General features: G+C 40.9%; 1 protein-coding gene across 3 annotated transcripts; it reads right to left on the bottom strand.

Moving 5' to 3' along the window:
• Window positions 1-27,848: 27,848 nt before the first annotated feature.
• Window positions 27,849-93,700, bottom strand: Slc39a8 (solute carrier family 39 member 8). Of its 3 annotated transcripts, none has more exons than XM_021157677.3 (9): window positions 93,536-93,700; window positions 92,643-93,096; window positions 65,084-65,246; window positions 58,180-58,349; window positions 56,659-56,781; window positions 56,023-56,193; window positions 31,632-31,839; window positions 31,284-31,468; window positions 27,849-29,405 (listed from the first exon to the last, which is right to left on the bottom strand). In XM_021157677.3, exons 2-9 carry the CDS (start codon window positions 92,859-92,861, stop codon window positions 29,256-29,258), a joined length of 1,389 nt encoding a protein of 462 aa, XP_021013336.1. In that variant the 5' UTR covers window positions 92,862-93,096; window positions 93,536-93,700; the 3' UTR covers window positions 27,849-29,255. The 3 variants fall into 3 exon arrangements, with proteins under 3 accessions (XP_021013336.1, XP_029331351.1, XP_021013333.1); XM_029475491.2 differs by having other exon boundaries at window positions 93,529-93,700; XM_021157674.3 differs by having other exon boundaries at window positions 93,253-93,700.
• Between the last annotated feature and the right edge of the window lie 50,479 nt (window positions 93,701-144,179).

Below are 144,179 nucleotides of genomic sequence, written 5' to 3' on the forward strand. Positions count from 1 at the left end.
AGAGGAACCCAGGTGACAAGAATAAATATTGTGATGAGCCCTAGCATAGGAAAACCTGGACCAGCATTCACTTGCTGGGAGCGAGGCATAGTGTGCTGTAATCCCACAGAGCAGGTCAAGATGGAAAAATCATAGACCAAGCACTAGCAAAGGAAACAGAATTAATGATATCATATCCAGAAGGACTAGCCAGCTTCCTGCATCAGAAAGGAATCATAGTGATCAAGAGTCAACATACGTTGTTGAACTGGATGCTGTTTTAGTGACAAAACATCTTCTGACACAAGCTTGAATAGCTTCCAGCTTACTGGTGACAGTCATCTTTGACAGCAAAGGTTTCTTACAAAGATTTCAAAAAGCTTAGCTTTGAGTAGAGGTGATTTGAACTGTGAGACCCATACTGTGACAATGAGTAGATTGTTTGCTTTTGTTCTAACAGGGTGGGCTGTTTCCTGTCTTTTTGGTGATACCCAGGATGTGCCAGGTGTGCATCAAGCCCTCTGCCACAGAAAGAAAGTGCATTAAATTCCTGGGTTAGAGTGTCTATGTCTGTCTTCAGAAAGATACCATTTCCCTTTACTTCTGAGTGTGGTTACAGAGCAACTTAGATCAAACATAAATGACTCATATAGCCCTCAATTATCTGAAGCTGGCCTAGAAATTCATTGATTGGAAACAAATATTTCTAAAAAAAATAAAATGACGAAAAATTTTAAAAAGTAAAAGAAATGTTCTTGTGACATGAGATTAAATTTCAAAGCTTAAGTTACTGAAAATACGCAAAATTTTAGTAAGAAAATGTTCTATAGTTTTCCCAGAGTCATGTTGGCAATTATACATATATAGAAAATGTTTTAAAAGGAAATGATTTTTACTGTAGTTATCATTTAGTACATATAGCAGTTATAATAGATGGCAAATGAATGAGCGATATAACAATTTAAAGTCATGAAAACACTTCTTGGCAGATACCTATTGACCAATCGATCAACAACAACCCTGCACTAAAAAACACAAATGCTATATTTCATGAAAATTTCTCCATTATACATTTTATACATTATACATTTATACATTACCTATTTTTATATATGATCTTGAAATAGGAACTGCAAGTTCTGTGTTTTAAAACCAGGTTGAAGGATGATCTAGTTTCTTTGCACCCGCTGAGTCCTGTTCAGAAAGCGTTTTTAACTCCACACATTCTGTGCAGGTGTGTCACAAGACATTAACTTCAGTTCTGAAAAATAAAACAGTTTGGGAAAGACACTTTCCGGTCTTAATCCACCAGCAGACAAACACCATTTTCATAATGCCTTGCCCTGAGCCTCAATCCACCAGCATCTCTTCAGTGGATGAATAAGAGTCCAGGTTCCTGATTTTTGAGTGGATTCCTTAAATCTGTGTCCAGTATCACAGACAGAAGCAGGACAGCCACTTATGGATTCCATCTGAAAATCATGGTCACATGACTTATACAAGGATAAAGAATTATTTTCTTCCTCAAAATCCATATCTACTCCCCAAACCAAGTCATATGTATCTCGAGGTAGGCCAGGGACCAGCTTCCTTACTTTTTTTTAAGTGGTTGGGTCCCCAGCACACGCTGTCATGTCCCCGAGGTCCTAGCCACCCCACACCCCTCCCTCTCACCCATCACCTCAGTGCATTGCAAAGATCTGGAGATACATTGTTGCAAGGATTGAAGTTACTAACACCTGTAATAAACTAATCAGGGAGAGTTGGTAAGGAGTGAAACCTGTCACCCGAGGACTTCCACCTTCCTTAATTATAAGCTCTTTTGTTCCTCAATCATATCTACTAACACTTAGAACATGTGCCAATTGGAAAATTGAAAATCAGGAAATAACAAATTTTGAATGATAATTGAAACCAAAGTCCCCGCTGGTGTTTTATCATTTGTGGTAGTTTGAAGGAGAATGGCCCCTCAAGGCTCATAGGTTTGAATATCTGGCCCCCGGTGGTGAAATTGTTTGGGAAGGATTGGGAGGTGTGGTCTTGTGGATGAAGTATGTCACTGGTAGTGGACTTGAGGTGTCAAAGGACTTATGAGATCTCTGGTGTGGGCTCTTCCTCCTGCTTGCAGTTTGAGATGGGAGCTCTTAGATGACCCTGCCACCATGCCTTCACTCATGGACTCTATGCCTCTAGATTTCTTATCTCATTTAAACACTTTCTTTCATAAGTTGTCTTGGTCGTGGTGTTTTAGCACAGCAATAGAAAAGTAATATATCATTTAAAGAACTCAAACACATGTTCATTTCTTTTAAAACTACCATTTAAGACTCACCAACTTAAAAGAATAACAATCCTACAGAAACAGCTCCTATAAACAGAAAAAAATTATCTTGCATTCCTGTGTATTTATTTCCTAGAGAATGTGATGCATATGTAGCAAAAACTGAGATGACTGTGAATAGTAATTGACTTTTCAAATAGGAATAGTTTAGTTGTTTACATTTCCCTTCTCTATGTAGAATAATCTACATGATAATAGTCATAGTAATAATCATGCTGTCAGGAACACCTCACCCCTAGGGTACACATATATTACAGTCCTCTCCATAGCACTAATTTAAAAAGTTTCTTCTCGTGTTAAGGGGTAAAATGATAGATTCCAGCTGTAAGAGAAAGACAAAATATGACCAAGAGGGAAATACCAAGGCTTAATAGTCAAATGCTGCTCTGACTGGCCCCATGCCTCCCAAAATGAATTCTTCCATTTGTGCTCAATCTCTACATTTCGTATGTCCCAGTTTTCTTCTATGATATCTATTTCTCTCTCTCTCTCTCTCTCTCTCTCTCTCTCTCTCTCTCTCTCTCTCTCTCTCTCTGTCACACACACACACAAACACACACACACACACACACACATAGGGCATAATGCCCTGAGAGCAAAATGAACTCTGACTCTTTTTTTGTTTGTTTGTTTTTGTTTTTTAGCTCCTGGGCCTATAACAGATTATTAAATACATTTAATTAAGCAAATGTTTTCAGTCAATCACAGAAGAAACTCAAAATTCTTTCTCTCATTATCTACAATGATATCAAGGAACAATTTATCTAGTTTTTAAAAGAAGCAAACTTTGAACAATTAATTTTAGAACTATTTTAAACAGAAGAATGTAATTATTCTAACACTAACCTAGATGTCATGCTTAAGCATCGGTGAGGCCATATCTTAAAAAAAAAAAAAAAAAGTCAAGTGTCTATTTAAAAAATCAAGTAAAAACTTGACAACCAGGTGACGGTTGCTAAGAAACTGCAGAGCTTTATGAACGCATGCTGTATGAAATGTGACCTAAATTCATCTCTTACATTAGGCATCTTCCTTAGAATTGTCTAAGAAGTCTGATTCTGTCTGGTTTGTCCAAGTGTTTAAGTTATTTCCTTGCTTAGACTGCTCTTGGCATTCAGCACTTAATGTTTTATATGTAGAATATCTTTTCAGCACCATTAGCTGTTCTGAGTCATCATATGTTGACATGACAGACTGGGGCCCCTTTCATGCCAAAGCATTTTTGAGGCACCAAATGTTACTTCCTACAGTCATCAGTGAGAACCCATCATCACATCTGATATGCCAGCTATGCTAAACTCGAAGATTAAAATATCTTCAATGGTCCCTATGTAGTTCACATGTAAATGAAAATGAAGTGGAGAAATTCTGGGACTTTTAGTCACTACTATTGAAATATGATGAAGATTTTTGCTATACGTTCTGCAGTAAGAAGTTGCCTTCATAGCTTGACCATGGAGACTTGAGACCTCTGAAAGAAGGTGCTAAAATAAGAGCTGGGGTTGTGTTTGACAAAAATATTTATATAATTATCAGCTGTAAAATGAAAGAAAAGAAGCTTAATTTAAAGTAAAAGAAAGCCAAGAGACTGGGGAGATGGGTTAGTTGCTATAATGTTGCCACACAAGCACAAGGATCTGAGGTTTGAATCCCAATATCCTAGTAAAAACATGTCTTGCCTCTCAATGTACATCTGTAAATACAACAGACATGAATACAACAGTATATATGAAGACAGAGGATTCCAGAGGCTTGTTGGCCAGCCAGCCTGGATGAATTGGTGAATCACAACTTCAAATTTTCAGTAAAAGATCCTTCTTCAAAGCAAGGTAAAGAGCAATTGAGAAAGACACGTAACACTGACCTCTGACCTATGCAAAAACATGTAAACATACATACACGTACATGCACAAACACACACATACGCATAAATCAAAGTAAGATAAGCTTAAATCAAATTTATTAACAGTAGAAAAGAAAATATTTATGAATTCATTAGTAAATTGGATAACTCAGAAAACTGGAGGAATTGCCAGAACACACACACACAGTAAGAGAATGGCAGGGACTTAAACAGAAATCAATGTAATGACTCTCTATTTGGATTCCCACATTTCTTGTGCTTCCTCTGGGATCGGTCTTGTTTGCTCTCGTTTCTCTCTGTTCCTGAGGTGCAGCTCTGCTCCATGCCTCTTTGGAAAGTTCCACAGACGTCGTCAGGAAACGATGGTCAGCACAGCCCACAGGACTTTCCTAGCTTGAGAAGTGGAAGATGCAGAACCAACTCTCCTGAGCCATTGCACACGGAAGCAACCGAATTGTCACAGGAAGTGTGAAGCAGTTGCAGGAAGGGCAGGGGTCAAGATGAACAGGAAAAAAATCAACAGAAATCCATGACTCCAACTGTGCTGAACAATGATCACACGTGTGAAATACCTTTACAATTTCTCAGATGTCTACAGCCACCACCTCCCAATTCACTCACAAGCTCCTATGTAGTCATAAGAGCAGCAACATTAAGACTAACAAGTGAAATGGCTTCCAAGCAGAAAGCATCTTCCTGTTTCCCAGCGTCCCTGAGACCAATGGGATGCTCTCAGCAGGATGGATATCAGCTGCACCACCTGGCTTCCTAACTCATCTGCTAATGGCACAGGATCCAAAATGCATTTTAAGTGACACACTGCATGGGACAGTTCCTGTGTGCATGAGCTATCTAGTCATGTTGCGGGAAATATTAAAAATGAACGAACCAGCTCGTTCCCGCACTTGTGCCTCTGCTCTGGCAGCCTATTCACTGGCGGACAATGGCAGACCTGATTCGCTAAGTTCCCACAGGCAGCTCGCTATCATACCAGCCTCTTGCTTCAAACCCCCGCGACCTTTGTGGTATACCTTAGGCAAACCCCCACTTTGTTGCCGTACCTTTCTCTCTGGAACCCAGACAAGCCACTGTGTGAAGGAAAACACAACACAAACTTAGTTCAGAAGCAACGGTAACTCAGTCACTGGGCACAACAACTAAAATCCTAATCTTGTAAACCTTATTAAATCTAAATCCTCTGGTGGCAAATCCTGACAGATCCACCATTGAAACCAGGAGACACTCGCAGCTACAGCTTGTCCTCATGCTATCTTCGTACAAAAGGGCCTCTCTCCTCCTTCCTCTCTTCCTCCATCCAACCCAGAAGTCCCGCCTACTCACCCAGTGATTGGCTCCTTTGTTCATTAGGGGATTAGTTTGCAAGAAGTCACCGCAGTATGACTCACTCCTTGTGTACAACCCCTCTGCGAGTGGAATTAGCATCAACATACAAACAGCACCAGGCCCACGCACAACCAGTCAGAGAGCATAGCCTGGAGAACTATTTCCCTACTCTCTCTAGAGATCATTCTTCATCTTAAAACGGGTGATGCTGATGGGTTGCCAGGGAATTGGAATCTGCTATCAATTTGATATTTTAATTAGTCCTTATTTTTTCAACTAGTAGTCCCTTTATAAGGAAATAGCTGTGAATATCACTAAGTAATCAAGGTTTTTAATTCCTCAAAATGTAGCACCACTTTTAATTGGTCTTTCAAAACATCCTAATTACTCTTTTTTTTAAATGGTTTACTTATTCAAAGTAATTAAAGAACATCTGAAAAGTCAGCGAGTCTGTGGCTACCCTAGACCAAGGGTACAGAGACAATGGTCACAGAAGCTGAGGAGAAGCCCTATTGTTGCTAGTTCAGGAAATGGTCCTTTGATGAGCCAAGTGCAGAAAGTGGGAGACAGAGAACTGAGAGCATCCATCAGTCTATCCCGGCAGTAACCTGACATCATTGTACATATGTCTATTATCTCTAATATGAAGTGAAGTTCAGATTTCCTCTTTTTATTCTAAATGTGGTTTCATTTTCCTAATAATTCCTGTATCTGTGACAAACTGGAAATAACCTGGGTAGGGCCCTCACCATACATAGGATAAGCAGTTCTGCTTTAGAGAAAGCTTTCCTTTTTTAAATTAAGACACAAGTGTACCTATCTAGAGGGTACAGTGTCATTCCAATACAAGCGCGAAGTGAAAATGATCAGACATGGTAAGGGCCAAGTCTATCACCTCAGACATTTGACACTCCTTTGGGTTGGGACAATACAAATCCTCTGTACTAGCTCTGTGTAAATTTTCAGTTTTTTTGTTGCCAATCATGGTCACTATCTTGCTGTTCTAACATTATACCATACTGCTCCTAGCTAGCTGAACTTCCCACACCTTACTGTCTTCCCTTCCCCCAACTCTCATCTTCTCAGGCTCTTGAAGGCAACATGATCATTTCTACCTCTATGAGATTTAGCTTCCATATGTGAGTGAAAATATGTACTATTTGTCTTCTTTATCTAATTCGTTATGCCTAATATAATGTCCACTTTGCTAAAAATGGCAGGCCCTCATCTTTTGTAAATAGAAGGCTGTTCCATTGTAGGAATATGCCATTTCCTCTTTTCCATTTATATGCCAAGAGACACCTCAGGTCTTTGTATTTTGTGAATAGTGCTGAAGCTACATACATGTGCAGATGTTTCTTGGAGACACTGATTTCAAAGCCTTCGAATAAGCCAAAATCACTCACTGGTCCTTTGAGAGAGAAGACCTTTTGTGAGCCACAAGGAGCTCAAAAACCTAGTGGAAATCAACCAACTGAAATCAATCACTCACCTCGTTTTCCATTTTCCCACCAGTCCCCTGTCGGTGTTCCCTATTTGACTAAACAACTGAATATTTTGGACAACTCAGCTTTCTATAAAAATAAAAATACAGCCATTCGATATTCCTTGGTTGAAAATTCTGTTTAGCTCTGTGCCCCATTTTTTAATAGTGTTATTTGATTCTCTGGAGTCTACCTTCTTGAGTTCTTTGCATATATTGGATATTAGCCCTCTATCATATGTAGGATTGGTAAAGATCTTTTCCCAATCTGTTGGTTGCCATTCTGTTCTATTGAAAGTGTCCTTTGCCTTACAGAAGCTTTGCAATTTTATGAGGTCCTATTTGTCGATTCTTGACCTTAGAACATAAGCCATTGGTGTTCTGTCCAGAAACTTTTCCCCTGTGCCCATATCCTCAAGGCTCTTTCCCCACTTTCTTTTCTATTAGTTTCAATGTATCTGGTTTCATGTGGAGGTCCTTGATCCACTTAGATTTGAGCTTTGTACAGAGATAAGAATGGATCAATTTGCATTCTTCTACATGCAGACCTCCAGCTGAACCAGCACCATTGGTTGAAAATGCTGTCTTTTTGCCACTGGAAGGTTAGCTCCTTTGTCAAAGATCAAGTGACCATAGGTGTGTGGGTTCATTTCTGGGTCTTCAATTCTATTTCATTGATCTTCCTGCCCATCTCTGTACCAACACCATGCCGTTTTTTTATCACTATTGCTCTATAGTATAGTTTGAGGTCAGGAATGGTCCTACAGAAGTACTTTTATTGTTGAGAACAGTTTTTGATATCCTGGGTTTTTTGGGTTTTGGGGTTTTTGTTTGTTTGGTTGTTGTTTTTTTGTTTCTTTGTTTGTTTTGTTATTCCAAATGATTTTCAAATTGCTCTTTCTAACTCTATGAAGAACTGAGCTGGAATTTTGGTGGGGATTGCATTGAATCTGTAGTTTGCTTTATTGAATGACTGAGAAGCACCTAAAGAAATTTTCAACCTCCTTTTGTCATCAGAGAAATGCAAATCAAAACAACCTTGAGATTCCACCTCACACCAGTCAAAATGGCTAAGATCAAAAATTCAGGTGACAGCAGATGTGGCAAGGATGTGGAGAAAGAACACTCCTCCATTGTTGGTGGGATTGCAAGCTGGTACAACCACTCTGGAAATCAGTTTGGCAGTTACTCAGGAAATTAGACATAGTACTACCTGAGGACCCAGCAATACCACTCCTGGGCATATACCCAAAATATTCTCCAACGTGTAATCAGGACACATGCTTTACTATGCTCATAGCAGCTTTATTTAGAATAGCCAGAAGCTAGAAAGAACCCAGATGTCCTTCAACAGAGGAATAGATACAGAAAATGTGGTACATTTACACAATGGAGTACTACTCAGCTATTAAAAACAATTAATTTATGAAATTCTTAGGCAAATGGATGAAACTAGAAAATATCATCCTGAGTGGGGTAACCCAATCACCAAAGACGTACATGGTATGCATTCACTGATAAGTGGATATTAGCCCAAAAGTTTGGAATATCCAAAATACAATTCACAGACTGCATGAAGCTCAAGAAGAAGGAAGACCAAAGTGTGGGTGCTTCAATCCTTCTTAGAAGGGAGAACAAAATACTCATGGGAGCCAATATGGAGACAAAGTGTGGAGCAGAAACTGAAGGAAAAGTCATCCAGAGACTGCCCCACCTAGGGACCCATCTCATATACAATTACCAAATGCAGACACTATTGTGGATGCCAAGAAGTGCATGCTGACAGGAGCCTGATATAGCTGTCTCCTGAGAGGCTCTGACAGAGCCTGACAAATACAGAGGCAGATGTTCAAAGTCAACCATTAGACTGAGCACAGGGTCCCCAATGGAGGAGTTAGAGAAAGGACTGAAGAAGTTGAAGGGATTTGCAACCCCATAGGAAGAACAACAATATCAACCAACCAGACCCCCAGAGCTTCCAGGGACTAAACCACCAACGAAGGAGTACACATAGAGGTGCCCATGGCTCCAGCCACATATGTAGCAGAGGATGGCATTGTTGAACATCAGTGGGAGGAGAGGCCCTTGGTCATGTGAAGGCTCGATGCTCCAGTGTAGGGGAATGGGAGGGCAAGTAGGCGGAGTGGATGAGTGGGTGGAGGAACACTCTCATAGAAACAGGGGCAGGGGGGATAGGATAGAGGGCTTGGGGAGGGGGCACCAGGAAAGGGGATAACATTTGAAATGTAGATAAAGAAAATATCCAATTAAAAAACTCCTAATTTAAAAAAATACAGAACAGTTAATAATAGAGCTTTACTTATCGTGATTACTGTTGTTTGGGTCTAATATATGACTGACTAATATCATCACATGATACTTGTATCATTTATTGACATACTACCGCTCAGCTTTAGACTGACGACATATCAATAGAAACTCTGCCACAATGGACAGACTATATTTAATCACCAGCCCTTTAGAATGAAGCAAGCACCATGGTGAGCTCTCTAGGGCTGGCACTGATGGGTGTTTCATGAGGAAGGAGCTCTCCTGGTATTGCCAATTCGTGGGATCAACAGCATCTGTGGAAGGACTACAGTTAAATTCTAACAAGATGTGACCTGACAGCATGTATTCCTCTGGTTCTTCTCAGATCCATCCTGGCCTAGTATTCCAAATAGAATCCATTTCATTGGATTGCTATAGGCACTAAATTTTGAAGAGCATATCTGGAGTAAATAAAAGTCAATGTTGGTTTAATTGTGTATCGTCCTTCAGAACCTGCTTTAGAGCTCAGAACTGTTTCACACTTCCAGATGAAACTAGGGATGACTGAGGAGTCTTCTGACCCAGGTTGTAAACAGATTCTCAAGTCAGCCCAGAGCATACAAAATAGAGATTTGGTTTTGATTAATTGGTTTAATTAAATGATTTAATTAGTTATTCATTATTTATTTATTCTAATAAAAAATATTTTCAAGTTTTTATCTACAAACATCATATAACATTTCAGATCTAAGTTTTCTTACACAAAAAGCCTATGAATATGGCATACAAATGTTTTAGAATTTATTGCTAATTTCTTGATAGTACTTAATGTCATTTAATGTCCTGGACATTCAGACTAATCAGATTTCTTTTTAATCCATAAATCATTTTTATGTTTTCTCAAATTTTACACTATCCTATGAAAAAAACGACATTTTCAAGGCCAATAAATACCATTCATAATAGACCGAGGCAGAAAAAATTAGTACAGATGTGTACAGATAATACTGGATGTAACTGTAGATCTTTTGTCATGGAGGGGGAAAGGCCCGTGAGGAAAGAGCTATCCTCCTTCCCTGAGGTTCTCTTGGGATTGATGGCTGCTGGGAAGGCAAGAGGGTGTTTCCTCAGTGGTGTCGCTATCAGTAAGAAGCCTCTGCTTCTGTAACCAAGTCCTCACCCACGCTCCTAAGGGCAACACGAATTAAACTCACTGGGTCACCAAAAAAATAAGGTGTGAAAGTCGAGGAAGACGTTGGAAAGGAAATACCTGGGGTCAACAGCAGTGAGAAGGGAATAATGGGGGACACAGTCAGAGTACTGTGTGTGTGAGAGAGAGAGAGAGAGAAAGAGAGAGAGAGAGCACGCAAAGGTCAAAATACACTGTGCATGTGTGTGAAAAAAGTGACAAAATGATACTAATTGTTCTACATCTTTAATACATGCTAATAAAAAGAAGAAAATAGCTGTAATCCTGATCATGGGCTGGAGTGCCCGTGTAAGTGAAGTGCTTACTGCATAAACATGTGTGCCTGAGGTCAGGTCCCAGCAACCACAGGAAAAGCCAAGCAGAGAGGCCCATGGCTGCAATCTCAGAGCTAGGGAGGCGAAGACAGGAGGATCTCTGGGGATTGCTGGCCAGACAGTCTAGCTGAGTTGGTGAGCTCTGGGTTTAGTGAGAGACTCTTGTCTCTAAAACAGTGGGTTTGCAAAGGACTGAGTAAGACGATGAACATTAACCTCGGACACGTCCACGCACTCGGAACCAGCTGAATGCATGCAAACTGTCTAGAGCCAATCACACACAGAGCAGAAGGATGGCCAATCACACACAGAGCAGAAGGATGGCCAATCACACACAGCGATTCTTTACTTTTCCTAATGACAAAATCTTGATTTTTTTTCTCATAGAAGTACATCCAGCTCTTCCGGTCTGACCAGCACTGGAATAGCTAGGGCGCAGGGTCAGCTGACACCCGCCAGCTACCCACTACACCCACCACAGGATTTTGAGACTTCTGGTGAGTGGAACACAGCTTCTGCTCCAGTCCAATCGCGCGGGACCTGAGACTGCTTAGGTTGGGGAGGCAGAAAACCTGCCTGAGTAGGGCCACAAGCCTCTTCTGGTCTGACCAGCACAGGAATAGCTAGGGCGCAGGGTCGGCTGACACCCGCCAGCTACCCACGACACCCGCCACAGGATCTTGAGACTTCTGGTGAGTGGAATACAGCTTCTGCTCCAGTCCAATCGCACGGGACCTGAGACTGCATTAGTTACAGAAGCAGAAAACCGGCCTGAGTAGGGCCACAAGCCTCTTCCGGTCTCACCAGCACCAGGGTAGCTAGGGCGCAGGGTCAGCTGACACCCGCCAGCTACGCACGACACCTGCCACAGGATCTTAAGACTTCTGGTGAGTGGAACACAGCGTCTGCTCCAATCTTTAAACAGTGACAACGATAACAACTAACCCCAGAGATTACCAGATGGCGAAAGGTAAACGTAATAATCTTACTAACAGAAACCAAGACCACTCACCATCATCAGAACCCAGCACTCCCACTTCACCCAGTCCAGGGCACCCCAACACACCGGAAAAGCTAGACCCGGATCTAAAAGCATATCTCATGATGATGGTAGAGGACATCAAGAAGGACTTTAATAACACACTTAAAGAAATACAGGAGAACACTGCTAAACAGGTAGAAGACATTAAAGAGGAAGCACAAAAATCCCTTAAAGAATTGCAGGAAAACCTGACCAAACAGGTGATGGAATTGAATAAAACCATCCAAGACCTAAAAAGGGAAGTAGAGACAATGAAGAAAACCCAAATTGAGGCAACGCTGGAGATAAAAACCCTAGGAAAGAAATCTGGAACCATAGATGCGAGCATCAGCAACAGAATACAAGAGATGGAAGAGAGAATCTCAGGTACAGAAGACTCCATAGAGAACATCGGCACGACAATCAAAGAAAATACAAAATCCAAAAAGATCCTAACTCAAAACATCCAGGAAATCCAGGACAAAATGAGAAGACCAAACCTATGGATAATAGGAGTAGATGAGAATGAAGATTCTCAACTCAAAGGACCAGCAAATATCTTCAACAAAATTATAAAAGAAAACTTCCCAAACCTAAAGAAAGAGATGCCCATGAACATACAAGAAGCCTACAGAACTCCAAATAGACTGGACCAGAAAAGAAATTCCTTCCGACACATAATAATCAGAACAACAAATGCACTGAATAAACATAGAATACTAAAAGCAGTAAGGGAAAAAGGTCAAGTAACATATAAAGGCAAGCCTATCAGAATTACACCGGATTTTTCACCAGAGACTATGAAAGCCAGAAGGGCCTGGACAGATGTTATACAGAAACTAAGAGAACACAATTTCCAGCCCAGGCTACTATACCCAGCCAAACTCTCAATTACCATAGATGGAGAAAACAAAGTATTCCACTATAAAACCAAATTCACACATTATCTTTCCACGAATCCAGCCCTTCAAAGGATAATAACAGAAAAAAAAAAAAAAAACAATACAAGGACAGAAACCACGTCCTAGAAAAAGCAAGAAGGTAATCCCTCAACAAACCTAAAAGTAGACAGCCACAAGAACAGAACACCAACTCTAACAACAAAAATAAAAGGAAGCAACAATTACTTCTCCCTAATATCTCTTAATATCAATGGACTCAACTCCCCAATAAAAAGACATAGACTAACAGGCTGGCTACAGAAACAGGACCCAACATTTTGCTACTTACAGGAAACTCATCTCAGTGAAAAAGATAGACACTACCTCAGAATGAAAGGCTGGAAAACAAATTTCCAAGCAAATGGTAGGAAGAAACAAGCTGGAGTGGCCATTATAATATCTGATAAGATTGACTTCCAACCCAAAGTCATCAAAAAAGACAAGGAAGGGCATTTCATTCTCATCAAAGGTAAAATCCTCCAAGAGGAACTATGAATTCTGAATAGCTATGCTCCAAATACAAGGGCAGCCTCATTCATTAAAGATACTTTAGTAAAGCTCAAAGCACACATTGCACCTCACACAATAATAGTGGGAGACTTCAACACACCACTTTCACCAATGGACAGATCATGGAAGCAGAAACTAAACAGGGACACAGTGAAACTAACAGAGGTTATGAAACAAATGGATCTGACAGATATCTACAGAACATTTTAACCTAAAACAAAAGGATATACCTTCTTCTCAGCACCTCACGGTACCTTCTCCAAAATTGACCACATAATTGGTCACAAAACAAGCCTCAACATATACAAAAATATTTAAATTGTCCCATGCATCCTATCAGATCACCATGGACTAAGACTGATCTTCAATAACAAAATAAATAATAGAAAGCCAACACACACGTGGAAACTAAACAACACTCTTCTCAATGATACCTTGGTCAAGGAAGGAATAAAGAAAAAAATTAAAGACTTTCTGGAGTTTAATGAAAACGAAGCCACAACATACCCAAACTTATGGGAAGCAATGAAAGCATTTCTAAGAGGAAAACTCATAGCTCTGAGTGCCTCCAAAAGGAAACTAGAGAGAGCACACATTAGCAGCTTGACAACATACCTAAAAGCACTAGAACAAAAGGAAGCAAATTCACCCAAGAGGAGTAGACGGCAGGAAATAATCAAACTCAGGGGCGAAATCAACCAAGTGGAAACAAGAAGAACTATTCAAAGAATCAACCAATCAAGGAGCTGGTTCTTTGAGAAAATCAACAAGATAGATAAACCCTTAGCCAGACTCACTAGAGGGCACAGGGAAAGCATCCTAATTAACAAAATCAGAAATGAAAAAGGAGACATAACAACAGATCCTGAAGACATCCAAAACACCATCAGATCCTTCTACCAAAGGCTATACTCAACAAAACTGGAGAACCTGGATGAAATGGAGAAGTTCCTAGACAGATACCAGGTACCAAAGTTGAATCAAGATCAGGTTAATGATCTAAACAGCCCTATATCCCCCAAAGAAATAGAAGCAGTCATTAATAGTCTCCCAACTAAAAAAAAAAAAAAAAAAAAAAGCCCAGGACAACCCTCTTCCGGTCAGAAAAGCACCGGGGCAGCTGGGGCGCAGGGTCAGCTGACACTCGCCAGCTACCCACAACACCCGCCACAGGATCTTAAGACTTCTGGTGAGTGGAGCACAGCTTCTGCTCCTATCCAATTGCGCGGGACCTGAAACTGCATTAGTTAGGGAAGCAGAAACCGGCCTGAGTAGGGCCACAGGCCTCATCCGGCCGGATCAGCGCCAGGGTAGCGGGAGCGCAGGGTTGCCTGACACCCGCCAGCTACCCACAACCCCCGCTGCAGGATTTTGGGACTGCTGGTGAGTGGAACACAGCTTCTGCTCCAGTCCAATCACGCGGGACCTGAGACTGCTCTGGTTGGGGAGAGAGAAATCCGGCCTACATAGGGCCACAACCCTCTTCCGGTCAGAAAAGCACCGGGGCAGCTGGGGCGCAGGGTCGGCTGACACTCGCCAGCTACCCACAACACCCGCCACAGGATCTTAAGACTTCTGGTGAGTGGAACACAGCTTCTGCTCCAATCCAATTGCACGCGGGACCAGAGACTGCATTAGTTAGGGAAGCAGAAAACTGGCCTGAGTAGGACCACAGGCCTCTTCCTGCTGGACCAGCACCAGGGTACCGTCAGCTACCCACGACCCCCGCCGCAGCATTTAGAGACTGCTGGTGAGTGGAACACAGCTTCTGCTCCAATTACCAAAGATTACCAGATGGCGAAAGGTAAACGTAATAATCTTACTAACAGAAACCAAGACCACTCACCATCATCAGAACCCAGCACCCCCACTTCGCCCAGTCCAGGGCACCCCAACACACCGGAAAAGCTAGACACGGATTTAAAAGCATATCTCCTGATGATGATAGAGGACTTCAAGAAGGACTTTAATAACACACTTAAAGAAATGCAGGAGAACACTGCTAAACAGGCAGAAGACAATAAAGAGGAAGCACAAAAATCCCTTAAAGAATTGCAGGAGAACACTGCTAAAGAGTTACAAATCCTTAAAGAAAAACAGGATAACATAATCAAACAGGTAGAAGTCCTTACAGAAAAACAGGAAAACACATCCAAACAGATGATGGAAATGAACAAAACCATACTAGACCTAAAAAGGGAAGTAGACAAAATAAAGAAAACCCAAAATGAGGCAACACTGGAAATAGAAACCCTAGGAAAGAAATCTGGAACCATAGATACGAGCATCAGCAACAGAATACAAGAGATGGAAGAGAGAATCTCAGGTGCAGAAGATTCCATAGAGAACATCGGCACAACAATCAAGGAAAATGTAAAATGCAAAAAGATCCTAACTCAAAACATCCAAGAAATACAGGACACAATGAGAAGACCAAACCTACGGATAATAGGAGTGGATGAGAATGAAGATTTTCAACGCAAAGGACCAGCAAACATCTTCAACAAAATTATAGAAGAAAACTTCCCCCCAGGGAAGGAGTTACAGAGACAAAGTTCGTAGCTGTGATGAAAGGATGGACCATTTAGAGACTGCTGTATCCAGGGATCCGTCCCATAATCAGCTTCTAAACGCTGACACCATTGCATACACTAGCAAGATTTTGCTGAAAGGACCCAAATATAGCTGTCTCTTGTGAGACGATGCCGGGGCCTAGCAAACACAGGAGTGGATGTTCACAGTCAGCTATTGGATGTATCACAGGGCTCCCAATGGAGAAGCTAGAGAAAGTACCCAAGGAGCTAAAGGGATCTGCAACCCTATTGTTGGAACAACATGATGTACTAACCAGAACCCTGGAGCTCTTGTCTCTAGCTGCATATGTATCGAAAGATGGCCTAGTCGGCCATCAATGGAAAGAGAGGCCCATTGGACTTGCAAACTTTATATGCCCCAATATAGGGGAATGCCAGGGCCAAAAGAATGGGAATGGGTGGGTAGGGAAGTGGGGGGCGCTATGGGGGACTTTTGGGATAGTATTGGAAATGTAATTGAGGAAAATATGTAATAAAAATATATAAAAAAAAAAAAAAAAGAAAACTTCCCAAATCTAAAGAAAGAGATGCCCATGAACATACAAGAAGCCTACAGAACTCCAAATAGACTGGACCAGAAAAGAAATACCTCCCGACACATTATAATCAGAACAACAAATGCTCTAAATAAAGATAGAATACTAAAAGCAGTAAGAGAAAAAGGTCAAGTAACATATAAAGGCAAGCCTATCAGAATTACACCAGATTTTTCACCAGAGACTATGAAAGCCAGAAGATCCTGGACAGATGTTATACAGACACTAAAAGAACACAAATTCCAGCCCAGGCTACTATACCCAGCCAAACTCTCAATTAACATAGATGGAGAAACAAAAGTATTCCACGACAAAACCAAATTCACACATTATCTCTCCACGAATCCAGCCCTTCAAAGGATAATAACAGAAAAAAACCAATACAAGGACAGGAACCACGCCCTAAAAACAACAAGAAGGTAATCCCTCAACAAACCTAAAAGAAGACAGCCACAAGAACAAAATGCCAACTTTAACAACAATAATAACAGGAAACAACAATTACTTTTCCTTAATATCTCTTAATATCAATGGACTCAACTCCCCGATAAAAAGACATAGACTAACAAACTGGCTACACAAACAAGACCCAACATTTTGCTGCTTACAGGAAACTCATCTCAGAGAAAAGGATAGACACTACCTCAGAATGAAAGGCTGGAAAACAATTTTCCAAGCAAATGGCATGAAGAAACAAGCTGGAGTAGCCATTATAATATCTGATAAGATTGACTTCCAACCCAAAGTCATTAAAAAAGACAGGGAGGGACACTTCATACTCATCAAAGGTAAAATCCTCCAAGAGGAACTATCAATCCTGAATATCTATGCTCCAAATACAAAGGCAGCCACATTCATTAAAGAAACTTTAGTAAATCTCAAAGCACACATTGCACCTCATACAATAATAGTGGGAGACTTCAACACACCACTTTCACCAATGGACAGATCATGGAAACAGAAACTAAACAGGGACACAGTGAAACTAAGAGAAATTATGAATCAAATGGATCTGGCAGATATCTACAGAACATTCTATCCTAAAACAAAAGAATATACCTTCTTCTCAGCACCTCATGGTACCTTCTCCAAAATTGACCACATAATTGGTCACAAAGCAGGCCTCAGCAGATACAAAAATATTGAAATTGTCCCATGCATCCTATCAGATCACCATGGACTAAGGCTGATCTTCAATAACAAAATAAATAATAGAAAGCCAACCTTCATGTGGAAACTGAACAACACTCTTCTCAATGATACCTTGGTCAAGGAAGGAATAAAGAAAGAAATTAAGGACTTTTTAGAGTTCAATGAAAATGAAGCCACAACATACCCAAACTTATGGGACGCAATGAAAGCATTTCTAAGAGGAAAACTCATAGCTCTGAGTGCCTCCAAAAGGAAACTAGAGAGAGCACACATTAACAGCTTGACAACACACCTAAAAGCACTAGAAGAAAAGGAAGCAAATTCACCCAAGAGGAGTAGACGGCAGGAAATAATCAAACTCAGGGGCGAAATCAACCAAGTGGAAACAAGAAAAACTATTCAAAGAATCAACCAATCAAGGAGCTGGTTCTTTGAGAAAATCAACAAGATAGATAAACCCTTAGCCAGACTCACTAGAGGTCACAGGGAAAGCATCCTAATTAACAAAATCAGAAATGAAAAAGGAGACATAACAACAGATCCTGAAGACATCCAAAACACCATCAGATCCTTCTACCAAAGGCTATACTCAACAAAACTGGAGAACCTGGATGAAATGGAGAAGTTCCTAGACAGATACCAGGTACCAAAGTTGAATCAAGATCAGGTTAATGATCTAAACAGCCCTATATCCCCCAAAGAAATAGAAGCAGTCATTAATAGTCTCCCAACTAAAAAAAGCCCAGGACCAGATGGGTTTAGTGCAGAGTTCTATCAGACCTTCAAAGAAGATCTAATCCCAGTTCTTCACAAACTATTCCACAAAATAGAAACAGAAGGTACTCTACCCAACTCATTCTATGAAGCCACAATTACTCTGATACCTAAACCACAAAAAGACCCAACAAAGATAGAAAACTTCAGACCAATATCCCTTATGAATATTGATGCAAAAATCCTCAATAAAGTTCTTGCTAACCGAATCCAAGAACACATCAAAACAATCATCCATCCTGACCAAGTAGGTTGCATCCCAGGGATGCAGGGATGGTTCAATATACAGAAATCCATCAACGTAATCCAGTATATAAACAAACTCAAAGACAAAAACCACATGGTCATCTCGTTAGATACGGAAAAAGCATTTGACAAGATCCAACACCCATTCATGATAAAAGTCTTGGAAAAATCAGGAATTCAAGGCACATATCTAAACATGATAAAAGCAATCTACAGCAAACCAGTAGACAACATCAAAGTAAATGGTCAGAAGCTTGAAGCAATCCCTCTAAAATCAGGGACTAGACAAGGCTGTCCACTTTCTCCATACCTATTCAACATTGTACTTGAAGTCCTAGCCAGAGCAATTCGACAACAAAAGGAGATCAAAGGGATACAAATTGGAAAAGATGAAGTCAAAATATCACTTTTTGCAGATGATATGATAGTATATCTAAGTGACCCTAAAAATTCCACCAGAGAACTCCTAAGCCTGATAAATAGCTTCGGTGAAGTAGCTGGATATAAAATTAACTCAAACAAATCAATGGCCTTTTTCTACACAAAGAATAAACAGGCTGAGAAAGAAATTAGGGAAACAACACCCTTCTCAATAGTCACAAATAATATAAAATATCTTGGCGTGACTCTAACAAAGGAAGTGAAAGATCTGTATAATAAAAACTTCAAGTCTCTGAAGAAAGAAATTATAGAAGATCTCAGAAGATGGAAAGATCTCCCATGCTCATGGATTGGCAGGATCAACATTGTAAAAATGGCTATCTTGCCAAAAGCAATCTACAGATTCAATGCAATCCCCATCAAAATTCCAACTCAATTCTTCAAGGAATTAGAAAGTGCAATCTGCAAATTCATCTGGAATAACAAAAAACCTAGGATAGCAAAAACTCTTCTCAAGGATAAAAGAACCTCTGGTGGAATCACCATGCTGGACCTAAAGCTTTACTACAGAGCAATTGTGATAAAAACTGCGTGGTACTGGTATAGTGACAGACAAATAGACCAATGGAATAGAATTGAAGACCCAGAAATGAACCCACACACCTATGGTCACTTGATCTTCGGCAAGGGAGCTAAAACCATCCAGTGGAAGAAAGACAGCATTTTCAACAAATGGTGCTGGCACAACTGGTTGTTAACATGTAGAAGAATGCGAATCGATCCATTCCTATCTCCTTGTACTAAGGTCAAGTCTAAGTGGATCAAGGAACTTCACATAAAACCAGAGACACTGAAACTTATAGAGGAGAAAGTGGGGAAAAGCCTTGAAGATATGGGCACAGGGGAAAAATTCCTGAATAGAACAGTAATGGCTTGTGCTGTAAGATCGAGTATTGACAAGTGGGACCTCATGAAACTACAAAGCTTCTGCAAGGCTAAAGACACCATCAATAAGACAAAAAAAACCACCAACAGATTGGGAAAGGATCTTCACCTATCCTAAATCAGATAAGGGACTAATATCCAATATATATAAAGAACTCAAGAAGGTGGACTCCAGAAAGTCAAATAACCCCATTAAAAAATGGGGCTCAGAACTGAACAAAGAATTCTCACCTGAGGAATACCGAATGGCAGAGAAACACCTGAAAAAATGTTCAACATCCTTAATCATCAGGGAAATGCAAATCAAAACAACCCTGAGATTCCACCTCACACCAGTCAGAATGGCTAAGATCAAAAATTCAGGTGACAGCAGATGCTGGCGAGGATGTGGAGAAAGAGGAACACTCCTCCATTGTTGGTGGGATTGCAAGCTTGTACAACCACTCTGGAAATCAGTCTGGCGGTTCCTCAGAAAATTGGACATAGTACTACCGGAGGATCCAGCAATACCTCTCCTGGGCATATATCCAGAAGATGTCCCAACCGGTAAAAAGGACACATGCTCCACTATGTTCATAGCAGCCCTATTTATAATAGCCAGAAGCTGGAAAGAACCCAGATGTCCCTCAACAGAGGAATGGATACAGAAATTATGGTACATTTACACAATGGAGTACTACTCAGCTATTAAAAAGAATGAATTTATGAAATTCCTAGCCAAATGGATGGACCTGGAGGGCATCATCTTGAGTGAAGTAACACAATCACAAAAGAACTCACACAATATGTATTCATTGATAAGTGGATATTAGCCCAAAACTTAGGATACCCAAGATATAAGATACAATTTGATAAACGCATGAAACTCAAGAAGAATGAAGACCAAAGTGTGGACACTGTGCACCTTCTTAGAATTGGGAACAAAACACCCAGGGAAGGAGTTACAGAGACAAAGTTCGTAGCTGTGATGAAAGGATGGACCATTTAGAGACTGCTGTATCCAGGGATCCGTCCCATAATCAGCTTCTAAACGCTGACACCATTGCATACACTAGCAAGATTTTGCTGAAAGGACCCAAATATAGCTGTCTCTTGTGAGACGATGCCGGGGCCTAGCAAACACAGGAGTGGATGTTCACAGTCAGCTATTGGATGTATCACAGGGCTCCCAATGGAGAAGCTAGAGAAAGTACCCAAGGAGCTAAAGGGATCTGCAACCCTATTGTTGGAACAACATGATGTACTAACCAGAACCCCGGAGCTCTTGTCTCTAGCTGCATATGTATCGAAGATGGTCTAGTCGGCCATCAATGGAAAGAGAGGCCCATTGGACTTGCAAACTTTATATGCCCCAATATAGGGGAATGCCAGGGCCAAAAGAATGGGAATGGGTGGGTAGGAAAGTGGGGGGCGCTATGGGGGACTTTTGGGATAACATTGGAAATGTAATTGAGGAAAATATGTAATAAAAATATTAAAAATTAAAAAAAAAAAAGAAAATGCATCTTTGACACAAATGGGAAATTCCTAATTAAGCAGCTATGCAGCCTCCCATAAGCCTGAAGCAGGCTGATCCAGAACTTGACCTTGCTGCCACTAAGGAGATTATCTAGGGTGGAGCCTTCCTCCCTAGATCACTTTATTGTTGAGCCACAGTTGCTGTTCCTCTTCAAGATACTGCTACCTGCTGAGAGAGAGGCCCCAGAGCTATTCTGGAGACTATGCCCTATCCTGCATGCCATCACAGCAGCTGGTTCCAGGCTCAAAGGATGAATTGGCTGAAATGGACTTTTATAAAGCATGTCTACCATTAAAAATTTGAACCTTGAGCAAAAAAAAAAAAAAAAAAAAAAAAAAGAATCAACCAATTGAGGAGCTGGTTCTTTGAGAAAATCAACAAGATAGATTAACCCTTAGCCAGACTCACTAGAGGGCATAGGGAAAGTATTCTAATTAACAAAATCAGAAATGAAAAGGGAGACATAACAACAGACCCTGAAGAAATCCAAAACACCATCAGATCCTTCTACAAAAGGCTATACTCAACAAAACTGGAGAACCTGGATGAAATGGACAAGTTTCTAGACAGATACCAGGTACCAAAGTTAAATCAAGATCAGGTTAATGATCTAAACAGTCCCATATCCCCTAAAGAAATAGAAACAGTCATTAATAGTCTCCCAACCAAGAAAAGTCCAGGACCAGATGGGTTTAGTGCAGAGTTCTATCAAACCTTCAAAGAAGATCTAATCCCAGTTCTTCACAAACTATTCCACAAAATAGAATCAGAAGGTACTCTACCCAACTCATTCTATGAAGCCACAATTACTCTGATACCTAAACCACATAAGGACCCAACAAAAATAGAGAACTTCAGACCAATATCCCTTATGAATATTGATGCAAAAATCCTCAATAAAGTTCTCGCTAACCGAATCCAAGAACACATCAAAACAATCATCCATCCTGACCAAGTAGGTTTCATCCCAGGGATGCAAGGATGATTCAATATATGAAAATCCATCAATGTAATCCATTATATAAACAAACTCAAAGACAAAAACCACATGATCATCTCGTTAGATGCTGAAAAAGCATTTGACAAAATCCAACACCTATTCATGATAAAAGTCTTGGAAAGATCAGGAATTCAAGGCCCATACCTAACCATGATAAAAGCAATATACAGCAAACCAGTAGCCAACATCAAAATAAATGGTGAGAAGCTGGAAGCAATCCCACTAAAATCAGGGACTAGACAAGGCTGCCCACTCTCTCCCTACCTATTCAACATTGTACTTGAAGTCCTAGCCAGAGCAATTAGACAACAAAAGGAGATCAAGGGGATACAAATTAGAAAAGAAGAAGTCAAAATATCACTTTTTGCAGATGATATGATAGTATACATAAGTGACCCTAAAAATTCCACCAGAGAACTCCTAAGCCTGATAAATAGCTTCGGTGAAGTAGCTGGATATAAAATTAACTCAAGCAAGTCAATGGTCTTTCTGTACACAAAGGATAAACAGGCAGAGAAAGAAATTAGGGAAACAACACCCTTCTCAATAGTCACAAACAATATAAAATACCTTGGTGTGACTCTAACAAAGGAAGTGAAAGATCTGTATGACAAGAATATCAAGTCCCTGAAGAAAGAAATTAAAGAAGATCTCAGAAGATGGAAAGACCTCCCATGCTCATGGATTGGCAGGATCAACATTGTAAAAATGGCTATCTTACCAAAAGCAATATACAGATTCAATGCAATCCCCATCAAAATTCCAACTCAATTCTTCAAGGAATTAGAAAGTGCAATCTGCAAATTCATCTGGAACAACAAAAAACCTAGGATAGCAAAAACTCTTCTCAAGGATAAAAGAACCTCTGGTGGAATCACCATGCCGGACCTAAAGCTCTACTACAGAGCAATTGTGATAAAAACTGCATGCTACTGGTATAAAGACAGACAAGTAGACCAATGGAACAGAATTGAAGACCCTGAGATCAACCCACATACCTATGGTCACTTGATCTTTGACAAGGGAGCAAAAACCATCCAGTGGAAAAAAGACAGCATTTTCAACAAATGGTGCTGGCACAACTGGCAGTTATCATGTAGAAGAATGTGAATTGATCCATTCCTATCTCCTTGTACCAAGGTCAAATCTAAGTGGATTAAGGAACTCCACATAAAACCAGAGACACTGAAACTTATAGAGGAGAAAGTAGGGAAAAGCCTCGAAGATATGGGTACAGGGGAAAAATTCCTGAATAGAACAGCAAAGGCTTGTGCTGTAAGATCGAGAATCGATAAATGGGACCTCATAAAGTTGCAAAGCTTCTGCAAGGCAAAAGACACCGTCAATAAGACAAAAAGACCACCAACAGATTGGGAAAGGATCTTTACCTATCCTAAATCAGATAGGGGACTTATATCCAATATATATAAAGAACTCAAGAAGGTGGACTCCAGAAAATCAAATAACCCCATTAAAAAATGGGGTTCAGAACTGAACAAAGAATTCTCACCTAAGGAATACCAAATGGCAGAGAAGCCCCTGAAAAAATGTTCAACATCCTTAATCATCAGGGAAATGCAACTCAAAACAACCCTGAGATTCCACCTCACACCAGTCAGAATGGCTAAGATCAAAAATTCAGGTGACAGCAGATGCTGGCGAGGATGTGGAGAAAGAGGAACACTCCTCCATTGTTGGTGGGATTGCAAGCTTGTACAACCACTCTGGAAATCAGTGTGGAGGTTTCTTAGAAAATTGGATATAGTACTACCGGAGGATCCAGCAATACCTCTCTTGGGCATATATCCAGAAGATGTCCCAACCTGTAAGAAGGACACATGCTCCACTATGTTCATAGCAGCCTTATTTATAATAGCCAGAATCTGGAAAGAACCCAGATGCCCCTCAACAGAGGAATGGATACAGAAAATGTGGTACATTTACACAATGGAGTACTACTCAGCTATTAAAAGGAATGAATTCATGAAATTCCTAGGCAAATGGATGGATCTGGAGGGCATCATCCTGAGTGAGGTAACATATTCACAAAGGAACTCACACAATATGTACTCACTGATAAGTGGATATTAGCCCAAAAACTTAGGATACCCAAGATATAAGATACAATTTGTTAAATGCATGAAACTCAAGAAGAACGAAGACCAAAGTGTGGACACTGTGCCCCTTCTTGGAATTGGGAACAAAACACCCATGGAAAGAGTTACAGAGATAAAGTTTGGAGCTGTGAAGAAAGGATGGACCATCTAAAGACTGCCATATCCAGGGATCCATCCCATAATCAGCTTCCAAACGCTGACACCATTGCATACACTAGCAAGATTTTGCTGAAAGGACCCAGATATAGCTGTCTCTTGTGAGACAATGCCGGGGCCTAGCAAACACAGAAGTGGATGCTCACAGTCAGCTATTGGATGGATCACAGGGCCCCCAATGGAGGAGCTAGAGAAAGTACCCAAGGAGCTAAAGGGAACTGCAACCCCATAGGTGGAACATTATCATGAACTAACCAGTACCCCAGAGCTCTTGACTCTAGCTGAATTTGTATCAAAAGATGGCCTAGTCGGCCATCACTGGAAAGAGAGGCCCATTGGACTTGCCAACTTTATATTCCCCCAGTACAGGGGAATGCCAGGGCCAAGGGGTGGGGGTGGGTGGGTGGGGGACTGGGGGGGAGTGTATTGGAGACTTTTTGGATAGCATTGGAAATGTAATTGAGGAAAACCCCTAATTAAAAAAAAGAAGAAGAAGTACATCCAACTGAATGCAGAATTGCCTAGTTTCTCCTTTTGACTGGTATATACATGTAACTCATTCTGATCAGTGGATAGAAGTGGATATGGTTGGCTCTTACTTCTAAAATATTGTTCAGAATGGAGTGACTAAAGATACAAGTGTGAACTTTTGCCTTCCTATCCAGTCCTCCTTCCTGCTATGTGGAGTTAAGAGTTCAAAGCCAGATCTCCAGGAGCCATCTTAAGATATGAAGCATCTTAGAAGTGAGAGCCACAGTCTATCTGAGACTTTCATTTGTCAGCATAGTAGACAAACAGTAATAGACTCGGTTCCTAGAGCTATTGGGCCCCATGGGCCCCATGTTGCAGCTCACGGCTCTTCTAACAAACTAATAGAAGACCTCTTAGTTCTTATACATCAAACCCTCAACATGGAGATTCGACCATTTTCTTACAACATCTAAGAGCCACCTTCATAATATCCTGTTCTTCTCACCCGCAGATGCCATTAGAAACTATTAAAATGTGGTGGGAGGGAATAATGCCTTGTAATTAACAGAATGATATTTGGAGTTTCCAGTTTATCCAGTTTCTTTCACTTTAATTTTATTAGCAGAGTCTCTGGTTCTGAAGCCACAGAGAAATTTAGAGTCTTCAACTAGGAAACCGAATGGTCATGAGAACATGCTTTGCGCATCCTTAACATGGAAAGGAAGCTGACAGAAAACCAACCACAGGAATTGCAACCAGTGGTGTAGAAAGAAAACCGAGTATCCATTAAGAATGATCTGTGGTATCGTAGCCAAGGGGATCATTTGAGAACCTCTTGTACAGCAACAGATCTTTCCTAAACACAAAAATTGTCTGGAAATCATGGTAACTTCCTGCTAAATCAAAAGGAAACCTAAAGGAAGACAATGCTGAGAAGAGTTAAGAGAAGCAGGCCATTTAAATGTAGGAAACCAGAAATACCCAATAGTGCCTAGAGTCTCGCTGAACATCTAGAAATCATTATGACCATACATAGCCTCCAGAGACATCCAACACTGAGCTCACACATTGGCTACATTCCACTGCTGCTGCGGCAAGAAACCAGGACAGAAGAGCAACTGGCAGCGAAAGAAACCTGACTTATCCTCACTAGCTCTGAGCCATGACACAGCCACATATCCCAACTTGTACAGGTAAAGGAAAGGAACTATTTTCATTAAACAGATTTAGGTTATTATTTAGGTATTAGAAGAGGGAGATACCTCTAGAGACTTTTGATGAATTATTAATGTCAGGTATCTTCAGTCAGGAAAATAACAGATACTTTATAAAAACTGCTTAAGACTGATTGAACCTGTTTACATTTTACCCATAAGTGGACTTGGGCATCTATTATCTCTTCCACATGAATTTGCAGTTCCAGCCACAATGGAAGTCACACCCTAATACCATGGCTCTATCAGCTGGCTACCCATCAGCACCTCTAGTGGAAGCTCCCCCGCTTTGTGAGCTTCAGTTTTCTAAGGTGCTCTGTGACACAGCATTACCATGGTAACAGGATCTTCTACAGTACCCAATAAGTGCCAGGAATTAGTACATATTCTTTAAAGTTTAGCAATGAGTAATATATTATACAGTATTTTTTATTTCTGGTAGCATCTCTAAAATCTAATGATTATGCTGTCATAGTAAAATGGTGGTTGTAGGTTCTCCTCCAATACCGTTACTCAGCGGCTAGCTAAGTTTGCCATAGTAGGCATGATTTCCCTCTTGCTGAGTACATATTAAGTCTAACTAGAGAGCTGCTACCAAAGTGAGCCAAACAAGCCAGGAAAAGAGAAAGTAAACAATGCCTCTCCATGTGTTTTGCTTGAGTTCCCACTTGTGTTTCAGTTCTAACTTCCCTCATGATGGTTTGTAATCTTCAAAATGAAATAAATCCTTTCTTCTTCAAAAAACTGAGATTATATGGCAAATGCTCCATAGGAAGTATGTTGGCAGGATTATGCTCACTTGAAGAAAGTTCATCAGGATAAAGTAAATGCCATCCCGACTTTCCTTCTGCCTCCAACAAGCAATTGTCTCTTGTCTTTAAGTCATCGTCACCCAAAGTCCTTCATTCTCCATGGTAAAGGGAAAGGATGGAGAGTCAGACCCACAGAAAGCGGGCCAAAGAGTCCACAGACAATCTGCATGTACACTGAGAATCACTAAACTGTCTTTTCAAAATATTCTTCCATACGTCATTTCATTAAAAATACATACAATCTGTACTTTTTAATGTTATGTATATGAGTGTACGATAGCTGTCTTCAGACACACCAGAAGAAGGCATCAGATCCCATTACAGATGAATGTGAGCCACCATGTGGTTACTGGGAATTGAACTCAGGACCTCTGGAAGAGCAGTCAGTGCTCTTAACCTCTGAGCCATCTCTCCAGCCCACAGCGTATACTTTTAAAAAGCAAGGATTGTTAAGCACCAAAACAAAAAGTTATACTAATATAGATTGTGTTTATTGAAATGAAAAGTTAGTCTTTGTAGGACTTGTTTGCTAGATATTTTTAAAATAATCAATACAACAGCAATTCTCTACTTGCCTCTCTCCTCATAACACCAGGCACATGATGTCACTCAAAATAAAGACATATTAAGAGAAAAATAACTGACACAGTACATGGTTTCAAAAGCTTTTACTGTTTGGTCAAATAATATTTTTTAATTGTCAGTCATAAAGTGAGAATACACATAAACATATATGTTAAAGTTTATCAAATCTGCACTGTTATTACATGAAAATGTGTTTGGGCGTATAGGAAAACATAATTCCTGAGATAACTTGGCTTCTATTACTAATTCTCATCACTGTCAAATCATCTCTTTTTAAGTTACTTGGGAGTGTGAATTGAAATTAGGATGTTCAATTCAGACTGATCGTCTACAACTTGCTCAAACACTCAGCGAGCTGTGTGTTTTACGAAAGGTAGAAAGAGTATGCTGAGGTTTTCCATCCAATGGTATACCATATGGGAACAAAGCACGCATGCTGCACATAAAAGAAGCCATTTCTGACTGACTGTCAATCACCCCTAATGAGCACATGCCTCCTCCACCATCAGTCTCTGACACAGTCCAGCCCAGCTGTGATTTTGCATTTATTGAAATTCCCCCTGCTAAATAATTATGCTCATCTTTTAAAAAGTAAATTGCTCACAATTACATTCAATTTCTCTCTCCCACCCAACATATTCTCCACCATGACAAAGCAATCCCAGAGCATGGCAAGACTGAGTTCTGACCAGTCTCTCATACTCCTCGGGCATTTCTGTTGGCTGGAACCACAGCATAAATCATAGCAAAGCAATTCTGGTCTTCTGCAGGGTGTGTTCAAGCTTATAACTCAGGGACCAAGCCCTAAGCCCAAGCCTTGCTGGGCTAGCAAGCCTTTCATCCTTTCCTAATTCATGTTACTTTGTATTCGCTTTCAAAACAATCCTACAGGTCGCCAACTGAGACATAAAGCTGAACAAACGCTGTGAACATCTTTCTGGGGTTCGTTAAGGCACTGGGATCAGTCCTGCGTGCACTGGAGCTGTCTGTCTTGATTTTCTTCCTCATTTGATGCACCTGCCTTTAAAAGCAGTCAAACATATTAATTGGAAGAAAACCACTCTGAAAACGCTTGAGGTTTGTTTGTTTGTTGTTTTTTTTTTTACCCAAGCAAGTTCTTACATGACCCAGATTGTGTTTTTCTCTGGATCTGTATGTCTGCTTGTGAGTGTTTGCTTCATGATAATTTTCTAATATGCATAAAATATTGAAAACCAGGTATTTACCAAAGGCCCCATATACCAGTCTTTTCAGACTGAAACCGAAAACCTTTTAAGGAAAATTTTTAACAACAAATTTCACCTATTCTACATATCTGAAACCAGTCATTAGATTCCTTAGCCTTTAGTTGAAAATAAAAAAAAAATCTCTTTTAACTAAATAGGATATACTTTTAAAAAACAAAAATCCCTATGGAGATGTTTCTGTGTTGTTATTAAATGCCTTCCCGCGTTGACGTTATACTCCACTTCCGGCTACTGCAATTCGATGTCTCCTGCGTACAAAGTGATGAGCAGGATGGCAGTGAATCCGGTTAACATCCCTGCATTCTGGATCATGAAGAAGGTGAAATCCGTTTGTCTTCCAGTTACTTTTTCTCTCAGCATGTCGTTCATCTCTGGAAACTAGAAGATACATTATTAAATGGCTGTCGCCATCTTGTGGTGAATCCTGAAATGCTCCTCTGGGGTTTCTGCACAAGAGATGAGCATTTCTTTCATTTGGGACTGGATCGTACCAATGTTTTGCTTCAGGTATTGAGGAATCCTAGTATTCTGCGGCATCCACGGTAAAACTATCGAAAGGTCGCACAGCCAGATAGAATGTACCTGGCTTGATGCATTCTCTCCTCAACTGTCTTCCCATATACAGCTGTCTATACCTCAAATTTTAAGGAATTCAACCCTGTAGGTTTCACCCTCAGGCACGAATTTCTGTTTACTTCCGTTAGCCCTTACTATACTATACTATATTCTGCTTCATCCCCATTAGATATGCTATTGTTCCTCTTATCTCATAGTATTTTTAAGTATGCCATGTTTTACTTTGTTGTTTCTTGCTTAGCCCAGGCTGCCCTACAGCTCACTATGTAACTAATGACAATCTTGGACTTATAATCACCCTGCCTTGTGCCACCACAGAGTTGATGAAGTGTTGAGGTTTTTCCTGTTAGGTGGTGACATTTTTGTTTGCTTAAATTCTGACTTTGCTCCTCAGGAGAGAAACACGTATGGAAGCCGCTTCCCCGCCCATCTCATAATTTTCCGGGCTGACTGGAGGGGAAAAAAACATTTGTATAGCTGACTGAACCTGTTCTTTGAAGTAGCTTTCTTTGCTGTTCTGGTTTCTCCATTGTGCTTGCTCTTTCCACCCAGAACGACAAGATTTTTAATAAATTGTGTATTGGTCCAGTGTTGAAGATTATAATACTCTCATTATAATGAAACATAAAATCCTAGGTGTTTTTAGTAAATAAATAAATAAATGAATACATTCATTCTCAGCCACAGCATCCACTGCAAAGGTTACACAAGGGGACATGTGTGTCCTGGTTTAGAAACACAATTTGTATGATGTGTTACAAATGCTGTGGTACCCTGGATGCAGCCATGCCAGGGATCTCCAGACTCCAGAGGCAGGTCAGAGAACTGGCGTGAAGTTCTTACTGGGAAAAAGTTGGTGACATCTCTAACATGAGGAAACTACTATGTCACATCGGTAATTCTGTGCAGAAAAATGTAAGTACTGTGAGGGTCTAAGAGCTAAATCCTGCCTTTTTTAAGGGTCTTTGATGAACAGCAAACTGGGCCAGACACTTACAGTTTGAAGCTTGTAATCCAAAGGAAAGATGTTGTTATTAAATTATATGTAATACATTAATTTCTAAATATAACCCAAATATTCTTTTTTATACTCCGACACTTCATTTTCTAGAAATCTGTCCAAGGTATGCTTGAAAACACACAGGGAATTTTCTCTACACACACACACACACACACACTAAACCTACAGACATAAATAATACTGACTCAAATATATATTTATTGTCCAATATTTCTACTTAATTTAGTGTAATATTTTTAGCTTAACTTCAAAATTTTTCACTGTGAATCACTTTGAATAAAAAAAGTATTTAGTCTACCAAGTTATTTATTCTTCTAAATGTGACATCCTTATGCAACTGATGGGTCAGGCCTACTATAAGAGAAGATAGGTTTAATTCATCACACATTAAAAGGAGTCCTTAGAAAATAGCCCCCACTAGTAAACGTGCTTACTTCATCCATAAGATCAGTCATCAAAGAATCAACGACAGCCATTCCAAGCTACTGTTAGCACAGGTTACTCACAAAGTGAGCGACGCTGGGCTAGGAAAGGGCTGGATCACCAGCCTTGAAGACCTTGAAGCCAGTGGGAGGCCGAAGGCTGCCCTTCAGCTCGTAACCCAGGCGCTCATTTGTAAAAATCAAAGTAACACAAAATAAAATACTTGAATCTCTTACCATATCTGCCAGAGAAATGTAGAGGAACATGCCTCCAGCGAGTGCAAATATAATATTGGGAGCAAAATTGTTGCCCACCAAAATGCCGAAAGCTAGTCCCACGTAGCAGGAACATGCGGAGAGGAAGTTGAACAGCAAGGCTTGCCGGGTGCTCATTCCTGCATTGAGCAAGATCACAAAGTCCCCTGGAAGAAGAGAATATCAAGTGAGTTATGCCTCCTTCTGTTTTGGAATAATAATAATAATAATAATAAACTTCCAACAACAGATCATTCATCTCCGTGTATGATTAGGGTCTTCCCAGTCTAACATTCGATCGCCCCTTGCCCTGTGCCCTGAGGTGCTCACCTAACTCATGAGGAAACTCCTCACACAGGATCGCTATGGACGTACTGAGCCCCTGAAGAAGAGACAAAGTACAAGATGCCCCGATCGCCAAGCCATCGATGAAATTGTGGAGGGCATCACAGAGCGTGATCATCCAGGCGATTGTTCCTATTTCTGACAGTTTGGGCCCCTTCAGACAGCTGCATGAGCTCGGCTCTGCTTTTCCATCCTGTAAAAACAGCATGAAAAAAAAAAAAAAAAAAAAAAACCATGATATCCAATATTGCTTGAAAATTCAAGAAATCCAGAGAACAAAGAGATAGGTTATGTCCCAGGGGAGACAAATTGTTCCAACTAAAAGTCACTGGTAGTGTATGAGAAACCCTAACAATATAGCACAGAGGGAAGAATGCTTATAACAGGGACAGGTGAAATGAATCACTTGACACACCTTGAATGAGCCACATAGCAGACATTTTTTTTAATTAGGTATTTTCTTCATTTACATTTCAAATGCTATCCCAAAAGTCCCCCATATCCTACCCCACCCCCAATTTCCCTACCCACCCACTCCCACTTCTTGGCCCTGGTGTTCCCCTGTACTGAGGCATATAAAGTTTGCAAGACCAAGGGGCTTCTCTTCCCAATGATGGCCGACTAGGCCATCTTCCATAGCAGACATTTTAAATTGGTGGCCTTTTAAATCAATCCTTTGACTTGCATGAACAAATCCTTACAACTGCCTTCCTAAGACGTAACAGATATTAACCTAGGAGTTTGATATATTTGCACATCTAAAAGTTATTCAAAGACTAAAATGAAAGTCATATTCGTATTACCATTTAAATACGGCATCAATTATTCAAGCACAATGACATCAGGAAACGTTCATTCCACTTCCCATGTCACTGTGTGACCATTAGCAGATTAATCTGTCCGTTTCTGAAGGGACTATACAATGACCCATTTGTTCCTCAGCAACTCGCCAAGTTGACTGCATTCTGGTTACTGTTCCAGGTGCTCTAGATCTCTGTGAGTCTTAAATATTCTATGAAGTGTGATGGGCACAGGCTTGCCTTAACACCAACATTTACTTCATTTTATTTTATTTTATTTTATTTTATTTTTATTCTTTATTTTTTGGTTTGTTGTTGTTGTTGTTGTTTTGGGGGGGGGTTGTTTGTTAGTTTGTTTGTTTTTTGAGACAGGGTTTCTCTGTATAGCCCTGGCTGTCTTGGAACTCACTTTGTATACCAGGCTGGCCTCGAACTCAGAAAACTGCCTGCCTCTGCCTCCCAAGTGCTGGGACTAAAGGTGTGCGCCACCACACCCGGCTACTTCATTTTAAAATAACAATAAAGATAGAAAAATCTCCCAGCACGATTTTCAAGTGAGAATTTTTTGTGAGAATTTCGAGTTCCATAAAATCAACAGTTTTTAAAGACCCTCATCATAAACACCTGCTAAAGCACTTTGCAGAAGAAGGTAGTACAATGTAAACTTGACTGTGAATAAAAGCAGTTTGCCCCTAACTAGAGAACATTTTGTTCCCAATTCTTCTCCCCATCTCTATCTAAGTGTCCAGTCAGAGTATTTGTTGAGCAGCTGCAATTTCTCAAATACTATGAAGACTGCAATGGGAAAGTCAAGTCTCTATCTTTGAGAGGCATATCTGCATTAGAGAAATGAAGAAGAGATTTTACAGGCTGAGTTGTTTAAAGCTGTGCAATATATAGCCAACAGAGAAGGGCTTCTTTCAGAGTGTCTGTCTGAGAGCATTAGCATTTACTCTAACGTTGTTTCGTTGCTAAAGACACTGTGGCATCCTTCGTTCACAACTGAGTATAGGTCTCAGAACACATCCTTTAACTGTCTACATGGTGGAAATCTGAGTCTTTAGAGGAATGTTTCTCATTTAAAAACGTAGTCAAAAAAATCATCCAGAACAAATAGTCTTTTACTCTACAACAGTGTTTCTCTTCCTAATGATGCAGCCCTTTAATATACAGTTCCTCTTGACAGTGTCCTTTGCCTTACAGAAGCTTTGCAATTTTATAAGATCCCATTTGTCAATTCTTGATCTTAGAGCATAAACCATTGCTGTTCTGTTCAGGAACTTTTCCCCTGTGCCCATATCCTCAAGGCTCTTCCCTCACTTTCTTTTCTATTAGTTTCAGTGTATCTGGTTTTATGTTGAGGTCCTTGGTCCACTTAGACTTGAGCTTTGTAGATGGAGATAAGCATGGATCAATTTGCATTCTTCTACATGATAACTGCCAGTTGAACCAGCACCATTTGTTGACAATGCTGTCTTTTTCCCAATAGTTTTAGCTCCTTTGTCAAAGAGCAACTGACCATAGGTATGTGGGTTCATTTCTGGGTCTTCAATTCTATTCCATTGGTCTACCTGCCTTTCACTGTACCAATACCTTGCAGGTTTTTTTTTTTTAATCACAATTGCTCTGTAGTACAGCTTGAGGTCAAGGATGGTGATTCCACCAGAAGTTCTTTTATTGTTGAGAATACTTTTCACTATCCTAGGGTTTTTGTTATTCCAGATGAATTTGCAAATTGCTCTTTCTAACTCTATGAAAAATTGAGTTGGAATTTTGATGGGGATTACATTGAATCTATAGATAGCTTTCAGCAAGATGGCCACTTTTACTATAATTCCTGCCAATCCATGAGCACAGAAGATCTTTCCATCTTCTGAGATCTTCTTGGATTTCTTTCTTCAGAGACTTGAAGTTCTTGTCATATAGATCTTTCACTTGCTTAGTTAGAGTCATACCAAGGTGTTTAATAATATTTGTGACGATTGTGAAGGGTGTCGTTTCCCTAATTTCTTTCTCGGCCTTTTTATCCTTTGAGTAGAAGAAGGCCACTGATTTGTTTGAATTAATTTTATATCCAGCTACTTTGCTGAAGTTGGTTATCAAGTTTAGAAGTTCTCTAGTAGAATTTTTGGTGTCACTTAAGTATACTATCATGTCACCTGCAAATAATGATATTTTGACTTCTTCTTTTCCAATTTGTATCCCTTTCACCTCCTTTTATTGTCTAATTGCTATGTTTAGGACTACGAGTACTATATTGAATAGGTAAGGGGAGAGAGGGCAGCCTTGTCTAGTCCCTGATTTTAATGGAATTGCTTCAGGTTTCTCTCCATTTAGTTTGATGTTGGCTACTGGTTTGCTGTATATTGCTTTTACTATGTTTAGGTATGGTCCTTGAATTCCTGATCTTTCCAAGACTTTTATATCATGAAGGGTGTTGGATTATAAGGGCAACCAACAGATAGGGAAAAGATCTTTACCAACCCTACATCCAATAGAGAGCTAATATCCAATATACAAAGAACACAAGAAGTTAGACTCCAGAGGACCAAATAGCCCTATTAAAAATGGGATACAGAGCTAAAGAAAGGATTCTCAATTAAGGAATACCAAATGGCTGAGAAGCACCTAAAGAAATATTCAACATCCTTAGTCATCAGAAAAATGCAAATCAAAACAACCCTGAGATTCCACCTCACACCAGTCAGAAGGGCTAAGATCAAAAGCTCAGGTGATAGCAGATGCTGGCAAGTGTCAGGAAGCAGTGACTGCTCACCCGAAACAAAGGGCGCCATTGGGAAAGCCACAGAGAAAGTGAGCTGGGTGTGGTAAACACTTAATAGGACAGAGTTGAATTCCAGCAATTGCTTCACTTCCCCACTTAGCTTACCTCACCACTCTTATGCTTATGATTTCCTTATTTCTTGTGATGATTTAGGGAAAAATATGCAAGATCAAGCCTCAAAAACCTACATGCAAGGTGAATCTGCAAACACCGTTGATTCTACAAAACAAATGGCATTGATATATCCAGCATGATCCTCTAGCCTGCAAGCACAGACCTCACTGGCTTTGTTTATTACACTTCCTTTGAGCTCTGTGTGCTCAGGTCTCAAATTATACCATTGAGAAAGTTAGGGGCCATACATTTTTAATCGCTTTGGAACAAACCAAAGTCACCCAGGAGGCAAACAATTGCCGTTCTTTCATAATTCACCCAGAATAAATCACTAAGGAGAGACCACTGAAAAAGCTAACCACACTAGTGGATTTTCCTCTCCTGATCTTCATTTTTAAACTTTTGCTTAGTGCTTCAGTTGCAAACCTGCTGCTATCACTTGCTTGCTTGGTTCCTTGTCTGCTTTTATTCTTCAAGATGACTTTGCAATCCTCAGCCATGATAAGGCTAAGGCCTAGTTTTATAAGACTGTGAGCCCAGAATCTACAACTGCGTTCAGGGTGGGGGTGGGGGTGCTGAGCAGATTGACACTCTGAGCTTCAGCAAGACTCTTCCCCCCCCCACAAATCTTTTATTTAATTTTTTTAATTGAAAACAGATTCTTCTTTCAAATAATACATCCTAGCCAGAGTCTCCCTTCCCTCTACTCCTCCTAGTCAAGCTCTAGCTCCCCTCCCTCCCAAGGTAACCCGCCCCCTTTTCCTTAAGAAAGGAGCAGACATCCAAGAGACAACCACCAAAGCATAACTAAACAAGATACAATAAGACAAGGCAAAAGCCTTCATATCAAGATTGGTCAAGGCAACCTAGTAGGAGAAAAAGAGTCCCAAGACAGAGACATACCTGTTCCAACTTTTAGGAGTCACCCCCAAAATACTAAGCTACACAACTGTAACATGTGCAGAGGACCCTGCAGGCCCCGTGCTTGTAGCTTCAGTCTCTGTGAGCCCCTATGAGCCCTGCTTAGCTAAGTCAGTGGGCTATGTTCTCCTGGTGTCCTTGACCCCTCCGCTTAATGCCTGTTGTTTGATTGATGATGCAAATGAAATCAGGCAAAATGTAGAGTGGTCTGAATGCAGGTAGGAAGAATATCACTCCCTGAAATTATGAATGCAGATGGGAGACTAAGGAGACACCACTGGACACAAGTTGAAGAGGAGGAAGAAGTTAATCCCAGCACTCGGCAGGCAGAGGCAGGTGGATTTCTGAGTTCGAGGCCAGCCTGGTCTACAAAGTGAGTTCCAGGACAGCCTGGAACACAGAGAAACCCTGTCTCAAAAAAAAAAAAAAAAAAATGCACATATCAGGTGGTTCCCTAGGAGAACAGCTTCAGTAATGCACATGAAGTTGAAGAGGGAGAAGACGCATGGAGGGGCAAGGAGGGAGGGAGAAGACAAGTGTGGAGGAATGTGAGGAAGAAAGAGGGGGATAAGGAGGAGGAAGACAGGAGGTGACAGATAAAAGAGGAAGGGACGAGACTAAAAGGGTAGCAGGAAGTGAGAAGGAGATGAGAAGAGGACAAAGAGGTCATGGCTGTCTTCCAGATGAATACCGATCACATAAAAATGGCTCTCCCCTCCATAAAAGACTTGGGAAATTCCTATTTTTTCCACATGTAAACATGTCCAAAACACAATGTGAGAATAAAAATAATAAAACTGTGTTTTATAGAAAGGTGGATACCTTTCTATAAAGTCCTTAATAGACTAAGAACAAATACATTTGAAAATATATATATATATATATACACATACATACATACATACATACACACATACATACATATAAATTCTCATTATAGTGCTCTTTGGGAGAAAATGCTGTGGATGCCATTTGTAAAAACATCTTTATATTTTCTAGATAATCTATACATTTTTATTTTATATATATATACATATATATGTGTGTATATATATATATATATATATATATATATATATATATTAATATGGTGAAAAAGAAAAGAGTGGAGCCATGGTTGGGGGTAGAGACATGGAGGGGGAGAATACCAAACGGGAAGTGTAGATCCTTGAAGACTTGGAAGACCCTACTGCTAACTAGAAGAGTTCTGGTAGCAGGCTGCCTGCAAGGCTTGTTGTGCATGAAGGAAAGAGCGACTGTCCCGCTAGAGCAACCCTAGTTTGATTTATGTTTCCAGTAAGCACACAGGACATGAGCCAGGATCTGCAAGCAGGTTTCTATGGTTTATTGGTGAGAAGACAAAGACAAGCAATCATTCTAGAGAAAGGTTAAATTTTGTATTCCTGTGCTGCATGAAGTCAAAAAGGAACTTAACAACCTACAGAAAATTACATTGGTAACAAAAAGGCCTAGATGTCAAGAAATGAAAACTATGTAAATAAAGGTAAAAAAAATACATGTGTCCGTGAATGAGAATTAATATAACATAAGTAACAAACTGGAGTTGAAAGACATCAACTTTAAACAAAGGGTGGCTTAAGAAAAGCAGTTTGAGCCAGGTGTTGTTGTGCACACCTCTAATCCCTATAAGCAGGAGGCAGAGGCAGGCACATCTCTGTGAGTTCAAGGCCAGCCTAGTCTACATAAAGAGTTCCAGGCAAGCTAGGGTGACATAGTGAGGCCCTGTCTCTAAAAGTTAAAAAAAGAAAACAGACGCCGGGCGTGGTGGCGCACGCCTTTAATCCCAGCACTCGGGAGGCAGAGGCAGGCGGATTTCTGAGTTCGAGGCCAGCCTGGTCTACAAAGTGAGCTCCAGGACAGCCAGAGCTATAAAGAGAAACCCTGTCTCGAAAAACCAAAAAAAGAAAAAAAAAAAAAAAGAAAAAGAAAACAGAAAAACAAAACAAACCAAAAACAAAAAATAGGAAGGACATAAGCCAGTACTGTAGGAGAATGATTTGACCCTCTAATTCGTTCTTCTTCCCAAGGTGTCCTGGGAATGCATTTCCTTTCTCTGCATGGATCATCTGCCTGTTTACTTAGCCTCTTGAAGACAGGTGACCAAGTCACCTTGTAAGAGCTGCCAAGGACCTCACAACTCCAGCTCTGGTAAAGGTCTGATCTCATAAGTTAACAGGAACCAGAAAGTTACAGACACTGGGAGGGAAAGTGAAAAGAAATGTTGTCCTATACATCCACAGTACTTCACAATTTATATATAAAGCAGATCTGCTGCTAGCATCTGCATCTTCCCCTGGTCACTACAACACCCTCAAGACTGAAACCAGACACATTCCAGTATTTTCATTTTGGAGACACAGAGAATGACCATCTGAGATTAGAAGCAAGATGCTCAAAAAATCACACAGTAGTTATTGGGTAGGACTATTTAATAATTCGTTGAGTACAGTATCTGTTCCACAGCAGGAACTGTGTTAAGTGAGGTTGTAAATATAAATAAAAGAACCCTCATTTCATTGCAATTCATAGCCCAGAAAGGAGCATTCAGAATTAACACTCCAAGCATGTGATAAATAGCTTAGAAATGACTCAACTCCTCTTCTGCCTCCTCCTCCTCTCTCTGAATATGACTCCTGAAATGTTTGGGGTTTTTGGTTTTGGTTGGGGTTTTGTTTGTTTATTTGTTTTTTGGTTTGTTTTGTATTTCCACTTGAGACTTGCCACTGGGGAATCCCTACAGAAAGGAAAACAGGAGATGTCAAGTTTTTATTCTTCCCGTTTCTTTGTGTACTCTGCCCACCTCAAGCTGTCTGTATCCCTCAAATGAAGACCACAGTTTCTCTCATGACAACTCTCCTTTCGGGCTCCAGCAGGCCTCTTTGATGTTTATTAACTTCATTGTGCCACTATTTCCTACTGGAAATCATTGTAGCTGGAAATACCATAGGAAATCAGATCCCCCCAAAAGGAAATGTTAATTTGCTTTTTTTCATAAGATTCAAAGTTGAAAGGAAATAGGAGAGCTACAGATCAGGTATATTACATTTCCAAGGGAAGAAAAGAATACAGTCTCTGCCAAGTTCAGGTTCTGGTACATCCTGACTCTTGGTCCTGATGACCTTTCAGAACCAGTAAAATTGGAAGAGACGGTAGCATTCAGAGATGCTACAAAAGACCTTCTGGCAAACTGTGGTCTATCAATCATACACAGACTTCTAGGATTTTAGAGTAAAACAATATCCTCTTTAGCATTAGATGTTGGTTGGTGGGTCCTTACAGAAACTCATCTCTGGCCATAGAAAACCCAGTAGATGCAGGATCATGTGTAACTGGCTATAATCTGATCCAACAAAGTTTAAAATTTGATATTCACAACTTTGTTCCATTTTTAAACTGTGCACCTATAGAAGAGGTCCACTCAGGTCTTGAAGATGCATGCATGTGAGTTATAGTCACAGATGATTCCGTCTTATGACATTTCACCCTAATTAGCTCTTTCCCCTCAAAATAAAGCTTCAAAAGGAGCTCCCACCAGCCAGCTCACTGTGTCAGATCTGTGAGTGTGTCAGCACCAGCCAGTCTTGCAAGTTTGACCTGAGACACAATGATAAAGGGAAATCCTCCAAGTTAGAAGGAATTTGGATGCAATGTCTGATTCTCTACTCCCTACAAAGGAGTGGGTCTGAGGTCTCATACTACATAAACCCGGGTAGAACTTTTCAAAGACAAAACTGGAAAATTGGTAGTGAAGATGTCTGTAATGAAGTGTTAAGGGTGGGGCTCTTAGTAAACCCATGGTACAAGGCTAATTCTCTTTGCCTAAATCTCATAAAGGAGAACACAGAGGACAGCCTTCACAATAAAGTGAACAAAATCTGATTACAATTGTCACTCTGTGTCTTTCATAGCCATCTTGATATTTGCTTAATGAGTCCACATAGAAAAAAAAATGCCAGAAGAGTAGGGAAAGAGGTTATTAATGGCTTCAACACCCTCTTCCTCTACAGAGGAGATCTGGCTTTCCAGAGTTCAAGAAAGGCCCAACCTGTGGAAAGCCAAAATGGCTTGAAGTTCCCCTGCCCAAGAACAACATGGCCCAGCTAGCTGTGTATGGCTAGGACATACCCTAGCCCCCTCTCATTGTGAGGGGTACTCACTCATTAGACTCACAAAGATAGACTTGTTTGATACATGCCTTCTTGGCAGCCAATACTTGTGCAAGTAGTATCTTTTAGAGGTTTATGTAGTGCACCAAGATCATCTGTAAAAATGGCCTCCATACTGGTTTCCAGCAAAAGAAGGAACACAATCAATTCATTCATACAATGTGTAGTTTGGGTCACTTAGTCCCCATGGAAGCATCCAGATGGAACCGTGGTGAAAAGTTCAGTTAGAATGCAAGCCAAGGGACCAGCACAGTTACCATGCTGTCCATAGAGTATGGACCAATGCCTCATGTCAGCAGATTCATTCATACATAGATAGAAAGATAGATAGATAGATAGATAGATAGATAGATAGATAGATAGATAGATAGATAGAGATATATACATGTGTGTATGTATATGTATACATATATATTGTGTAATATAGTATTATTATATAAATATATGTGTATGTACATATATATATATGTATGTATGTGTATATATGTGTGTGTATATATATACATACATACATATATATATATATTTAACTCTATCACAGAGAATTCACAGCTTCAGGAATGGTTGTAGTATGCTACAAAGTCCAGTTATCCTAAGTTAAGAGCCCTCCCCCCATGGGGTTCACATGACTAAATTTTGGGGTCACAAAAAATTGGCAAGAGTGAATGATTTTTGTACAACCTATTACTCAAAATCAGATGAGAAATGAATCATAGGTGTTTTTACAGTGTTCCCCTGCTTTGATCACATGACAGCCTTGATTCTGAACTCTTGTGTTCTCAGCACCGCTCATGCGGTCATACTATGACCAATGAACAATATTTCTGCTTTTATAGAAACATTAATAGTTTAATTATGGAAAACAAAGACATTTAATATTTTTTCTACTGTCACTCCTCAGTATATTTTGGTTTGTGTTATATTCAAGTGTTTGATTTGTAAATTGCTATTTGAATTGCTGATTGCAGTTTTCACAATAAATCATTTCGTGAATTTTGATTTGGGATTAGCAAAAACAACCCCCAAAAATCTGAATTAGCATTAAATGTGTTCCTGACATTTTTTACAAAAGTGTTTATATTAAGTAATGTATTTGGCATTTGCAATCATAAAATCAAAATAATTAATCAACTCTAATAAATGTTGAAGATGATCTTTGCCCTACAGCATCAAACACTCAGCTAAGATTGGATACTTAATGCAAAAATAAGCAAGCACATCCATCTCATTTACAAGCACACTTGCTTTTGTCTTTAATGAGTGGTGAAATTATACCTGTCCAAAAGATGTCTGAAAATATTTTTATGAATTATTATCAGTAAATGCTTTGTTTGCATGCTTATTTTATGCACCTATATTTCTAGAATCACATAAAAAAAATTCCCATTGAAAAAGAGTCACAGAAAACAGCCCTGGTAATAAGATGCACACCTTCAACTCTGGCTATAGGTGAGAGCAGCCAGTTTTAAATTAAAATTCAAAGAATTCTTACTACCCATTGAACTTGGTGATTTTGAAAGGCTTACTGCTTAAGGGACTGATGATTCCATCAGGAAACATCATTTTCTACTTTCCTACTGGGTGGAAGCCAGCAGGTAGATGAAGTCACTACACTAGTTCCAGGGAGAATTAATATCCTGATACAGAATGAGACAGAAGTCATTCTTAGAACCCAGGGAATTCGGAGAGACTGCTCTCAATACTCCCTTCCCAGAAGTCTTTGCTCACGGGAAAACATCCCAATAAAAACAAGACCACCAAGGGTTTAGTTCGTAAAGAAATGAAGGTTTGGGATGCCAGATCTGAAAATGGTCCCTGCCAGGTGAGGTGATGGCAGACACCGTGGTAAACATGGATTTACACTGGAAATGGGAAGCTATAGCTATCATCCTAGAGTGATACCCAACTAGGAGAGTGATGGGCAATTAAAATTAGCGCTTCTCACTTGCCTCTTTTCCACTCCCTCCTTCCCCACCCTGTATGAAGAACACTGGTGGTCGTCAGCAGACCAGTTGAAGGCTACAATGATCTTCATATGACGTCATACAGAGAGATAGTGAGAGTTGGAGGTGTTCTGTCCATCAGTTGTACTGTTCACCACATGAAGAATAAGAATAGAAGCTCACAGAAGGAAAGAAGGTAGAAACTCACATGTTTCATTCATTTACCCAATTCAGATACTCTGCATGCCTGTCTTACCTCAGCCCTGTGCCTCATGACACCTGTACGGTTGTCATGCCTCGAGCTTCCACTTGGCTCTGTATAAGGAGTTCTCACATACAATCAGAGGGAAAGGTGAGACAAGGTGAGAATGCTTTTCCTCTGGCTCGCTCCTTGAGAAGCAATATGGCTTAGCTATGTATGTCCCTAATTAACAATCACTGCTTCACTTACAGTGGACTCTTGAGACTAGAGCCTCCCACCTCCAGTACCTTCCTACTTCTCTGGCTCAGTCTCCTGCTCCTGTGCCTCCCTGTGCAGACCACTTCCTCCATCCCCAAGTTCTGTGAATTGTCTCTGTCCCTTCTGTTTATTTTTTATCTTCATCTAAATGCTTCGTCTCTTTCTGGAGTGGGAGGTCTAACTCCATGCCCAACAAATATAGCGCTCATAAATAGCATATGCACCATGACACGTATTTTAGTGAAAAAATAAAACCATGGTAAATAGGCACCAAAGATTATAAAGTATTAAAGGCATTCTAAAATGTGTAATATTCAAACATTTTGTTGTTATGGCTAGGGTTTCTAGTGATTTCAATGTTTGTATTTTACAGCTAAGGGGTCCTTCCTCGGCTCACTGTCACCAAAGTGAAATTTCACGTTAAGACAGGAGAAATTAATTCTGTTATTAACACATGCAGCCAACTAGAATTCAAATGCATTAAGTTGACAGGAAAATGTGGTTTCAGGAAAAATCTCAAAGCTACTTCTACAACTCCTTATGGTAATGAAAATAACTGTTAATGAGAAAAATAACAATTTTGAGAAATTTGAAATTGTTCTCTTTGTCTCCAGTCTTTCTGTGGAATATGAGTCAAGTTGTTTGGAGAGGGGGGGGTCTTAGTTTAAATAAGTAGAAATGATTGTCGTTCATGTTCCACTTGGAACAGTGGCATTTTACTACTACTACTTGAAAAAAAAAAACAAATTTAAGAGAAACTTTAAAGGTTTTCAAGAAATCTGCTACTATTTGCCCTTAGAATTTAATCAACATTCTTATTAAATATGTACAGTCACCGTGATAGACTACTTACAGCTCTCTGAAAGACTGCCTCTTGTTACATAAGCCAATGATGTTGATCTTCTGGTGCACTCAGGAAGCGTGGTATCACATCCTATAAACCTGTATAAGGCATTCTCCAGCCTATACAACCCTCACAGTCACTGAAGACTCTCAAAGAGACTTTCAAGAGATGCCAGAGAGACCGGGCGGTGGTGGCCCACGCCTTTAATCCCAGCACTCAGGAGGCAGAGGCAGGTGGATTTCTGAGTTCGAGGCCAGCCTGGTCTAGAGAGTGAGTTCCAGGACAGCCAGGTGCTACACAGAGAAACCCTGCCTCGGAAAAACAAACAAACAAACAAACAAACAAAAAGATACCGGAGATTAGTTACGTTTTAATATAAGCTGGGAAAAAAACAAAAAACAAAAAACAAAAAACAGGTGCTAGTATCTTGAAAAGTAGCATTTCCAAACTACAGAAACTACAGAAATACCTTCAGTGCTCAGCAGGTTTCATGGGGTATCAGGAGGAAGGAGCCTGGTCCTGCCTCCTGCCTGTTGTATGCACAGCATTTACCATGTATTACGTCAAGAACTGAACTCTACAGGATCGCACCCAGTGCAATAAAAATGATTGATTGATTGATTGATTGATTGATTGATTGGATAGACGGCCCTGGAAAAAAAGTGGAAGATCTTTCTGTTGGCAGTAGAGATTAGCCTTTTAGAGCGTGGAGCTTGGGCATAGTGGTAAGAGGTAAAGAATGATGGATGGATGAGGAGGCTGAACAAGCCATTAGAACCACAGTGGGGTGTTAGGAAACAGGCCGGCTGCCAGGGGAGGAGAAGTGAACCACACAGAGGCAGAATAAAAAGGCCTTCTCTGTGAGAGATAACCAGAAAGGAGTCTGTATTTCAATATTCAGGAAAACAGGAAATGTCTGGATTGTAAGTGGAAGGTGTAAGGGGTGGGAGCCACATGAATGGGGGCGGGGCTATAAAGATGCGCTGGACACTATGAGAAAGGAGATTTCTATAGTGAGAAATTTAAGGTGGAAGATGCAGAATCTACTCCAAGAGCACACAGCACAGAACATTGGTAAGAACAGTTCATAGGGCACTGCACTTCCTCCAATCCCAGGACCGCTGTATGGCCATTCACTCCTCATAGCAATCTTAGGCACACACTATTCCCATCTTACAAAAGAGCACGCTGAGGAATGGGGAGGTCGAGTAATGTGACCTCTAGAAATGAGACAGGATCTGAATCTGATACCAAGCGACCTAAGTCTTATCTCTAGGGAATGTGGAGCCTTATCACCCGGGCTTCATTGCTCTCCAGCAAGTATCTAGCATAATAGACACTCCATGAATAGTTGTTGGCTGGATAAACAAAAGCATACTCACAGCAAAAAAAAAAAACATTTTCTCTCAGAACACACCCACAAATTGTCACCCCATGAACCATCCACTGGAATCTTTCCAAAGAATACAACATAGAATAAACGTGCAGGAAAGTTTCCCTGTTCACCTTCTCTATGTAATACAAGACTCAGAAAGCACAAAGGCATGTGTCATATGTTTGCCCATTCCTTGTCTTCAAAACCTAGGAACCAGATTAAATGCTCTTGACAGGCAGGGACTCTTTTTGCTTATTTAAAACCCAGTATTTAGAAGTTAACCAGTGTTCAATAACTAAACAAACAAAGGGAAGATTGTTTTTGGAGACATCAAATGAGAAAGCATGATAATATCGAGTTCTGAGTCCAGCAACATATCTCAGAGACTCCCTGGGATGAAGTAGGCTTTCCCTGACAGTGGTCCTGCCTTCCTTTGTAAGACACACACTTTTGCTTTTTTTAGATTATTTGGAGAGGATCGTTAAGGTAGTAAGAGAAAAAGCATATCGCCTGTCAAATGCTTATTATTAGAAAAGCATATTCTGCCGGGCTTGGTGGCACACGCCTTTAATCCCAGCACTTGGGAGGCAGAGGCAGGCGGATTTCTGGGATCCAGGCCAGCATGATCTACAAAGTGAGTTCCAGGACAGCCAGGACTACACAGAGAAACCCTGTCTCAAAAAAAACAAAAAAAAAAAAAAAAAGCATCTCTGAATCACCTGAGATAAAGGACACTAAGTTTCTAATTGCAAAATAAATTTTAAAAAAATATTAGAAGCAAGGACTTGACCAGTATCATACAGTTTAAGAAACATAAAACACACTTTAAAAAAAAAACAGTGAAGTCAAACTATCTGACTCAGATACCTGCTCAATAAAAGGCCAACAGCCAAGGGACAGCAACCTATTTTGTTGTTGTTGTTGTTGTTGTTGTTATTGTTATTGTTGTTGCTGCTGCTGCTGCTGTTGTTGCTATTGTTGTTATTTTGTAGAGCCAGTTCATCATTTGTATTATGTTGGGGATACAGGTTTTCCTGACGTCATTTGTCTCAAGAGTCTTGAGGCTTTCTGGGTCCAGGGATTATTTTATTGCTATTTCCTGGCCTCCATCCTGGGCAATGTCATTGACTCAAGCCCAGCTGTCCTTGAATAGCTTATTATGTTCTGAGCCTACCGATACTTTATAGATACTTAAAGTAACTCTTACCTCTGTGAGAAAAATCATCGGGGGGGGGGGGGCTTTGGCATCTGCCCCACACATTCTGTTGTTCCAACTGCAAGCATAAGTGGAAGATTATAGCTTCCTTCTTGGCTGATTCTTCTAATTTCGTCATATTAATAAAAAGTAATTTGAGTACCAACATCTTGCTTAGATCATCAGTACTATGTTAGAATACAATGATAGTTTAAAGATACTTTGAAGAGTTTCCATCTAGAATTTTCTCTGCTGTCATTGGGTAGCAGGATCCACACTGTCCTTAGCTTCTCAGATCATCTTTGTGTTCCTGAATTCTGTCCTACCTAGAGACACGCCATCAGGTGTTAGATCAGTCAAAAGACCTCTCTACAGGATTTGCCAAGACTGCTCCATCTCATAATGTGTCCTCTTCAAAAAGACCCCCTCTGACCGCCCAAATCAATGTGGTCACTTGGACACCACCTCACATTTTATTTCTGTGCCCAGCATTACAATCCTATGATGCCATGCTGTATGTCCCACCAAGAGCACAAAGATTGTATGGCTGATTATCTCTTTGCAGTGGTATCTCTTGTATATAGAGCAGAGTCTGGCACATGGATGTGATCATATAATCACATGACAGTGCCGGAATAACAGAATGACGGTCTGAAGACCTGCACGTAGCTTCTGCGATGAAGCACAAAGCAAGATGTCACATAGGGGATAAAATGTTTCTGCCATGTAGCACGTTAGTCTAGAAACTCAATTTAAGGTTGAAATTATTGTTTTCACATAAGAGTCCAAGATAATGGAGTCTGGGCTAAAATTAAGACATAGAATACACAAAGTTTGAACCATTTCTGCAAACATGGCGTCTACCCCATGAGCAAATTATGATTTTATTTTCCAACTCCAATACAATTTCCAGGTTTGAGTTTTGCTTTGAAATCCAGAAAACTATGAACGATGTTTGATCTCTCATTTCAGTTTTTCCAAAGGTGTTTTATAATCTAGCAGTAAAGGATGACAAACTAGAAAGTATCAAATCACAGTCCAAAGGCTTAAGGAACGAACCCTCATAGGTAATCTTTAATTACTAGTGCTTTCTCCACTAGTAAATGTTTCCAACTTCTACCCTTCTCCACTGACGGGTTCATCATGTCAAGTTCATTAAGCTCTTTGATATTACTAAGTAAGAGATTTGATAACAAAATACAATCTTTTTTTTTAATCTTCTGACCCCTGCTGACAGAAAGAATTAAGTTCACACCCTGGTCTCTCTACTGATTAGAACTCAGAACTTACAGCGCTTCTTAATAAAGGACCACTGATAAGCATGTTGGATAAAGTCAAAGGCCAGAGACTTGGTTAACATAAATGATGAGTCATTAATAGGGTTTATCTTCTCAGAAGAATTGGAATTCTCTATCTAAAGAAACAGAAATACAGTATGATCAAAGTTACCAGCCAACCAATGATCTGATTCCAACCTGAAGGTTCATTTGTTATAAATTGACACAAAAATTGTTCTTCAAATGACTACAATTATGTTTTATTCATTATCTTTATCAGTAAAGTAATTATCACTATAATAATGATAATTTTAAAAATCTAGATATTGCTTCAGACTAAATAGACATCATTATAGACAGATGAATATCTGTAGATGTTATGCAGTTATATGTGTGTGTGCATTATGGATGTGAGAGGATGTGTATGTGTAAGACTCTACTTTGTAACATGATGTCAGACTCAAAATCATTGTTCTAGCTTGGAATACACACACACACACACACACACACACACATATATATATATATATATATATATATATATATATATATAATGAATTAATTAAAGCGCTGAACAAATTCTGCCTCCCAAGAGCCTTGTCAAGGAACATGGATGCCATTCATAGAACCACAAAGCCCTCTGGTTTAGGGAAAATTCTATCATGCAACCTACTAAGCAAATGTAAACTCACCAGGTCCTGGTTCGGTATTCCCAAGCTGCAGGATGTGGCATGTAAAGAACAGAGCACAAAATAAGTAGTTTTGAAAGCATAAATAGCAGAGGTAAAAAGGAAATCAGGAATGAAGGAAGCAGAGAGGGAGGGTGGAAGGAAGGAAGGAAGGAAGGAAGGAAGGAAGGAAGGAAGGAAGGAAGGAAGGAAGGAAAGGGAGGCAGGCAGGCAGAGAGGTAAGGGGAGGGAGGCATAGAGGGAGGGAGGGAGGGAGGGAGGCAGGGAGGAAGGGAGGGAGGCAGACAGGGAGGGAGGAAGGAAGGGAGGAAGGGAGGCAGACAGGGAGGGAGGAAGGAAGGGAGGAAGGGAGGCAGAGAGGAAGGGAGGAGGGAGTCTACTTTAGCAAGACTGACAATTACGAGATAGATGCCTTTTATAACGTAATTTTAAAAAATCAAACGAGAAAGCTGATGCTAAAGACCCTCCCTCCATCAGTGGGATGCACGCCAAGTGTTCTGTGGCTTCTGCTGATTTGCAACTGGGCTCTCTACATGGTACAAATTAGGCAACTCTTCTTGTATCCAGGATAATTTACTCAAACCTCTCACTCCTCTCCTTGTTTTCCAAATAAAAAATGTTTGGCATTAATTTTCTACTTTTTATCATCCCCATGCATAATAGAGCAACATAGCAATTCTTCATTATACTAATGGGGGAAAAATTAACTTGACATCAAGCCTAATTGAGTAAAACCTCACTAATTCTTCTAAATAGGGATAAGTCTTGCTTGATTAGTGAAAGCAATTTTGTATAGAACATGTTAGATAAATGCACTCACTGATTTCAGGACATACACTAACAAACAAGGCTGCAGCAGCAAGTAACAGTGTGGGTAGATCCCTAAGAAAACCTATACCAACTATGGGGAGGACTGTGGCTTGTCAATTACAGAAGAGACAGTTTTTAAGATTGGCATTCTTTTTAAAATCTTAAAAATTAAACTAGATTAAATTAAAACTTTAGAATCATGTATTTAAAAAAAACACCTCAAAGACAGTTTTTTATAGATATTGCCAAGATATTCTACAGCCTAGTCTATAGTCAAAAGGAACAAATTGTAATTAATTGATGAGCCCCATGACAGAGTCAAAATTAACAAGGATTCATTCGGCAGGCACACCTCCATGCACTGCCAGCTTTATTCCTGAAGATCTCCTGTAATCAGAACTTAGACAACATTTCCATTAGGAATCTGTGTGGAGCGTGGGGAGCCCAAAACTGGGAAGCAAGACCCCAGGTTGAAGCAAGATCTCGGTTGCCTTGACCACTGAGGAACCTAAGATACTCACAGACAGGATTTGGCCCCTGGATGCTCAGTACTATTGCAAAGCATAAGGACTGGCGACTGTGAAGTAGGCCTCCTCGCTCATCTAATGTGACCAGCCCTGAAGTCATACACACACAAACTACACTGACTCAATAGGTGATATTTATAATATGTGTTTATATATGCACAATAATAGTCGAAGAAAAAGAGGACATCGATTTGAGAGTGAATAAAGGTGAAATAGCAAAAGGGTTGGAGGGAAGAGACTTAGGAAGTGTTAAAGGGAAGAACTGATGAAATTATATTTTAATTTAAAATTATTTTAAGGCAAAATCCTTCAAGCGGCCCTTCCGTGCTCTCTTCTTAACTGAATCTTGACATTGTGCTTCTTATTAACCAATTCTGAGCACAGACACCCAGAGAAAATAAACTGACTTCTGTCTTGTAAATAATAGGACATTCAAATTATATGATTGTAAATAGTAAACAGAGGCAAGGGGTGCAACTCCTCCCTGTAATCCCAGCACTTCGAATGTAAAAAACAGGACGATCATGAATTCTAGTGGGAGAGACCCAGCCTCAAAATTATTGTTTTAATTTTACAATTAGTTAATAATTGATATGTGGCAGACAACATGGGGTGGGGACCAAAAATGACAGCATTGACATTATATCAATTGGAGACACATTAGGAATCCCAGATCCTTTTTTTTTCCTAAGCCAGAGCATCCAGAGAGTTCTTGCCATGACTGAAGATTTTTTTTTCCTTTGGGAAAGCTAAATCCAAGAGCCACATTCATGGCAAAGCAAACAGGGCTGAAACGAGCTCCTGCTGAAGACAGATATGTAGCCATAGTCCTTTTAGTATCCAGTATCCTTCTCCAAACGCAGATACCCAGGAATATACTTTAGCCCTCTCACCCTCCAGGCCAAAGGGAAGAAGAAAAGAGAGCAAGAGAGAGAGCAAGCGAGGTGGAAGGCAAGCTAGTAAGAGAGACACTCAAGAGGGAGAGCGATTTCAGTTCTCTGTAACACTTGTAACAGGGCAGAACGCAGGTCCCTCCATCTCTCTGACACATTCCCAGCACTTAGAAGAGTGCCAGGAACACATTAGATACTTGGGGAATACTTACTAGGTGATTTAAATCTGTGAGACTCTCAGAGAGATCCAAGGGTCTCAAAAACACTTCTTACATGCGGAATATCACTTTATATCAGCTGCTGATATAGTCCGCTCCCTGACATCACCTACACTGTGGACGAATTCCACTTCATTGTATCTTATGTTAAACATAACACGCACAGTAATTGACTTCTGTAAATGGCAGAGTAATTTTTTTTTTCTCTTACTATAAAATCGGTAGGAGATGGTTGCACACTGCAGAGGAATGAACTAGATGGTCCCTCTAGTGGCCTAGAAGTGAAACACAAGCCACGGAGGCCTAACATTCCTAAAGATAAAGAAAGATCTAGTGGTAACAGCAGCTATTTCCAAGCTGTGCGTCCTAGAGGAAGAAACGTTCCCCATACAGAGGTTGATGTGACCCCTCAGTATCAGGAAATCAACCTCAAGACTAGGGTGTGGTACATCATGTGGTAAGAACCGAGTAACTGAACGTGGGCATGCCCCATGTGTCACATGTCCTGCGGTGTTTCACATTTACTAAGTGCTAAGAAATCTCAGTGTTTGTCTAAACACCTAACCTTTAGAAAGGAAACCGTCAACACTAACATTTTACGGTGATAAGTACAGGTTTTGATGATAACATTTTTTAAATTTTCCAAAGCTATACATCTACAATGGGACACAAAATACTGTAGACTAAATTTCAATCGCCTTGCATGTCTGATTATTCAGTGATCAGCCAGAACTGATTGGATAAATTAGAAAATATCACATTCTTTAGCCACACACTTTAATTACTATATATTTCTTTCATTCTTCTTTTATTTCACAAAAAACCCAAAAATTATAATTTATAAATCTAGCTTACTGTATAATTTGTGTTCTATCAATATATCAACTTAAAGTACTTTTCTTAACTCATAATTTTAATAGTTTCTTCTTATTTTCAATTTTGAAACAAAAATTAACTCTGATGAAACTCTAACATCCAACAGTATCAATTCAATTCTTGAACTCACACTTGAATTCAAACCAATGAGTTTTAAATACTGTGCTCCATCATTTTAATGGGGTTATCTAGAATAAATTCTTTTGTGATATTTAATATCAGAAAACACTCTTTCAGTGAGACCGCTATAGCTTGCCCCACAGCACCTGTTGCCTCATGAAGTAACACCAAGCCTTCAGCTTGGTTCCTTAAATCGTTCATATTTCTATATAATCTAAAGCACATTGGAAGTGGCGTTATGCTGGCCAGTTTGCTTACACTTTTGTTCTTCTATGATTATTCCTTCAGCAGAATATTCACAAAACAACCCCCAGAAGAAATCAATGTCAATAATGTTTAGGCAGCTCATGATACCTGGGCCACAGGTAACATCCGGGGATATAGCTTCTTCCCTCCTCTTCAACAGATACGAAGTTCCTGGAAGTATGGTCTAGAACTCTAACCTTGTCCTTCTCTGCTCATGGATTCATTGTTGATGTTGGTATGAAAATCCAATAATTTCTATTTCAAAACTGGAGGAATCACATCATGGGTATGCCATGCTAATACTCGAGAATCTCATACCATTGACATTCCAGTTCTCCTCTGCAAGACAGGAATGACTATTCTATACATTATCAAAATAGTCTCTTCTTTGATACCTTCATGCTGGCTCTTCTCGTGACCTAACCCTCCACTGACCTCTTGAGAGAATCCTTCCTGATTGTTCTGTTGAAAGAATCTCCCGTATGTCACTGTCAGTCACCAGGGTTGATTTTTTTCATCTAAATATGTATTGCTTCCTCATAGCTTCTGGTTTCACTCTTTCTACTATTTCCACTACATAGACTAGAAAGTAGGAGAATGTGTTTACCTCAAAACCCCCTGTGCCTAGGGCACTGATCAAGTACTCGATATTTACTGAAACAAAAAAAAAAATGAAGGAAAATCTGCCCATGTCCAGTACAAGTAGTCTTTCTGTTGATATATTTAAACTATGCAAAGCAGGGCCCACCTTCGTCATGGTACTTAGATTTACCGGAAACATCCTCAGGCAACGCTAATTCTAAAGCAAGAATCTTAATACCTTAATTGACCCAAGCTTTTCAACAATGTGGCTAGTTAAAAAAGGAAATGTTGGGGGTAAGGAGCAGCAAGATGGCTGAGGAGGTAAGGGTGCTGGCCTGATAACATGGTTTCAATTCCCAGAACTTACATCATGGAAGAAGAGATCAACTCCCATAACTCATTCTCTGTTAATGTGGTCGCTAGCCCTTTAAATGTGTTTGTTTGTAAACATGGTTTCTCTGTGTAGCTCTGGCTGTCCTGGAACTCACTCTGTAGACTAGGCTGGCCTCAAACTCACAGAGGTCCACCTGAGTCAGCCCCCACCCCCACCCCCACCCCCGAGTACAGAGATGAAAGGTATACACTACCACCACCCGGCTCCTTAAGATCATTTTAAATTCTAAACTTTCTGTCATCAATGTGTCATGTAATAGAACCTGAAGATCCCAATGGGTCATATAATAGACCCTGAAGATTCCAGTGCTCAGGTCTGGACCAGGGTTACAATCCTCCGTGGAAGAGCATCCTTGCCTGACCTGGTACACAGAATAATCTTCCTCAGGAGAAGAATGCAAATGAGAATTCAAATTTCCTGCCATCAGATACCTGAAGGAACTTTTGATCCCATTTGAAGGTTTTGGCGTGCTGAGGATTAGCCTTACCTAGCCTTGCCCAGACTTAGCAGTTACACCACGATGGCACAACCCTCTTTCGTTTACTTCACATTTTGTTTTGAGATGGGATTTCACAAAGCCAGACTGACCTTGAGCTCACTGGAGCCTAAACTGGCCTTCACCTTACAATTTTCCTGCCTAAGCCTCTTAAGGATTGAGCTTATAGAGCTGTGTCTCCATGACTGGTGTAAAAGATTCATTCATCGGTGTTTAAGCTGGCAGCTTAGTTGACTGGTTCTTTGGAATCATCACAAACTTTCAGCCATGATTTCACAAGGACCCACTGTATGTTACCCTGCATAATCGTGCCCGTAGAAAACAATACTCGGGCTGGTGAGATGGCTCAGTGGGTAAGAGCACCCGACTGCTCTTCCGAAGGTCCAGAGTTCAAATCCCAGCAACCACATGGTGGCTCACAACCATCCACAATGAGATCTGGCGCCCTCTTCTGGAGTGTCTGAAGACAGCTACAGTGTACTTATATATAATAAATAAATCTTTAAAAAAAAAAAAAAAAGAAAAGAAAACAATACTCTCTAGCTAATCCATCTCTCCTCTCCTAGTAGGAAAAAAAGAGTATTGAATGGAGCACCAGTGTTGTCATCTTGTTTTTAGCGTTGTGAAGAAGGAAGACCGGCAAAGCATGTCCGAATGCAGCATCAAACAGCCCCTGTGTTAGACAAGCTCCAACCATATCCGTGCTTAACCCTGGTTTATGAGGAGCTGGTCTGTATCTGAATGGTAGATGGTTTACCATATTTGATGCTCATAAACTAGGGTTAAGCACAGTTATGGTTAGGCTCCTGGGACTTAGAGATGTTGGCCAAGCCAAGGACCCACACCTTCTGAGAGTTGGATTATGTTAATATTCTGTGCACATAAAAATGTTCATTTTTTTAGGATTTCTCCTATAAAACTTAATTAAAACCATCATTCATTACACTACCTGAGATAGTTTCCAGTTAGTTTAATATTAACACAAAGTTACTTCAAACACACTTGAGAATGTCCCTGTATCCGTTGGGAGGAGAATATGATCAAGCATGTTTTATTTCCAGGAAGAAACTTAAGTGTCCTTGTTTTGTTGTTCCTGTTGTTTCCCCACCCCACCCACAACAATGGCTTTCAAATATTTCTTTTCTACTTTGTATTTCTCTTGGTTGTTTTTCTTCTCATCTCAACTGCTCACTTATCTAGTATGCTTGACTTCGTAGCTTGGGGATCTGCATTTACCGGATGAGTCACACCGAAGATGTATCCTCTCCATCTGCCTGATGATAATTACAGTGCACACCAGTGGCTCTGTCCTCCCAGCACCCCTTTTTAATCATCTGTCTGCTCCATCTGTATTCTATATTGGGTTGGTTAACATCTCTAAGTCCTTGCATCCTAATTAAAATAGTATTTGTCCTTTACTTTATGGGGTGGTAAGATAATTAGTCTATTGTTAAAGGCACGGACCTGGAACACTCAATAAAATGTCAATTGTGAGTATGATGTAAAATTATCTATTTAGACATCTCCATTTTCTTTTTAAAATCTTATTTAAAAGCATCATTTGTGGCACCACAATAAATAGCTTCCTGTTAGTTTAACCCTCGTGTTCCTTCAAAGCCCAACAAGGAGCCTGACCATCTTCTAAACACTTCGTTCAGTCTAAAGTGACTCCCTAGTAGAAAGCAGACCAAGAGGATGATAACAAGGGATTGGAGGTTTAAAAACAAGAAGTCGGTTCCATCCTAGAAACTGAAATTATGTTAAGTCTCAGGAGCTGTCCATGGCTATTTCCCACTTGTGGAAAGGGGATAGTTCAGGCATCAGGAACAAAGTGATGCTGAGATGCTTGTGGAGAAGAAGGGCTGATGATGCTGATGGTGCTAATGGTGCTGATGGTGCTGCTGGTGCTAATGGTGCTGCTGGTGCTGCTGGTGCTGCTGGTGCTGATGGTGCTGATGGTTCTGTTCCAGAAGCTTGGCTCCCCATACAAGATAGCACTTTTCTTTCCACCAATTAATCCTTTGGCCATAGATAATTTGAATTTGCTTTTTACCACTTGAAATGAAAATGGTCATAGTACATAGAGAACAACCTCTACTTTCAGTAGTTTTTATATTTAAAAAATGATGAGATAAAAATCAATCATTGCCTAGCATATTACCTGGTATGAAATACTTGCTCTTAAAAAAAATGGTACCCATTAATATTCTTCAGGCAGTGCAAATATAAATTTTAACTCAGATAATTAATAAGCACAGCTTTTGAAACCTTCAAATCTTCTTGCAATTTCAAAATCACTCGGAGGATCTTTTGGTTGGGGATCTTGAAAGAACTGAAGTGGGAGAAATGTCCTGAGTTAGTTTTGCTAGAGGTATTGTGTAAGTCTAACAGGAGGCTCTCGTACAGCTAAGCAACCTTGGAGAACAATGAATCCACAGTTTCTTCACTTCATGGGCTTAAGCATCCAGAGGGAGAGCAGAAAGAATGTGAAGTGGCTTATCCAATGAAGATGGGCAGGTTTAACATGTGAGCACTTGAAATACTGACTCCCCAGCGTTCCCTGCTACCTTTATGGTGAAAATTACACAGAAGAGTAAGAGAAAAATGCAATCAGCATGACATACCTGGAGGGATACAACGCTGACAGTGTCGAAGTGGATGTGTCCGTTAGGCTCGGTGACAGCGGGGTTGGCATAGCAAGTCACTCCATTGACTGCAGGTAATGGTAACGTTTTGGGTTGGTGGGTTTTTTCTTTAGAACCAAAGTCATCATTCCTGAAGTGAGTATGGTCATTCTACGTGTGAATAAAGCAAGTAGGTTATAGGAAGAAAAAAAAAAGATGATTCATGTAGATAAGAAAAATGTCCATTGTTTTTCATTTATAAAAGAAAATTTTTACATCTACTCTATCTGCAGTGTAATCTCTTTAAAGTACTAACATTTCTTTTTTAAAGAGATTCTTATGTTTAAGATTCCATGGTTTCTGCTTTCTCTGTGATAGGGGACATATATGTTGTTATTTAAATAATACAAGGGGATACAAATTATCCACATCTATCTAGTTTGCATTGAATTGGAGTTAACAGTTTCAAATTTTATATAAGTCAAGTATTTTTCTTACACTTGTCAATATATTGACTTTTATTCTCTTCATATTTGCTAGTATAACAGTCATACTGTTCACATAATTCACAATTCTTGCCTTTGTTAAGGAGCCTGGAAAAGCAAGCTATCAAATGTCTTCAGTCAAGCCCTTTACCTGGCCATATGTTTTCAGTAGCATCTTAAGTGTTCTTTCGACAAAGAAAAGCATGTAAAATCCACCAAACACAGCAACTGCTTTCTCAACATAATTGTCAATTTTGGGATTAAATCCAAATGCCTAAGGAGGGGGAGAAAGGACAAGTCAGTTAAAACCAAACAGTTTAATTGACTCCTGGAAAACAATACTGTAATTTCATAGTATACAATTTTCCTGAAGTCATAAGTCCACCCTCAAATACTCTGAAACGTGAGTAACCAGACCACACACGATGCATCAAAGCCTTCCTTCTAGCAGTCACCCCACAGAGTAAAACCACCAGACCTTACAGATTCCTCTCCAGAACACCCACAGCAACATTTGCCTTAAGTGAGTCACAAACACACAAAATACTAAAGCACATACATACAGCACACCATTGTCCTAAATACATGATACACATGCATTTACAATGTTTTTTTTTTTAATGTGCATTGTGGCTCTCATTAGTAATTAGCCAATGTCTGGCTGTCCTCAAGTCAGTTAATCTCCTTAGATTTTCATCTTTCCTCTTTGCATTTGAAGGTTTTCAATAAATATTTCTCTTGGGTTCTTTCTACACAAATACTAATAAACACTATAACTCTGAAAATGTATGCTTCACTTTCACATACATAAGATTTTTAATCTTAAAAACTAGAAAAAGTTTTTGTTATTTTGTAAAACTTAAAAGAGGGGCACGGCCTGCATACTGCTTTCTCTTTATCTGGGGCTTGTTTCTTACTCCTTCCGTGTGCAGAATACAAAAGGAGATGCGGCTCTTGTGTATGTGGATTTTTCTCATATGCCTTTAGGACTTACTCTCTTTCTTTCTCTCTCTTGTTTTCCTTTCACTAGCTCTTTTCCCAATATGGTCATAACAGATAGGAAATAAAAGGATGCATATTTCATATTGATTAAGTAAATAACAATACATGATAATGACTGCAGTCACTATCAAGTAATACACTTTAATCAAAAGGGAAAAACAAGCTGTTCTTTATTTGCTGACCCATGACTGATTTTCTCCTCTCAGTCAATTGAAAAAAAAAGTGGGGGAGGGGGCCTGTCAACAGGACACACAGTTAACCTCTCATCTTGTTCAGCTGTAGTAAAGACAGAAGGGAATTCTGTAGTTTAGCTTCAATAAAATTTAGACATTGGATAGCCTATAGAAAATAAACAATGAACTGTAGAAAAATTAAATCTTGCCAAATAAAAGGCAGGATGAAATGTTGAGCTCTTTGAGGTATCCTAGCGCTGTCTAAGCATGCATATCCTGGTGGCTGCCCTCCTAGAACAATAATTTTGTCTCTCACTCCAACACTCCATAAAGCATGAGATAATCTTTGCCACTTACTGTGTTTCTGATATCTCTTATCCAAAGCCTTCTAAACCCATCATAAAATGCTGTAGGGATTATGCAGGCTAAAATGCAGAAGGTGCTAAAATGTTTAAAAGGAGCAATTATTCACAGAAACGCATAGCCCACCCCCTTACCTCTGGAATAAGCTGGAAAATGGCGTTTGAGAAAAGAGTCCCAATAGCGAGCCCCACAAAATAAGTCAAAATCTTGGGGAAATAAGACTTCTTTATCAAGGGAGTTAAAATCAATCCCAGGAGAGAGGCCAGATTGATAATTGTCACTGACAGGAATCCGTAGCCCCATACTATAGGAAAAGGGGGAAAAGAGTAAAAATTAGTTACAACCAAGGAGTCGAATGCACATTAACTGCAGCATGCACAGCACATGAGCCTTGAAACATTTCATCTTTAAAGGCTTTAACAAATACCTTCTCCAACACTAAAAATTCTCCTTGAGATTTATACAGAAATTTGAGATCATATGTACAGTAGACTACTGAACATTAATAGAAAGCATGTTTGTGGGGTCTGGGATCTAGCTTAGTTGGTATAAGACTTCATTTATAGTGCAGAAGGCCCTGAGTCCAGTCCCCAGCATTTCATAAACTACGTATGGTGGTTCATGCCTGTAATCTCAACACTTGCGAGGTGGAATTAGGAGGATCACCATTTCAAAGTCTTCTTCATCTGCACTGCAAGTTCAAGGCTAGCCTGGGCTATGTGAAATCATGCCTCCAAAGGAGAGGAACTAGGACGGTGTGCTTGGGCTTTAAGTAGCCCTGTGCTATGACTGATCCTCAGATCAACGAGTGCAGAGCTGGCAGGGAACTGGAGAATATCTGAAGAAGGACGAATGACCTGCCTTGTACAGTGTACAGGCTCCAGCTACCTCACGTCATCTGCAGCTCAAGGCTGACTTTATAATGTAGCCTTTTGCACCAGACCTTTAGTCCCAGCCGCTGGAAGGCAAAGGGAGGCAGATTTCTCTGAATTCGAGGCCAGCCTGGTCTGCAAAGTGAGCCCAGGACAGGACTCACTTGCAGAAACCCAGGCCAGCCAGGGTCCTGTTACACAGAGAAACCCTGACTCAAAAAAAAAAAAAAGTGGTCTTTTAGAAGATACTGTGAGAGTCAAGGGAAAGATGACGTAAGCTGCTACCCTAGTGACTTGAGATGATGTCACTTCAAACTGACAATCATCATGCCGACACTTGGTTTCTCGTAACCTTTAAAACGAAACTCTTCTAATTTTAAACACAAACAACTCCTCAGCTCTCCCCAGCTGGGCCTCCCAGAATCTGGAGTCAGCCGGTGCCGTGAGAATAGAGATAATGACATCACGTGGGTGTGGAGGGGACAGCTACATTGCACAACTCACCTTGCCAGGCCCAGAGGAAGACTGGGTGATGCTGGCAACACCAGAGGTGGTTCATCTCTCACTCAGATGCCCAATGGCCACTCAGTAAATGTTGCTGGCGGGAGGGGGTGGGGATGACAAACACTATCCTAGTTTGATGCCTAACCAGATGTGCTGGATTGTAGAGGCTTGACTTAAGAACAGAGTGAAGCGTGCACGGGATAGTCCACTGTAGCAGTGTGGTCTGAGATGTCCCATGACCACTGCAACCAAGCTACATGTGGCACAGAGCACTGTCTAGAAGATGAGAACGCTGCTGCCGCGTGGCCGCTTTTAAAACATCCACCAGAAAACTCACTTAAACGTTGGCCCACTTCCTCTCTGGCCCTGTCAGAGCGGTACACAAGTAACACCCTGCACACAGCAAGTGTCTGCCATGCCAGGTACTGTGCCCAGCCATCAGTGTCTTCTATCCCATTAAACCCACACAGCCTTGCAAGAAAGATACTACTACCTTCCTCCCACAGTTACTGAAGCCAGAACATACAGCGCTCCCATAAGCGCAAATCACACAGATAAAACTCTGAATTTGGGCTAAAAGCAGTCGCTGCTCTTGTAGAGGACCAGAGTTCAATTGCCAGCGCCGACCCAGAGGAATCCAACGCCCTCTTATGGCCTCTGTGGGTACTGCAGGCTTATGGCTCTTACTCAAACAGGCCCACACACAAAGACACACAGACATAATTTTAAAAACTAATTTTTAAATATGAACATGGGGGAATAAAAAAGAGCTGGAGTGATAGATTGCAATTAAAAAGCACTCGCTGTTCTTGTGGAGGATTCTGGTTTGATTGCCAGCACCCACACAGGAGCTTGGAAGTCTCTGTAACTCAGTCTCAGGGCATCCAGTGTCCTTTCCTGATTTCTTAGGGTACCAGGCATGTACACGGTTCACATACATACATAGAGGCACAGTTTTTTACAAAAGTAAAATAAATTACATTGTTCCTGAATATACCACACCTTCAACATATGCTGTTTAATATTATTTCCAAAACGCTGAGTAAGCAGACTTCTTCCTTCCTTTGGCTCACTGTTGTTATGCAGTGAGCAGAATAGGCTTAAAGGTACAAAGCCCCGGACTCTCTGTCCCCCTTAGGAAACGCATCTATGGAAACCGCTTTGAGGGAAGAGACATCAGATAGATCTCTAGTAGACAGACAGACAGGCAGACAGACAGACAGACAGACAGACAGACAAAGAAAGAAGTTCTAGATAGAATTATGTGCTTTTCACTTAAATATTTAATATGGCCAACTTCATGATTCTTCTCCCTCTTCAAGACAAAGAACTGGTAGACTTCACTCACCCACATACCAGAAGAAAACACTCATTGGGACTTTAAATCTTGGAGTGAGGGAGCATCCTGAGGCAAGAATTAATTTGCTCCCCTCTTTTTAAACTGTCTTAAACCTTGAGCTAGCTCAATCCAGGCAGTTATGAGGGACAAAGGGAACCCACTCTACCCACAAACATAAAAGTCTTGGTTCTGCCAGACAAACTCGGATTCTAGATCTCCTCCCCAGTGGTTGCATCCGTCTCTTTGCACACTGTGTGTGTGTGTGTGTGTGTGTGTGTGTGTGTGTGTGTGTGTGTGTCTTTGCATGCTGTGTGTGTGTGTCTTTGCATGCTCTGTGTGTGTGGTGTGTGTGTGTGTGTGTGTGTGTGTTTGAGCATGAGAGCCCATGTGTGTGTGCATGCGGATATATGTGTGCACACAGGTATGTACGGATGTGTGTGTGTGACGCTTCCAATAAAACATGGCCAAGTGTTGAGATCCTTCTTGTCATGCCTTCTTATTCTTTCAATAAGCAGAGAAAGCGACTCTGCTCCTGCCATCCTAGATGAACTCACTGTGCAGTATCAACTTCATCGCTCTGGAGCTCACAGCTTCATCACTGCTTGTATTATGTTGGACAGTATAATCGTCAAAGCTGCTTCAAGGGAGAGTCTCTGGTGCTTAAATCTTATTTGAATTAAGTAGTACTGTGTGAACTCTTCCAGAAAGGGAGCAATGTTGGACCTTCCAGTTACTACTAAGATATGATTAATTTCTCTCCCAAAGAAGTAAACTTATCATTGGTTTTTACTGCATAGATCATTGTGGTTTTATAAGGCAAATGAAAGGCAATTTCCAAAAACTTGCAATAAGATCTCTGAGGTTACTGTATCGTCCCACTAAAATGTCAATATAAACATATCCAGAACTTTTTGTGTCATGGCTCCTTAAATCAGATTTATTTTGAGTTTTTTTTTTAAGTCTCTTGAATGACCTCAAATTCAACTCACAAGCAGTGAGAAGTTATATTCAGAATCTACTACAGGGGGTTATTTTTAATTTCCTTGTGAGAAAGTAACATTACAGGACCAAGGAAGACCCTGAACCTATAGCCATATGTATAAGAAGCTGAGGACAGATCTGTAGATATGAATGCTTGCTGCACAGCCATGAAGATCTTAGTTCAAGTCTAGCACCCATATCAAAAGCTCATGTGTCCACACATACCTATAAAACATGTCACCAGTGTTTCAAGTGACAGGAGAATGGCTGAGATTTGATGTCTGCTAGCCTAAGCTTGGGGTCAGTGAGAGCCCCTGTCTCAAGTGAATGGAGAGTGATAGATCAGGACACTGACATCATCCTCTGACCCCCAAATGTGTATAAGGTCACTCCACCCCATACGTGTTTATAGTCTCCATGCATATACCCAGACACACATAGACTCATGTGCACACACAAAAAAATCAAAGATATAATCTTCTCAAGCTGGGTCCCAGTCACTTACACATATTGGTTCATTTTGGTGCTACCCACAGTTCTCCAATAAAGGAGCTGGGAGTACACCTGCTTTACAGATGGAGTGACTCAGGCAAAAAGATGCTGAGCAATTGCTCAAGACCACACATGTGCACTAAAATAAAACTATGAAGTATGGCATCAAATGGTGATCCATTGCCAAACTAAACAAATTAGCAGAGACAAGCACTCCACTCTCTTTGTTGGGTTCCCTGTCCAAATACTTGGTGCCTTTCTGATCTCAAAACTGAGAACTGTTGACTTTTCTACTTTATGGCTTTGCAGTGTTGACTCTAGAGTTCTCTCTCACTTCCTGCTTCCTACTTCCTGTTCTTGGCTCCCAGCTCCACCTGACATAAAATAACCTGAACAGCTAGAATTAGAAAACCTCTCTCTCTCCTCTCCCTCTCCCTCTCCCTCTCCCTCTCCCTCTCCCTCTCCCTCTCCCTCTCCCTCTCCCCCCCCTCTCTCTCTCTCTCACACACACACACACATACGTCCATATCATCTATCTAGCAATCATCTATATCCTCTATCATCTACCTATCTGTGTCATCGATCTTCTATCAACTATCTATATCATCTATCTAGCAATCATCTATCTAGCTAGCTATCAACTACCATCTAGCTAGCTATCATCTGTCCATCTCATTTATCTATCATCTATCATCTATTTATCTGTGTCATCTAGCTAGCTAGCTATCATCTATCTATCTATATTATCTATTATCATCTACCTATCACCTATCATCTATCTATCTATCTATCTATCATCTATCTGTCATCAACCTATCATCTAGCTACCTATCATATATCATCTATTATCTAACCAAGCTACACATGGCACAGAGCACTGTCTAGAAGATGAGAGAGCTGCTTCTTCATGGCCGCTTTTAAAACATCCATCAGAAAACTGACTTAAATGTTGGGCCACTTCCTTTCTGGCCCTGTCAGAGCCGTACACAAGTAACTCCCAGCGCACAGCAAGTGTCTGCCTTACTAGGTACTGTGCCCAGCCATCAGTGTCTTCTATCCCATTGAACTATCTATCTATCTATCTATCTATCTATCTATCTATCTATCATCTATCTGTCTATCTATCATCTATCTATCATTTATCATCTATCTATCATCTAGCATCTATTTCCCTATCATCTATCATCTATCTGTCTTTCTTTCTATCATCTATCTCTCTATCATCTATCTATCATCTCGCTTGCTTTCTTGCTCTCTCACACTCTCACTCTTGCACCAAGTCTTTCTCTGTAGCCTAGACTGGTCTTGAACTCATGGTGATCCTCCTGTCTCAGGCTCTGAAGTGCTAGGATTACAGGCCTAAACCACCTCAGCCAGATTTAGAAATACTTTTGAATCCCAGTAACTTTGCTTTACTGGAGTTGGTTCCTGAAACCGCGGGCCTTAGGCAATACTGAACCAATATTGTCCTAGATATTTTATGAGTGTTGTCATTTAATCCTGGTGACAACACTGTGAGAAAGGAGCTAGATTGGATGAGCAAACTGAGGTAAAGGGGCTCTAAGCATGTTTCCAGAATGGCCGGAAAACCATAGAGTTGGACTGTGACGTCTGGGCCTTTATTGGTCTGGATTGCTAGTAATTGATAGTATATTTAAAAACTTCATTGCATTTATTTTCAAATGTAACATATAGGGCTGGTGAGATGGCTCAATGGATAAGAGCCCTGACTGCTCCTCCGAAGGCCCTGAGTTCAAATCCCAGCAACCACATGGTGGCTCACAACCATCTGTAATGGGATCTGACACCCTCTTCTGGTGCACCTGAAGTCAGCTGCAGTGTACTCACATACATTAAGTAAGTAAGTAAATAAATAAATAAATAAATAAATCTTTCAAATGTAAAGTACAAAGTGTCAATGTAAGAGTCTTATAGAAATGTAAACACACTCTAGCAAACATTTGTAAGTCCCGTGTCCTCTTCCATATACAAATGTGAAAGGTTAGTAACTCCATGTTTTAAGGGTTTAGCTAGAAGCACCGTAGTTTCTTTCCTATGTCTTCCATCACAACTGCAGACAAACTGACAAGTTTTAAAATAACAGGACAGGCAAAAGGCGATGGCGACTGACTCATCTAGTCAGCCAAATAGTACATAAGTAACCTGGTTCGCACATCACGCGGTTTAAAATCGAGAAATGGTTGCGTATTGACACATAAAATAACGTTGATGACATTAAGGTAGACATCTAGGGCCTTGATTCTCAACCTGTGGGTCGCGACTCCCTTGTGAGTCCGTATATCGGGTATCCTATCAGGTATTTCCGTTATGATTCTTAACAGTAGCCAACTTATAGGCATGAAGTAGCAATGAAATTTTATGGTTGGGATCCCCACAACACAAAGACCTGGATTAAAGGGTCAGCATTCGGAAGGGTGAGGACCACTCCTCTTACCAGAACAAAGAAGACTTTGGGGGGGAAAGAGGTAAAGGGGGAGGGGAGGGAGGCTTCGGGTAAATACGCTCAACGCATTATTGTGTATTTGCGTGAAATTTTCATATGTAACAGAACATAATGTTTGATGAATCTATGCAATAAAAATCAAATGAATAAGTAAAAAGAGAAGACTGAATTGTAGAATTTTAACGCGTACTAAGGGCAGTCTTGATCCCACAAGCAGAAGCGCATTGCATACAGTTTGTATGAGTTCCCAATATTCTTATCTAAAAACTCGCTAAATCTTATTTTATCAGGTTTCTCACAACTTAATTAAGAGCGATAAATGAGAAAAGGGTGCGTGAGAGCTTTATCTCCCACTGCCTATGGAGTGGAAAATGGCTTCCGGGTACCTTCGGAAAGACTGGGCTTTGCGTTGTGCTTTCGCAGATCCTCGCAGGGATGGAAGTTCAGCTGCTGTAAGACCGCAGGGCAGATGGCAGAGAAGTTCGAGCTGGTTATCTGGGTGACATTTGAGAAACCATGAAGAGAAAAGATGTCTTCTGCTGACAAACACTGAAACAGAGCAAACAGAGGCACACAGATAGTAATGCAGCCAGCACATATGAATGAACACCAAACCTTAGGTGTAGAGTACGGTCTATAGAAACACGCCGTACTCCGACCAGGCATGCAGCGCTGCATCTGAACTCACTACAGAAATGAATGGACCAGTCCATTCCTCTTTAAATCCAGAAAGAAACAAACAAAATAGCAAAAGAATTATTTAATCAACTGCCTACCTAATATAAACAGAATAAGATTTAAAAAAAAAAAAACTGGTTTAGACGTTGAGAAAGACTTCAAAAATAATAAGAGCTGGGCTGTGGCTATAACTCCAGGTTAGGGGGAAGGGCTTGCCTAGCATACACAAAGTCTGGGTACCCAAGACTATAAAACACGAAAGGAGTACCAATGGCACAATGGTAGTATTTGAACACAGGGCTCTGAGATGATTTTTTTTTTATTGTCTCAGTTTACCTTTTTAGTTCTTTTATTTTGTGGATGCTGTCAGAGTAGCTTTCCAGTATTCTTTGTTGATGGCTACTTGGTTCCTTACAGTTTCATAGTTTAAAAATATATCCATCAATATCACAAGAAGAGTTCCAAAATTGTTTTAAATTATATCTTAGCACAAACTGTTGTTTACTAAATTATTCTAAATGCTGATGATTAGGGTTTCTACATGATAAAGAGTTTTGTGGATAATGCTGGGCCACTTAGAAATTCATTAACTTTTTAATGAGGCAAAGAATCTGCATTAGAAAAAGAAATCTCTGCAAAAGCAATTTTTTAAAGGGTCATTTACTCTCAAGTGTATTTTCACTGTAAAATGGATGAAACATTAATAAATCAATGTCATACAAATTAGAAGCTGAGAAATACCCATTTCCTCAAACAAAAGCCTGTCTTTCATAAAAATCAACTGAGAGATATTTTTGTCTCTTTCAGTCAATACTCTAACCCCACTAAAATCTTAGCTTTGTACCATAAACGGAGCTGTGTTCCTCAAAACTCATGTCGGACCCTAATCCACAGTGTGGTGATATATGGAGATCGTCTATGTAAATAATTAGTGTTATAAGAAGGACCCTGGTCCATTCAGATGAAGGGACAGTAGAGAGGACACAGTCAGGAGCCCATCTACCATCCACCGAACAACCCTCACCAGAAAGCCATGTCCTAGCCCTTTGATCTTAGACTTTCAGTCTCTAGAACCACGAAAAAAAATTAATTTCTATTGGTTAAAGTTCAGCATATCGCCATAGCAGCCTGTTCTCTATAATACACCATGCATAGTATTGAGCTGAGACCGTAATGGTTGATTTGAGGTCTGGAGAGATGGCTCCGCAGTCAGGAGCCGTCTGTGCTCTTGCAGAGGACCTTGGTTTCTAGCACCTACGTGGGCTACTCACAGCCACCTGTAACCCCTGCTCCAGAGCATCTGAAACCCTGTCCTAGAAGCAGTGGGAACCTCATACTCACGGTGCACTTATAGACAAGCAAGGCGCACACAGATACACAGAAATAAAAGTAATATTTTAAATTAATGTATTTTACCACAAAGCACTTCAATACCTCTTACAATAAAAACAATGAAATTAAAAATTCTAAACATTAATGCAGGGAATTTCCTTTTGTGGAGGAAAATATGAAAAGACATCAAATATATCAGACTGCATGCAATTGTCAAAGACTAAGATAGTAATTACTTTACAGAAAACGCATGCTCAGATTTTTTTCTTTTTGAAAGATTTTTTTCTTCCCTTTACTTTTTGAGATTTTAATATTATATTTCCCATCCCTGTCCTCCCTCTAAATCCTCCCACAAACTCTTCCTTACTCTCTTTCAAAGCCTTAGCCTCTCTTTTCATATAGATGGGGGGGGGGATATGGTAATATATGTGGTAAGTATATAATATTTAAGAATATAATGAGTATGTATAAGCTATTCCTTGTTCATCACATCCTCTCCTCTGGTTTATGGTAACAGCTGTGGACTGGCCATCAAACAACCAACACTGCTCTACTAATAAGTCATCTCTATAGCTGAAAGTACAGGACACTAGACCAATAGACTAAGAAAATAGCTGGATAGCCAATCAGGGAAATATAAGAAAATACAGCTCATTCATAACCAGGAGGTTGCCTGACCCAACAGGTAGAGAGTACACTTGGATCAGTTCTGACTCCAGGAACTAACGGATATGCTAGCACAAAGACAGAATGGTACTAGTTCCCAGCAAGGAAGTCTTAACCTGCATGGACTTCAGGTTCCTCCAACTAAAAGCATGAGGGAAAAGAAAAATGCCCTATAAAAAATGTTCAAAGACTTTTCAGAATTCAAGGCCTAAGTCGTTCAAAATGTGATGACTCTAAAGAGATTCTTTTTAGATCCAAATTGTAGATCGGAACGTCAACTAGCTAAGGCATAGTCAGTATTTCTCAATGAAATCGTAGTTTCATGCCATGACTTTTAAAGATGTCCTAATTGCCCATTGTATGCTATTAAAAATTCTCCTGTGGACAATAAGGATAAAAATAATCCATGCAGTTAGATGAATATAGAATGAAGGAGACAACTTAGACTCGTCATGATCAGATATAGAATTTTTGCTAGCCAGGTGGTCAAAAATCACAGTACTTGACAGTAGCAACTGCCCACTAGGCACCCAAATGAAGAAAGGTAGCAAAAGGTTGCTTTTTGGTTTTTTTTTTTTTTTTTAAAGAGATGAGAACAGACCGTGTCAAAACAGAATTGATGCAGGCCTGATAGGCTTCAAGTCTAAAATCACTTATCCACTAAGAAGTGGGATGCAAATAATTTTGGACAATGGCCTATTTTCGTCTGTTTCTGTCTTGATTTACTAAATTAAACCCAACACCAGAGAAGGCAATACCTATGAAAGGGCAGAGCCTCCACCACAGGGGCAAACAGAATGCGAGCCCAGTGCCTATGTGGAGAGGGCTCAAAACCGGTTGGACCAGTGACTGCTGAGGAAGTCTGACCCCTCTAGGGCACATCCCTGTGCCTTTTGGGAATTCCTGGGTCATAAAAGGTCCTGGGAAAGCAACTCAAGGGTGATAACCAACCGGTATCACATTGAGAAGATTCACCGCACTTCCCCCAGACTGTCGCGGTTATCCACCATCAGCTTTGCTTTTTACTGTTTTACATCATATTCCTATTCTCTCGAGCCCCTCCCAGACTTTTCAGTGCCTTCTAAGCGCTGTGCTCTGGGGACTGACTAGTGTGCAGACAATGACATTGGAGGTTGATATTGCTCCTCTCAGCCACAGTGCACTGATCTGGAGCAGGGATGTACACAGATACCAAAGGATGCTACTCACAATGGTAAAGGGCGCTTAGATCACATTACACACGAAGCCCCCAAATGATGTTCAAAAACGATCCCAGTCAACAGGTTCATACATTCCTGTTTCTGCGGCTGCTGCCCTTTTCTCATCAGAACTCGACTCTCCTTGCTTCATCTCCAGCAGCCATTAAGGCATGGAAGGAGAGGGAGAGAGAAAGATCGCAAGCTCCTCCCCTTACATTTTCTACAAATAAAATCTGTATAGTAAAGTGTCGCCATAATGATTTGTCTTCTTATAATGAATCCAACAAGTATGGCAAGACTTAAAGCACTAGGTTTCCAATTCTCACGAAGACTCTGCTTGGCTGAATTTTCTTTTGAGCTTGGGCCTCAGCCTTGACGATCCTTGTTACAGGGCCAACATCTCCAGGCCCTCCCAAAGATCTTGCAAGTTGTTTAGAAAGAATCCTCCCACTCTTAATGGCTGACGATTTTCAAATCAAACTCTCCATCTCTGACTCTTAGTACCTGTTACATTGGCCTGCCTTTGAGGTGAATTCTGTCCTTTAATCAAAATACTTCCTGTATTTGTGTTTCTTCTTGGTAAAGTTCTACCCACAGGTGCTTCCTACCCCCGCTCCTTGGCTGCTGCTCCAAGCTGTTTGGAGAGACTCCAGTTCTATGCTTTCCCCTATAGTGGGTAATTTTGAATGGACTTCACTGGCCACTGATTACAGTGGGCATATCAGGAGGATGTTTTCAGATAAGATGAGTATTTGAATCAATGACCTCAGTAAAGATGAGAAAACATTAACTAATTTATGGAAGGCTTGAGCAGAGTAGAGCACACATAAATATATGCAGACTTCATGCATTTTCCTACTTCACTGCTTGGAGACCATATTCTTTTCTCTGGACCTCAGTCTGGAATTTACACCATCAACTCCCAGGCTCTCGGGTGTTTACACTCAATGACATCAGTGAGATCTCTAGTTTGCAGGTGGTAGATCCGGGAACTTATCTTCCTAATGGTCTCCTTCCCCACTTCCCTCTTCCCTCTCCCTCTCCCTCTTCCCTCTTCCCTTTCCTTCTTCCTCTCCCCCTCTCCCTCCTCTTTCTCTCTCCCTCTCTCCTTTACTCCCTCCAGCCATACTCTATTTCTCTCTCAAAGGATATAAGAAGGTATGGATTAATAAAGATCTGGCCATCTTTTGATCCTATGGATTTCATTTTCTCTGGGGTCAACGGCATGGCTGTCATGCTTGATCATTGTTAAAGAAAACCACAGTTTGACAGCACTCAAAGTGGTAAAAAGAGATTCTTATACTGTCATAACTGTGGTTTTCATTAACCGTGATCAAGTTACGACAGCCACGTCATTATAGCACACATTGCATTGTTTCCTTCTTTACACAGATATTTACTGAAACCTAAAAGTCTGACAAGAATATTGATGAGAGAAGAAGAAGGTAGAAGAAGCTAAAAGCAGGGGAGAAATAGAACAGAAACAATAAGCCACACACCACCTTCCATCAAGAGACCTCAACGACAATGGTGGTATGGGGGAGGGGAGACCCCCACACACCAAGAACTGTAAAAGCAGAGTGAAAATGGTAAAATTCCTAAGATAAAGAACTAAGAAATCTTATGAGAGGGAGAAGTTGTGTGCAGAAGAAACCATAAAAAACATGAGACTAAAACTCCAGGCAAATGGAAAACGGATGTTGGTCCTGGTAGGACATTCGGCAGCAGGGCGGCCAGTGCATTTCAGGCATCTAAATTCGTAATGCCTGCAGGACACCAGATGGTGATGAGTAACGAGCTCTCTTGAGAAGCACAGAAGCCAGAGATAAGGCTGTGTCTGTCTTCTGTGGAGCAGTGATAGCAGGGTAGGTGTGAGGGGGGTCAGGAGAAAGCATGCTTTGGAAGAGAGCACGTGCCTGGGGAATACAGAGCACAGACCCAGAAATGGTGATAACTATGTGTCATCCCAGCATTCAAGAAGCCAAGGCACCGAATGGTGAGATGGTTGAAGACCAGCCTGGGCTAAGGACTGAAATTGTCTCAAAACAAAACAAACAAAACAAAACAAACCAGGTGAGAATACAGCGGAGCTGGAGAGTGGTTGCCTAACCTCTGAAGCTTTAGGGTTAATCCCTGGCACTACCACCACCTCTGTTCCTAGCACCAACGAAGCTAGAAAGAGAGAGAGAATGAAAGAAACAATGCCAAAGAGGCAAAACGTAAGAAAAAATCAACTCTAGTAAGAGTAGGGGGCGCCCTTTCCCTGCCTGGGTTGCACTCTCCTTTGGTCAGCACAGAGCACCTCACCATCATGCCTGTGCCCTTCCAGGTGACACATGACTTAGACCTAGACATCCAGACCTAGAAAAAGATTTTTAAACTGCCATGATTGTGGGTGTGTCTATGTCTGAATTTCATATCCCCTTGGCTCTGCTTATCTGGATGGACGAATTCTCTTCTTAGCTGAAGGGAAGTTACTGGTGTTTTTTTTTTTTCTTTTCTTTTCTTCATCAAACAAGAGTTCCGATTGATAGGAAAAAGTCACTCGTTGGTTTATATTTGTTTGAAAGTCTGGTTGATCACTGTAGCTCAGGTTAGCCTTAGAATTCACTATAAAGTCCTGAGCACCCTAAGTGCTAGGATTACAGGCATAAGTCACAGTGCCTGGCTGCTACCTGTGGTGACAAATACAAGCTCTCTTAGTCTTCAAAGCTTGCCCAATTCTTCCTTTGGCCTGTACTTGGCTGTCTTGCCAAATAGCACCCATTGAATAAGACAATAAGACCATCGACCCTTATGCCTCTGCTGCCAACCTCTTCAAATCAAACCAGGAGCAAATGTTATCCCATCCAAAGTCACCCCAGAGACTACTTCAGATTATGTCATGGATTGGAACTCTGAGAAACACATCCCCAACAAGGACTCTGATACCGAGCCTGTTTCCCTGTGTGGGTGACTCTGTTACAGAGGCTGTGTTCTCTCTGTACTGGTAGCGGAAGGGAGAATAACTTAATACTTGCCAATTTTGTGATCACAATTAGAAAGAAGTACCAAGGTCAGTTCACTTTTCCTTATTATAAAGTAACTCAGTTATACAAAAATCTATTACAAATCCTTAACAAAAGAGCTGAAGGAGGGACAAGGGCTTCGAGTCCGAGATGGAAAGAATCCTTAATGCCTTATTAGTGTCTTCTGTACCCTTGCCTGCTACACCACTGACTACCATAGCCATTGGTTTCCAGCAAAAATGCAGCTTCCTTCTAGAATCTGTCATGTGTATAGATAGCAGTGACCCAAGAGTTAGAAGCCATCCTTCCCACAGCACCATGTGAAGCACAGTCTCCTGTTCTAGGCAGGCTGCCACTGTGAACCAACTGCATGCAAACCTGCCGGCAACTTTCTGGGCCTCTGTCCCTGGTGAGGCCTTCCTACTTCCTCTCTGTTTTCATTTCATGTATCCATTAACCAAATAGGTTGTTTACCCTTTCTTCACACAGGTGCAGAAGCTGGGAAAGGGGTTATGGCTTCCATCACTGACTTGTCCCTCAGCACAGGAAACAGATGTAAAACAGGTAAACATGATAAAGGTAAAGCAAGCACACGGTATGGTGAGATAAAAGCTTCCAGTCAAGGAAAACTCAATCACAACTTACCGACAACTGAGTTTTCTAAACAATAATTATCATAGGCATTCTGAGAAACAAAAGCTATAGCACATTAATTACTAATAACAGAAAAATGTGGATGAAGAAATGCCAAGCCAAGCGTGGCCCTGGTGGGAACAGAGTGACATGGCTCCTGACCCTGGGGCAGGTCCCTAGTGTGAACCTCCAGGAGATGCCGAGCCAGGTGTGGCCCTGGCGGGGACAGAGTAAGTTGGTGATATGATTCTTGTCCCTGGGACAGGGCCCCGTCGTGAACCTCCACGAGTGTGGATGATGACTGCTGTGGACGTAAGGCTTGTTTGTATAATAATGCACATATTTCACATTCCTCCTAGGAATGTCTTCTTTGATAACATTCAAGTCTCCAGGATGATCTGACAACATGGGTCCAGGAGGAGAAGGTGTGGCAAATATCTCAGCAAAATGGTAAAGGCTGGGACCTTCAGGACAGCCCTTAAGGCTATGGGAAAGACCTATAAATACATGAGTTCAAAATATATATAATTTCTCAACTATGCAAAACATAAGAGTGCAATATGAATTATGGGGGCTTCATGAATCTAAAGGAACAAAGGCAGCTACACTCTGAGCCAGACTGTCAGAAAGACACAAAGGCAGGCAGATTCCTGAGTTCAAGATCAGCATGAATGCTTACAGTCTTTTAAGAATCAAAGGACTGTGGTCACAGGATGCTGATTCAAAATATAATCAAAAGGAAACCTGGAATAAATAACTGAATTGATATGTAAATTAAAAAACTGGGCTTTTGGTCTGCATGAGATGAGCTAGCAAAAGGCGATAGCAGTTCTTTAGAAATTCTCTCTAGTGAGAGCTGAGCTCTCTAGAAATCTCTGGAGAGCAAAACAGCTCTTCAAGAATTTTTTCTTACCAGGATTTCTGACTTGGTCGGAAGATCCAATAATTTTTTTATAGCAGCTTTTCAGTTTTTAGATGAGAGAGAGAGAGAGAGAGAGAGAGAGAGAGAGAGAGAGAGAGATTGGAAAGCCATCTCAGCAGAACCTGGGTAGGCAGCTTGAACCCATGATTTGACTTTGAGTCGTTCTTTTTGCACTCCCAGACACCCCTTCTCTCAGAACCCCACTCCAATGCCAAGGCTGGTCCTTGACAAAGAAATACCATCTTGGGGATATAAATTGTCCAAGATTAGCTCATAAGTCTCATGTTTTCCCGTTACTAAGCAATTGGAGATTGACTGTTATGTCTTCTTCATTAAACATGGAGAATAACTCAAATAATAAAAAGAAAATCCACAGCATCCTGCAGGGAACTGTATTTTATTGGGCCTACTAGTTTTAGGGTCATAAAGTTAAATTGCTCTTTAAACTACTTAGGATCCTTGTGAGTGGGGACGGGGGAGGTGGGGAACAGAAATCGCTTAAATACAATTCTATCATCTCTCCCCTCTATCCCCATCTTTCAAATGGGAAAGCTGGGGTCCACAAAGGTTTCATTCAAGCAACAGAAACTAACAACTGACGCCAGTGTCTCAAACATAGGCTCAGACTCCTAACACAGCTGGGGAGAGCACGGCGGGGCCACGTGCTTCCAGCAATGAATGTGAACCATCTGGATGCAGACTCTCTCTACAGCTGTTTAGATCCGGGACTCTCTCCTAAAGCAGAGGCGGCCTGTCAGTGCACCTGAACTGCCGCTGCGCACGTTGCATACATAACGTACGCTGTGAGACCGGGACAATGGATTACATTAGAGAAGGAAAATGTGAAGACTGTAAATGCTTCTCTAATGAGAAAGCAGCCACCTAAATCCCCAGAGCTCATGTTATCGTAATATTTACTAATAGGACTCTGACAATGCCTGGCGCATAACAGTTCCTGGTAGACAGGTGACAAATAAAATAAAATAAGAATAAAATAAAAACAGGGATAAATAAAGTGGAAAGGAGTGATGAGCTCTTGGCTGCCTGTGTATGTAACCAAAGGTACAAGAGTAACTGAAACAAAACAGGTGCAGAAATCTCCGTGACAAGGCAAAAGACACCGTCAATAAGACAAAAAGACCACCAACAGATTGGGAAAGGATCTTTACCTATCCTATATCAGATAGGGGACTAATATCCAATATATATAAAGAACTCAAGAAGGTGGACTCCAGAAAATCAAATAACCCCGTTAAAAAATGGGGCTCAGAACTGAACAAAGAATTCTCACCTGAGGAATACCGAATGGCAGAGAAGCACCTGAAAAAATGTTCAACATCCTTAATCATCAGGGAAATGCAACTCAAAACAACCCTGAGATTCCACCTCACACCAGTCAGAATGGCTAAGATCAAAAATTCAGGTGACAGCAGATGCTGGCGAGGATGTGGAGAAAGAGGAACACTCCTTCATTGTTGGTGGGATTGCAAGCTGGTACAACCACTCTGGAAATCAGTTTGGCGGTTCCTCAGAAAATTGGACATAATACTACCAGAGGATCCAGCAATACCTCTCCTGGGCATATATCCAGAAGATGTTCCACCCAGTAAGAAGGACACATGCTCCACTATGTTCATAGCAGCCTTATTTATAATAGCCAGAAGCTGGAAAGAACCCAGGTGCCCCTCAACAGAGGAATGGATACAGAAAATGTGGTATATTTACACAATGGAGTACTACTCAGCTATTAAAAGGAATGAATTTATGAAATTCCTAGCCAAATGGATGGACCTGGAGGGCATCATCTTGAGTGAAGTAACACAATCACAAAAGAACTCACACAATATGTATTCATTGATAAGTGGATATTAGCCCAAAACTTAGGATACCCAAGATATAAGATACAATTTGCTAAACGCATGAAACTCAAGAAGAATGAAGACCAAAGTGTGGACACTGTGCACCTTCTTAGAATTGGGAACAAAACACCCAGGGAAGGAGTTACAGAGACAAAGTTCGTAGCTGTGATGAAAGGATGGACCATTTAGAGACTGCTGTATCCAGGGATCCGTCCCATAATCAGCTTCTAAACGCTGACACCATTGCATACACTAGCAAGATTTTGCTGAAAGGACCCAAATATAGCTGTCTCTTGTGAGACGATGCCGGGGCCTAGCAAACACAGGAGTGGATGTTCACAGTCAGCTATTGGATGTATCACAGGGCTCCCAATGGAGAAGCTAGAGAAAGTACCCAAGGAGCTAAAGGGATCTGCAACCCTATTGTTGGAACAACATGATGTACTAACCAGAACCCTGGAGCTCTTGTCTCTAGCTGCATATGTATCGAAAGATGGCCTAGTCGGCCATCAATGGAAAGAGAGGCCCATTGGACTTGCAAACTTTATATGCCCCAATATAGGGGAATGCCAGGGCCAAAAGAATGGGAATGGGTGGGTAGGGAAGTGGGGGGCGCTATGGGGGACTTTTGGGATAGTATTGGAAATGTAATTGAGGAAAATATGTAATAAAAATATATAAAAAAAAAAAAAAAAAAAAAAGAAAATGAACATGGGAAGCAAAGGTTCTTGCCCTGCATGCTGAAAGAGTTCTCTTTACTTCAGCCACATCGGACTCGTGCATCTGGGGAGTTCGGTTTGGCTCAGCGGCTTTTGAAAGGCAACCAAAAATGCTCTTGCACTTCGGATGCTTCTTCCTAGAAAGACTACAACCTTTGGCTTGCCAAAGTCAACTTGGCCCAGCATTTCACATATTCTAATTGAATAAATTATAAAACCTGCAAAAAAAAAAAAAAAAAAAAAGAAAGTAACTATCCGGAAGTCTCTTCTAACCTGGAAGAGAAGCGATTGTTTCACTGATTTATCTCTTTAAGGGTCACTGACAGGTGTCACAGGTCTGGTGGCTTACAGGCATGACACCACAGGAACATTCGAAGCAGGAGTGGATGAGAAAACGGCAGATCTGTCCACTCTGATGACGAGATCACCTAACTCGGTGACCAGACACCTTGGTGTCCCTCCCTTTACTGCCTCTCCAGCTCGATCTCTACCAGCCTCTTCCAAGTCTACCATTGTAAGTGCCTCTTCAGAGTTGATACAATCTTTCTTGGCTTGATTTTTGGACACATTCTTAACACCATAAAAGAGAAGGTTTGAGCAAGAAACACTCCAGAAGAATAATCCTCTAAGAGGCCGAACTAGGGATGACAAGTATTCTCTGATATCAGTGCTTCCATTTTTATCTCACGCCTTCTTTTGCTTCTTACTTAGGGCTGAATGGTGTGCATGTATTCAGAAACACACGCAAACACACATTCACACACACAAATATATACACACATACAAACACGCAGATATACACATACACCACTCACAGTCACACATACACACGCACTAAAACATACTGAAATACACATACATCAAATCACACACAGACACGTGGCCACGTACAAATATGCTTACATACATACATACATGACATACATGTATGCATGTGCACATACACACATACATTCTTCCAAGTCTTTCTGAAGAGCATATGAAGACTTCTCTAAAATAGATTATTTTAAAGACAAAAATGTCTAATGAATTAGACACTATTAGGAAAAACTCCTTATGAAGTCTTGTGTAGAGATAGCATTGCTACGACAAGGCAGGTAAAGTGTAATTTACAGACAAAGACGCCCATATGTTGAGAATGTTTCTATCTAGGTGCTAAAATTATGAGTGTTTTTTTTTCCTTTCTGCTTATCTAGCTTTCCCAATTTTAAACAATGTACTTGTGTTTCTATGGGGATCCATCCCATAACCAGACACTATTGTGGATGCCAACAAGAGCTTGCTGACAAGAGCCTGATATAGATGTCTCCTGAGAGGCTCTGCCAGTGCCTGACAAATACAGGAGTGGATGCTCACATCCATCCATTGGATGGAGCACAGGGTCCCCAATGAAGGAGCTAGAGAAAGGACCCAAGGAGCTAAAGGGGTCTGCAGCCCCATAGGCGGAACAGCAATATGAACTAACCAGTAACCCCAGAGCTCCCTGGGACTAGAGCACTAATCAAAGAAATTACATGGAGAGATTCATGGCTCTAGCTGCATATGTAGCAGAGGATGGCCTAGTTGGTCATCAATGGAAGGAGAGGCCCTTGGTCCTGTGAAGGTTCTATGCTCCAGTATAGGGGACTGCCAAGGCCAGGAAGCAGGAATGGGTGGATTGGGGAGCTGGGGGAAGTGGGAAGGGATACAGGATTTTCAGAGGGGAAACTAGGAAAGGGCTAACATTTGAAATGTAAATAAAGAAAATATCAAATTTTTAAAAAGGAAAAAAAAACAAAAAAAAGTGACTCGTTATTTTCTCTTTTATTTTCATCTCTTTTTCTAGGTTTTTACATGGAGGATGAACTGGAAGTTGATTTTACCAAAGAAAAATAACAGGAAATAAAAAGAATTTTCAAAGGTAAACTTGCATTTTCAAAGAGGTTTGCAGACTCCACCATGGGGACTGGCACGTCTCCCAGCTCCATCCTACCCTTTATCCATCTCTCAAGACCTCCAATCCATGAAAAGAGGTATAGTGTCAAACCAGACACTTGCTCTGGGTTCCTGCTCTCAACCCTGACTTGTCGCAATAGCAGGAGTCCCCATACTTTGTGTCACTATAAGATAGACGTGGATTTTTTTTTATCTGTTGTCTAAGTTCAAAGGGCCATTTTTGCCTTGCTGTTCACCGAAGACCTCCTACTCAGTCTCTCTGTAAGTACATGGGATAAACATCTTCAGCTCACCCTCAAACCCCCTCACGTCTGCATACAAGGACAACATTTATCCAAGACAGACATTCTGGTTCTCAAACCATAGCCCTGGGTACACCTAGGTTGCTAGGTCCCTGGCAGAGAAAGGGTGCGGTCAAATGATTCTCAATATGTTGCTAACTGCTTCTCCTTTCCTCACTCCTTTACTGGTGACCGAGGCTGCATAGCTCAAGTCACAACAGACTGAATACTGCAGCACACGTGGAAATCCACATTAACTCGGGCATCTGTTAAAGCAAACATCTACCTCCCTGCTTTTAGTAACCCAAACCATGTCAAAAAGCAAACTGGGGGAGAAAGGGCATATTTGGCTTATGCCTCTGCATTCATAGTCTGTCACTGAAGAAAGTTAGGAAGGAACTCGAACAGATCAGGAACCTGGAGGCAGGAGCTGATGTAGAGGCCAAGGAGGGGTTCTGCTTACGGGCTTGCAACCAATGGCTTGCTCAACCCAGGACCACCAGCCCAGGGAAAGCACCACCCACAATTGTCTCGGCTCTGCCCCATCAATCTCTTAAGAAAATTAATTTAGAAATGTGCTACAGGCTTGCCTATAACCCAATCTTGTGGAGCCATTTTCTCAATATGGTCCCCTCCTCTCAGATGACTCTAGCCTGTGTCACGTTGACATAAAATTAGCCAGCATAACTGACTCCTTGTCAACTTGACACACAACACTTTTTGAGACATAACCTTTGCTGTGGGGGAGAGGGTCATGCCCAAGATCTCAGATTGATAAATGGAACAAATACAAACAGATTTCAAACTTAAACATCCCTCAATCTTTACCAATGCAAACACTTAAAAGTTCAGCCTGGGGGGTGGGGGGAGGGGTAAGTTTCTCCTAAAGTGCAAACTCTTTTAAAAATTCAAAGTCCCTCAACTGTGCCCTCTTATAAAGTCAAAACTAAATTAAACACTTTCTTACATCAAGAGGGAAGAACCAGGGCACAGTCACAGTCCGAACAAAGCAAAACCGCACTCCAACTGTGTAAATAACACAATGTCCAACATTTGAGATTCACTCATGATCTTCTGGGTTCTTCAAGGAGCTTGGGTCACTTCTCCAGCTCTGCCCTTTACAGCACACATGGCCTGTCTCCTAAGCTTTGGTCTGCTCCACTTCACTGATGATGATGATGATGATGATGATGATGATGATGATGATGACGACGACTACGATGATTATCCCACAATCGTGGCATCTTGGAAGTGCTGGGACCTTCTACTACAACTGGGCTACACTTTCACCAATAGCTTCTGCTAGGCTATCTTCATGGTGTAAAGCATCCACTTTTCTCCATGACCTCTTCAACCCTGGACCTTTAACTGCTACTGAGGCTGTATCATCACCAATGGCCTCTCCTGACCTCTCAGTGCCAAACCTTAGCCACTCTCCATGACCCCTTCATGCTTTCAAAAGCAATACCACCTGGGAGACTCCTACACATGACCATATTTGGCTGCCAGCATGAGGTACAACCTTGGCCACCTGTAAACACAGCTTACATGTGATGACTGAGAAAAACACTTCACAGAAGACGTCACCTCAATGATGCTGGGCTCCTCTTAATCACAGCTTCTTCTTCAGCCCTAGATGAACAGACACCACATATTCTTCACACAGCCAGGCCTAACATTCTTATCTTCAAAGCCCCTACAGAACAGTCCTTTGAGCTCTCAACACTCAATGGCTTTTCTAGCCCAAAGGTCCCAAGTCTTTCCACAGCCCTCCCCAAAAGAACATTGTCAGGTCTGTCACAACAATACCCCACTATCCTGGTATTAATTTGTCTTGATTTGGGTTATTATTGCTAAGCAAGTTGGAGGAGAAGGGGATTATTTGGCTTTTGCTTGCACATCCATAGTTCATCACTGAAGGCAGTTAGGACAGAATCCTGGAGGCAGGATCTGATGCAGAAACCTTGGAAGAATGATCCTTGCTGGCTTGCACCCCATGGCTTTCTCGGCCTGATTTCTTATAGAACCCAGGACCACCAGCCCAGGGATTGAACCACCCACAATGTGCATGGCTCTCTCACATCAATCAGTAATTAAGAAAATGTTCTAGAGGCTTGCCTATAACCTGTTCTTGTGGAGGCATTTTTCCAACTGAGGCTCCTTCCTCTCAGATGACTCTAGATTGTATCAGGTTGACATAATTGCCCAGCATAGGTAAGGTCTCACACACAGTTTTGTATCCCACTGTCTTAGACAATGCTCTGTTGCTGTGAAGCAACACCATGACCAAGGCATTTTCCTGGGGCCTTGCTTCCAGTCTCAGAGAGATTTAGTTCATTATCATCAGAGTGAGGAGCATGGTAGCAGGCATGGCAGGTATGGTGCTGGAAAAGCAACTGAGAGTTACAGCCTGATCCACAGGAAGAGAGAGATGGACTTGGGATGGCATAGGCTTTTGAAACCTCAAAGCCCACTCCTAGTGACACACTTCCTCCAACAAGGTCACACCTACTCCAACAAGGCTATGCCTTGATCCTTCTAATCCTTTCAAATTGTGCCACTTCCTGATAAATAACCATTTAAATATATGTGCCTATGGGACATTCTTATTCAAACCACTACAATTGCCTAAAGCAGAAGACTTGGGAGCCCCTAATGTAATCTTGTGTACCTTTAATCCTATGTCCTACAACCCCACAAAACTGTTTCTATTGGGAGCATCACCATCACTGTCTCTTCTACCTCATTTACCCCAACACATACACACATACAATAGTAAAAGCAAACTCTCAGAACTATGTATTTCTCCCAGAGTGTACATTCTTAAAAACCTCAATTATCTATCTCTAGTATTCCTTTCCCCTTTTTGAGAGATACCTCTTAAAACATTCACAAACTCTATACTCTAACCAAGGTCTAGTAAACCTTCTACTTTACCTTCATTGTGTGTTAATATGCATATGACCCATAATTCTGATATTCTTATCTAACTATCCAACCGGAAAGCCCCATTTGCAATCCACCTTCAGGACTTGACATTGTCATGCTCATCCCACACTCATTTTATTTATCTGCTTAGCATTTATGATAACTTTCTTATGATATTATCTGTCCCCAAAAATACATATGTTTTTAATCAGATCATAGACATCTAGAGAGGATGACTTCTTGCATATTCTTCAACCACTACCAAAGCATTGGACATCAAGCGGTTCATGAAGGAAGATTAAAAGCTAGCACATATATGTGATTAGAGTTCTGAGATGTGTAGATCAAGACTCCTTTATCAGGACTTCTGAAGAGAGCATTTTTAAAGGTATAAATTTTATGTTCATTCTACAAAAACTTCTCAGGATCAGCTCAGTGCTTCTCAAATAAACTAATACTGATACCACTGTTTCCAAGTCTGTCAAAAAAAAAAAGCCATAGCTATGAAGTATGGAGAAAAACATCTATATCTAAATAAAGAGAAAACCCTGGAAGCTTCAGAAATTAAATATAATAGAGTCTCATTATTTCTTTCTACTCAGACAACATATTGTTGAAATTTTAACATACAATCCTTTCATGTTGCTTTTAAAATTCATTTGCATGAAAAACAAAGAATTATTGGATTATTTTCAGTTAAATAGGTCATTCAGGTTGATTGGACTAATTTTGGAAGGTGTGATGGAACCAAAGTTACTATTATAAAAGTTAATGTCAAGACACATGATTTCAAGGGCAGATGCTAGAGAGGAATTTTCAAATGGTTTCAACTGTACTGGGAAGTCATTTGGAACAGATGTATTCAGGTGGGTTCTTGATTAGAGAAAAACATTTGATCAAGATGCAGAGGACAAAAAGGGAAATGAGAAAGTGGTGGGTGTGGGGGCATTAATCACAGGGTGGCTTACATCGTAGCCCTCACAAGACAACATGCCTCGCTTCCTTATCTGACTTCGTACCCATTGCAGTACCATAAAGTGGCTACATTTTCTTCCTCCATTACACTAAAGAGAACACTGGAGTTTAGAGAAATCAAACAAAAGACATTTAGGCTACTGTGACAGGACCTATGTACATTATATATGAGAAAGAGACAGGAAGAATGGTGGAGGAAGGAGAGGAGAGGCAGGGGAGGGAAGAGGAGGAACAGAGAATAATACCCAGGTTCTTGCCTCAGTATAGTGAGTGTAATGCCTAGCACTGATGGGGAGAAAACAAGGTTTTCCATTTTCTGATGGAGAAATGGAGCGGGTGAATTCCATCTGGGGCAAGCATAGATGTGTGAAGTTTGGAAATGGAGCAGAGTTGCCCTTAATGTCCAAGACTGAATCCCAAGAGAAAAATACATACCAAAGCAACTCAGGTAGGAAATATGTACAAATACTGAGAGATATGCATAGAGATCAACATAATTTAGAAAACATATACACTTAAAAGATTGGCCTGAGGAACTCTGAGGACCACAGCATTGAAAGACGAGGAAAAGGTCATTAAACATTAAACAGCAATGTAATGTCTGCAAGAAAGGAAAGGGCGGGTTTCAATGAGGTCATAATGGGCACCATAAAAAATCTACAGAAAGGTAAGCCAGGAGACACATCCATTGTGTTTAACAACATCAAGGTCCAGGTGACCTTGTGGAGAAAAATTTCAAGGAAGTGGTGGGACACATCCGACCATAGTGTGATGAGGGGTAGCTGGGAAGTAAGGAAGTGGTGGAGGTGCTCATGCAATTCCTGATCCAGTTATACACATAAAGGAGGCACCAAAACCAGGCAATCCTCAGGGGATGCTTGGCAGAGCTGCCTAGCCAACACAGCCTCAGCTTCAGATCAACAAGGGAAAAGAACTGAGAAGCAAAGTTGAAAGACCCATCTCCCCAGAGGACTGTGAGAACCAACGAGATGGTACAGAAGGAAGCATTAAGGACAATGGCTGGCACATAAGATGCACTCCTCAAGTGCTAGCCATTGTTCCTATGAGAATAATAGGAATTCGATGCTTCCTGCTGCAGTGAAGACACTGCCCACATTTACTTTGATGGTGCTCATCCCAAGATCAAGAACAGAGCCAGTGGCTGTGTCTTATATTACTAGATGGAAAAGTGGCATGTGCTGAATGCTGAGCACATCTCTTGAGGGAAACTATAATCCGCCATGCTTCTATACACAAACCCAGTGATCTAGTAGCACTGACACCACGGAATCTTGAACAGAAGGGTCTGTGTGCCATACAACACACGATTAATTTATGGGGCACATGATCTGTCTCTCGTCTCAGAATCAAACTTCTGATTTTACTGTCCAGTCAGAAGCCTGGGCTAACGTTCTCCTCTCCCATCCAGAAAGAGCCATGTGTTTCTTTTCTTCCCAGTGAGACTAAAATGGCTGTTCTCTTCTTTTTCTTCCAACTAATAAGGTTCAACTGAACTCAGAGGGTCCAGGATTCTTTGGCTTGCAAAATCCATATCTAGATTTTCATGGCTTTAGAAGTAGATCTAAGCTTAAAAACCACGATCTAATCAATTTCTAGAAGCACAAAATGGACTCCTAAGCCACTCATATTTTAGTAATGGTGTAAAGTTTAGAAAAACAATAGAGCAGAGCCAATGCCTACATATAGCCTGAGAAGTCCTCTGGAAGGTAAGGAATAATTCCAATATGTGTCCAAGTACTCTGTTTCTTTCATTAGAGTCTATGCCTAAGGTTGACCTCTTCAGGGACTTAGTACCAGAGTTTGATGAAGAGAAGTGTTAGAGCCTTTCTCAAAATAAAAGTCACAGGGACCAAAGTCACCAGGCTGACATACTTCTCTGTGAATTCTTTATTTCACTAATCCTTGTTGTCTCTTTACAGCCATACCTTCCTCTATAAATGAAGGATGCTAAGGTGTTCAGGTCCCCAACAAGTAACAACTGTGTTATGGGTAATAAAATAGTATCAGACAACAGCTATGCACAAAGCACATGATTTGAGACAACCCCATGCTCAGCATTTTCCTTGCCTTGTCTCTCTTACTATTCATTGTATGAAGTGGTATGGGGATGGAAATTTTGTTTTCATTATTAGTTCAGGTCATATACTAGATACTTGAGGTCTGAAATGCAGCAGATGGACTACATTGTTACAATTCAAACCACCCATCTTGCTCATTCGTTTGGACTCCCAAAGGTGAAAACTGGGATTAAAGAAGTAAGTTATTTGCCTGGACTAATATATTACTAGGTGACAGAATTTAAATTTTAGTCTGAGTGTGGGTGGTAAGTGGCTCTAGATGCCACCCTGTTAACCATTATGCAGCATTGTCTAAAATGGTTAGAGATCCCAGGGATTCTCCAGAATGTTGACAAGCATGGGATACACTGAGCTAGGCTCAGGGATCTAAAATTTCCTCTGGGACTTTGTCTGAGCTCATTTATTTTAGGTTTTTTTTTCTTTTATAACTATTCATTTAAGTGTGTATATTTTTTTAAAAAAACTCTGAAGCAATAATATTAAAATTTGGATTAAAAATACATAACACTACTTTTCAGGTTAGCACCATTGATCATCAACTTTTTCTTTTGATCCCCTTAAACTTCAGGCCAAGAAAAATAACAGAGAATCTTTGGAAGAAGACAGAAACCGAATTAAACAAGGCTCCATTCTGAAGATGTTCTCAGCTCTCGGATCCCACAATCACAAAGGTAATTTGATGATAGTTTCATTTCTTTATAAATCTCAAGATTCCAAAAACACATTTGGCTACAAAATCAGGCAACTGGAAATTAGTCCGGAGAAGAAATTAATTAGCATCAATTACAAACAGGAGTCTACTATTCAGTGAGTTGAAAATGGGAGAAGTCTCTGAAAATAGCATAGTTTCTAAGATTGTCTAGTGTTGCCAAACTTTTTTGTAAATAAATGACCTAAAGCCTAACTTTTCACACCTGGTAATGTGTGAACACCTGAGGAACACTGCCCTGAACCAAATTAACTGACAAACTCCAGCAAGCAACCACACTGAGCTGCCATCGCTGGAGTTAATTTTTCTTGACGTATAGAGCATTCATTCACCCTTCTCAACTTTAGGCCCTATTTCCCATTCTTGTTTATGTTCCCTTTATTTTTCCCCAACTTCTATTACCACCAAAAGTAATTAATGACATGGAATTCCAAAGTACATTTCATTTGAAGAAAACACACCAAAACTGTAGTCATAGTTTAAAAGCCATGGGTTTCCTGATGGGAAAAATTAAACCCCTGCCTATTGCTGTCCTGTATGCTGGGAAGAACCAGGAAGCAAGAGTATACATGAAGCATGGACAGTCTGGCTGCTACAAACCTTTCCCCTGCCTACTCTATTTGCAACATCCAAAGAGAAAAGACAACTGGTCGAGGATGGACTTCACTCTCCCAGTACTTATAACGAAGAGCTCAGACTCGCCTCTTACTGGTGCTTTGTCATATTAGAGCAAGTGACTCGGTTCACCTGCTTTCCCTCCTTGCTTCATCTCACTCCCCATCACCTATGCACATCCACTTCCCACAGCAGGATGCAGTCAAGGACCACATAAAGGAAGATTTCTACTTGAATTTGCCAGAAGTGGAGCCGTTCTAAAGTTCACCATAAATGCTGGGCTGGAAGCCGTCCTAATAACATAGGTGTTTCACTCATATTCAAGTCTAGCAATAGAAGAAAGAATTGCTGCTCAAAGTGTCTCTGAGGGCAGAAAAAAAAATCGATATATGAAATAAAATTCATGAAAATTTCATTCCATGAAAGGAAATTTGTGTAACTCTCTGGAAAAATCTAACATGTTTTTAAAGGTATGCACACGACTGGCATAGGCAGATGTTCCATTAATGTATATCTTTAAAACCAAAGCAGATAAGCAGAGCTGACTTAGTTGTGGCTCTTCCAAAGGCATTCCTGACCAAAAGGATACCTCTTCCTTCTAATTAAGAGTCCATGCTGTCTAGTAGCCTGGGAGCCATGTGTATGTGACCTTGTGGTATGGTTTGTATGCTTGCTATGGGGATTATTTAAACACTGTACCTTTTCTAATTACATCACTTACTTAGTGTGTATGCACACTTAAGTTTTGGCTGTGTACTCTCAACTCAACATTTACACTTTTTACTCACAAACATGTCTTATCCCCCTTTCACTAGCCCCCATATATGACTGGGATGACCTGCCAGTTTTCTTTTATCACTCAGCCCATAGGCACACAAGCCACGGCACTCCTGTGGAATTCAGAGGATTAGCAGGAGTCAGTCTTCTCCTTCAGCCATGTGGGCCCAAAGACTCAGACTCAGGTCATAAGCCTGGACTTCAAGTGCCTTTACCTGGTGATTCATCTCTCCAGACCAAGAACAGTGTGGCTTTGTCTCACACACTGACTTTCCACATCTATCCATCTAATTACATTAAAAGGCCCCTACAGAGTGGAGGGGACAGCCATGGAGGACATAAAAACCTAAGTTCAATTCCAGAATTCATGTTTGGGGGGGGGGAGAGAAGAAGGATGAAGATGAGGAGGAGGAGAAAGAAGAAGAAGGCCTGAGGGGCATACACAGACAAATCCTTCAGGCTTCCTGTCTAGCCTCCTTGGCAAGTTCTAGGCCAGTGAGAGAACCTGTCTCATAAACAATATGGAAAAGGAGAAACTAAGGAATGACTGTTGAAGTTGTGTGCTGGCTTCTGTATGCGCTCCCACACACACACTAAAAATAAGAACCAGTCTTCCTTATTAGGTCCCTTGTAACCTTATGACTGTTCCTTTCATGTGACTAAGCAATAGGGCCAGATAACTGATGTCCATAGTCCAAAATATGAGGTAATGGTTTATCTACCTGGATAAAATGTTTTCTTAGGCTATAACAAAAATGTATGCATTACAGCAAAGTGTTTGAGACTATCAAGGATTCTACCACTTATACCATTAGTCCTGGTACTTAATCTCTCTGTGCTGTAAGAGATGTTCTGTAAGACAAAACATGGGACCTTTATTATAGGACTGTTGTGATAACAAAATGTCATATTAAAAGTAAAATAATTAGAAGGGTTGTATAGCATAATGAAATATTAGAAACTCCTACTAAAATTACCTACATTTTACACAAAAGGATCCACATGACACATGGGGTAGTGGGCAAAAGACATACACTTGAGAGTTAGATATGGAAAGAATAAAAAGCGTCTTCCTTCTTCAGTGGATCCCACCCACACCTGCTGCCTAGGCAAATGAAGCTCTTGACATCATAGTCAAATGAAGGATCCATGCAGGTCCCTCATCCCACCAAAGCCTGAAAACACAGCAGGTTGTGTACTGTCACCTTAAGTGAGAGTGATGGAGTGAGGAGCAGGGCACCCTCATCTAGGAGACTTAACAAGGAACCAGGCATCATCATTCTGTATCCCACACATGGGCTCTCATGAGAACCAGCAGGTCGGAAGACATTCCTATCATATCTCTACACAAAAAGGCCAAAGAAGAAAGGAACATGTGTTCTTCATCTCTCCCACCCATAGTCTTTGCTCCCTAGACTGTCTCCCAATACTATCTATTATTGCCTTTACCTCAGGGAAAATATGTAATACGTCACAGTAAGCAATACATACAAGAAAAATGCAGTGACCACACATACATACACATGCCTCTTTTGCTATACACTGCCAGCTTTGTCATCCATTAACCCGAGTCAGGAGTTATCTTTCTATGTCCAAAGACCTCTGGCTTCATAGGATCAAAGGATACTAAAGAAAAAGATTCAATAATTACATGATCATTCCAGCCAAAAGGTTGTAGGAACAGAATAGAGAACTAGCTCCCTGGTAGCATGTTTTTCATGTTTGATAACCAACACTGCAAATAAGTAAATATTGTTGAAGAGACAGAGTATGCATTCTTGAGGGGCCTTTTGCATACTCTCTGGGTGGAGAGCCTGTATTAATGCCTTCTGCGAGCTCCTGAGTGAAAAGGTCAGGACACCTTGTAAACTCCACAACCTCCTCAGCCCCCACCTCCACTCATTCTGTACATTCCACGCTCTCACCCCACCTCTGGAAACGCAGATCTGCTTCTGCCTCATTCCTGTTTGTATTCGCTAATCAGACGGATCATCTGAGCATGCGTTACAATCATATGCACATGTGTTCTACCTGCTGCAATGACCTCTAACTGTGGAAGTCCAGATTGCTGTCCTCCTTAACAAACTTTACAGGTTGATTCAAAAAAAATTCCTAATGAAATCTTAGACAATGAAGAAGATGGAGCATCCTCTAATCCCAACACTTGAGAGGGTGAGGCAGGAACCTCAGAAGTTTAAGGCCCTAAAGAAGTGAGACTCTGTCTCCAAAATTCCAAACAAAAAATGTCTAATTCATGCATGGTATAAACCAACTGCGAGGTCAGCCCCTGAAGAGGTGAATGGGTCATCCCGTCTGCTTGTTTAAATCCTCACTGGAGAGGACACTTCATGTGAGATACAGCCACATAAGGAGAAAAGTGTAATATCACAAATAAAATTATATGCATAGTGTACTATGATTGTAAAGGACTAGGAGTTAGATCCAAAGTAGAAAGAAGAGTCACAAATCGATAACAATCAATGCAAAAGTATAGGTCCTTCCACACACTCCTGACTTGAGACAAAGACCTAAAGACCTAGTTTTATAGGGCTCCCTGCTTGTGCTCCAATATGACAAATTCAAGGCCGGGACCAGGACTTGTTCACTCCAAAGCTGTGGACTTATCAGCTTCCCTGTCTTTGTTCAAGACTGACCAACCCCCAAATTGGGGGAGTGATATCCCTCAAAGACATCAAACTCCCCCCCCTTCAAAGAGAGGACAGATTTGGGGTCCCAGGTTCCCTTTGCCACTCCTCATCCTACCTCCCAGTTCCACTCCACTTTACAGAGTGTACATTTCTCTGTGTGCTTTACTGTGGTGTGTTCCCTCACCTCTAACAAAAGTCTTTCCTCACTGGTGGATCCTGTCTGCTCTGTGGGAGAGTTTCCCCACTGCTATGTGGTGTGCTCAAGACTTTTTCTGATTTTTAATTTTTTTACCCAGCACAGAAAACAAACCTGAAAAAGATCCCTAGATAGGAGCAATTGTATCAACTAAGGTAGAGCCACACAGGAGAAAGTAATTCCTCCTAAACTCTTGGCCAGACCTAAACAACTTCTCAGGGTGTAATGCCCAAACAGATTAAAAACAGGTACCTCAACATATGTGGGTATAAATGGTATCAAAGGATAACTTAAAAGACATACAGGAGGCACAGCACAGAAAAGCTGATCATTCATCTTAAAACACGTGAAGTTTAGGGACTGTGCATAGCTGAGCAGAGCCTAGCTCCCTAGAGTCCCTGGGTTGCAAACTGCTAGAAAAGTGATATAATAGGCTCCGAATTAGCATTGTATTTTATACAAGTTAGTAGAGGTATCGGCAGAACGAATACCTAGATAACTGAAGGGAACAAGATAAATACCTTGCAAGAATTCAGAATATAGTGCAATCTTGGGTGACAGGATTTTTAAGACAAGAGTAGTTAGGCTTTTCTAAGATATTTGTTTAAATTGGAGAACTCGAGGGAAAACAGATCTTTCTAGGTAGAAGCAGGAAGGCTCCAAGGAAAACACTGAGGAACAGCATACAGAAGGGTAGAGCGTTCAGTGGGTGCCAGGTCTGATGAGGCACAAGGGGAGCAGAGCCAGTAATGCCAGGCTCAAGACTTGGAGTTCATAAGTCAAACAGCGTTTATGGAGAGTTATTCAAAGAAAGCATACCACATTGCTTTAGGAAGATTGATTATAAATTCAAATAGTCCAAAAACAGACTGTGGGCATCCCGATGATGATGAGAATGTAAGAGGAACACATCTGATGCAGGAGAAGGAAGGAAGATCCAGAGGGAAGAGCTAAGGGCATGAAGCCCAAGTGGAGGGAACATATGAAACAAGAACCACGTCACCTAGCCCTATCCGAGAACCTCAGGGATGTTGGAGTGGAGGTGTTCCTGGAGCTCAGCATAACACTCCTGAAATGGAGTGTTTCTCTTTTGCTTACCGGGTGTCTACATGAGAGAATGTGGCAATGTGGTTCCTGAGAAGAGGAAATGATGGGAAACATAAAGAAGAGAAACAGTGAGAGACCAGCGTGGGAACAAACAGAAGGCAGCCCCCTCAATCTCCTAGATCCATCCTTCCTAGAGATTCTGATCTCTGGGGCTTCCTTGTGTTCTGTATTTCCCGGAAAAGATCAGTCTGTATATCAGTCAAGGCACACTCCAGAGCCGTTTGGCTATCAAGACCCTCTTTCTTACGAAGTTTGTGTTGCTCTCCTACCTAACTCTTTTGACCCTCAATCAATCGTCATTAAAAAGCAAATTTGGAAACTGCATTGTTCCCACTGAGAATGCTAGTCACCTCTGTTTCTCAAAGCAGCAAGGCAATCGTACCCTTGAATACCAAAAAAGAGAAACATTTCCAAACGTGCCATGTTTAGTGGTCTATTGCCTGAAAGAAGTTTATCCAACCACTATCAAAGCTCTCATCCAAATGTCCAATTCTGTGGGCAAGTCTTGTATAAAATTAAGAAATTTCTGGCCCAGGGAAACCTTCTACTTCCTCAGACTTTTCCAGAGTCAGATAAGTCCATTTCTCACAAGGGCTTTACATGATGCTGTTTTGTGCCCAGCAGAGAACTGAAGTTGCAGTCTTTCAAGTATAAAGACGGTAAAGGTCCTACATTTCATTTCAGATCTGGTGGTTTAATGCTGAGTGCCTTGGCAAGGCTATCTATCAATTACCAGCAAACTAATGGATTCTTTTAGATTGGCATTTGCCATCATTTCGCCAGTGATTGCTGTTTTCATTAAGACTTCATAGAACTGCAGAGAGATGTTTGTTAAGCCTGATTAGTTCGGAGTTTTTCTTGGCTTCTCTGTTTCCAAGCTAATTATGGGCCTCCTCCTGTCTCCTTTTGATACTCATAATGAGAATATACATGCAAATATGAGAATGAGAATTAAGGTTTCAACATATAATTTACCCATTGGGACATCTATCCTACATGCTTACAGGCAAACATTATAGTACTACTAGTAAATGTAACTAGTTTTCCTAAATAGATTAGGCATGCCCCTTACTTTCTTTCAAGGGAGCTTGGGGTCTTTGGCCTCTTTAAAACTCCAGACTCTGTGAGATAAGGCTATCGTTTAAGTCAACACAGTATGTGGGTTGCAGATACAGCCTCAAGTCAGTCCCTAAGCTTCATTCCAAGCAAATGACCACACCTACCTAGAAACTAGTCAGCTCAGCTGCTTCCCCGCCCCCTTTAGAAGAAGACAGTACAGCTAGCCCAGAAAAGACCTACAATGGTATCTGCTTAGTTTCAAAATACATCAGTAAAATATATAGACATTTCAGTCATTGCAACATGTAATTTCTCAAACATCAAATCAAATATAAAAACATACAAGAAATGAAACTTAAGGCAGTTTACATTTTAAAAACTCAGCATGGGGCAGCACAAACTCCTTCTAGGTCAAAGAAAGATGATATGTCACGGCATCTGAAAAGCTCTGCATCTTGAATTATATACATTTTAACTAGTAGTACCAGAAACAAATCCTTAGGGCTAGGGTCTGTAGCTTAGTGGCATAGTGCTTGACTTGCAAGCTAGACAAAATATGTCTGATTTAATCCCCAGGAAGGAAGGAAGGAGCCTAACTATAAGGCTAATGAATGTTGAGGAATTTATCTGAGTAAAGTTCCCTTCATTGTAATCAAAGATCAGACTCTTTGGAAAATGCCACGTTTCCAAAAGCAGAGTTGTAGAATATAGAATTTCCCAAACATCTTAGGAACAGAAACTTTTCTCGTAAACCTCCACTGCCCCCAAATGATAAACTCTATATGAACTGCCCCATCTGCTATATAACGTGTAGGCGAGCAAGAACGCGTAGAATGAAGCATTGATTTAATTGCCGCCTCTAATGGCTTGCTGGGCTGGGGATTAGAACTCGCGGTCTCCAACACCAGATGATAGCCCAAGCCCTGAGACAAATGTGATTTTTAATTACTCTATAAAGTTCAAGCCCACCCTTAAACCTAAGGCATTAGTAAATGACTAGGTAGGCATGTACTGAAAAATGTACGTTTTGTTATTTTGAATGACATGACGTGACGAGAAAATGACTCCAACCCCAGGCTGCCACCTGATTCAGTTGAATCAGTAATCACGGGGTGATCTGAGTTTTACGGTGTCCACAGTTTCCCCATCTGTAAGGTGGGCTGCTTCGGCCCTAGCGGCCTTATGCAATATTCACAAGAGTGTTTTTAAATGGGAGTGGTCACTCCCATATCACTGAAACTGATAAGGACCGCATGTGACCAGTTCCTACTGCTGAATGTGTTAAGTAAATGACTCTTTCCTTAAGATTTAAATATACCATTCCTATCTAAAGCTCATATCTTGGGTGAGTTTCCGCCCTCAACTACTTCGTAGACCTATCAGTTTTTCTATAGATGAACAAGCCCTCTGGTAGCTCAACGTCTCATTTTGGCTTGCCAGATCTTTAACTCAAGTCCCTTAATGCCCATGCCCGGTGAACCAACCGGTGAGGATTAAATGACCGCCTGAAACTTGAAAAACTTCACGAAATCCTTTCTCTGGTGCTACTGCTCTGGGGATGGGAATCTGCGAAAACTGCAGAGAAAGGGGTCACCCTTACCTGGTTGAAGTGCAGCTGGCCCAGGTCCAGCGCTCCCTGCTGGGATGCAGCCCCCAGACGCTCCAGCAGGCGCCCCAGCTGCGCGGCCGACAGGCTCTGGTTAGCGCCGAACACGCTCAGCACATCCTCACTGAAGGCGAGCTCCGGCCCCTCCGAGGGGCGTCCCAGGCTGGTGGCCGCCAGCAGCAGCAGCCCGGCCACTGCCCGGCCCGGAGCCATCGTGGAGCGCGCAGCTCCGGAGCTAGCTGATGCAGGGACCCGCGCCGGTGCCCCGGTGTCAGTGCCGTTAGGGTGGGGGTGGGAGGGTGCGCCGGTCCCGCGTCACTGCCTGGCCCAGTTAGCGAGACGCTCCGTGCCCCCGCTCCTCTGCAGTCTCAGACCTTCGGGGCATTGAAGAGGTAGCACAGCCAGAAGGGCGATAGGCAGTGTGGCCTCTCGGAGCCTCCTGCGGAGCCTGAGATAAAAGGAACAAAGGGGGACAGAGATAAAGGGCACTGGGTCAGCAGCCTGCGGGCCCCAGAGCTCTGAGTGGCCAGAGTCTCGAACTCCGAGCCGGGCGTGGGGCCAGCTGCCCGGAGCCTGGTTTGCTGAAGCCCCAGGATTTGCTTACAGTGTGGTGACTCGCGCTTGTCCCGGATATAAAGCCCCAACCGCGCCACACTTCGGGGAACTAAATCCTCTGACTGTGCAACCCCAACTCCTCTTCCTGTCTTGAGGCTTTTTTTCCCGCCGCAGAAACGTGGAAGAGTCGGGACTGAAGCCCCCACCCCCCAAAAAATCTGCAGAGAAACACTCCCTCGGGGTCCCCAGGTTCCCGCGTCTACGCTGGACCCTCTCTGCACAACTGGCTGTGAGCTTGGCAAGTTGAAACGGAGAAGTTGCTAACCTCTCACCTCTACTGTCTATGTCAGTCCCTGAGGTTCAGATATATTCAAAATATTCTCTCTCTCTCTCTCTCTCTCTCTCTCTCTCTCTCTCTCTCTCTCTCTCTCTCTCTCTCTCTCTCTCTCTCTCTCTCTCTGTATCTCTGTATCTCTCCTCTTTCTCTAAGAAACTCTGAGATCAGGCCCTGCACCCTTTAGAGATAAGAAGGGGAGGGAGAGTGTTGTCCCCGCCCCCTGAAGCACGTGGTGTCACACTCCCCCAGGCTGATCTCCCAAGTGCGTCCACGCCGGGGCGCTTACCTCTCTGTCTGCCATCCCGGCCGCTGTGGTGCCAATTCCCTGGAGCCCACCTCCTCGGTGGGATCCCTAGCCCCCTTCCTGGTGTCCCGGCCCACTTTTTTAGTGACCTCCATGAAATCAGCTTCCTGCAACAGTGTCTAGAGCCCCTTGCATTGTCTCAAAAATGAACAGGAATTGGTTTTTTTGCCTCACTTCTTAAAAATCAGAGGAGAAAGAGGAAACCAAATCAGTCGCAAGTTGGTGGGCTAGCTGAGCCAGCAGGGGCCTCGCGGGCCCTTCCTGACGCCGCTCGGGATATCCGCAGATCACAAGGAACGTTTATTTGCTCAGACGAAGGTTCAAGAAAAGCTGAGCTGGGTGTCAGGTCAACAAGTTTGTGTAAAGTGAATGTGGTGTTTGGGGACAAAGGTTGTGTCCGGTGGATGAAACGATCCAGAAATAAAGAAATAAAGTGAAACCCGCTCGGCTGTCAGAAAAAGAATTCAAAGTGCTGTTCATGCCTTTCAGGATGGGTGTGTGTGTGTTTTACCCTCCTAAAAACAGCAAGTTTAAAAACAGGCAGACAGCTAACAGAAAAACAAGGTGGAAGGAAAAAGAAACGATTACTCATGAGAAATTGCTTTCTCTCTCTCCCCCCCCCCTCTCTCCTTCCCCGTGTGTGTGTGTGTGTGTGTGTGTGTGTGTGTGTGTGTGTGTGTGCGTGTGTGTGTGCGTGCGCGCGCGCGTGTTTTTCAGGAGAGGGTAGCAGGGAGGTGGGTGGCAGGGGGGTGCTGGATTCTAGGAAGATGGGGGCCTAGGCAAGAACAACTGAAGGACTGTCCAGTGATAGAGGTGGGGATATGTTCTGTCTCACACCAGAGGCATTAGGCAGCTGTACCCGGGCAGCTGCCAGGAGGAAGTTTTCTGCATACGTGTGCCAAGCCTTAACGTGGAGAATAATTTCTTCATGACTGGAAGCAATTCAGATCAACAGATCCCGGGTGAGAAGCACTCACGTGTACATGACAAAAAGCCCTGCCTTGAAAGGCAGTGAACTAAATGATCCTGAGGCTGGACTCTTTCCAATTTAAAAAAAAAAAAAATCTGTCCGATGTTGGTATTAATTTACAGAACGGTACTGATGCTCAAAGGGCAAACCTCTCACAAAAGGGCCAAATGTAAGTTGATAGCACAAAGGAGCTCTTGCATCTACCCAGCTGATAAGTTTCTGATTAAAAAAAAAAGTCTCTTCAAGCTTTTTAGTGGAGTTTTAAGTGTAGTATCTTGTCTATTTCTCCCTTTTTGCTTTAGTGACATGCAAGTGGCTTCTGAGCACGAGTGGATCCTTTAAAAGGCTGGACTTCTTATCTGGCATTAAAGCACAGGGAGGGCTTTGGTCCTGTGGAGGCCTGATGCCCCTGTGTAGGGGGATGCTAGGGAGGTGAGACAGGAGTGGGTTGGTGGGTGGTTGAACACCATTATAGAGACTGAGGGGAGGGAGGACGGGATTGGGGTTTGCGGAGGGGTATCTGGGAGAGGGGACAAGTTTTGAAATGTAAATAAATAAAATAACCAATAAAAAAAGAAAGCTAGAAGAAAAAAAACAAAGGCTGGCCTCCATCCAAAGGGTGGTCTCTTCTTTTCGGGATATCCACAGCTAACTCTGTGGAAAAAAATGAAGTGCTGAGCTGTTTGGGTAGGGGACAAGCGCAGCGAATGAATTTTCAATAATACAAAGGTTACATTGTGGATTTCTTTAGGTATAATTTATTTGACAGCCACTGGGTATGTACATATTTACTAGCCAATTGAACCCTATGGAACAATAAAATAATAACCTGCTTGAAAACTTTATTAAGTACAGTTCATACAATGTAAATATACAAGTTAAGAGAAAATACTTGGAAAATTGCAACTTGACAGACAATTTGGGGTTAATGTCTAGTTCTTCTACCTTAATAAATTATCATTGTTATAGCACTATTCAGATTTTGTTTGGTACTCAAACTGTGGCATTTCATCAGTAATATGACTAGTAATTGAAAAAAGGCTACCAGTTTAAAACACAAGGTGTGATGTACAAGATACATCCTTTTTAAAGAAATGTACTGTGAAATTCAAATAGTTTTAAATGATAAAAACAAGGCGAGCATACAACGAATATTGGCCAGAGGGTTTGAAAGCGACCTACCGTTTTCTGTTCCCAACTGTCATGTGGGGACACAATATGTATTCATTGATAAGTGGATATTAGCCCAAAACTTAGGATACCCAAGATATAAGATACAATTTGATAAACGCATGAAACTCAAGAAGAATGAAGACCAAAGTGTGGACACTGTGCACCTTCTTAGAATTGGGAACAAAACACCCAGGGAAGGAGTTACAGAGACAAAGTTCGTAGCTGTGATGAAAGGATGGACCATTTAGAGACTGCTGTATCCAGGGATCCGTCCCATAATCAGCTTCTAAACGCTGACACCATTGCATACACTAGCAAGATTTTGCTGAAAGGACCCAAATATAGCTGTCTCTTGTGAGACGATGCCGGGGCCTAGCAAACACAGGAGTGGAAGTTCACAGTCAGCTATTGGATGTATCACAGGGCTCCCAATGGAGAAGCTAGAGAAAGTACCCAAGGAGCTAAAGGGATCTGCAACCCTATTGTTGGAACAACATGATGTACTAACCAGAACCCTGGAGCTCTTGTCTCTAGCTGCATATGTATCGAAAGATGGCCTAGTCGGCCATCAATGGAAAGAGAGGCCCATTGGACTTGCAAACTTTATATGCCCCAATATAGGGGAATGCCAGGGCCAAAAGAATGGGAATGGGTGGGTAGGGAAGTGGGGGGCGCTATGGGGGACTTTTGGGATAGTATTGGAAATGTAATTGAGGAAAATATGTAATAAAAATATAAAAAAAAAAAAAGAAAAACCGCACGACTCTATTCAGTTTGCTCAACAAGAAACAAGGTAACAAGCCAAGGGAAGATTCAACCCAGACTCTCTGTTTCTGAGTATCTAATTTAGAAGTCACTTGTCAGAATAAAATATGAAAACACTTCGAAGAAATTAAAGATTAATTCTGCAAATGAAAGGTCTGCTAACTTCAATTTTTACAATATTTTTGTTTGGTTGGTTGGGTTTTGTTTTTGTTTTTTGAGACAGGGTCTCATATAACCCAGACTGGTCTCAAACTTACTACTATATAGCTAAAAATAACCTTGGAGTTCTAATTCTCCTGCCTCTACCTCCCAAGTGCTGGCATTTGGGGCCTGTGCTATCACTCTGGTTGCTGCTGGGGCTCAATCCTAGGCCGTATGCTGGACAAACACTCTATCAGTTGAGCTATATCCCCAGCCCACCTTTTCTTAATAGTTCCAACTTTTTTCTCAGCCCAAATCTTTTGTTACTGCAGCAAATACAAAGCAAATTTATGTCTTTGTAGTGTGTGCACCTCTCTATAGAAGCACTAAGAATTCTAATTCTAGGCCGGGTGTTGTGGTGCACGCCTTTAATCCCAGCACTTGGGAGGCAGAGGCAGACAGATTTCTGAGTTCGAGGCCAGCCTGGTCTACAAAGTGAGTTCCAGAACAGCCAGGGTTATACAGAGAAACCCTGTCTCAAAAACCAAAAAAAAAAAAAAAAAAAAAAAAAAAAAAAAAAAAAAAAAATTCTAATTCTAGTACAGTAGTTCCCAACCTTCCCAATGCTGCAACCCTTTTAATATAGTTCCTCATGTTGTGATCACACACACACACACACACACACACACACACACACACACACACCATACAATTATTTTGTTGCTACTTTATAACTGCAATGTTACTACTGTTACGAATTGTAATGTTAATATTGTTGGAGATAGAGGTTTGCCAAAGGGGTCACAACCCACAGGTTGAGAGCCACTACTCTCAAGGACAGTACATCTGGTTTACTTGCCTTCTTTTCCCTTCCACTGAGTGAAGGGAGCAGCAACCAATAACACCTGCATGGAGAAGACCCACCGTGACAGTGTGGAGCTTGACTAAGGGACAAAGGGCCTGAAAGCAGGAAGGGGTCATTATAGGAAATTAGAGCCTAAACAAGATCATGAATGTTCCTAAATAGGGGAAGAGATACGCAGAGTCAAAAATGTTTATCCCTAATGGGTCAAGACTATATGTACACACACAGACAGACCGTTAGAGTTCAAAGATAATTCAGGAAGCATTCTTCTCTGTGGGATTTGCCAGAGGCCTCCTGGCAAAGCAATGGCGTGGTGTGGCCTGCAGAGCCAGGACCATTTTACCTTTAGGAATCTGGGCTATAGGCTGGAAAGGAAAGGTGTGTTCTAAGGGAAAATGTAAAGATTGCAGTGAGGCATTGCATGAGCAAAGCCTTGTGATCAGTCCCCAGCACTAAGGGGGGCGCGGGAAGGAGGGAGAGGGAGAAGGAAGGAAAAAAGAAGGAAAGAACGGTTGCAGTGAAGAAAGATGGGGGCTCTTCTTATGTCTGTGGAAGATTGCAAGCAAATAATTAACAGGGCAGGAAACCCTTGAGCTTAAAGAACAGGTAAAAGTTTGACAGAAAGGCAAGAAACGAGTAGACATTGTAAGAAGTGTTAACTAAAACGTCGCCAGAGCCATACGAGACCAAGAACTGTGAGAGCTTTCTTGTCTGCAGATCCTGGGAAATTAGAAGTAAAGACCTGACAGCCAAGGGGAGCCTCCACCTTCCATTGGATGGACGATGCTGATCATCCCTTCTGGGTGCCTTCAGCCAGAAAAAGAAAAAGGGAAAAAGTTTTTACATTAGATGTAGTGGCATGCACCTGTAATCCTAGCACAGGAGGATCAGAAGTTCAAGGCCAGCCTGGCTACATAGAAACACTATTTCTAAGTATCAAGAATCAGTTCCTTGTTCTTGTTAAAAATATACCACACTTAAAATTCTCAAATAAGACACTGTAATGGCTGCAGGCTATTCAGGCACGTCAAGTCACCCATCAGTGCTAGAGACAACACACTGCATGGCCTCTCGGAACTTAATTCTTAATTTATGAAACAGAGATTAACATACTATCTGCCCAGTTTTTTATTGCTGGATAACTGTGAAAACCAGACCAGATAAGGTCTGAAAGGTCCTTACCAGCTGTGCAGCTAAGTGCAGGCCATCTCCTAAACTAAAGGAATAGCATAGTGTGACCTGTGTAACAGATGGAGCCAACTCAAAATGAGAAGGAACCACCAGGGCTATCTCAGCACAAAGGCGGCTTTGTACCTAACAAAATTCTTGAGGGTTTTCCCAGGAAATGATTGCATCAGAGATAGATAGAACCAGAGATAATACCAAGTCTAATCTGATCATTTCATCAGCAAGGAAAGGAAAGTTCATGAGAATGAAGTGACTTGGTGAAATAATACATTTTGGCTGGAACAAAAGTCCAAGCCACTCTCCTCCATTTCACCATCACCACAGGGAAAACGCTGTGCTTTAAAGACTTTACTGGTTGAGCATCCCTTACTTGAAAATCAGACATGTTTGCTATTTCATATTTTTGAGATTTTTGAAATATTTACATAGACTAATTGAAATTTCTAAATTTAAACACAGAATCCACTTATATTTTATTTAAACCTAAAAGGTCATTGTTTATACAATATTCTGAATCTTGTGCATGGTATGAATTGGCATGGCAGCAGAAATTTCCCACCAAAAGTGTCTTACTGGTGTTCAGTTATTTTAGGTTTTAGTAAATTTTGCTAAATTTTAGTTTGTCTGACTGGGGATAGTCATCCATATCCTTGTGATGTAATCATAAATCGCTTGGATTAAATAAATGAACTGGGAAACTATACTGACCTGTGGCATCCCTAGCTATTTATTTTTCATCCTTTTCTTTCATTCTTTACAATAAACCAATATCCTTTGTTCATTTACTCAGTGTTATCACAAAGTTTCTGGGCTTTATCTGTGCAAAATATGTTCGTGCATGAAAAAAAGATTGGATGAATTAATGAAAAATAAGAGGTAAAAGTATGCTGCAAATAATATTAACAACTGTGTGAACCTGTGAGTGTCCTTGCACTTATGTTGATAAGTCAAGAGAAATGTGTGCCAAGTTGTATACAGTGTTGCATTTATGTAAGTAAAGATCTAAGGTCCTGTCCACCAAGTTGTACACAATGTTGCAGTTATAGTGTTAAAGGTCTAGGAGAATGTATACCAAGTTTTATAAAATGTTGAATTTATATTGTTAATATCTAAGGGACTGTCCACCAAGTTGTACACAATGTTGCAGTTATAGTGTTAAAGGTCTAGGAGAATATATACCAAGTTTTATAAAATGTTGAATTTATATTGTTAATATCTAAGGGACTGTCTACCAAGTTGTACACAATGTTGCAGTTATAGTGTTAAAAGGCTAAGGGAAGATATACCAACTGTATTCAATTTTGTCCTACTATGGAGTTAGCTTGAGAATAGACGGTTTGAAAAGGAGGAGTTGGATCTTTCTCTGAAAGGGGTCTTTTTTTTCTTTAAATACTTCTGCAGTATTTCTACTACTGTATGAAAAGTCAGATGCTGCTCAGTGGCGGAGCACATGTTTAGCATGCACATGGCCTTAGGTTCAATCCCCAGTACAAATGGGTCAGCATATATGTCTCACTCTTATAATTAAAAAATAAAACGTTAGGGTGGTGACAGGAGAGTTAAGAATCAACGTGTCTGTCCGTCTATGTGTGTCCACAGTTCTCTGAGGAGCAAACAGGAAGTCCTCTGGCTGTGTAGCTGGCATGCTTCCTTATCACAGAAAGTTGACAAAAATAACAAAGATTTGTCTGGTTAAAAAAAAAAAAGTACCTAAAGGTATCCAGCTCCTTTCACCCCATGAGTCCTGAAGCCCCAGATCTCTGATGGAGAACAGGGTGAGCTGAACAGTGGGTTAGAATATTAATTGTCCACGGAAGGCACGGAAGGCATGCTTCCTGCATCCTAACTCTCCAGGATCAGATCTGAAAGGTTGGTGGAAGTTGAGTTTCTAGGAAGTGTAATCACATGAGAGTAGATTAAATTATTGTTTTTAAGATAAGAAAATACATATCATGCTTATGTTCAGTCATAGACAATTTTATAGAATGAAACGTTGAAAAAGACGAACTCTACTTTAAAGGGAAAAAAATACTTTGTTATGAGCAAATTATTAAATTCAAGTTATCCTAGGCAGCATGTTCTTCCCTAGAAAAGGGTATGTGAACTTTTATATTCACATAACAAGAGATTGTAAATAAGGATAGTCACCACATACAATGGTGGGAGATGAAGTAGGTTGGCTGCAGCCAAGAATGAAAATCTTTTCTATAGGATTCAGAAATTCTCTGGTGTTATGACCTTTAAGGCTAGAGGGCTGCTAAGGTTGGAGACAGTCACAAGAATGTTTGGTCACATACAGAGGTGTGAAAATAAATGAGTGTGAAGGAATTAAGATTGGCCTAGGTAGTTTGGGCTCTCAGCCTCCAGCAAGCCATTTCTCCAATTACAATGTTCTCACTCAGCCAAGATCAGCCTGCAGCAGCTTCATTCAACACAGGTCAAGCACAGTCAGAGAAGTTTAGCTCCTCGGTTGCTCCTGTTGGCCAAGCACTATGTGCATGCAGAAGCCAAATGGTCAGCATCTCGGGAAACTGGGAAGGCCCCTCTCTAAGATCTGATAGGAACAGGATGGGTTAAAGCAAAGGATCTTCAGGGTAAAGAAATAGCTGTCACTAAGATCATTAAGGAAGGAGTCTCTGGGCTGCCTGTTATGATTCTGCTCTCTATTTTCCTTTCTGAGTTCTGAGTATCTGATGTAACACTCACACGCAACACGTAATAGGAGTGTGGTACCTCAAGTTACAATAATTCAAAGCATAGTATGGCCTACAGAAAAAAAAAAAAAACAGTAGCAGAGAGAAGAAGCAGGCGTCCTCACCAGCCGAACAGTCCTCCACTCTTCCGTCAGTCTAACCATCTCTCTTCCCTCTGTCACTACACCCATCCGGTACTTCACAGAATATTTGCTTGCTTGTGTTTGTATTTGCATTCAAAGCGATTGCCTTCAATTTTTATTTTTAATTTTTGGCAAATTTGACTTTATGGCTCTAACTTTGCAGGGCCTGACTACTGACATTTCTAAGGAAGATTGGTCTTAATTCGCACTCGTTGCTCATTGTATGCTTTACCATGTTGCTTTAATGTTATGCCAGATTCCAGCTAAGAAAGTAAATGGCTCATCACACTATAAACAATAACACAGTTATCTCTTCAAATTCCTTCTGAACAAAATAACTGGATCCCATGTTACAAATACTGTTAGGAACAGGGGTAAACACAAACGACCAGACTTTCACTAGTTTTGTGAACACAGACAAAGTTTTCTTCTAAATCAATAGACATACAAAAAAACTAAGACTCCAATGGTAAGTAGTACCATCAACTTTACCCTGGGGGAATGTATGTATGTGTTAATACTTTCCTATATCTAGCTAATGCGTTTAACTGGGGAACATGGACCCAACGTGTACTGTCTTGCTTTCCATAAGACTTAAGACTTAGCATTCACACTATCTTCTACAAGAAAATAAAAAGACCATTGTCTCACAGCTACTTCTACTTCTGTTCAGATCAGTATTGCCAGCACTCACTGTTGAATTAAAATTTAGGCTGTGCTCACCATTAAATTGTCCTGTATAGCAATTTTTGCTCACTCATTTCCAAACTTAACAAATCTCTGGAGCTTTCCACTTGTCCTGACTCTTGGTTCTATTCTACACTTTTCTTTCCCATATAGAGCCATAATCATTTTTAGGACACACAGAGAGAGAGAGAGAGAGAGAGAGAGAGACAGAGACAGAGACAGAGACAGAGACAGAGACAGAGACAGAGACAGAGACAGAGAGAAAGTGAGGGGAGGCAGAGTATGTAGGCCAGGCTGGCCTCAAATTCACAGCCCTACCAGCTCTGCCTCCTGAGTGCTGGCATGTGGTAACCATGCCAGTGACATTTCACTCTCCCTTTGCCCTCCAGACATCTTCCTATACTCTAACTCCCCTTTTATATATGCATAAGCCATCTTCTTCACCAGCCAAGTTGCCTGCTTCCCAATTTCAGTTTTCATTAATATTTAGCAGACTATCTATGAGGCGGACTTCACGGGCACAGAAAATTGAAGGGAAGTGGGAAGGGGGAAAGGAATCTGGTTGAAGCCAGCTGAGGCTCCAGAAGTACAGCCCAGTTCACAGTTCTGCCTTGAAAGATGCTGAGAGACAACGTTCTTTTCTAGAGAGATATGTTCAGGTCCAATGGTGATAATGAAGTTTAAGGCCTGGATGCCTGCGACCTTTAAGGGTGGCTTTACTCCTTTCCCAGGTTATCTCCTGGGACTCTCACAACATGAGGAGAAACTTGTTAGCAGTGAAAACATCTTACCTTCCCGTCCTCCTGCTTGTGAGTGATGCTCTGACCTCACAGGCTGTAAACACACCTGATTCATATCAGAAACCACTTTATGATCTCATTTCCTTAACAATGGAACTTTGGGAACAGTTCTTCCACGTAGCTCCATCACGGGCCCATGTCCTGGAGCCCCTCTTCTTGGAGAAGCACACAAAACCATGCTCCGCAGAGTTTTTACTCTTTCTGGAGTGCCTCTCTTTCTCTAGATCCCTGTGATTGACCCTATTTCTAAAGTCTCCTTCTAATAGACTTCGATGCCCTGGTATCCTGGCTCTTTCTGCAATTGTTTTCTTAGCAGAGCCCAGGACCTGGCTTTACCTGATAGCAGGTTCCTAAAGGACAAGCTAAGCTCCTACACAGCAGGTAGCAGTATTAAGCAAGACTCCAACCCTGCCACTACTGATAGGTGGACTAAGAATGCCAGAATCTGACAAATACAGAGGTGGATGCTTGCAGCCAACCATTGGATTACTAAACACAGGGTCCCCAATGGAGAAGCTAGAGACAGGACTGAAGGAGATGAAGGGGTTTGCAACCCCATAGGAAGAACAATATCAACCAACCAGACCCCCCCAGAACTCCCAGGGACTAAACCACCAGCCAAAGACTACACATAGAGGGACCCATGGCTCCAGCCACGTATGTAGCAGAGGATGGCCTTGTCAGGCATCAATGGGAGGAAAGGTCCGGTGAAGGTTCAATCCCCCAGTATAGGGGAATGCCAGGGAGGGGAGGCAGGAGTGGGGGGTGGGAACACCCTCTGGGGGAGACTGGGAAAGGGGATAACATTTGAAATGTAAATAAAGAAGATATCCAATTAAAAAAAGAATGGTTTTAAGTGTGTATTTGCTCATAATACATTTAAAAAACTGGATTCTCACTGTATTTCCTAGGCTGGTCTTCAACTCCTGGGCTCAGGGGTCCTCCTTTGTCATGGTAATCAGGCACAATGACTGAGCCTGGCTCATAAAAGCATGGAAATAATTCCAAACAAATAACTCCAGCATTCATCTCACTTGGTGTCATAAGCAAACAAACATGTCAAAGACTTTGAACATATGTTTATTAAGAATTTTAACTTACTTAGAAATAACCCAAGGGCTAGGGAGGTGGTTCAGTGTTAAGGGGCTTGCTACACAATCATGAGGATCTTACTTTGAATCCCTAGCCCCTGTGGAAAGGGGTGAGGCAGGGATGCAAGCCTGTAATCCCAGGACTGAGGAAACTGAGACTGAAGGATCCTGGGGCTTGCTGGTCAGCCATCCTAGTTAAACTGCTGAGCTCTAGGTTCTGGGAGAGATCTTAAAACTAAAGCAGAACAAGCCAGGTGATGGTGGCTCACTCTTTTAACCCCAGCACTCAGGAAGCAGAGGTATGAAGACCTCTGAGTTCGAGGCCAGCTTAGTCTATGTAGCAAGTCCCAGGACAGCCAGGGCTACAAAGGGAAACCCCATGTCAAAAATAAAACAAAACAAAAAACAGGGAAAGGGGGGTAGGGGTGGGGGACAAAGAAACTAAGGAAGACATACAACATAGTTTCCAAAGTCCACATGCATAAGTGTACATGTATACACTCATGCATAAGAGTACCCATACACTCATGTTTACACACACATAAATGTACACACACACATCATACGAACATACAAACACACAAAGGAACACGTATATACATAAAGTGAATGATAAAGATTTCAAATTACTGGAAAAGATTTTTCTGAAGAAGTTACATAAATATCTACACTTATCACCTAATTCCATTCTTAACATTTGTCCATACTAATCATAAGAATTCGGAAGCACCAGGCAAAGGTCACCAGCTATCCGCTAAGCTTGTTCTTACACATGGATGCTGAACAGTCTTCACAGAAGTGAGATCTCTACCAAGTTAAATGCGCAGGTGCGTTATCAACCAGCAGCTTTTGATTACAGCAACCTCGTTAAACAGAGCTTATCTACTTACGATTTTTACGAGTCATATAAATATTGACAAGCACTCGCTTCCTTGTTAATTTATGATCTGGGCTGCTGCCTGAGGGCCTACTGATGTCCTGGGGCCACGCTTGGAGAGGGTGGGGTGAGAGAGAAAATTTGACGTGGGTGGCCTGGGCTGCCACCCGAGACCATATTGAAGTCCACGGTGTGAGCATCCTCCGAGGGCCTTGTCTGGGTCCATGGTTCTGCTATGGCCCGGGGGCCTATGCTCGTGGCCTGTGCTCTCACCGGAACCATGTGAACCTACGCCTGCTGACTGAAGAGCAAGAAGGCTGTGTTGGCAGCGGTGTTGATGACCGCAGCACAGTTGAGGAAGAGAGACTTGAAAGGCTCTCTGTGACAACCCCTACACTCCCACCCCACCCTCCAAAAAACATAACGGCCTAAAAAGGAAGATAGAGAGAGCTCTTACAATCGTGGTAAGGATGCTAAAGTGTAGCTCTCCGTGGTTGGTGACTTCTGGTAAGGCTGTGGGTGTTTAACCTGCTTCGGTGGGTACGTGGACAATACAAACTGGACTTGGGGGACAGGGGGACACAAAGAACAGTGGCACACATGGAGGGACTGGGAGGTGGGTATGATTGGGGTGTATTGGTGGAGGGTTCCCAGAGAATCAATCAAAATGTTCTGAGGGGGAAAACCTGAGAATGTTCATTTAATTCTAAGTCAGCTTGGTATTATGCAGGCAACATGTAAATCTAAGACCACATAATGCAAAAGCCACAGATACACACAAGAATGCATACAAAACGATAAGAAAGATTTTGTCATTTTAACCTAAAAACTCACTTGCCAGCTTCCCAAAGGGTTTCATTTGTTTGTTTCTTGTTTTAAGTTCTGTTTTGTCTCCACTACAGATCTCTGTGATGGTTTGAATCACATGTAGTGTCTTGAATAAAATGACTTGCTAATAGGGAGTGTGACCTTGTTGGAATGGGTGTAGCCATGTTGGAAGAAGTCTGTCACTGTGGGTGGCGGGCTTTGAGGTCTTACATGCTCAAGCTATTCCCACTATGGCTCAGCCTTCCTTCTGCTGCCTCCGGATCCGGATGGAGAACTCCAGTCTTTCTCCAGCACCGTGTCTGCCTGCATGCCACCATGCTTCCCTCCATAATGCTAATGAACTAAGAGTTGTCATGGTCATGGTGTCTCTTCACAGCAAAAACCCTAACTAAGACAATCACTTTCTAAATTAATAAGCGATCCTTAACTCTGAATTTGCACTTTGAAAGTATGATTCTTTCATGAAATAGGCTAGGAATTTACACCTAAAACTTCCAGGCAATAAAAATGGAAATAAAAAGGTTACTTTAATATGAACAACAATAGTCATCAAAAGAGAGAAGGAGGAGGAGAAAGAGGAGATAGAGCTGAAAAATTATAACACACTAAACTTAAAAGTTAATCAATTATCCTAAAGGTGTTCCCACACATTTTAATTAGTCTGATTAAATACATGTTAAACTAGACATGCAGAACTAAAATTGACTTTTTAGAAAGGCTCTTCCATGAATTTAATAGCATGGAAGAATGCAGGTTAAATCCTTGGCTAATGGGAAAGGAACTGTCAAACTATTCCTAAGAATTTCAGCAACAGCAGGGTGATGGCTGTTCTTGGTTGTCACTTGATGACATCTTGATTTAACTAAAACCCCAAAATAGAGAACACACCTTTAAGTGATTTCTGCTTAACTTAAAGTGAGATCTACTTCTATCCAAATTTTTGGAGTAGGATGATCCACCTTTAATTCACATTTAATCTGGGCCATGCCTTCTGCTGGAAACTTGTGAAAGGTCATGGAAGAAGGAAGCTTTTTCTCTTTGCCTGCTCGATCTTGACTAGTTAGCACGTCCATTCCTTCACTGACATTAAAGACTACTTCGTTGGGATTCCAGTATATACTGAAGATCAGCTGAGACGTCCAATTGTGGACTGAGCAACTTCTGGGTTCTCAAACTCTCTGTTGATAGCCAGCCATTGCTGGATTATCTGCACCACAGCCTTTAAGTCATTCTAATAAATCCCCATTATAGACAGATAGACAGACAGATATAGATATAGATATTATAGATATAGATACACATAGATATATTTTATATATTATATATAGTGTATATATATATGATATGTACATAGAGGAGAGAGAGAGAGAGAGAGAGAGAGAGAGAGAGAGAGAGAGAGAGAGACTTCCTATAAGTTCTGTTACTCTAGAGAACCTGACTAGTACAAGCAGTTTTCATGAGTAAACTGTATTCTGCCTATCTCTATCTCCAGGACCCATTTTCAAACCATTTTCCTGGTTCCAAATAACACTAGGACCAGACCAAAGTAAAAAAAAACTATTTACAGAAAGAAAAAAAAACTATTTTTTTTTCCTTTTCATTAATTCATAGCTGAATGTCATCCAATTTTAATGCCACCCAACAGGCACTATGTGGATACAAAATTGACATTCCTACTCTTAAAATTATCCAAAAGGCTAATGCCAGTGGTAAGGTCTAGCTCTAAGTCAGATGTTCCCTATCATTATGAGACACACTAGGATAAATTTAAAGGGGAAAGGTAATTTGTTTACAATTTAAGACATAATTGGGGAGAAATTTTTTTAAATCTGTCTCTGCCCTGCCTGCACTACCTCTGCAACTTAGAGAAAAGGCAAGACAGAAGTTCTAAACCATTCACATGTAGCATTAGATGTGCTCCCTAGTTGTCTCAACTGAGGATAGTCTTTCTCTTAGAAAGTGTACCTTTCTCCAAACATGAGGGCTTTGCGGGTAGGTAGGTCATTTCCATTCACATCTCTCCTCCTTGCAGCTACCTTAATTCTTAATGTCCTGATACAAAAGCCTGCCCTCCCCCGCTCCTTCCTCCACATTTCCTAATCACAGTTTGCCTACTCACATTAAAGTATAAATGTGAAGAACTAAAATTAATAGGTAACAGACAGGTACCATTTGCTCTTTGGCCCCCTCGTTCCCCTACATTGATATCACTGACTGAAGTCTTGACAAGTATTTTTGTCTTGATTTTAGTAAAGACTTGGAAATCAAAACTTTAGACAGCAACTCTTCCTGTCTAGCACTATTGTGGGCTTGGATCTGCAAAAGAATCCTCTTGACCAGCTTTGCTGCTCGTTTTCTCCCAGATGCACTCACCTCACATTCTCACTGGGGAATGACTTCAGAAACCTCCGTGTTTATTCTCATTGCTACTGAATATCCATCTACAGCTGGTGGTAGAACAACAGAGCCCCAATTGAAAAGAGCAGTTCCTGGGCAAATGTATCACCTACGGCTCCTATGAAAGTTCTCCTGCACAGTATAGAAGGAAAAAAGGCAGAAAACTAAGAATATACTATGTGAAGAGTTTTGTAACCTTTCCGTTGGGCTGCCCTAGCTACTCTGTGCATTTCAGATCTTTGTTATGGGAGTGAGTTAAAAATCGAAACAAATTAAGTCATTTTATAAGCTACACTTCTATGGAAAACTCAAATTACAAACTGACCAGACCAGGTCAAGAAGTATTTTTGAACATGATTGTTGGAGTTGCGTCCTTATTCGCCCATGTATACAAACATAACAACATGAAACACAAGAAATAGTGTGTCGATCTTGGGTCCCGGATCCTTCAGAGACTAGTCTACACAGGTGAGAGTGCAGACTACAGAAGCGACACAGCTTCTGGGACAGGCCCTGTTTCAGGCCTTCATCTTCAGACAGGAGGCAAGTCCCAATGCCAGGTATCTGTGCACCTTCCCTGCAAGAGGAGAGCTTGCCTGCAGAGAGTACTCTGACCACTGAGACTCAAGAGAGCTAGACTCCCAGGTCTGCTGACAGAGGCTAACAGAATCACAGGAGGAACAAGATCCAACCAGAGACAACTATAATAACTTAACTCCAGAGATTACCAGATGGCAAAAAGCAAACGTAAGAATCTTACTAACAGAAACTAAGACCACTCACCATCATCAGAACCCAGCACTCCCATCTCAGCTAGTCCTGGATACCCCAACACACCCAAAAAGCAAGACTCGGATTTAAAATCATATCTCATGATGCTAGTAGAGGACATCAAGAAGGACTTTAATAACTCACTTAAAGAAATACAGGAGAACATTGCTAAAGAGGTAGAAGTCCTTAAAGAAATACAGAAAAACACAACCAAACAGGTGATGGAATTGAACAAAACCATCCAAGACCTAAAAAGGGAAGAAGAAACAATAAAGAAAACCCAAAGTGAGACAACGCTGGAGATAGAAACCCTAGGAAAGAAATCTGGAACCATAGATATGAGCATCAGCAACAAAATACAAGAGATGGAAGAGAGAATCTCAGGTGCAGAGGATTCCATAGAGAACATGGGCACAATAATCAAAGAAAATGCAGAATGCACAAAGATCCTAACTCAAAACATCCAGGAAATCCAGGACACAATGAGAAGACCAAACCTACAGATAGTAGGAGTAGATGAGAATGAAGATTTTCAACTTAAAGGGCCAGCAAATATCTTCAACAAAATTATAGAAGAAAACTTCCCAAACCTAAAGAAAGAGATGCCCATGAACATACAAGAAGCCTACAGAACTCCGAATAGACTGGACCAGAAAAGAAATTCCTCCCAACACATAATAATCAGAACAACAAATGCACTAAATAAAGATAGAATATTAAAAGCAGTAAGGGAAAAAGGTCAAGTAACATATAAAGACAGGCCTATTAGAATTAGATCAGACTTCTCACCAGAGACTATGAAAGCCAGAAGATACTGGACAGATGTTATGCAGACCCTAAGAGAACACAAATGCCAGCCCAGGCTACTATACCCAGCAAAACTCTCAATTACCATAGATGGAGAAACCAAAGTATCCCATGACAAAACCAAATTTTCACAATATCTTTCCACGAATCCATCCCTTCAAAGGATAAAAAAGGGAAAACACCAACACAAGGATGGAAACTACACCCTAGAAAAAGCAAGAAAGTAATCCTTCAACAAACCTAGAAGAAGACAGCCACAAGAACAGACTCCCAAATTTAAAAACAAAAATAACAGGAAGCAACAATTACTTTTTTTTAATTTCTCTTAACACCAATGGACTCAATTCCCCAATAAAAAGACATAGACTAATAGACTGGCTACACAAACAGGACCCAATATTTTGTTGCTTACAGGAAACCCACCTCAGCGAAAAGGACAGACACTACTTCAGAGTGAAAGGCTGGAAAACAATTTTCCAAGCAAATGGTCCAAATAAAATTGACTTCCAACCCAAAGTTATCAAAAAAGACAAGGAGGAGCACTTCATACAGATCAAAGATAAAATCTACCAAGATGAACTCTCAATTCTGAATATCTATGCTCCAAATACAAGGACAGCCACATTCATTAAAGAAACTTTAGTAAAGCTCAAAGCACACATTGCACCTCACACAATAATAGTGGGAGACTTCAACACACCACTTTCACCAATGGACAGATCCTGGAAACAGAAAGTAAACAGAGACACATGGACACTTACAGAAGTTATGAAACAAATAGATTTAATTGATATCTACAGTACATTTTATCCTAAAACAAAAGGATACACCTTCTTCTCAGCACCACATGGCACCTCCTCTAAACTGACCATATAATTGGTCACAAAACAGGCCTCAACAGATACAAAAATATTGAAATTATCCCATGCGTCCTATCTGATCACCATGGACTAAGGCTGATGTTCAATAACAACATAAATAATAGAAAGCCAACATTCACGTAAAAATTGAACAACACTCTACTCAATGATTCCTTGGTCAAGGATGAAATAAAGAAAGAAATTAAAGACTTTTTAGAGTTTAATGAAAATGAAGCCACAACATACCCAAACTTATGGGACACAATGAAGGCAGTCCTAAGAGGAAAACTCATAGCCCTGAGTGCCTCCAAAAAGAAACTATAGAGAGCATACACTAGCACCCTGACAGCACACCTAGAAGCTCTGGAACTAAAGGAAGCAATTTCACCCAAGAGGAGTAGACAGCAGGAAATAATCAAACTCAGAGCTGAAATCACCCAAGTGGAAACAAAAAGAACTATTCAAAGATTCAACCAATCGAGGAGCTGGTTCTTTGAGAAAATCAACAAGATAGATAAACCCTTACTCAGACTAACTAGAGGTCACAGGGACAGTATCCTAATTAACAAAATGAAAATAGAGACATAACAACAGATCCTGAGAAAATCCAAAACATCATCAGATCCTACTACAAAACGCTATACTCAACAAAACTAGAAAACCTGGATGAAATAGACAACTTCCTAGACAGATACCAGGTACCAAAGTTAAATCAGGAACAGATTAATGATCTGTCCCATTTCCTCTAAAGAAATAGAAGCAGTCATCAATAGTCTCCCAACCAAAAAAAGCCCAGGACCAGACAGGTTTAGTGCAGAGTTCTATCAGACCTTCAAAGAAGACCTAATTCCAACTCTTCTCAAACTATTCCACAAAATAGAAACAGAAGGTACTCTACCCAATTCATTCTATGAAGCCACAATTACTCTGAGATCTAAACCACAGAAAGACCCAACAAAGAAAGAGAACTAATTTCTCTTATGACTATCGATGCAAAAATACTCAATAAAATCACAAATATACACACATCAAAATGATCATCCATCATGACCAAGTAGGCTTCATCCCAGGGATGCAGGGATGGTTTAATATACGGAAATCCATCAACATAATCCACTATATAAATAAACTCAAAGACAAAAACCACATGATCATCTCATTAGATGCTGAGAAAGCATTTGACAAAATCCAACAGCCCTTCATGATTAAAAGTTTTGGAAAGATCAGGAATTCAAGGCCCATACCTAAACATAATAAAAGCAATCTACAGCAAACCAGTAGCCAACATCAAACTAAATGGAGAGAAACTCAAAGCAATCCCACTAAAATCAGGGACTAGACAAGGCTGCCCACTTTCATGCTACCTATTTAATATAGTACTTGAAGTTCTAGCCAGAGCAATTCGACAACAAAACAACATCAAGGGGATACAAATTGGAAAGGAAGAAATCAAAACATCACTATTTGCAGATGATATGATAATATATATAAGTAACCCCAAAAATTCCACCAAAGAACTCTTAAACCTGATAAACAGCTTCAGTGCAGTAGCTGGATATAAAATTAACTCAAATAAATCAACGGCCTTTCTCTACAAAAATGAATTACGGACTGAGAAAGAAATTAGGGAAACAACACCCTCCCCAATAGTCACAGATAATATAAAATACATTGGTGTGACTCTAATTAACAAGGTGAAATATCTGTGCCATTCTAAAGAAAGAAATTGAAGAAGATCTCAGAAGATGGAAAGATCTCCCATGCTCATGGATTGGCACGATTAATATAGTAAAAATGGCTATCTTGCCAAAAGCAATCTACAGATTCAATGCAATCCCAACTCAATTCTTCACTGAGATAGAAAGGGCAATTTGCAAATTCATCTAAAAAATAAAAAAACCTAGGATAGCAAAAACTATTCTCAACAATGAAAGAACCTCTGGTGGAATCACCATGCCTGACATTAAGCTGTACTATAGAGCAATTATGATAAAAACTGCAGAGGTATATTCTTTTGTATAGTAACACACAGGTAGATCAATGAAATAGAATTGAAGACCCAGAAATGAATCCACACACCTATGGTAACTTGATCTTTGACAAGGGAGCTAAAACCATCCAGTGGAAAAAAGACAGCATTTTCAACAAATGGTGCTTGCACAACTGGAGGTTATCATGTAGACAAATGAGAATTGATCCATTCTTATCTCCTTGTACAAAGCTCAAGTCTAAGTGGATCAAAGACCTCCACATAAGACCAGAGACACTGAAATTAATATAGGAGAAAGTGGGGAAAAGCCTCAAAAATATGGGCACAGGGGAAAAATTCCTAAACAGAACAGCAAGGGCTTTTGCTGTAAGATCAAGAATTGACAAATGGGACCTCATAAAATTGCAAAGCTTCTGTAAGGCAAAAGACACTGTCAATAAGACAAAAAGGCCACCAACAGATTGGGAAAGAATTTTTACCAATCCTAAATCTGATAGGGACTAATATCCAATATATACAAAGAGCTCAAGAAGCTGGACTCCAGAAATTCAAATAACCCCATTTTTAATGAGCTAAACAAAGAAGTCTCAACTGAGGAATACCGAATGGCAGAGAAGCACCTGAAAAAATGTTCAATATCCTTAATCATCAGGGAAATGCAAATCAAAACAACCTTGAGATTCCACCTCACACCAGTCAGAATGGCTAAGATCAAAAATTCAGGTGACAGCAGATGCTGGCGAGGATGTGGAGAAAGAACACTCCTCCACTGCTGGTGGGACTGCAAGCTGGTACAACCACTCTGGAAGTCAGTCTGGAGGTTCCTCAGAAAATTTGACATAATAGTACCAGAAGATCCAGCCATACCTCTCCTGGGCACATACCCAGAAGTTCCAACTGGTAATAAGAACACATGCTCCACTATGTTCATAGCAGCCTTATTTATAATAGCCAGAAGCTGGAAAGAACCCAGATGTCCCTCAACAGAAGAATGGATACAAAAAATGTAGTACATTTACACAATGGAGTACTACTTAGGTATTAAAAACAATGGATTTATGAAATTCTTGGACAAATGGAGAATATCATCCTTAGTGAGGTAACCCAATCACAAAAGAAGTCATTAGATATGCACTCACTGATAAGTGGATACAGAAACATGGAACACCCAAGATACAATTTGCAAAACACAAGAAAATCAAGAAGAGGGGAGACCAATGGGTGGATACTTCATTCCTCCTTAGAATAGGGAACAAAATACCCATGAAAGTAGTTACAGAGACAAAGTTTGAAGCTAAGACGAAAGGATGGACTATCCAGAGAATATCTCTACCTGGGATCCATCCCATAATCAGCCACCAAACCCAGACTCTATTGCATATGCTAGAAAGATTTTGCTGAAGGGACCCTGTTATAGCTGTCTCGTATGAGGCTATCCTAGTGCCTAGCAAATACAGAAGTGGATGCTCACAGTCATCTATATGATGGAACACAGGGCCCCCAGTGGAGGAGCTAGAGAAAGCACCCAAGGAGCTGAAGGGGTCTGCAACCCTATATATAGGTGGAACAACAATATGAACTAACCAGTACCCCCTGAGCTCATGTCTCTAGCTGCACATGTAGCAGAAGATGGCCTAGTTGGCCATCACTGGGAAGAGAGGCCCCTTGGTATTGCAAACTTTATATGCCCCAGTACAGGTGAATGCCAGGGCCAAGAAGTGGGAGTGGGTGGGGAGGGAATCAGGGCGGAGAAGAGGGTATAGGGAACTTTCAGACTTGCATTTGAAATGTATATAAAGAACATATCTAAAAAAAAAAGAGATAGAGAAAAAAAAAAAGAAACAGTGTGTCTTCTCTAGACTGGAGAATTAACTTCCAGTGGGATCAGAGGAAAGCTCACGTCACAAATTGCTGTTCTCTCCTTTCCTTGATTTTATTCCTGAGCAGAGTTAGCCATTTTATCATTAAAAATGCAATTCTTTCCAGCTGTACTTCTTATTTTAAGTTTTTAAATTAAAATATAATTACATCATTTCCTGCTTCCTTCTCCTTCCTCCAGTCAATCCTTTGTCTACCCGCCTCCCTCTTAAATTCATTTATTTTTCTTGAATTGGTATTGTTACATAATATATAGTTAAATATTTATGCATAAATCTATAAATACAACCTGCTGAGTCAACTTGATGTTGCCTGTATGCACATGATCTCAGAGCTGACCACTTGATACTAGACAACTAATTTTTCAATAATTGGGGTCATCTCTGGGGAAGACTATTTCTTCTAACCTCAGCATCCCTTAGCTGCCTGTAGCTCTTTGTTTAAGAGTGAGATCCCATAAAACTTCCCCCTTCTACGTTAACTTGTCTATTGATGTTGTACTTGTTCAGGTGTAATCTAGAGAGCCACACAGTTGAGGTATCCCGTGTGTACCATCCCTGTCATTTCTAAAAGACAAAATTTTACCACAGCTTTCCTGGTCCCCTGACTCTTAAAATCTTCTCAGCTCCATTGTCATCAGAAAGGTTTCACCCAGCAGCTGATGGGAGCAGACGCAGAGAGCCATACCCAGACATTAGGTGGAGCTCAGAGAACATCAGACCTAGAGGAACCACCAATGTGGGAGAATATACAGTGTTTGTCTTTCTAGGCTTGAAAGAGGAACAGGAAGAATTGTAGAAGCCAGAAGAGTCAAGGACACCCCAGAACATGGCCCACAGAATCAGCCAAGCAGCACTCACAGGGGCCCACAGAGACTGAACTTAACTGTGGGTTGAAAAATAAGTATCCAAATGCAGTTGGGAATTGTAGTGGTTTTGTAAAGTACTGGTAGAAGTTTCTCCTTTAAGATCCATGACTTCACTAGCCACAGGACATTGGGTAGATTTCCAGTATCAGGCAGGACTTCCCTCTGTTAAATGGGCTTGAAGTCCAGTTAGACATCTGTTAGTTGCCACCAAAATATGAGTGCCACTATTGCACCCCAGGATTATCATGCTATGCTGATTGTGGTTATGAATCTTGGGCATCGTATTAGGGTAGGGGCTGTAGCTGGAAGCTTGCATAGCACCTTCTCCTTCCGGAAAGCTGGTCCTGCGGGAGGAGGTTTTCAGGTCAATTCTAGCCCAGATCTGAGTCCTGTGTTCAAAGTACTTGATATCTTCAAGAATAGAGGCTTGCTTCAATTTCTAGGAGGCAAGCAATGGTGTGCATTGTTTGGGGGAGTCTCTTGGACTCCCCAGACCAAAAAGGGGAGAGTTCTCACATCTGGTACTGGGATTTTTGTTAGACAATCTAAAGCTCACCCAAGTGACATAATTTCATTTATGTTATGTATATGTCTACACATACACTTAGATGTGTTATATGTGATTTGGGGGTATACAAAAAATAACATAAATCCTTAGAGTTTTTTTTCAAACATCCAATATGGTTTGTCTCTCCTTCATCATCTCCTTCTGTATTGGCCTTCCTTCCCTCTCTCCAACTGAACCCTCTCTATTTTTCCCTTCATATTACTTGTATCTTCCTGGACCCCTCTCTAGCTCCCTACCACAACCACCACCATGGTACCCCTTTCCTCTCCTGGGTTCTGCACTTACTCCAGGTTATATGCTTGTGTCTGAAGACTCCGGTGGGCACATATTTCTTCAAGTCTGGTGCCCTTGACTGTCTGCTAGAACCCCACAGTACAGCTCTTCACTTAAGCCATCCCAAACATGTTTATTCTCTTTCTCAAAGTAAAAAATTTACTTAACATTGAGGTCTGGGAATTAAATTAGGTAAGGATTTTTTTTTCATGTTAAAAGAAGTCCAAATATTTACTCAGAAAAAAAAAAACTTATGATTCTTAATTTTAGCAAAATGCAGGAGTGGGTGCTGTATTCCAAAATGTCATTGCCTATTACGTAGACTTTGCTCACCTCAGAGCTGAATGTGCGGCTACAGTGGCGTTCATGCCAGAAAACTATGGAGTTGAGATGTGCTCTCTATTTTTAATGTCTCGCTGTCTCTCACTTATAAATCTGGGTTAGACAAACCAAAACGGAAGAAGGGTGGTGTGGGTTTCATAGTGTGTTTGATTCATGAACATTGTCCTTATTTCCTACGGCATATTCTTATAAATTAAAAAAAAAAAAACACGTGCCAAATTACAATTTCCAAAATTTTGCTTTTGAACTAAGCTGAGGATGCACTGTCTGCCTGAGCTTTTTCCTCACTGCAAGAGCAAGAGCTAAGGCTAGAAACCCTAGATGTGTTAGGGAACAAGATTCCCTCAAGGCCAGAACTTTTATGCTCCATAAAGCTTCCCTACTGTGATCTCACACTCCCATCAGTGAAAAAGAAATCTAGACTAAAATGCTGACATCTAAGGGAGTCCAAGGTAATGAAGAACTCCATGAACTCTGGGAAGCCACGATTCTGCAGAATTATGCTCAGAAAGTATCACGAACGTAGGCACATCTAATCTAAAACTATCTAAGTAAATACTAACTATATTACAAAATAGTAAGCATTCAATCAAAAATAAAGTCATCCCAAACCTTTAATCTGAAAAATCTAAAACTGCAAGATCAGGCAGGCTTGTCTCTGAGCTTTTTCTTCCTGTTTAATCCATAAAAACTTAATTATAAAGCAAAGTTTTGCCAACGTTATACTGTTTTTCCATCTTTAGGCTATAACAGTATTTATATTTTGTTCACTGTGTGTCATTCTAAGATATGAATGTTTTTTTCTTGTTTTTAGGGATTTATTTATTTCGTGCAGATGAGTATATTCGTATGCATGAGTATATACATTATATGAATATGCTGTCCTCATGCACACCAGAAGAAGGCATCAGATCCCATTAAAGATTGTTGTGAGCCACCATGTGGTTGCTGGGAATTGAACTCAGGACCTCTGGAAGAGCACCCAGTACTCTTAACCACAGAACCATCTCTCCAGCCCAGGGATTTGAATGTTTGTAAGAAGACAAAAAATCTTGAGACAAACTGGAAGACAAATTAGTCATAGACAGAGTTCAGAACAAGATGTCAGTGCTGATAAATGTTTGTATTCTTTCAGCATTTTTTTGTCAGCATAGGAATTTGTAAGATGTTAATTATACAATTATGTAGATATTGAATATATTAGCATAGTGATGCAATATTATATTCAATACATTTATCTTAACCAAGGCTGGAAAAAAATACCAGAAAAAAAAATGACTGTGATTAGGAAAGGAAGAGAAGTACAGGCATTTCAATCCCCGTGTGTTGCACCTGGTCCTGAAGTCAGCATAGAACCAAAGGATGGAGTCGGACGATACCATGGACAGGATTGGGTTTTATGACAATTAAAGCAAGTACCTTGATATCAGCAAGGTGTTTACTCATCTGGTTTCTGCTGTCTCTTTAAAATTCCATGTTTATGGAGATAAGACCAATGCCATGAAACAAAAATATTATCTATAATTATTCTCCCAAATCCACAGTAAGTAGAGTGACATCATAGCCCTAGGGTAATTCAGAACCAAGAGTAAACAATATTCTCACCATATCATTCAGATTAATGCAACCGTGGCTAACTGCCACCAACTTCTGACAAGTTATTTTCCTCAAAGAGCCTTTATGTGAGTTATGATCTGACATTCCAACCCTAGTATGTTAACATCTGGAAAACTAACTTATTGCTTTAACCTGACAAGTTTGCAGGGTTTAAATTCTTAAATTTTTAGGAGCAAAGTCAGAAAAGAATTTTACTGAGTTTTGACTCATTTAAAACACAGGCCAAAATTTAATTTTATAAACAATTCTGGTTTTGAGTGTGTAGTCCCCCCTTTTTATATAAATATTGATATAGATGGTAAATCCCACTACCAACTAACAAACTGATCTATGTTTGGGAAAACAACAAACCTGGAGAGAGTCGGCAGACTGGGCTTCTTGCCAAAAAGCCCAGGTTAAAGTACAAAGAAGCTGCAGTGTTTGATCAACCCATGGCGCGTCTGTGATCAGCCTCAGTGTGCTAGTTCACTGTGTCATTGCCTTTGATATTTTCAACCTTTTTCAATCATTGTGGCTTTGGGTTTTTTCATTGATGTTTAATATCTTTTTAAAAAATCTCTCTGTGTCTATCTCTGTCTCTCTGTTTCTCTGTTTCTCTCTGTCTCTATCTCGGGATGTGTGTGTGTGTATGTGTGTGTGTGTGTGTACTCCCCCCCCCCAAAGCCTCCTTGGACGTTTTTGGTTTTTGGTTTTTGGATTTTGGTTTTTGGTTTTTGTTTCAAAGGAAAGAGCCCAGGGCTCTGCATACGCTAGGCATGCACTTTACCACTGAGCTATACCGCCAACCCTTTTATATGTTTATTTTTAGACACAATCTCACTAGGTGTTAGAAAGTCCTTCAACTTGGGATATTATTGTCCTGGCTTCCCAAGTAGTTGAGTTAGTTAGCAGGCATGGGTAGCGTCGAATTAGTTAACCTTCTCTGTGCTCCTGACAGGTCACATGACACACCTGCCCAAGAGCTATCTGGAATCTCAAATGAAAGACACACACACACACACACACACACACACACACGCCAGTTAATTTTAATATGCTTTGACTAGCTTAATGGTTGGGCACTTCTAATCCTCCCTGGGGCTAGCAAACACTCCACTCTAGTATTGTGGAATTAACATCCTTTAAAACCTATATTTCATCTCTGCTACCCCAGACCCAATTAGGGAAGTGGCCACTAGAGCCACTTACCCAAGTTTCTTACATGGTTGGTCCATCCTACACCCCTCTCCTGGTGATTCACCTCTTCTCTCTCTCTCCCAAGTCCAGGAATCCTAAAGGCCCCACCATTGGCTGCTGCCATCTTTATTTACCAATCAGATCCAATTGAGGACAGGGTCCCTCAATGTTTTCTGTACAGACACCGTGTAAGCAATTTGGGGAACCAAAATTAACATTTTAAAGCAAGCAGTATTAGGCCAAGCCCACTTCAGGCATGTGCTATCAAGCCCCATTCAAATATTAAAATTCTAGTCTCCTCAATTTTGTATTAACTACATTTTTTAAAAAAGCACTTCAGAAACCTGTTCACACAACCACAGGCTCTTAGCTTCTGAACTATTATTATGTGAATATATTGAATACCTACATAAGTGCACAGCAAAAGAGGTTCTTTGACCATTGTGTTGATTGGTTTTTGTCAACTTGACACAAACCTAGACTTATCTGGAAAGGGTGAATCCAAACTGAAGAAATGCTTCATAAGATTGATCTATACCCAAATCTATGAGGTGTTGTCTGGATTAATGACTACTGTGGGAGGGCCTAGTCCACTGTAGGTCTTGCTGCCCTGGACAGATGGTTCTGGGAAGTATAAAAAGGCAAACCAAGCCATGAGAAGCAAGCCAATGAGCAGACTCCTCTATGGTCTCTGCATCAGCTCTTGCCTCTAGGTTCCTGACCTGTTTGAGTTCCTGCCCTGACTTCCCTTATTGGTGTAGACTGTAATGTATAAGATGAAAGAAACCCTTTCCTCCTTCCCAGGTTGTTTGGGTCATAGTATCACAGCAACAGAAACTAACAAAGACAACCATTGATAAATAGCATGAGTATTGAAGTAGACTGTATATAAAATACCCATTATAAAGGCACACTGTATATGCTTAGTCAGTATACAACACACGCACTCACACACACACACACACACACACACACACACACACTCACACACACACACTCACACACACACACACACTCACATACACACACACACTCACACACACACTCACACACACACACTCACACACACACTCACACACACACTCACACACACACACACACTCACACACACACACTCACACACACACACACTCACACACACACACTCACACACACACACTCACACACACTCACACACACACACACACTCACACACACACACTCACACACACACTCACACACACACTCACACACACACTCACACACACACTCTCACACACACACACACACTCACACACACACACACACTCTCACACACACACACTCACACACACACTCACACACACACACACACACACTCACACACACACACACTCACACACACACACTCTCACACACACACACACTCACACACACACACACTCACACACACACACTCACACACACACACACACACACACTCACACACACACACTCACACACACACACACACACTCACACACACACACACACTCACACACACACACACACAGAGTGTCGTGATGATTATGACATCATGTCTTTATAATCCAGGCATGGTAGTACTTCCCTTTAATCCCTTCACTTGGAGAACAAAGCAGGAACATTGTTGTGTGGTAAAAATTATTCTGGATTCCATAGTGAGATCGTCTCTAAAGCAAAAACAAAGAATGAAAAGAAAGAGAAAAGGAAAAAAAAACTTTCCTTATCATTAAGAAAATAAAGTCATGTATGTGTCCCTTATGGACAAAGGTGCATTCTAAGATATGACTCATTGAGTGATTTACTATCAAGTGAGCATCACATAGTGTGCTAACTAAAGGGACACCATGTCACCAGTTGCTGTACTCAAGAAAGAAAAAAAACAAAACAAAAAAAACAAATACCGAGTCTCTTGCCTTCCGCTCACTAGCGCAGAGTGTGCAGACGTGTATCACTGTGCCCAGTTATACAGTACTGATAATTGAGCACAGCGCCTCACGCATGCCAGACAAGCATTCTAGTGAGTTAAATCCCAGCCCATTAGAGGAGATGCTTCAACGGCATCTGTCTTACTTATTGTTCTGTTGCTTTGAAGAGACACCATGATCAAGGGAACTCATAAAAGAAAACATTTAACTGGGGACTTGTTTACAGCTTCTGAGGGTTAGTCCATGATCCAGTGGTGGGGAGTGAGGCAGGCAGCAGGCAGGCCCAGGGCTGGGAAAGTAACTGATAACTACATGTTTATCTGTAGGCAGCAAGCAGAGAAAGAGAAACTGAGAAAGGGGGCGGGGTCTGGGCTTTTGAAACCTCAGAGCCTACCAACAGTGAAACACATTTTCCAACAAGGCCACACCTCTAAATCCTTCCCAAACAGTTAAGCATTCAAACATATGAGCCCACAGGGACCATCATCATAGAAATGTCTTATATGCTGTCCATACTGGCCAAAACTAATTGACAGCACTCAACTGGGTATATACTGAGAAAGGAAATATTCTCTTCTTATCAATGACTCTTCAGGCCACTCTAACCTGAATCCCAGTGTTCCTCCTATAATAGCGAGTGAATTTTTATAAGCCCCGATGCCCCAGTATTGATACAATGGACTCCTTCTCTCTCTTTTCTATACAAGGTCTTCTTATCACATGATCCCTTTTTTTTCTTACCACATCATCCATTTTCATCCATGCAGATCATTCTCAAGAACAGAAAACCTCTCTTAACAATTTTTCACCTTTTATCTCCCTCAAGCTACCACTCTGTTCATGATAACTTAAACTGCACTTGACTTCATGTGGATTTAGTTCAGAAGACGTCATAGTGGAATAGGGTGGATCCTGACACAAGATGATTGGTATCATAAAAGGTTAAGTAAAGACACAGGGAACACAAAAGGTGAATACCGTGTGAGGACAAAGGGAGAAATGGGGGAGGTTGGAAGGACTGTAAGCCAAGGAAAACTAAGCATTGGGGGTTCCTCAGTGAAAGCTAGGAAGGGACAAGCAAGGATCCAGATGCTTTCAGGGGACCAGGGTCTCGGCAAACACTGCTTTGGGACATCTGATCATATATGTATATAGCAGTGCCATGACCACTGGACCGTAAAATTACTCTGTCTGTTCCCATCTCACAGTGACCCTAGAAACTAATACATCACCAGCTGCCATTGAACAGCATTTCCATGAGGAAACAGTGCATTCCTTTATCTCCTAAAGGTCCTCTTGGCCTGACATTACTCAAAAGTTATTACTCTGCTTCTTTCTGAAAACATATCTAGTAAAAGTCACTGCAGGATCGTGATCACAACTTAGGTCTTCAGCATTCTCTTATGCTTCCACCATGGTGCAGATCCCACCTCTCTCCCTGCTCCAAAAGTCCTTTGTCAGGGTGGCTCACTGAGGGTCAATTCTCTCTCTCTCTCTCTCTCTCTCTCTCTCTCTCTCTCTCTCTCTCTCTCTCTCTCTCTCTCTCTCTACTATGTACATGCAGTGTCCTCAGACGCCAAAAGAGTTGCCATGTAGATGCAGGGAACTGAAGCTGCGTCCCCTGCAAAAACAAAGGCTGTGCTAACCACTCAGCAATCTCTCTACCCACTATGTCAATTTTATTACAAAAAAAAAATGCTGTCTGTCTCACTCTTGATGTACCCACTGCCTTTTCCTCACCAGAAACTACGTTTCAAAAGAGGCAGCAGGACAATGTTTTTCTCTACTGTATTCTAGGTTCTGCCACCTATTATGTGCCTATAAAATTTTACCAAAAAAAATATTCATTTGCTTTCAGATTTCTAGTTACAGGCAGCAAATTTTGTTTCCATTTGGACTTTAAAGATGCGGATAAGTCCTGCAAGGATTTTGCTATGGCTTTTAAGAGTTTGAAAGATGCTAAAGAAAGGGTTGCTTGCTCTGTTAGCATATCGCTGACCATATTCTATCCCAATGTAAGGTGGAATGTCTTTAAACATTAGCTATTGGTCTTAGTATACATGCTCTTTATTAAGAAATGGGAGGCTCTTAACTTTCATCTTACAGGTTTAGAGATTAAAGACAAAAAAAAAAAAAAAAGCCTACCAGCCTTCCCAGGATGTTTAAGTGGCTAAAGCCACAATTAGCTCTCAGGTGGGCAGTTTACTGTCCTCCACTGATCTCCATGCCTTGCTAATTGTTCCTGATCAAGTCATTCTACACAGGAAAGGCAGCGTGGACTTTCTAAATGGACTGTCTGATCCTCCTTGCTCACTCATAAGAACTCAATTATTCCCTAGTATCATCCGCATGGTGTGCTCTGCATGCTTATCAAAGTGTTTTCTACAACCAACTCCTCCCACTCCAGTCCCATCTCTTCCCCCATCTCAACTTCTTGCACAATGAACTTATCATGTGGAGTCACTTTCAGGTCTCTGGCCAGCCTGTGGCCTCTACCCGGACCTCCCTTCTCTTGGGACTTCCTTCACTGATACCATCACCACGCCTCTGTCCTTCACTTCTAGTTCAGACGATACATGCTCCTGCAACCTTTCTTGAAGCTAATTTTTTCTTAGGTCCCCCTAAATGTTTGTTCTTAACTCATATTAAGCTGTTTTAACTATATTTTTAAGGTTTTGTGTTGCCAGTCGGTTACAATTTAAGGTTCTGTTTTATATTATATCTAAAATATTTAGTATATTCTAAATATCTAAGAAATCCTAGAAGAATAAAACATAAGAAAAAACTTTACTGTTAATAACTGTATTAAATGACCAAAAAAATTGACAGTCTTTCAAACCACAAGGAATTAAAACAAACCCAGACAAAGCTAATGTAAAAATCTAGGACAACAACAAAAAATTCCATCTTAAACGTTCCCCACTATTGTCACCATAACCATGGATACACACCTACTCAGGATTTTTTTTAAAAAGATGTTATTTCTTAGAAAGCAGTCTTTAAACTGATGGTACAAAACGGTTGTTTTCACATACAAAAGAAATAATTTTTAATTGATGAATATTTAAGACGTTTTAACAAAATTGTTATAATTTCTGACCTCCTGGGATGGTCCAATTTCCTGAAGGTCCCACCGCTTCTCATGTAATGACCTGATAGGATTCCTGCACTACGTGAGAAGTTAGGACAGCAGTCGTTCTCCTGACCGCAGCTGTTAAGGTCTTCTGGTTCGCCAGCAGGTGTTTTGACCACGAGGATGTTCTCTTTTGATTCCACAAGTAGCAAGTGACAGTGTACAGTTTCACGAATGCTATTCTCTCATTTATTTAACAAATATTTTTGGAATGCCAGTCATGCTGTCCTGTATGTACTTGAGGAGTTGCCTGTGAACATAAACAGCCTAAATAAAGTCTTGCCTTTCTAGACTCATGTTCTAGCAAGAGTAGAATGAAATGGCATTTAAAGCCTGTTTTTCAAAGCACTTATACAATGAGTCTCTGTATATTTAGTAAATGCCACATTCTGCAAAAAGCAAAATTCAAGAAATTGGAAATATATAGATATAATATTAAATGTGAAACAGCTAAAAGACAAAATTACATAAACAGCATGATACCCAAGTTTGTAAAAAGCAAATATAGAAGAAGTTTACACAAATATAGCCACAGGTGAGAGATAGACAGATCGGTAGATGGATGGATAGAGAGATAGATAGACAGATGGATAGATAGATGGGTAGACAGATGAACAGATGGATGGATGGACAGACAGATGGATAGATGGAAGAACACAGAGTATCTAGATATACACTAATGATTACCAGTATTATCTTTAGGGTAAGGTTACTAATATCATTTATTTTCATTTTAGTCTTTCATGTACTTCCTAAATTTTCATAATGAATACATTATTAGTAGAAGATGGATACTACACTGTATTCTTTAAATGCAAACGAAAATAGCTGAGGTTCAGCATTCTGCATAATTGATGGAATCTAGAGACAACCAAGGCATTCTTCAATAGAAAACAGCTATTGAATGGGATATTATTTGGTGATTAAAAATGAATTATCAAGGCATCAAACAGTGACCGAGGAAATTTGAGAAATGTTAACAAATGAAAGCAGCTCATTCAAAAAGGCAGCATACAGGGCCAGCAAGATGGCTCAGCAGTGCAAGATGAACTTGACGCCAAGCCTGACAACCTGAGCTCCATCCCCAGTCCCACGTGGTGGAAAAAGAGAACCAATTCCACAAGTTGTCTTCTGATCTCCACATGTGCAGTATAGTGTGCACACATACACACACACAGAGAAAGAGAGAGAGAGAGACAAACACAGACATAGACATACACTCGTACAGACAGACAGACACACATACACACTCACACAGAAAGACAGACAAATAAAATGGAAAGAAAAGAAAAGGCTACATACTGCACAATTCTAACTAGTGGATATTCTAACTACGGCATCTTACCTAGTGCAGAATTCTCATCCTGGGAAAGATAAAACCAGATCAGGAAGTCTAGAGAAGACAAAGAGGGAGAGGGATTGGTAGGGGTAAAAATAGCACAGACACTTTGTGGAACCATTCAACATGATACTGTACTGCTGAAAACCTGCTGTTATAGATCATCCAAACCCTAATATCAAAGTGTAACATGCATGACCTTTACTATACACTACAGACAAATTAATAGCAATAGGCCCGGCTGACTGCGGTGCCGTGCACCTGTAACCCTAGTACTTAGGAGACTGAGGCAAGAGTGTCAGTTCTAAGCCAGGCTGGGAAGTATACTCTGACGTCACCATCATCATCATCATGATGTAACAAATATGTCGAAGTAATGAAACTTGTAATAAAGCAGGTAACATATCTTTGCACTTTCTGCCCTTTTAAAACCAACTTAAAGCTGCTCTAAAAGATTTTTTGTTAAATTTCAATGGCTGATTATTATCCTTAAGTAATTTCCTTAAAAAATGACAGATGGTAAAAATAAGCAGGGTACGTTTGCTGTTTATTGCATGAGCAATTACACCAGTAAGTAGTATATTTTTAGAGGACTCATCCAGGGCCGTTTCATGGATTTTGCAGATTACACAATTGGTGATTGTGACTTGCTCTCAGGCAGCTGATGAAGATGATGGGGACACTAACAGTCATCTGAGGTCTCACTGGGGTGGAGAAAATGTATCACCAACATAGCTTCTTCCTCTCACAGCTGGTAAGCTATTGCTGGCTTTGACAGGAAGAACCAAGTTCTTCATCATCATCATTTCTTTTTAAATTTATAATATAATTACATATATTCTTTTCCTCTTCCCATTCTTCCTTCAAAACCTTCCCGTGTTCCCTTCCACGCTCCCTTTCAAACTCATGGCTTCTTTTTTTATTACTTGGTGTGTGTGTGAGGTGTGTGTGTGTGCATGTGTGTTCCTGTTCATATAACCTGTTGAGTCTGTGTATAAGGTTACCTGTAAGTGCATCTTAAGAACTGACCATTTGGTATTAGATAACCAGTTGGTGTGCTCTTCCCTGGGTAAAGCTATTTCTCCCAGCATTCCTTTGTTGTCTAGGATTCCTTGAACTTTCTCCCATTCCTACTAACACATCTACTGTTGTTCTTGTTCAGCTCATCTTTAGAAGTCATGTTAGTGAGACCTCATGGATGTGCTACTGAAATTCCTAGGAAACATAATCTCACAGAAACTCCCTGTTCTTCTGGCTCTTAAAATCTTCCCACATGCTCTCCCGAAATGGTTCCTTGAGCCTTAGGGGTGGGCGTATCTGGCAGGTGAGTAGATTGAGACTGAGCTCCACAGCTCTTCATTTTGTTTGTGGTGGGCTTTCGTGATGTCTTTATCTGTGGCAAAGAGAAGTCTCCTTGCGGAGGGGTGAGGACTGCACTTATCTGTGAGTATTAGGACAAATATTTAGAATATAGGTAGGGATTATGCTGGTTTAGTAAACTGGTGGTTAAGTTCTCCTCCAGGATTCATGAGTTCACTAGCCCTGGGTAGTTGGTGAGGTCTCCAGTACCATGCATGGTTTCCCTCCTGTTGAGCCGATCTTAAGTCCAATTAGAGACTGTTGGTTACCACCAAGGTGTACTACCACACCCTTAGGGTTATTGTGCTGACTGGTCATTGTTGAGGTTCACAAGTGTCCTAGCTAGGTAGGACTGTTGTTTGCTCTCTTCCTTTGGAAACATGCATGGTGTCTTCTCATACCATGGGTGCTATTCCTCAGGATGGAGGCATTCAGGTCAGATCCAGCTATGGGCCCTGCCTCTGAAGCACATGGTGTCCTCTGCAATAGGGACTTGCCCTCTACCTCTTGGGGGAACAACCCAAGGGCAATAGCAATAGACTGTATGTTTGGGGAGTGTCTTGGACAACCCTGAATGAAAACTCAAAAGAGGGCTTCTTGTGTCCGGTATTGAGGTGTTTATTAGATGGTCTTTGGCTCTTGGAGGGAGTATTGTCCACCCAGATAGGAAATTTTCATTTAAAATATATATGGATACTTGTGTATGAATTTACGTGTGTAACATATATTTTAGGGAGATAATCTGATTACTTATGATGTTTTCAGACAACTCCACTGTTGTTTTCCCTCCCTCCCCCCCACATAGAGTCCCTGTTTTCCCATGTCCCTGCTCAGATCACTAGTAAGCGGCTGTCCCTAACTCTGTTGTTTCCCCACCCAACACCCACCTTGTCTATGGTACCTGATTTACCTTCCTGGTAGTTACTCATATTATCTACTCAGAGGTGAAGCTTTGGAGCTAGGCACCTCCGATATCAGAGTACATGCAATGTTTGCCTTTCTGGGTCTGGGTCACCTCTCTCACTTTGATCTTTCCTAGTTCCAGCCATTTACCTGAGAAGTCCATGGTTTGGTTTGGTTTTTTTACAGCTGAGTAGTACTCCATAAAGTATATGTACCATATTTTCATTAGCCATTCATCATTTGGAGGACCCTTGAGTTATTATCATCTCCTACCTATTGTGACAAGAGCATCAGTGGATACAGCTGAGCAAGAGTCTGTCAAATAGGATTCTGGATCCTTTGAACACAGGCTGAGGAATGGTATAGCTGGGTCATATGGTAGATTTATTTTAGCTTTTGGGGAGCGTGGCACATTGTTTTTCACAGTGGGTGGGTCACTTTGTAATCCTGCCCACAGTGAATGGGGTTCTCTTCTCCCCACATTCTCTTCAGCATTCGTTGTCTGTCGTTTTGTTGATCTTCGTCTCCCTTACTGGAATACAATAAAATTTGAAATTCTTGGGAGGAGAGGCCCTTGGTCTTGCGAAGATTATATGCCCCAATACAGGGAAATGCTAGGGCCAGGAAGCAGGAGTGGATGGGTTGGGGAGCAGGACAGGGGGAGGGTATAGGGGAATTTCGGGATAGCATTTGAAACGTAAATGAAGAAAATATCTAATAAAAAAATTTGAAATTCTTTTTGACTTTTGCTAGGGACAAGGAATATTCTTTTAAAGATCTTTCTTAGCTATTTTGATTTTTTTTCCCCTTTGAGAACTCTTTGATCAGACCCCAAACTCGTCTTTGAACGGGTCATTTGTGGTTTTGATTCTTCATGCTTTTCATGTGATTGCTTGTTTGTTTGCTTTTAGTTCTTCCTATCTGCTGGGTGTTGACCCTCTGTCCGGTGTAAAGGTAGTGAAGGTTCCCTCCCATTCTGTGGGCTTCCTCCTTGTGTAATGGATTCTTATTTTAGCTGTGCTGATACTTTTAGGTTTTTAGAGTTGTTGTGTAAGCTAACAGATAGATACAGGTCTACTTTCATTTTTTAATATGTAAACAGTTTCCCCAGCACCATTTGTTAAAGATGCTTTCTTGTCTCCAGCCTATGTTTCCGACAATTTTTGTCAGATACTTAATGGCTGACATTGTAAAGTTTCCCTGTTTATTTATGATCCCATGAACAAAGGTCTTCTATTTCTTTCTCTTATTTAGTTAATCCAAAGGTCTGTCAATCTTCCTAATCTTGTCAAAGAATCTACCCTTACATTCGCTGACACTGTATTCTTTTCTTTGTTCCTATTTGCCACATTTTCTGGATTTGGTTTGTTCTTGCTCTCCCAAATGTTTTTTTGTTGTTGAATCATTAGGTAATTTATTCTCTCTGATTCTTTTAACTCAGAGCTATACATTTCCCTTGTAGGACTGCTTTCAGTGTGTCCCAGAGGTTTTGCTATGCTGTGGGTTTGTTTTCCTTAGTTCAGGTAATTCTTTCTTTCTTTCTTTCTTTCTTTTCTTTGACCAATCCATCATTCATGGTTGAGTTGTTTAATCTCCATGAGTTTCTGTGTTTACTACAAGTTTGCTTGCTATCAATTTTAAGTCTTCTTGCATTGTGGTCCAATAGGATACAAGGAGCTATGGCAATCTTTTTGAATTTGTGATGGTCTGTTCTGTGTCACAGGATGTGGACTGTCTTAGAGAATCTTCTACATACCTGGTGGCTCCCGGGTTTACTGTCTTCCTCTTCTTTCTCTTCAATTTCATTGCGCTGTTCCTTCATGTCTTCTTTAAACTTCTTGAATTCTTTGATGAAGTTTATGATTTTCCTTTTTTAAAATTTATGTCCAATGGGTGTTTCCTAGGCAATTCACTTCAGCAAGCATTTCTACAAGACTGTTGAGATTTGGAGATGAAGTACTGACCTGATCATTTATAAAGTTTGTATTTTTGCAAAGATATCTGGGTACGTGGATCTCTTTTGTTAATTCTACATTTAATATAGATAGAATAGGCTGAGGCAGAACAGATGAAGTATGGATGGGTTGAACCTAAAGGGTAGAAATATCTTGTGTGAAATGAAGTCAGGTGGATACAGGGTATTAGACTGGTGTGCAAGATGTGTGTCCTGGACCAAGCCAAGAGTTTAGAGATCAATTTGGGACTGGGGAGAGGAGATAGAGGGCAGGGAGGGTCAGGCAGATTCACCAGGTTAAACCCTGGAAAAAGATGCGCAGGATCTAGCTGAGCAGAAAGGTTGGATATCAATGTTAGTTTTTAAGAAAAGGACTAAGATTAGTTTTATTTCCTTGACACATAATATTCTAGACAATAGAAAACAGGTGGAATGACGAGGGACACTTTCATCTGTGTGTTACATTTTGTATTATAAAGAAGACGTGCTTGTACTCCACATCGTAAGGGAATGAGCATCAATATACCATTGCTAGCTGCACATGGACACCGTGCTAATGGTTAGCTGCACACACCGTGCTCTTGGTTGATTGTTCTGTGTTAACCCAACTCCCTGCCTCAGTGTTCCTGATGAGTACAGGTTGACACCATCAGAAACCAACTTGACTGTGTTTCAGAGAGTGCCTGGGCCCAAACACCCAATAATAAGGGAAGAGTACAAGGGATGATACCAAGAGACTGCAGGCATGTCAGATACTGAAAAATGTGGCAGACCACGTGACTGATGGTGGTCAAGGGCAGGATTGAGCTCCAGCATGGTTGACAGCCTTCCCTCCTCCCATATCATGTGCTCGTTCTAAAAGACTCAAGATGGCATTCTAGGATACGCATCTACTGTCTTCTCAGTAGCTCTAACTGTCAGCTGAGTGACAGGGAACATGGCGTTGAATTCCAGTTTCAGAAACACCATCAGAAGACTGTTTCCCAGATCTTGTGATTTCAGAGACAGAAATGTTTCTCAAAATCATTCAAGAGAATATTATCCACTTTTTCTCTGTCAAGTAAGCATGCTAAAGGTACACATGTATACAGCCATGCACACGTGCACACTCTCCCATCCCTCCTTTGTTTTAAGCTGATAAGACAAGTCCACATGTTTCTTCTCCAGCTCTCAACAGAGATGAAAGACACAGACTTTGAACACTGTCTTGGGCTTCACCTCAAGCATACTCTCTTATCTCTTCTATAAATAAGAAAAGGACACTTTATTCTAAAAGAATGTATTCATAAAAAGGAAAAGTCTTTTCACTATAATAAGCTTGATCTTATGCAATTTTGTGATGTTTCTTATGCCACCCCTGTGAATATACAATCTAACACCTGTGCCCCGGGATCTTTCACTGGTGCCTAATGCTTTTCCACTCCAACCCAGGGATGGAAGCGGGTGTGTCGTGAAAGGATCCCTCAGTCCTGTCCCTAACCTTGTACCTTAGAGCAGTTGGCTCACTGGTTTCCTACCACTATGATTCACTGTGGTCGTGAAGCCGTACGAGACATGCAAGTGAGCAGAGCAGAGAGATTAGACAATGGATCGGTTTCCCAAGATGCTCTGTCATTGGGTTCCTCCAAATTCTGAACTAGGAGCCTGTGCTCACAGACCAGACTGTCTGTGAGCCCTTTCGAAACCCTTCCACTGTGGGATCAGTGAAGTGAAGGGTGAAGATGGAGTGATGCCAGCGAAGACAGGTGCCTTACACACCCTCAACTCCAAATAGGTACTCGGTGCTCTTGCAGAGAGAAGGCTCAGAACTTCCAGCTCCAGCCCTCTGGTCTACTGCTTTCTCTGCAGCTGCACATCCTTGCCCCAGGCCAGCAGCATCCTCAGGTCTGGATCAAATAGACTTCACCTGTGTCTCTGTGGGAGCAGGAATGCAGAGCATTTGTCTGATTCCTCGAGGCTCAGACCCATCTGTGGATTCTTTTTCATGAAGACTGGAAACTGTTTCCTTCCCACACAGTATTTAGAGAGGATTTCTGGTTTCCATTCTGCCAAATTCCCCCTAGTATCCATGGATAGCAAGTGGAAACTCCTGCGGCAAGGCAGGGTCTGTGAGCAAAGTCACTAGAAGTTAGGAGGTGGGTGATGCTCTCCCACCCTGTTCTTTCTGTTTCCAGCTGGTTAAGACAAGTTCACATACCTGAGATTAAAGACTCAGACTTTGAACAGTGCCTTGGGCTTTGCCTCAAGCAGAGGAGCAGCTACTTCTGGGAAGAAATGATGGGGTGGAGGTGGGGACACTGCTCCTTTCATCTGCCTCTCTACCTTTATAAATTTAGAAATTAAAAATAGGGGAGCTTGTCTGGCTATTCAAGTTCCACAAAATTTTCCCCTGATTTAACAAAATGTTTTAAGGGATTGATTTGAGGGTTGGGTTGCACATACTTGAGCTCAATGCCACTGCTTATTAAATAAGCGAAACTGATCTTTCTTCTATACCTATGGGTCTTTTAAGAAGAATAAGAGAGCCCACTAAAACGCAGAGCTCAGAGCTAGGATCAACTTTGATGCTTCTCAGATCACATTTCTTTGACTCACCAACTGTCTATGGTTTTAATGACACTCAGACTTGAGGATGAAGTTGCATGTTGTACAAATGAATAAACCGGCTCCATGCAGAGTAACCCTGCTATTCCTTTAAGGGGTCCCTCCAGCCTAGATGAAGTCAGGGAGAAGCAAGTCACATAGTGCCTTGGAAAATCCTAACTAATGAGAAACCCAAACTGTGACCAGAAAAGATAAAAAACATCCCTCTCTCCACACCACCATACATTTGCCATACATATACACACCACCAGACATAGACACCACCAGACACATGTCATACATATACACATCACCAGACATGCACACCACCAGACATACTATGCACTCAGGCCCTTTCCCCTAGGACTATTTCCACATCTCACAGTCTCCTAGAAGAGTACTCTTCTCCCATCCCAACAACACCACTGATGACCTTGGCACTGTTTTTCCTACTTCACACGTTGGCCAGTTTGAACGGGTTATTCTGGTAGAACTGAGCTCCAGGAACAAAAGACAGAAGACCAAACCCATATGACTTGACAAACTTGAAGACCAAAGTCACGTTCATTCATTGTGGCCTGTTGACATGTCTCACTGAAAAGAAGCTGACCCAGCCCCTTCACTTGCCTCCTTTGCCAGCCCTGGAATGGCCAGCCACTCCTCTTTATGTGCACATTGTTCAGAATTGCTCATGTGCACTGATCAGAGCTTTCTCTAGTCCTGGCTTCCCCTACCCTGGCTCTTTCTTTCCCACTCAGAGAATAAGCTGCTTGCCTTAGCAGTAAATGTTAATTTTCTCCTGTCCTTAGTATAGTAGCACCCTCCCAACACACACACACACAATGACCTAGTGAAGGAAACTTTACTCTCCTGACAGCTATCTCAGACTGTGGCATTCACTGCAACTTACCATATTACCTCTACCCACCTCTACTACAGCTTTCTTTCCAAAGAGAGATAAGAAATCACTCACTTAATGTTGTGAACAGCCCTAGAGCTAATTATATTTGACGTTAATCCTGTTCTCCTGTGAGGGGCTGCAAACAAGGAATGAGTCAGTACTCAGGTGATTTCCTGTAAACCTGCTTCCCACCTTAATTTGTAAAATAAAGGAGAGCTGATGATTGGGCAGAAAAAGGGAAGGTGGAGCAGATAAGAGAGCTGATGATTGGACCGAAAAAGGGAAGGTGCAGCAGATGAAAGAAGAGAGAGAGAAGAAGGAGAAAATGGAAGAGGGAGAGGACACAGAGAAAGAAGAGGAAGAAGAAGAAAAAATGGAGCAGAAGCACATGGCCTGGAGAAACCTCAAGCTCCACATCTCATTGATGTGGAAGATGGTAGTGTAGGGGTAGATCTGCCCAATCTAGGCACACAGCATGTATTCCTATTAATTGAGTTGTGTTTTCATTGCCAGAGCATATTTGGGTTGGAGATTTACTGCAACAATTTAATGCAAAGAGTTTATCCCTTTCAAAGACACTTGTGTAGCAGAACATCAAATTTTCCATTTCTAGTGCTAGAAGTGCAACGTTAGTAAATGTTCTCAAACAAGCATAGCTTCCTAATTGTTCTTTAAACTGTCTAAATTTAAACAATTATAATATTTAAATATGTAAATTATCTAAAACACTGTGTTCAAAATAGGGTGTCGATCTACTCATGGATCTTGGTGCATTGATATCAATTTATCTTTTAATAAATAAAATTGAAAAACTGACAGCTATCTCATGTTTCCTCAAACTTTGATTTGCTTTCTGTTTATGTACAACCATATAGATGCATATATGTAGATAGTTTATATTTTGTTGAGTCATGTTCTTGCCATGTAACTTAGCTAAGATAGAATTTACTATATAGACCACTAATGCTAAACTTTCACATATATTCTTTTGCCTCCTGAGTAGTATGATTATAAATGTGCACCATCTTGCCCATATCTGTGTGTATATAGATAGAGACAGGAATAAATATATGATATAGAGATAGATGTACTTTGTATGAAAATTACAAATGTATTTCTGCTAATGATCAGCATCCAAAAGCTTAGGGGCTTTCTATTCCAGCACCAAAGCTAAGCTACCATGAGCCTGTGTCAGTTCACTAACATCTGGCCAGACCTACCACTGTCACCTAGGTCAGACATTTCTATTCTCAGATTCTCAGAGAATCACGAGCCAACATAACTTCAACCTGTGTTATCATTCAGGACCCCCTCAGTTTCCAAAGAACATCTTTCTTTGGTCAAAAATCCTTCTTTAACTCCCAAACTTTTGTGAAACAAGCTGGCTTCTACCATCTGACAGTGCAGCATCCCTCAGCTGCTCACTTTCCTTCCAGTCTCTTACTTCTGCCTTTCTACCTCTGTTGCAGTAAATCGCCAACCCAAATAAGCCCCATGCAAGTAAAACACAACCCAATTAATATGAATGCAAGCTGCGCACCTAGATTGAGCAGATCTACCACTACACGACTATATTCGCCATCTATGAAATCCCTTACAACTTGTGGTTTCTTTAGGTCATGTGCTTCTATTCCATTTTCCTTCTACCTCCTCTTCTTCTGTCTTCCTCTCTCTCCTTCTCCTCCTCATCTCCCCTCCTCCTTTCTCTCCCCATCTATGTAAAACTTTCAGCTACACCTTTCCCGTCCACTGCCCAATCACCAACTCTAGACTTCATTTTCCAAGTTAAAATGGGGAGAAGGCTCACATGAAGTCACCTGAGTACATGATTCACTCCTTCTCTGAGGCAGCCCCTCTTTGGGAAGGGGAATTAGCATCAAAATACAAACAGCACCAGGGCACTCCACAATATTTCAACCCTTTTGTCCAATTAAGAGGCTCTTTTCTCTCAAATATAAGTTGAGTACAACTATTACCATTCTACAATTTATAAAATATAAGATACACTTAACACCGCCCATCAATTTAGTCGATTAGATAAAGCACTCTACTATCTATCCTAACTTAAAAGGCTTATGGTTCTATACCTGACTTAGGTCCTGGTTTTAGATTGTAACCATCTGAAAACCATTGTCTCAAATCTATATCACCTTTCTCAATGCTAAACAACTTGGGTTGGCTATGAGACTACATACAGTCTTCAACCCTGTCAGAAATCCAAAAACGACTAATATTACCTGAAAATATAAGGAGTTCCAAAACTTAGCCAATTTTAGAGACTGCTGATCACCTGGACAGTCCCGTATTCCTCAAAATGTGGAGCATCTGTCTTCAGCCTCTGGCCCAGGTCATCTGACAGACCTTTGTAGTGCAGAATTTTGAAGGACTGATTACCTTGTCTTGGCAGAGATTATAAATTGACTATTCTGCATACTGTGTCCTTTCTCTGTACAGTGTTTTGTCTGTAGATGAACTGAGGAAATTCTTAACTAGTGTCTGTCTCACCACAACTGGAGCAACTCCATTGATACTAAATTTCTTATTTGAATCTAAAAAAGGGGTGCTGTCAGGAGCAGACATGTCTCTAGTCGAATGATCTAGGAATGATCTAAGGAAATGGCAATAAACGTCATATTCTGTGGACTTCTGATGCCTTTGAAGACTATCTATCTATGCAAAGCATTTCTGAACTCTTGAGCTTTGACTTCTCTCAGCCATTTCCAATTGAAATATCTCAAAAACATTTTTTAATTAACTCAGAGCCATGAGTTTGCTATCTGGTCCTTAGCTCATATTGCTTAATCATCTAAAACAAGTTTGAAATAGCAGTTATAGAAGGACTGGGTGTAAGCCTTGTATTCTTAAATGTGTTTGTTGTATAGGCACAATGCCTACATGAGAGTAACAATATTAATCCCAATTTTATATCAATAAAGAAATTCATACCGAGCCGGGCGTGGTGGCGCACGCCTTTAATCCCAGCACTCGGGAGGCAGAGGCAGGCGGATTTCTGAGTTCGAGGCCAGCCTGGTCTACAAAGTGAGTGCCAGGACAGCCAGGGCTACACAGAGAAACCCTGTCTCAAAAACCAAAAAAATAAATAAATAAATAAATAAATAAATAAATAGAAATTCATACCAATGAAAACCTTAAATTTGTACCAAATAAATTCTGTACCAATGTAAGAGATTATAACTTCAACTTTGTATCAATTATAAAGATTTCTACCAATGTAAGATATAACTATGTAATGTTTTGTTTAAGAGTAAATTTGATAACCTGTCCCTATTTACCTATTTCTCTAACTTCTATGATATTACTATATCCCCCCTTTTCTCTTCCACCTCCCTTCCCCTTTAGCTGAGAATGAAGGATAGAGAAGAGGAAAAGGAAAGGTAGAAATCCCTGAGTTTAAGCTCTCTAGCTTCCTCCCTGTCCAAAGTTACATTTGTAAAGTATCCCTTAAAATGGCAACATATCTATAACTCATAAAATAGCAGAGCCATTCACCCTGACATAAGGAACTGGGAAGATGATCTTCTTTTGTCTGCTTCTAGCTGAACTGGGGCAAAGAATTCGCTTCTGAAGGCTCACTCCTTCCCACTCTTTATACTACAGTCTGAAGCAGCAACCTGCGCCCAAACCACCAGGTATCCTAGCAATCCTCTGGATTACAGTCACATCAAGGTCCAACATACTTCTTCCAGTGTCTTCCTCAGGGAACACTTTCACTCGCATACTCCCTCTTCCTTTTGGAAAGCCTGGGTACAGTATCTTTTACCTTCCACAGACCAACATTGCTGCTGCCCTCATAGTTCACAGTTCATTTTCTATACTTTGTCTTACCTTTTCAAGGAGGTCACAAGCTCTCTTTAAAAGATGCTTTAGTTTCTCTTGCCACCCACAGCATTGAGACTTGAAGATCTTTGTAAGCTAGCTTAATGATGGATTTCCCCAGTACTACATAGGATGCTAAGACAACCATGACCTAGTAGTTTAGCATTTGGTCATTGGTTTAGAGGAATACTAAACAATTTAGTTTTATTTTCTATCCAGTTTCACTTTCTAAAATGAAAAATGGTTATTATATATTTTATACTTTTCATTTTGAAGTATTTTCAGCATTTAAATGGATCTGTAAATATGTGATCATGGTAATTTGTGTCTCTTGACCTCAGATTTTTGCCCTTTTTTTTTTTTTAGTTTGGAAGATACTAAATCCTCACTACTCATTATTTTGAAATAATCATTGTCATTTGCAGTTATTATAGAATGCTTTAGAATGTTAGAAGTTACCTCATCTACACAACTGCACTTTAAAATGTAGATTTCATGACGTTTAAATTATATCTCGATTCTAAGACAATAAACAGAAAACTAACTCTTTTCAGGCTATTAAAAATATTTAAATCAGAGATTAACTATGATGACAAGAGACAAATGATCAGTTAAATTTTTATAGTTCACATTATACCTTCCAATTACCTGTACCTAATTACAAATTTGAGTCTGGCATATGTCTTTAACCACTGCTTTCTGTTGCCCACGGTACAGAGTCAACATTTTCTAATTTCCTGTCAATCGAAAGATAAAACTTTTTTAAAATCAGTAAGGTTTTGTTCCTTTCACAATTTCACATGTACATTGTACAGCTTGGCTCTTCATTCCCTACTATCCCAAGTTCCCTCCCGTCCCTAGCAACCAACACTTGCATCTCTAGAAACCTCTTTCCCTCTTTCTACTAGTTTGAGTCTTGTTCAGTACCCCACAGAGTTCAATAGGGACTGTCCATGTGATCTTCAGTTTGTAATTAACCATCAGAACCTGGTGGGATCAGCATTGGGTATGCAAATAGATACCATCTTTTTTCTTCTCCCAGAATCTGTTCCTTGTCAACGCATCAGAAGTATACATAGGGTCCCCCCAGTCCTTTTCCCTCCTTTAACTAACTTCTGTAGACCCCAGGCTAGTAAGCAAAGTTGCTGTAAGTTCATGATTGCAATATCCAAGTCCTGAATAGAAGATAATATTTACCAATGATTTACCAATCATAAAGTTCTCTAAGCTTTAAAGGAATGGTGAAAGTGACTTGTCTAGGTCTGAGCTCTCATGGGCTACTTATTTTTGGCATCTTGTGCAGCCATGGGTCTTAAAAATACGTAAAAAATAAGCTATTAGCACATGAAATAAACACGTAAAGATTTACTACCAATTGCTATTATCCTTTGGAAAAGCTTATTTTCAGCTGCTGTAATTATTTAATTATGACTTCAGTAGGAGACCACTCATGGATCAGCCCCTATCCACAGTCCACACTTTGGATGTCTCTATTTTCAACTATGTGTCCCTCCAGAATAAGGACATCATTTTTTTCTCATCAAACCACAGTGAAGACAGCTCACAGATTGATTTTCTTTTTTTTTTTTTTTTTTTTGGTTAAGCTAATCCATGCTACTCACCAATGGCAACTCTAGCATTACGTCACTCAACAGATTGAGAATTCAGGCCTAGATCAACTTAATCCCTAATCATTAGTTTCCAGTGGCTACAAGATCATGAAAACAACACTTAGCATTATTCTACATTAAATATCAATTATGCTACTAATGTGTTTATTCTTCAACTCCATTAAATAGAAGACATCATTCAGGAGATAATTAACATTTAATTATAACAAACCCAACAGTGGGGACGGGGATAATTCTAACTAAAATTGCAAAGAATTTCAGCATTGAACTTTGAGGATAATCTATAGATTTACAAAAAGTTCTACTTAACATCACTAACATAAAATAAAGACTCTTCAGAGTCCTGTTTGAGGATTTGTTTGTTTTTCAGGGGAAGGTAAGGAATGAGCTTAGATATTTTTCATAGCTCCCTTATCCAAAAGGCTAGCAATTATGCATGTAGCTACTAGATGTCTTTGTGAATAAGAGCATGAGAGGGATTTGACACATCCACTGGGCGGAGAACCATAATAGATGCCCTAACTACTCCTTTATTATTTGAAGGGGGCGGGGAACAAGCAAGTTGAGCAATTATTTTAAATCTCTATAAATCCCATGAGCTAGTCTAAAGAGACATTCAGCTGAAACATTCTTAGTGACCAGCTTGGGTTGTTTTGTTTTGCTGGCTGATCTACTTAAGGCTTTTAAAAAACTGTTTTATTTACTTTAGCCCTTTGTCCCGGAAAAGAATGACCCCAAATTTCTTTATCTGAGTGCTGTGTTAAGGTGAAGCAGTATTAGTCTGGGGCAAGGCAGTGAGCCCACCTGGGAGGAGCTCAGAGAGATTAGAGCTCTGATTCCTCAGAGCAGAGGCACTGCTCTCATGGACACCAGCTGCTTCTCTTAATGTTGGAAGTGAGGTTATTCTTCCTGAGTGAAATAAATAAGATGAGACTGTATATTCTACTGTCGAGCCTCACGAATAACTCTTTATGAGGTAACAGATTCCTAGCTTTGATTTATCCTGTGAAATCATATTGCTGCAGAATTTGTGAAATAAGGGAAAACCTAGTTGAAATCTCTTATATAAATAAAAAGGAAAAAATTCATAAAGATGTGATTAACCAGTGGTAATGTGGCTCGGTGGTAGAGATATTGCTTAGCACACTCAAGGTTCTGGTTTTAAGGTCCAACCTGCAGACAAATAAAAAGTGAAGAGGATAATGATTTAATGCAATACATTATGTCATTGTGCAGACAAATAAGCAGTAATTTGTCTCATTTACCAAAAAAAAAAAAAAATAGTATTACTTCATGGGAAATGAAACACATTAGTTATATTAGCTGAAGAAGAATTATTTGTTAGTGCTTGTATTGTGTCAGCATGTTTTCCCTTTGGCAGAGACGCATACAAGCTTTACATATTGTGTGTAACTTGGCAATACAGCCACTTTCTTTTGAATGTCAGTGTAACAATCCCTTGGATTGCTTTTGCTTGAAAGCATCGACTCCTCACTTGAGCCCAGCAAGCGACTAAAAGCAGGAAAAACAGATGGTGTCCAGTCATTGTCTTCATCTGACAGTCACCATGGATTCTAAAAACAGCAGGATTGGTCAAGTGTATTGTGTAGCCCTATGACAAGGGATGATGTACCCAAAGCCAAGCAGGTACAAGCTCACAGATAATATGCCAAAGTGAGCGTAATTATCAATGATGATGGGGTTTGAGGCTGAATTAGGAGTTCTAAGGAATCAGATTGCTCCTTACAAGCAATAAGGACTTCTTCCCGCCACCTAGCAGAACCCAGTGAGCATCAAGACCAGAACTGCTCTATTGTGTGCACCTCTTGCCCTGCCACCCAATTCTTCCTTGATTTCAACCAACTCTCCTGCCATTTCCTTGAAGACAGTCTTGCAGGGAGCATGCAATCTCTTTATTATCTCCTTATTTTTCTTTTTACCACAAACTCTCTCTTTAAATGGCATTTGGGAGTGAGTGGTTGAGCCCAGTCTATTGAGACTCCCAAAACCTAGAGACTAAATACAGCCTGTTGAGGTCCCTGAAGCCTGGACGACGTTTACTCCAAACTTTGATGTCAATAGTCCACTTGCCACCAGCATTCCAGGCAGGTAAGAGTATATTTTAAACTCCTGTCCACCTTTTTTAAAGGTTTATTTATTTCATATGTATACAGTGTTCTAACTATGTGTATGCCTGCAGGCAGAAGTGGGCACCAGATCTTATTATAATGGTTGTGAACTACCATGTGGTTGCTGGGAATTGAACTCAGTACCTCTGGAAGAGTACACAGTGCTCTTAACCACTGAGCCATGTCTCCAGCCCTCCCAGCCACATTCTTTTAAAAACCAAGAACCTGTGTGTGAGTATGTGTGTGAGTGTGTGTGTGAATGTGTGTGTGTGTGTGTGAGTGTGTGTGTGTGTATGTGTGTGTGTGTATTATATATAGAAGATAGATAGATAGATAGATAGATAGATAGATAGATAGATAGATAGATAGATTCACATCTACCAATATTGCTTTACCTTGTAACTTACTGATTATTTAAAAACAAATAAAGGGCTCTAGTCAATTTCAACTAACAATGAAAAATCAAATGATTACATCACCATTTTGAAAGTTGGGCGAATTAATGAACTGACAATGAATAGCAGGGTCTCACTCCATCATAAAGAGACAATAGTCAGACATTAGGGAAGAATGGAAACTGGTAAAGCCCCAGACTTCAGGAAATCCAGAGAACAAAAGAGTGTGTTGATAAACTCCATCATAAGGCACTCAAAGTACCAAGCCTGTGGGATACTTTGTGGGCTATAAGGTAAAGAATAAAAAATAGGATAAACCCACATGCTATGACATAAACGACATATTCCCACGATTTTGGGGGTTTATTTAATTTTTTATTCTTATTTTTATTATTTTTTTCTTTTTTAAAACAAGGTCTCACTCTGTATCCTAGGCTAACCTGGAACTCATTAGCTAGCCCAGACTGGCCTTCAGCTTTCAGTAGTACTACACTCAAGCTTCCCTGGTGCTGAGATATTTACATATGAACCATCATTCCTGTCAAGGGCAAGGCATTCATAAGTTAAACAGGTTACCAGGTGGGGCTTCTAGAAGGGTGATGAATTTTAATGTGTTGGCCGAGGATGCAGAAAGTTATAATAGTTATAATAGTTATAATAGTTCAAAGCCATACACTTGTTCCATGTAGTTTTTCCAGCTTCATTGATAATGAAAACAATATTGCCGTTACCTGATCTTCTCATCACCCGTTTGATAAACACCACTGAGGACTAAGAGGTGTTTTTCTTGTAAGCTTTACTTACAAGAATGCCTTTCTCTAAGCTGAAAGGTGTTTTTCTGTAAGTAGAACTTGTTAAATTCTTTTCATACCTCCAAGATACGCTGCTGTTGCTTATCTCCTTCTGAGTCAGATGTTGACTTTCCCAGAAATTAAAATTATTCAAATATTTTACAGAAGTTCTGGTTAGAGCCTACATAAAGATAGAGCTATGGGCTGATGATGTCTCAGTATCTTGCCCTCTATTATTGTTACCCCACTTTCCTCTTTAAACAAAAATCATCATTTTTTTTTTAGTCAAAAGAGAAAGGTGTATGCTCTTTAGAAAGATCTCTGTACCTCCTGAGGCATGTGTCTACTCTGGGACCCATCACCTCTATTCCCATAGCTTTACAAAGAGAAAAAGAAGGCATACGCTTACAAAAAAATTCTACAAAAATGTTCAGTGCAACTTTAAGAGCCAGGCTGAAAACTAGAGACAGTCCAAATGTCCATCAGTAGAGAAGAGAATGTGTAATATATATTCATTTAATTGGATGCTAATCCACGATTTTAAAAAATGAGACAAGTGATTAACATGGGGAACAACATAAAGGAATCTCAATAAGATTATGCTAACTGAAAAGCACTGACCTCAAAAAAGTGTATATCTTCTGAACGTATTTGTGAGATGTTTACAAAAAAATATAATAACTTGTAGAGCGTTGGGCTATGCACAGACAGTCTGGTTTCCAGTCGAGCTCAGGACTGAACCCCGGGACCCTGTGGTGCTAATTCACCTACACGGGACAGAAGGAGTTCTCTCATGTCTCCTGGACCTTGGATCCTGTTGAAGTTACCACCGCCTCAGCCCCCACAAGAGAAGCATGGTTAGTAGTCATGTAAGCAATGTCCAAAGCTTCTGACCTTCAGGCTAGACTCCTCCCTAGTTACCTAGCAACAGAAAAGATAGCAACATACTTTAAGAGGGGCTGTTTGGCCCCTCCTCTCTCTCTCACTCCTCTTGCTCTCTTGCTCTTACTCCGCTCCTCTCCTCTTCTCTCCTCTCACTCTCTCCCTCTAACCTTTCTTCTCTTTCTCTCCTTTTCTCCCTTCTCTCCTCTTGGCCATGGCCGGTCTCTCTCTCTCTCTCTCTCTCTCTCTCTCTCTCTCTCTCTCTCTCTCTCTCTCCTACCTTCTCTCTTTCCCCTGCCTTTCTATAATAAAGCTCTAAAACCATACTGTCTCTGCTCATCAAGGCCCACTGTGCTTGAACGAAAGGATAGGCTTTCTCCTAATAGAGGTTTCTAATCTCCCGATGGAAGGCCTTCCTGTGCTCCAGTCAAGGTCCGCTGTGCTTACTCTCACTGGTGTGGGAACCTCTCTCCCTAAGCCCTCTCTCCCATAACCCCAGGGCTACAGGGTATCGCCCCGTGGCCCACTGGTTTAGGGGGCTGCCCCTTGTCTACCCTCCGTTGAGTGGGGTCAGAGGCTTAGATGCCCACCCAGAGCGGAGTGGAAAGCATCTGGCAGCCCTCCCACATCTGCCTGCCCAGAGCATAGGAGGAACTCTAGTCTGATGTAGGCTATCCTCCCTCCTCCCTCCCCCCTCCTTCCCCTGACCCCTTTAGTTCCCACAATAACTGACTAGAAAAATCGACATGGGAGTTGCCTCTTGGGCAATGGTACAGAGACTCACAGGAGCAAGTGCTATGAGTACTGTGCTCAGTCAGCATGT

This window comes from Mus caroli, unplaced genomic scaffold (genome assembly GCF_978045245.1).
Source record: "Mus caroli unplaced genomic scaffold, Mus_caroli_1 scaffold_3, whole genome shotgun sequence".
In the NCBI taxonomy this organism is placed as follows: domain Eukaryota; kingdom Metazoa; phylum Chordata; class Mammalia; order Rodentia; family Muridae; genus Mus; species Mus caroli.

What these genes read in the sequence shown, in the direction of transcription:
- Slc39a8 (XM_021157677.3), bottom strand. Translation starts at nt 92,861, where the DNA reads ATGGCTCCGGGCCGGGCAGTGGCCGGGCTGCTGCTGCTGGCGGCCACC. An exon ending in GCCAGCTGCACTTCAACCAG is followed by an intron (nt 65,247 to 92,642) that starts GTAAGGGTGACC and finishes GCTCTGTTTCAG; the next exon opens with TGTTTGTCAGCAGAAGACAT. An exon ending in TTTTCCAGCTTATTCCAGAG is followed by an intron (nt 56,782 to 58,179) that starts GTAAGGGGGTGG and finishes CCCCCTCCTTAG; the next exon opens with GCATTTGGATTTAATCCCAA.